General features: G+C 42.1%; 4 protein-coding genes across 4 annotated transcripts; 2 read left to right on the top strand and 2 right to left on the bottom strand.

The window, feature by feature from the left end:
- Positions 1-23,006: 23,006 nt before the first annotated feature.
- Positions 23,007-41,214, bottom strand: rybpb (RING1 and YY1 binding protein b). Its single transcript, XM_031748466.2, has 5 exons — positions 41,014-41,214; positions 40,277-40,402; positions 25,403-25,708; positions 25,216-25,314; positions 23,007-24,883 (listed from the first exon to the last, which is right to left on the bottom strand). The coding sequence occupies exons 1-5, from the start codon at positions 41,037-41,039 to the stop codon at positions 24,634-24,636; spliced, it is 807 nt and encodes a 268-aa protein (XP_031604326.1). The 5' UTR covers positions 41,040-41,214; the 3' UTR covers positions 23,007-24,633.
- A 27,551-nt stretch (positions 41,215-68,765) lies between these two features.
- Positions 68,766-113,149, bottom strand: shq1 (SHQ1, H/ACA ribonucleoprotein assembly factor). Its single transcript, XM_031748515.2, has 12 exons — positions 113,078-113,149; positions 111,997-112,163; positions 111,798-111,862; positions 106,912-107,040; positions 106,637-106,797; positions 106,450-106,562; positions 106,264-106,361; positions 97,441-97,598; positions 96,868-96,921; positions 88,492-88,615; positions 80,009-80,129; positions 68,766-69,959 (listed from the first exon to the last, which is right to left on the bottom strand). The coding sequence occupies exons 2-12, from the start codon at positions 112,137-112,139 to the stop codon at positions 69,317-69,319; spliced, it is 1,809 nt and encodes a 602-aa protein (XP_031604375.1). The 5' UTR covers positions 112,140-112,163; positions 113,078-113,149; the 3' UTR covers positions 68,766-69,316.
- Positions 113,150-114,028: 879 nt separating this feature from the next.
- gxylt2 (glucoside xylosyltransferase 2) lies at positions 114,029-132,125 on the top strand. The gene is made up of 7 exons (XM_031748520.2): positions 114,029-114,491; positions 122,582-122,780; positions 123,782-123,913; positions 126,171-126,422; positions 126,752-126,875; positions 127,688-127,860; positions 130,877-132,125. The coding sequence occupies exons 1-7, from the start codon at positions 114,196-114,198 to the stop codon at positions 131,051-131,053; spliced, it is 1,353 nt and encodes a 450-aa protein (XP_031604380.1). The 5' UTR covers positions 114,029-114,195; the 3' UTR covers positions 131,054-132,125.
- A 2,929-nt stretch (positions 132,126-135,054) lies between these two features.
- On the top strand, positions 135,055-143,747 carry ppp4r2b (protein phosphatase 4, regulatory subunit 2b). Its single transcript, XM_031748483.2, has 9 exons — positions 135,055-135,204; positions 135,867-135,948; positions 137,288-137,458; positions 139,178-139,271; positions 139,351-139,388; positions 139,502-139,576; positions 139,667-139,807; positions 139,908-140,206; positions 142,301-143,747. The coding sequence occupies exons 1-9, from the start codon at positions 135,171-135,173 to the stop codon at positions 142,672-142,674; spliced, it is 1,308 nt and encodes a 435-aa protein (XP_031604343.1). The 5' UTR covers positions 135,055-135,170; the 3' UTR covers positions 142,675-143,747.
- The last annotated feature ends 432 nt before the right edge of the window (positions 143,748-144,179 follow it).

Raw genomic sequence — 144,179 nt, 5'->3', positions numbered from 1 at the left:
CATACATCAATCTCTGCAGAGTGAAGAGATGACACTTTAAAACCCGTAGATGTAAAACCTGTAGATTTACAGCAGTCTTTGTCAAGATCACACTTTTAAAAAAAAGCAGATGCTCTTCTTTCTTTTCTCTTTTCATTTGACCATTAGACAAAGTTTGTTCAGATGTTTTTTCAGTCTCTTTTTGATTTTTAGGATCAGCAGATCTACACTGCAATCAGCAGTACAGGTCAGATCCATGCATCAGCTCAGTCTCACAGCTTAGAAAAACAATACCTGTAATCATTTTGTTAATATATCCAAATGTGTTGTTTACTGATGCTTAGACAGTCTGGCTCTGATTGCAGACTAAGCCTAAGTGTGTGTGTTTTCCAGATCTCCTTCTGAGCAGCAGAGAAAGAGCCTGGATTTCCACTAGCTGGCAGTGGAACAGACACAAGGTATCTGATCGACTGAGCCCTTCCTTCGCATCCTCGCCTCCTCCTTAGAAGCTTGATGGGAAAAGACCTGCCAATGAAGTCGCGTTCAAAGAAAACCATCTGCCAGGTATTGTATCTGGGTGTGCAGACGTTCATGTCTTTAATAATGGCCAAATCACAGACACAAAGGCACTTACAGGCACCAGTGAATCACTGAACTGAAACCAGTTTTCCCAGTTTATATTTTAAGCCTGATATAAATACAAGCATACTTTAAGCTTTATTTCTACTTATGCTAAAAGATTATTACACATAAAAATCAGGACAAACATGCATTTTCAAAACATTTCTTTGCCTTAATGACGGCACTTTTCTACTCCTTGAAGCCTCCTTGAAAAACATTACAAAGTGCTGATAGAGAATATCCAAGCTTCAGATTTTAGGACGGTGCCAATTTTATCTGAAAGTTAGAGGAAAGTAAATGGTTTTTTGATGATATAAGGAACCAAGAAATCGACTCATTTCTGTTCTGTTGTGTTGTTGCGCTTTCTGGGATCAAACCAAGTATATTTACTTTTATATAATTTTTATATAAGTTACAATATGACAAGTTGGTGCTGTGCAGGTTAGGTAAGAGATAGGGGGATAGTTACTGTAAAATGGCTTGTTAAGCACTAATCATTGATACTGTAGGGTACCTTTGACCTAGTTTTAGCCTTGGCATACTGAATGTTCACAAGCTTTTGGTATTGACAAAACAGAATGATTGGTTGCTGGTGCCACACTCAGAGGCAAAACATTAGACCTATGTGGGCGCTTATGTGGACTGGCCACTGGATAGCTATACTGGCTGTTCTGGCACCTCAGAGGTCACCCTTTGAAGTTATTGCTTCAAGACCTGCCAGGAGAGGAAAATCCCAAAAGAAATGTTGACTCTCCCAGCTGGGCTATGACCAGGTTGCCTCTTTAAACTTAATCCTAGCACTTACTATAGGATTTAATTCAATTCAATTCAATTCAGTTTTATTCATATGGCGCCAAATCACAGTCACCTCAAAGTGCTTTATTATAAGGTAAAGACCCTACAATTAATACAGAGAAAACTCCAAAAATCAGATGACCCCCTATGAGCAAGCACCTAGCAACAGTTGGAAGGAAAAACTCCCTTTTAACAAGAAGAAACCTCCAGCAAAACCAGTCTCGGGGAGGGGCCGCCATCTGCCGCCACCTGTTGAGGGGAGGCTGAGGGCAGGGAAACAAGACAAAAGACACCATGTGGAAAATGTGGAAAAGCTCAAGAACACATTTCTATGAGATTTAGGTACGGCTATTGATATAATAGTAACATATAAATATAGTAAGTATAATAATAAATAACATGACTACATCATCATAAGCACTATTATATCAACCCCTCCTGAGTATAAATCTATGGGAAAATCCCAACACAGAAGTAAAGCAGCTGTGTGACACTGACATCCTTCCCTTTCCTTTTACTAAAAACGAATCTGTCTCATAATGTCTAAACCTGGAAACATATCAGTCTCATTGTCTTGTTGCTCTGATGCAAGAGCGCACTTGAGGCTCAAAACACTTTAAAGTGTGTGGCGGCAGGAAGGAGCAGGTGCAGGAGGACCTCAAAGAGATGCTGCTTTGATTGCGATTCTGTGCGTGCAGTTTTAATGCAGTTATGTCTTTCTCTCCCCTGATTTATTTATTTAGAGGCCTGACCCTGTTAGCGGGAATAACTATGCAGACGAGCATTACAGGTGGCTGCTAAGTGGTGTCAACAGTTGAGTTTATCTTACCGGACTTGTCAGAAACCTGACTTCCTTCAAAGTAAAAAAGCTTATTAACTTTTTTGCATGTAATTTATACTTCCTTATTTGTTCAAAAACTACTTGTAATTATATGGAGAACTGCACACTCATACCTGGATGCCATACACTTGTTTTGCATGCTGTGAAATTAGTCAAACAGGTTCATGACTAGCAGTCATTGCAATGATTGATGATTAACGACTTTACAATGAAGTGAAACTATAATACTGCAGAAACCACTGGATCGTCATACATTGCCTGTGATCATCCAGTGCTTTCTACACGTTTCTGCAGATAAACATGGTTGTTTGAATTAATGCATTGTGGCAGTATCTGTGATTCAGATCCTTCATGCTGCCTGCTATCATAACATGTGCAGCTAGACTTGTCTGTCAGTGGTTATTAACTCACCAATAATCAATGAATCCTGGTTTGTTGCCTTCAGCGGTTTGTGGTCCTTCCTCAGAGAATCTGTAGCATAACAGCAGCATGATCACTATGACCACTGGCAAAGCCAGAGCATTAACTTCATTTCTTTAATGTTAACTGGTAATTATTTCCTACGCAGAGAGAGGATTCATCAAAACCTGACATTAAATCAAAATCTGCCGCTGCTCAGCTGTAACCCACAATGTCACAGCTCTAGAGCGGCCGTCATCAGGTTGAGTCTCAACTACATCTAACCTTGAGCGGCTGGAGTTCGCCCAGGAGTGGGCATCCCACTTTCTCCTGATAAGAAAATGATGCTGGTCACCTGTTGATAAGTAAACATCTAGCCAGTGTCTAACACAAAGAGCCATGGGCTTTGATAAACAGCATCTGTGGAGCATGGAGACGAGGAAAACACTCACTACACAGACTTCACGCCTCTATTGAACACTCATTGTATAAGAGCACCCGTAAATGTAAACAACATAAAGCATTATTGAGTGACTCTGGATTCACTAAGACAATACGGAGCGCATTAATGATTTTTGGTTAAGGTCTATTTGCTGTGGCTGGCTGGCTACCTCCCTGTTTCCACGGCAGCACATGAAGCAGCAGAGGTGCATAACGGCACAGCAGCCTGCTTTCACATTCATAGAAATCCTCGCCATTAATTCCTAAGAATGGAGGTGAGTTCCAATGCTGATGAAATATATGAGAGGAGCAGAGGCAATTTCTATCTTAAAGCCAACAGACACCTCCTTCACTTCATTCTGCCTTGACTGGTTGGGGTGGTGTGGTGAGGTTTAGCGAGGTGATGTGGAGAGAGAGGGTTGATTTTTCCTTTTTTTTTTTCTGCCTGTAAGTCCCCCTGCATCTCAATCAGACTGTGAAAACATCAGTCTGACTGAGGCTGCGAGGGAACAGCGAGACGGGTGTAAACAACCACTGCGATTCATGACTGCTGCAAACAAAGCTGAGCTACAGCTTTTCCTCTCTCCTGTTATATTTGTTTTACACCTAAATCCCCTTTACAGTACATCCTCCCCCCTCCCCCCAAAAAAGTGTGTCATACAAGCGTTGGCAAGTTGAAGCGAGAACATAAATGATTCACTGGCTCGCTGACTCCGAGGGGCCCACGATGCTCTGTGGGCGCTGCAGGAGAGACGCTCAATATGCAGCGCTGGTCGTGCCAGTTGGCAACGGGGAGCCGTCGGCTGGCACCGCTCGCAGCCCTTGTAGGTACTGACATCTTCAACAGGATTGTAACATCCCATATGCCCCCCCCTCATTCTTCCACCCCCGCTCCTGAATCCAGACGACATCCTCACCGGAGCCTGAAATAAGACTGGGGCTCATACATATTGTGCTCTATCTCCTCTCAACATCTCATTATGCTCTCTGCTGCAGAGAAGAGGGCTTTTCACAGCTACACATAAGCCTCGGAAAATAATCAGGCAGCAGCTAAGGCACTTTTCAATCACCCCGGCGCACGACAACCTCTCACTTGTGAATTAAATGTCTCAGCAGAAGCCCCTTTATTTTGCCCCCCGAGATTTCTAATCCCCCTCCTCCAACTCTTCTCATTCCTCTCCTTCTTCTTCTTCTTCTTCTGCATCTTCTTCATTATCAGTCGGCGCAGCTGCAGCAGCACAGGCAGCAGCTGTGGCGCTTGCTGCTGCCACCTCTGCTGCGTTCGCCATCGCGAAGATCAGAAGATCACAAGCCTCCGAAATCACTACCTAGAACTCAGATAAACATCAGAGTTTCGCAAGCAACTTTGCAGGCGCTGACAGGTGAAATCCCTGTAAACCCCACCAGCCAAAGCAGCAGATTACGTTATCTGTGAGGTGATAAGGGTGCTCTTCTTTTCGGCACATCAGGTGGTGTTTTTTTCTTTTTTTTCTTTTTTTATTTGAAGTGGTCTCTTCATGTGTCAGTCTGTGATAGCTGCTCTTGTAAACAATCTCAGCTTTCCGCACATTAAGCGTACAATCTTCTGCACTGTTAGCTTGTTCTTATCGTGACTGGGGAAATCTGGGATACTACTGTAAAGGAGAAAGACTTTAGGTGTTTGTAAGCATTTAATTTGACAGGTGTAAGAGCAGTAGCAGCAAAGGCGTAGTTGCAAATGTAGACTGTCAGCACAGGGTTCCCCCAGTTGGAGGAGGATTTGAGAGTTGAGCTCTTCATTATTCCATCTCTACCTCAAACACAAATGGCAAAGCTGTCAAACTGTTCTTCGGGGCTAAGCAATCCTGTGATGTGAATGCATTTTGGGGGAACTAGTTTGACCTCAGAGTGAATTTCTTTTCCTCTGCTGTGATGTTTGAATTCCAGCAGGAAAAAAAAAACAAAAAGACCTACCAAAGCCCAGGGACGCCCCGAGTGAATGAGTTCATGTTAGCCTAACGCTAGTTCCCTGGATCGCTCATTAGGAGCTTGGCTGAGCACTCAAGGTTTTGTTTGGATGGCTCCCAAATGGAAACACAAGTTTGGAGTCGTGCCAAACTGTCAGCCCGGTGCATGAGCAGCAGCGTGAATGATGGTCGGCTGCTTGCGTAGAGCGGCCCTGAGGGGGCTGTCTGTGGAACAAAGTTTGTGTTCAAATGAGGAAAGCACTAATCACTCAGAGCAGCCTGATCTCACTCCAACACTCATTCAAATGTGTCACAAACGCACAATAGGAGAACATAAGTGAGTTTGCAGATATTTTTGTTAAATGCCTGCCTCACGCTTAAAGCATTCTCCTGACAGGTGCATAATAGATGAAGCAGGTGTGGTTCAGCTAGGCAGCTGAAGCTGAACTGCGGCAGGTTTAAAAGGAAAGTTCTGGTTTATTTCATGCGGTTATTGTGGTTCTATGGATCATGCAAACTTTGCTCTGAGCTTCTCCGATCCAGAAAATAAGGAGGAGTTGCACAAAGCAGCAAATATTGAGGCAACTGGTGTGAGCTCCAGCAGGTTTTCACAGATGTGTAAAAGTTTCTTTGTTTACTAGTTATGCATGCTTTGGGTGTGTTGAGCATACCATTTACATGTGGTGATACTTGTGTCGGGGTTAATTTGCAAAAACTGAATACGTATCTTATCGTCCAATCATGCAGTCCAGACATTTGCAAACACAAATCTTTGCTCGTGCGTCTCAAACAGAGGCGCATCACTACGCAGAAAGGAAGCCACAGTCTTACCTCACATATGAAAACAAACCACTAAGCACAAGTGAAACCTCAGTGTGCAGTGATGTGTCAAAAAGTGATTTCCTGATATTAACGCATCTATCTGTGGGAACGAATTGAAGATATATTTTTCCTTTTAAAAAGAAAATTGGAGTGAATTCAAATGGTTTTGAGGCACAGCGAGTGGGTAACCAATGAAAACAGATCTGTGAAAATAAAGCTGCAGATAAGTTTAGGCAGGGAACCAGTCTTTGGGTACCTGAAACTTTCATATTCCTGTTTTTAGTCCACTTGTACTCCAAGTCCACTTGTAGCAGACTCTGGCTACGTGCAGAAAAGAAAACTGTATGGAGAACAAAAAAGGGCAAACAAAAACATCACAATGGGTTCATAACATTGCCTTGAATTGCATGAAAGTGTTGTCTCATTAGTCTGTAAACTACAAACACTTTTGGATGGCGATGTTAAAGTTTAACAAGGACAAACCTTTGTTATTTCTATGGGCATGGTTATATGTGTCTACAGATTATGACCCATCCAGATAAAAGCAGTTGTATAAACTGGTAATTAATCTTGTACAGGAATCTGGCAGAAGTCCAGCACATCCAACAGATGCTCAACTGGATTGAGATCTGGGGAATTTGGAAGCAAAGTCAACACCTTGGACTCGTTGGTGTGCTCCTGAAACCATTCCTGAACCATTTTTGCTTTGCGGCAGGGAGCATTATCCTGATGGCCAAAGCCATCAGGGAATACTGTTTCTGTGAAAGAGTGCATGTGGCCTGCAACAGTGCTTAGGTAGGTGCTATACGTCAAAATAACATCCACATGGATGTCAGGATCTAAGGTTTCACAGCAGAACATTACCCAAAGCATCGCACTGCCCCCTGGGTTGCCTTCTCCCCATAGTGCATCCTAAAGCCAGGTGTTCCCCAGGTAGGCGACGGACACACACACAGAACACATGACGCAAAGAAAACACAATTCATTAAACCAGGCCACCTTCTTCCATTGCTCCATGGTCAGGTTTGGATGATGTGCCCATTGGAGGACACCAGTCATGGGCACCCTGGCTGGTCTGCAGCTTTGCAGTCTCATACATAACAAACTGTGATGCACTGATACCTTTCTATCAGAACCAGCATGAACTTTTTTGGCATGATTCGGATCACACAGGCCAGCCTTCACTCTCCATGTGCATCAGTGAGTCTTGTGAATATTAAATAACTTGTTTTCTTACAGAGTCTGTTGAGAAAGATTGGTCACTTAAGGATTTCTGACATGAACTTCATTGTGCTCAATTCGATTGCAGCAACTATATATGTTAAAACCTAATAGAAGCTAACAATGTAAAGTGCTACTATTTAAATCACAGTGGAAACGTGCATATGCATAAGCAGCAGCTGGCTGTGGCTCCCAGGGTGCTGCTGCTACAAACTCACAACAACTGCTCATTTAATGCGTGAAATCAAAATGGCACATTCACAGCAACGTGCTGTTTCTGTGAAGTCCCTAATACTTACAGAGAGGTATTTTTACTATAATCAAAACACATAAAAATCCAAAAATAGAACATACAGTTTTGTTTGCAAGATCATGAAAAATCCCAGAGAAAAAAAATGTTTATCCCACAAAATTTTCAGAATTCCTGTGAAAGCGTAAGTCCAGAGCCCAGGCAGCTGTTCCACATTTATGAGTTCTACAGGGACATACTCATCACGTGGTTGCCATATATTTTGATGTTTATATATTTGAATGTTGGAATTGTGAATAAAAGGTTTTGAGAACATGAAAAACAAACATCATAGCTGGTATGAGTTTGGCTGATCTCAAGTTCAAGGTCATATTCTTGTTCGCCTCTGGTGCGTTTTCAGCATCACTGCTATTTTTAGATCCCTCGGTATCATTCCATTTATGTCCCTTCGGACTCGTGCCTCTGCTGTATGAGGCAACACACTGATCCTTCAACTTGAATTTCATTTTCAAGAAGTGGAAGAAGTGGCAGGGACGCAAATCAGGCATGTGGTCCAGGTGGTGAGCAAAAATGTTAAAAAGCCCCTGAGCTGGCACCTGAAGGCACTTTGCTGCGCACCACAGTTCGCCCTGTTTCTGCTCAATCTTCTCTCCAGACTCCTCAGGATTCCCCAGAAGTCCACGCAATCAGTCTCACCCCGGGGGAATAATTCTCTGTGAACAGCTAAATGAAGCCTGGAAAAATCAGACACTGGCTGCTCCTTGGCTGATGTGCTGCTTTTTGGGCTTGGAAACAGTGGATTCTTAAAAACAACTGGAGGCCCAGCTCTCCAGCTTGAAACAGAAACACACTTGTGATGCGGAAACAGTGAGCATGCTGGACTTTGCCTGGATATGCCTGAGAAGATTACCTTGAATTGGAGATGAGAAATTTGATACCATGTTTTTCGAGATGCGCTCCCAGAACTTTCTGATCAGACCTCAATTAAGCATCACTTTTAGCAGACATTTGATTCAGATAAGGTTCCCAGTAAAGCAACTCCTTCTGGCCACATTCCTAATTTCCTGCAGATAAATTCTGCACTCTTAAGCTAACAGGGAGTTTTCATTTTTGTGATATTGAACATTTTCCACATGGCCGTCCCCACTCTTCATGCATATGGCAACAAACTTGTGGGGGTGAACTCCCTATAAGCTCTCCTGGAGCACTCTGGCGTTTGGAAACCTGTCCGCATGTGACCTTTTAGTGCAGGTAGGAATAAAAATGTCCCTTTATTTGTGGAAAACCTAGATGCTCCACCAGAAATGAGTTTCTTTTTCCATACTGTTTTGCATTGGCCCGTGTGTTTCTGTCTATCATATTTCATTATAGAAGCCTGCTTGGATCAGCGCTCCCTCATCCTGGCTCCAATTCACCCCCCTCTCTCTCTCCCATGAATTCACTGGGCTGTGCAACTGCAGTTATTAGGAGCACAGATTAAATGGATGGCGCATCCCACGCTGTTTGATCCTATTAATAATTAAGCAGGGCGAATATTATACAGTTCGCATACTTAAAACATAGAGTTCAGTGAGTAGGTCAAGAATGATTACACACTGCAGGCTGACAGGCAGCGAGAAACCATTTGTTCAGCAGTAATTAGCCTAAATGATAAAGTAATATAGCCCCATTAAGGGAGAGAAGATCGAGCATCCAGGAGAAGGGAAAAAAGCACAGGAAACCACAACATCCCGTGCGGCGTAAGGGTTTATTTGCTTAAATCTGAGCGTACTCCAGTCAGATGCATACATGGGTTGTCATGTGATCTTAGGAAGAAAAAAACCCTACAGTCAAATCCAAATAAAACTCACAGCGGTCATGTTTAATGTATTTCCCGCCTCGGTATCATGTCTAAACGGTGTCAGAGAGCAGCGAGCAGGCCCTGAGGGCGAGCTGTGACACATATCAGAAGCTGAATTTCTGACCTCCAGGTGAAGCGTCTCTACCAGACTCCCAAAGCTCCGGGGTTCATCAATAATTTACTGCACCGCCGGTCATGTTAACACTATCCTTAAGCATGCTCATTAAGTGCTTTCTCTCCCTCTCTCTCTCTCTCTCTCCCTCACACACATACACACACTGAACACACACAACATGTGCGCACAGACGCTTATGGATACGCACATATAAATATCGGTCTGAGGTTATAAAATGATCCTCATTATCTTGTATCATCTTGACAAACCGCAGATAATAACAAACAGGCCGATCGCTCTTGTGAGCGTTTACAGTGAAGCTGGCGGGGTGTGTGTCCCTGTGCGTGTGTGTGGTGGTGGTATATTGAATACTCCCGCATGTGCACAGTTGCCTGGAATGAGCATTTCTCTTTAGCTCTTGGCATTAAACAGCAAGAAAATATGTAGCAGCTGTAAAAAAGGGCGGGGGAATGTCCACCCGTGGACAGGCTGAAGGGGAAAACACAAGAGGGAAAGTTCTTCAGCGGAGATTTACTGTCCCACTTTATGAGCATGGGGCTGCCGCTCAATAAATCCTTTATTGTTCACCTTTTATTGTGAGATTTGATCTCAGCAGACAAAAAAAGTCTGACTTTGTTCTCTTTGTTCTGCTTCTGCGTCGTTCGCACACTGGCCACGATCGTACACGGCAGCCCACTCTGATCGTGTCGGTGTGATTAACACTCACGGCTGAGCGATGCTCACTCATGCGGTGAGCAATCACGGCTGAAGCTGGAGCTTCCCCGTGGACCCCCGTGAGCTCCCACGACTTAACGCCTGGAGTCCGGTGCGCGGCACGGTGTGTCACTGATTGAGACGTGTTCACGGGTTTTGTCATAACAACGTCAATAGAATTACACCACGGAGCTCTTTAGTCAGACGTCTGCCCATAAATAGACATCTCGGGAATGAGCTATCATCACTGCTCAGCCACAATTGCACAGCGCTGTTTGCAATGAGAGATCCGTTCCCTCAGAATGAAGGTCGATGTCATATTGATTGATGAACGCCAAATAAGTGCTTCCCTCAATTGTTTACAGCTGTAAAGGTTAAACAGGGACAGCTGAGGTTTATGCCTCACAATGCACTTTTTATATCAGCTGGTTCTTGTGAGCCTGGTAACAATGGCAGTGATTATATGTGTGATCTTTACAGCTTATCTTTATTGGGAATCTCCTTATCCGAGCATTGATGCTCAATGACAAAAAGAAGGGCTGATTTCAAAGGTTTAAAGACACCGATGTGACCGTCAAGTACCATATTAAGCTTGTCTAACATGCTGCTGGTCACAATAGCCACCTCATATGAAGAATCCACTGCTCCTCAACCTTTTATTATTATTATTTTTATCATAAAACATTAAAAGATCGGCAGTGGGAGAGGGGAAAGTAGTACATGTTTTATCTTGTTTTGGTCTGGCCCTGTTATGGAGGTGGGTGGGTTGGCTGCGGGCAGGCTTTAATGTGTACAAAGTGTTGAGTTTTTCATAGGTTTAGACCTAGTCTGGTACTTGAGTGTCTGCTAAATGAATGCACATTATCAAATAAAAATGGGTTTCATGTCACCAGTGAGTTCCTCGCTTTCAGTAAATACTTACACCTGCCAGATGCTGCGAGGGTAGAGGAAAATATGGTCACATCCCAGCTGCTAATAAGTAATATCCTGTTTAATAAAAGTCTGCTGTAGGATGAACAAACTCAGTAATGGGTTTATGAATAACTAATCTGGGAACCCATCTGCAAGTCTGCTGATGCTTCCTCTGGGCACAATGGCTGATTTTTGGTGCTTCTTGAGTAGCCAGCTGATATCAACGCTTTCCAACCATCGTTGTTATGAATGTAGGTACTTTTTCAAAAGCCATTTTCTTTGCTCTTTACCTGCATCAGAGTCCATCTGCAAGTAAGCCACCCTTTAGTGCCTTTGGGTGCCTATTTGAATCATCATCTATGCTCACTTTAATTGCAAAAGATTTCCAAGACATGAATACATTCACCAGCCACTTCACTAGGTACACCTTGCTAGTACTTCCAAAGTATTCAGGTCCTCTTCATTGCACAAATTCAACAAGGAGCTGGAAACATTCCCCTGAGAATTTGATCTATATTAACATGACAGCATCAGACAGTGTGGCAGATTTGTTGGCTTCATCCAGGCTGTGAATCCCCCGTTCCACCACATCCACTGAGGAGTGAAGGCAAAAAAAACTATTTACAGATGATTTGAGCTTTGTGACAGAGCAGGTTATCCTACAGCCACCATTAGAAGATGGGTTCATGGTGGGCATAAAGGGATGGAGATGTAACAACATTCAGATAGTTTGTAACAATTAAATCCCCCATACCACTGCACCACCAGCAGCAGCCTGGACTCTTGATACAAGGCTGGACGTGTTGTTTAGTCCACTTCTGCTTTTTCAGTCTTTTATCATCTAATTCTGGTTAGTCTGTGTGAACTGTAGCCTCAGTTTCCTCGTCTTAGCTGGTACTGGCACCAGGTCAGGTCTTCTGCTGCTGCAGCACGTCTGCAGATCAGCAGATCAGAGATGCTCTTCTGCATACTTTGCTTGTAAAAAGCAGTTATTAGAGTTACTGTTGCCTTCCTGTAAGCTTGAAGCTTGAATCCTGTTGATCTCTGACATCAACCATGCACTTTCACTCAGAGAACTGTTGCTCACAGGATATTTTCGCTTCTTTGAACCGTTTTCCAGAAACTGTAGAGATGATTGTACGGGGAAAATCTCAGTAGATCAGTAGTTTCTGAAATACTCAGACCAACCTGTCTGGCACCAACAACCATGGCACATTCAAAGTCCTTAAACTTTAAATTTAGTTTATGTGAAATGGAACAAAAATCCAACTTCTAATGTGGCTTTTTAAAACACTAGTTTATTTCCTATCCCTGCCTTATTTAGAAACTATTACACTTATTGCACTCAGAGAGGAGAGAAGTACCAGGCTGGCTGGTGCTACCTGCCCAAATATCCCCCCAAAAAAGGAACGAAAAATCAATTTCAACAACAGAAGGAACACAACAGAAGTCTGCAAATGTTTTTGTTACCTAACAGTGTTCCTGGGGTGTTTGTATTTCATAACTGTGAGCAAGCATACAGCTCTGACATACTCTAACAAGCCTAAGATGCTTCAGTATCAGGCACAACAGTGGTTACTTGACAAACACGCTGTGGCAACACCCAAAGCATCCACTCAGAAGTTAGCGTCACCCTCAGTGGCAGTGCTGCGGTGTCCACTTCACGATATCTTTACACATATTTCACCAGGAGATTTGAAACTTTTGAAGACTCCACTGTGTCAGCAGTGAATCATTAGTTTCTTCACCACCAACATAGATGTTTTTTGTTTGACTGTAAGTGGTGGATCCGCTGTGGCAGCTGACCTTACACTTCTAGACAGCTGGACCTCACTGATAAGGAAGGCGTGGACGGCATAAACGATACAGAACCTTTCCTTTCAGCATCGGAAAAAAGCCTAAAGACAACATAGTGAGCTGCTTTATCATTTTTATTTATTTCTTTTTTGGTTTAGTTTTGCTTTGACAAAAAGGGGTCAGTGGTGCCCTTTCACAAGGGTACACCCTGCAGTGTTGAAAATGCGCACGCTGACTGGTTATCCACGTGCATGCAAATTTGCATGGACAGGTCTCTGCTCACAGAGCGCCCATCATTTTTAATAAATGTCACATCTTGCCAATCTGCCAGCAAACCCAGACTGGACCTGTGCGAGGACCGTTTAACGTTTTCTAAAGCACTGGAAGAAGTGAATAAGTGGAGCTGAGATTAGAACCAGTAGTAAAGCTCAACTTTCAAAGTGTCACAAATGAGAAGTCCCTGAAGTGTTCAAAACAGCAGGTTCAGCTGGAAACAATGAACCACAGGTGAAAGAGTGAGGGCGGGATAGAAAGTCTAAAAGTAAAACCAAAACAATACATAGAAAAATGCTAATGTTCAATTTAAATCAGGAAAAAAACAGCAAGAAATAACAGACACAAGTAGACTAACACCAAATATGATGACAGAGACAGGTGAAGGCGGAATACAGTGGAAGAAAAAGAACACAGACTAAGAACAAGGCAGTGTGGCACATTTTATCGGAACTTAGCAAATGATCTCATTTGACTCTGCATTGCTGAGCGAACAAACGGCCACTCTCCAGGGAGGAGGGAAGATGTGGACATGGAGGGATTTTCGCTAACACAAAGGCTACGTTTACACTAATCCAGATACATTTGAAAACATCTAAAAATGCTCTGTGCCCACACTATCGCTTTCAATCATTTTCATCCACACTAAAAACACTATGTTCCTGTACTGCGCATGCATGAAACGTAAGACCAGTCGACCCGCGTCATTTCCATCTGCCGTTTATTTACTTTGCGGCTCTTTGAAATATTGCAGCTAAATGTCGAGGAAAAGTGCTGAGTTTTATCTGCAGCTATCTGGAGCATGTACAAACTGATATTAATCTTTAATAGGGCTGTCAAAATTGAGAGCAAACAAAACGGCTGCTGTACAATGCCGTCCGCCGTCTTAGTTGAACTGGTCACATGACTGCATCATATGACTAAAATGAGTCATCATTTTCAAAAGCCTGCGATTTCACAGTCCACTTTAGGCTGGCTCCAAATATGTAAATCCCCATAGACTTCCACTTCAGCTATGAAAATAACACATTTAGAGTCTGGTTTTTCTTTAGGGTCTTTGTAGCTAATTATCCATTTGTAACACACGTAGCGAGGACATTTTGCACGTGCCTCCACAGGCAGCTGTAGCTGATCGCTGTCTGCTAGGCTAAAGTGTTATTACTTGAAAAATAACACGAGTTTCTGTGCAGTACAGACCATCCAAGACGTCTCTGCTCCAGTTTCGGTGAGTGAAATTCAAGTACTGTATTAGCTTGTAAATGTTTACTAAAAACAGGCATTCATACAGTTTATATATGCAGCGTGTTTACTAATCTTGTTGGTCTAAATGTGATAACAGTACATCTAGTGTGACTTCTGGTTTAAGAAATGCCAACATGTCACTGTCGATGCTTTAAATTGTGGAGTCCTGAATCTAGTAGCTCATGTCAGAGTGATTATGTCCATCTTTTATATACAGTTTATGGGTGCTTTGTCAGCTGTTCCTCAGATGATTTTGACAGTTCAACACAGGAAATATTGATTTGTTCGTTCAGCTTGGGTGAAAGATGAAAGTGCAGCCAAAGTGCGTTTTTCTCTTTCTTAGTGTTGCCTGACAAAAATGCACCAGCACAAGCTTTGACAGCTGTTGGTGCTAGTTACCATCTTCCTGGAAATGATGTAGTTCGAATTTTCCCGTGTAATGCCCAACTAGAACCGTACCACACCTGATTTTTGAAATTTTTCAATATCAGTTCAGTGGTGTACAGCTAGAGTAGCGCAGTGAGTAAGAAGTGGGTTGAATGAGTCATTCGAATTTTCCTCTTCCCGACTGCGGCTCAATAAGAATAAACAGCAGTGCGCCGAAGTAGTCGATGATGTTTCACAGTTATTTACATCGTCTATTTTCCTGAGTATTTCCGGCGTGTGAGCGCAGAAACCACTGTAAACATCTCAGAATCTGTGGTGTGAGAGGAAACATGGCTCGCTTCACCTTCTGGTTCACACATTGCCAGTGTTCTGCACCAGGCGTCTTGATTTCCTTTTCACATAAAAGTGGGTTGCTTATCTGCAGATGTTTAACCCTTCCTCAACATATGGATCTAGTCACAGTATGGCAGTTTGAGCTGGCAGTCGGTTTGAGTCCGCTTGGACCTTGACCTGAATGGAAACAGTTTGAAAGAAGGTCTTTGATCTGAAGCAAAGAAAGAAAGAAAGAAAGAAAGAAAGAAAGAAAGAAAGAGGGGGATAAACAAGAGCCAAAAAATTAAGACCTAGATTTCTCCACCTCATATTTCTTCTTTTGCTTTCCAGAGAATACACAAATGGATTATTAATATCCTGTCTGCCCTGTTTGGATACATTTCATAACATGTGAGGGAAAAATCTTCTGAAGTAACATCAAAATAAAGCACATCCCATGTTCACTTTTTGCCCTTGCTCCTTGGGAAGTGACCTCAGAGCAATGTTTTTATTATATACTCCATTTATCCCTCAAGGGAGTCTTGTTTCCTAAGCATCGCTGGAGCAGGTAGGGCTCAGCGAGGCAGGCAAGACTCCGGGCTCAAGGATAGATGAGCACATATAGCTCGTATATATAGCTTTTTGGTATTGGAAAGAATACCAAAAATCTATCCTGCCTTGGCTGAAGAACTGACACTTTAATCATATTTTATGTCATAAAATTTACTGTCATGAAAAAGCTGAAAAAAGCAGGTCATGAAGGAGGTACTAAAAAAAATATCAGGTCATAAAAAGCTATCTAGGTACTTCTCCTGGTGCATCCAGCTTCCAGTCTTGCCTTAAACGCCCTCTGTACTTTTACATTTTGGGTTATAGTTACGGTTGGATTAGGTTATCCTGAACCACACACCTTACTTATGTTGCCATGGTCTCCCAGGAGACCTTCCATCATTACCTGAGCACTTCTCTCCGCTCTGTGTAGTAATAAATGCCACTACTGCATAAACAAATTTCTGATAAACAATGCCTGAGATGCAGGTGGAGAAAACAGCTCAGAATGAATGATAGCTCATGGGAAGATCAAAGAGAGATGTTGTTTTTGTGGCTCTGTGGAAAAAGGTCCAAAAAACCCTAAAAGAAACACACTTGTTAGTCCAAACTGCATATTTCAAAAATGAAGTTTTCTGTTAAAAAAATAAAAAATAAATCTTTGTAATGGAGTATTTCCATACAAACTGGAAACATAGAAACTAGTGAGGAAGAAATAGCTCTCTTTAGGCACTGGGGCTCAAGGATGTTTTTACATACAAAGGTTATAATATTCAGAATTTGCTGTTGAAGTGCTCTTGATTAAAGGGACAGGAGTACATGAAAACTGTGATTCTCAAATCTGCTAATGTCATGTTACCCTACGATGCCTCTCGATGATTTATGGTATTTGTTGCTACATGCAGTAACTGGCTCTGTTTGTCTGTGGGTGCCATTACAGTTACCAGCTGCTAATTTCATTGTTCATTTGAACTGCCTGGAGCTGAAACATGTCTATTATAATGAGGTGTCCAATTATTAAAAAACAAAGAAAATAAATGAATTAAAATTTTAAAAAGAAAGAGACGGTGTTAGTATCATCATGTTGTTCTTAATCATTTCTTAGATAACACTTTATTATATAATCATTTTAAACATTGCCCAATAACACTAGAGTAATAGCAGGACAGCGAGCAGAAGAAATCAGTGGTTGCCTGGTGACTGTATTGCATTTTTTCACTTTAGGCAAAACTGTTGCAAACAGCAGTAGCAACCAACTGATCGCCCCGAGGCTGAGCATGCAAAACCGTCAACCTTTGAACAACCACTTTCAACCACAGACTGAGGGAGGTCTGTAAATAACCGCCATGTGATTTATAAATGCAGACAGATTGCCACCATGTTGCACTCAAACTGAGCCAGTCAACACTAAGGAGGGCAACTGATCTGCAACGCTTCACTTTGCTCAACTGAACTGTATTCTAGTTATATTCCCATATACATCTCGATTTCAGAGCATTTATATAATGTGGCAGGTTAATCACTGTTTTTCAGCAACTACATCACTACATGTGAGATGCCAACTTGATCCCATTTAACTGCAAGCTGATAGCACACCAGAGCTGATTGGCTCTGGCTAACTGCTGTCTTCACACACCAAAGACTGTTTGGAGACAATAACTGACTGCATGGTTTCAGACCTGGGCCCCATCTTTGAAGCAACCATTTCAAAGGCAATGAGATCGTAAGTTCACGGGAAACAGTTGCAATCATTTTTTCCATGTTGCAGTCTCCAACCATTGTTTTCACCAGTGTGACTGCAGCATAATGCAGATCAGTAGGCCCTCCCTGTTGGGTAAATATACCTGAAACAGAATATTCAATTTGACCCCAGGACAGCAGTAAAAACACTAGAGATTATTTTATTATATGAAAACAGACTATTGTAATAAATAATGAAATTTCATGAAGAGAAAATTAAGTTTAAAAAAAAAAAAAGAAATATTAAGGAACCAAAAAAATTGTAATATCAAAATAAAAAGAGATTTTGGACAAACATTGCTCTGCATTAACCAGAGGGAATGAGCCATGTTCCCTTCATGGGTAATCTCATCACCAAAGTGAATCTACCCTTAAAACAAACGTGAGCTATTCACTTCAGCTGACTTTCTTATCTGTACAGATTACCAGCAGTGACAGAGGAAAGCAGTCGTGGGCTGGAGCTTTTAAATGCTACATTAGACGCCTGCTAACCTGCCCCTGGAGGGAGATGGTGATTGAAAGCTGTTGTCAGTATGAGGGCTCCCTCAAGTCATGTGTCGCTGCACAGTGGGAGCTGCTTCCTCTCCTACAAACACACACTCCCTGCGACATCTCAATCAATAGTAGCCAACTCTGATCCATATACACGTCTCATTATCTGGCAGAGAGAGCGACTAAAGACGTGGACTAAGAAGCACCTGTAAACACAGGGCAGGTTTTTTAAAAACAAGTAATCTATTACGCATTGCTCTTGTGTAAAAAAAAAAAAGGTGTGTATTACTTTATGCAGTATTCTGTTAGCACACTCTGCCCTGCATTTGCGACATGCAGGTACCCACACGTCAGCAGAAATCCCTGTCCAAACAAGGAAACAATGCAGTCATGTGAACAGGTAAGTACATCCCATAGAAACTGTTTGACATCTTTGAACAGTGTCTACATATAAATATTGATATACTCAAACAAACAATACAGAGTAATCAAATTCTGAATACATAAAACAGAGCTGATGTAAGTCACGTAATAAGAAGAAGCAATACCCCCTTATAACATCTCCAAACCCCTGAAATTAGAATCAGACCAGATAGCAACATTGGCAGCGAACGAGGCTGACATCTGCAGTTATCTATGGGTCACATCTGGCCATGACTGTCAGCGCTGCCTCAGAGTCTGGATGCCTCAACTCTGCCACAGATCAACATAATGTGGGCCAGATGTCAGGGGTGTTATGGCATTTAGGGTGATATCAGGCCTATGTAGCATTTGCCATAAAACCCACATTTGGCAGCATCATAATTGAGCTGTAGTTTCCAAAAATAACAGAGTTTAGGCTTAGACTGTCAGGAAGACCCTCCGCAATCCAGTTCATCAACTGATATTGGTTTCAAGTTGAGGGCCAAAGATAATTCACAGACCAACGCGTGTCAATCACGGCCTCCACGAGAGATAAAGGCATAAAAGTTCCTCTTCAACTCGGTCTAAACTAAGCTATCTTGGTAAAGTAAAATAACTAAAACTAATCCTCGTTTCAGTTTAAATGCATTTGTCTGGTCGAACCTCAGCACTGGATAATAACTGTCCCAAAGGTCATGCTGGGGGGGTCAACAAATGAACCCACATGCTCAGGTGTAGTCCTCCAGATGTCCACGGTTAAGATTAGGCGTTGAGATCCTGTGATTAGTGGTTAGGATAAGCTGTCAGGTTGGAGTTAGTTTCTAAAGTCTCTGCTTAAGGTTAGGCCTTAAAAAATGGTGCTTAGAGAAGATGACCAGGTTGGATGCCCATATTCCCCTGTTGCCAGATCCTGAAATTGTTCTGTAGGCTATAACTGATAGTAAAGGAGATCCTGAGGCAGCTGCACAAATGTCTACCCTTTTTTTGTAAGACTTTTTGGCCGTTTGGATCAATCAAGTGGAAATGCCATGTCATGATGGGCTGTGCCGTTACAAAGAAGTGTGACAACCATGAGATGTTCTGTGTCATACTGAGTGCTTGGAATTTGTTGTACACCTGCTCGAAATCAGCAACCAGCTCCTTATCTTTTCTCCACGTTTAGCAGCAAGTTTTCCTCTGCAAGACTGTTCTTTCCCGAGAGCTCTCACCGCTGTTTGCAATCCAGTTGCAAAAATCACCGTGATGTTCTCTGTGTCTGTGAATGCAGTGATTGGTGTGCAGCATGAACAGGAGGGAACTGAGCACACAACACTGGGGAGCTCCAGTTTTGAGCACTACAGTGGGGGAGGTGTGACTGCCAACTGTCACACCAGGAAGTGTGGCACTCAGTTTGCCAATTAGTTTCTTCAGGGAGATTCTATTGAATGTTGGGCTCAAATCACTGTATTCAGAAATAGGTGTTATTTTCAAGGCGTGGGACTATAGATTTGAGGGCAGCGGGAGCTGGATCCTCTGTGGATCGATTGTTTCTAAATGCAAAGCGATGAGGGTCCAGACTGGCTGGGATGCCAGTCAAAACAACTCATCCGAATTGAGGTGATTGCCACAGTGCAGTATTCATTTAGACAAGACACTGCAGACTTTCCAGGTATAGGGATAATGGTGACTGCCTGGAAGCAGGTGAGATGCCGGCAATAGCATCAGCTAGCTGATCGGCACATGTTTTTAGTACATAGCCAGAGATGTTTTCATGCCCAGCAGGTTTGCTCATATTCACACTCAGCGGGATTCTTCTCACATCCACTGCAGATACTGATCATGCCAAGATCCAAAGAGCTCTCTAAGGCCCTCAGGAAAGGCTGTGAATGCCCATGAGATTTTATAAGATCTCAGAATATTTTGAAATAAATAACTTTAAGGAACTACTAGAGGTCTAGATTTCACAAGCGTGACCGTTTTGAGGACTGGTTGGTTGCCGCAACAAATTTAGCCCAATCGCAGACTACAAAAAGAGGTCTCCAACAATCCCAGAATCTCATTAGAGTATCAGCAGATAACTCCTACAACTGATCTTGGTGGTGATTCATCTACAATCACAAAGATATTTTTGCAGAGTTGAATCACATGAGAGGTGCGCTTGAAAAAAGAAAACCCAGAAAAGAAACTGAAAAAAAAAAACAGATTTGAAGTCCACTGAAAAGTTTTCGGGGGTTAAAACAGCGGTGCATGCAAGAAAATCGTCAGACATATCGCAGCTGGTAGGAAGGCACCTACAAGTTACTGCTGTGAACTGGAGCAGAGGTACGAGCTTCTGAAGCCAAGAGTGTGTTTTATTTTTCATATATCACATCTATTGATGTTTTTGACAAAGCACTAGGTGTGATCAAAACGTTTTAGGATCATCTTCATAAAAATCAAGAACCTAGACTGAAATATATCAGCCCGGTCTCACAGTCAGGGTCACCTTCATGGGCACGTCCAGACGAATTCCAGCACCGCTGCTATTTTTAGATCTTTTCCTGGAAGACCCGTTTTACCGCCACAAACCTCAAACTTGTACAGAGAGGGAATATAAGGTGTGTGTTTAAAACCGACTCGAATTTCATGTGGAGTTCATGGAAGCGCTGGTCTCCAAATACACCTGAGCAGTTTTCAGTTTCCAAGCCTGAAGGCAGCACCGTCACGTGAGGATGGAGACCAGGAGGATATTTGTGTGTATGTGTTGTATGAAATCATCCCTCAGGCCAAGACTATCAAGCGGATTTCTGCTGTGATGTCCTGAAGCATTTAAGGGAGAACATTAAACAGCAAATTGTACTGGGGTGTGCGTCATCTTAGGCAGTGTGTGAGTGCATTGGAGTTTTTTAGCCACACCACTGCGAAGTTTGCTCTCCTCCTGCTGGACTCGCCAGATTTGGCTCCCTGCAACTTTCTCTGCTTCTTGAAGATAAAAGGAAGTTGGAGGAATTTGAGGCAATGGAGGCGACACAGTGCAGAGGGACAAGTTAACAAGGAAGACGCTGGATTTCCACAGGCACATCTAAAGATAGCACCAGCACTGAAAACATTGATCTTTAATGGCAGAATGGCCAATATCTAAGTTTGGACTTGTAGGCATTCCTCACATTTAAAAATGTGTTCAAAGAGCCAACATATTTTTTTGTCCTTTCTCAAGAAATACCAATCAACTCGATATCGCCACTCTTCAGAGTTTGTAGAGTGCTTTGTTCCCGTCACGTGAACAAACTAAGATCTGCTGACATTTGCTCAAACTTGCATGAAAGGTTTTTTTTTTTTAATGCCCAGTAAGTAAATAACTGAATAATCACTAGATCAGTAAGTAATGTAATGAAATCTGATTACTGACTTAAGGAAAAGCAATGTCGTGCATTTGCTGTAACATAAGTACTGCCATGTGACTACACTGAATGTGAACAGTAAAGGACACAGAACAGCCAGAAAATAGATAACTTTAACAATTTTATTTGTGAAAAACTACAAGCAAAATTCATAAATAGACATTTCTATTTGAAGCAGAGGAAAATGATCGGGTTAGCCTATAAGCGCAAAGTCGTGCACATGCCAGAAACATGTATTAGTTCAACATTATAAGCTAGACAAGGAGCTGTGATCTGCTGAAAATGCTGTGTACATTTCCACACCAGGAACATAATGTGACCATTTCACAAGGGAAAACAATGACACATCAGCTATAAGTTAAAAAAAAAAAAAAAGAAAGAAAAGAAGAAAGAAAACTAAAACTGGATTAAACAAAGAATGGATTATTGTTCTCTCCCTACTTTTTTTTTTATTTTTATTTTAAACCGAGCAATAACTTTAAAAGCATTGTACAAGACATCGTTATAGGAAGAAATGAGTTTGTATAATACACGTAATTGGAATTCACGGTTAAGGTTATACAGTCAGTAAACAAGCATTCTATATTTGGGTCTGACAAACAAAGCTAAAAAATGTAACCATCTTTACACAGTAAATTAAGGTTACTGGTCGCACACAAGAACAGAACTGCTTGCGCGGGAAGGAAACAGGAAACAAAACAAAAAAAGACTTCAGCTCCAATGCCAGTATTCATAGTGTTTGCTTTTGCACCTTTTTAAAATTCTATATACAAGCAATAATTCATATACTCAGCAAATGGCCCATTTGTCAATAATTTAACCATGAATCCTTTCTGTTGGAGTACTCAGTCAAAGTGAATGTGGTTGCAGATAAGGCAGGTGAAAAGATGGCTTTTTAGGCCCATTTCTAACAGATTGCATTACAAAGCAGGGTTTCATTCTCTGTAAAAATTGGACAAAACATTTCCCCTCTGACCAGCAGTCCCACTTTTTTTTAAAAGTTCTATTCACATTGCTTTTCCTCACTTTGAACACTGATTCCATATTTGTATGCAATAAAGTACATAATTACATATTAACCATCGCTCAGAAGCAGAAAAAAATAAACACATCTCCTGGACTGACAACACACATGATTATCATCCCTACGTGTGACTCTGGAAAACGTTTGAGTGTACACAGATCAAATCCTGCCCCTCACTTCCTAGGAGGGTTTTTTATTTTTGGGGTGGAGGGGGGGGATAAAGGAGGGGACGGTTACCTCTCGTAACCTGGCTTTTAGTTGCTCTGGGAGCGGCTCAGTTTGTGAGCTGGGGCCTCCGTTAGGGGAGCTACATGTACAATGGTTGTCCAGCAGAGCGAAGAGGGGCTCGCTAAGGCCAAAGTCTTAAGACCCAGAGCTCTTCCCACGCCCACACTGCTTCTCACTGTGTGCACGACGAGGCAACATCCACCACTGCGTGTGGAGCTGTGGTTTTCCCTCGACTCCGCTCACAGCATGATGACCTCTGCCCCAATTTAGCCACGCACAGAGATGAGTGGACAATAAGAACACCATTTACATGGATTATATTAGTCTTTATTTAAACTGTTATTCATCTCACACATTAGATAATTGCATTTCAAATTGTTATTCATCTGTCTATGTATCATGTCATTATGAAATTCCTTTGGTCCTTCAATAAATAAAACTAAGATATCATATACACATTTATTCTTTATACAATTTCATACAGTTAAAAGGAAATTATGTTGGTCTAGTATCAGCTAAGGTGAACGTGAATTAAAACCCTTAAATAAGCCTTGCTGCATTAAAATTGAAAGAACAATTGTCTTCTATTTAACTACTGCAATATTGTTTTGCCTTCAATGACAGGAGTCTTAAATTAATACAAATAAAAACAAGTCAATTGAATTGTAAATCTTTGTAAATTGTTCTCGTCTCTGCACTCTGTTTTCTGGGTGGACTTCAGGACCACAAAAAAAGAAAAGAAAGAAGGTGGAGGAGGAAAAATAAAACAAAATCGACTCACAACAGCTTGACACAACAGGTCTATTTTTACAGTTCGATATGGTTTTTACCAAGTGGAACTGCTTTTAACCATCATTCAGTCACAACAGAAAATGCTCTGGCTCCTCACCAGCTGAGAGGACAGCTCTGCCTTCAGCCAGAAAACTCAATATTTAAGTACCAAATGCAGAAAAATATTGACAGCTTTTAGTGTTTTACACAACAGCCTACACTGTACAGTTAAAGACATAAGATACTGTATAAGAGATCTGCTATAGCATACTAAATCATAGACAATCTAGTTGAAAAGGTCAGGTGTCTGAACTTTAGGTGACCTTCTTCTGATGCACAATGACCTGTACAGAAAAAGTAGATGGACCTGGAGGTCCCGACAGTGTTCAGTGAGACAGTGTTGTTGAGAAAAGTGAATGAGAATTTGATTCATCAGCACTTTATCACATTGAGCGAATGGGCAATCCCAGATCTGCAAAACCGCTTCACAGTGTATCTAGCACCAGTGTGTGTATGTGTGTGAGTGAGTGTATGTGTGTGTTGTATCTGACGTGTGTGTGAGTGTGCGTGTGTGTTGTCCTATTGTTTTCAGACTGTAGTAAAAACACTGAAGGAACGATCGATCTGCAGAGCTACACAGCAAAGCTTCAACATAAAAAGGAGAATATCAAAGTATACAGGTGCAACAGGTAATAAATAAAGGTAATAATAGTTTTAAAGTTATTAAAAAAAGTGGTGGTTATTGTGCCCAGCGGAGAATTCTTCTTTACAAAAACAAAACAAAACAAACAAACAAAAAAAGTTGACTTGGCCTCACATCCACGTACAAATATAAAACAATACATACAAGTGTCTGGATGCTACTGGGGAGGGGGTTGAGGGGAAGGAATGAGGGTGTTATTCCGTGTAGGCCACCTCTCCTCGCCTGTGCCACAGGTGTAACCACGAGGGATATTCGCCAAGCGGGGGCGCTTGTTTTCCGTAAAAGATGGCACCGCACTGTTCCTCTTAGCATCCAGGGGAGATCGTGGAATGAAGGCGGGTCGCGATGGGAAAAGGTGAAATCTCTCCCCCTGTGGGATCCATAGTGTCCAGAAACATGGGAGAAGGGGGGAGCGGTGCAAGGGTGGGTCATAGGTGGTGGAGGATGGCAGCGGGACCTCAGAACGATTCATCATGCCCCACAGAGAGATCCCCTTTTGGGGTGGAGGCGCGCGACGAGCCCTTGTCCATGCTCTCGGAGCCGGAGCTCTGGTGCTGCTGTTCGGAGCCCGCGCTGGATGTGACGGTGGATGAAGATGTGGAGGAGGAGCGGGTCTTCTCCTTAAAGTCTGTTATGATCACCGTGACGTTCCCTACGGTGATAGCCAACTGCTGGGCAGTACTCCGGTCAATGTTCTTCAGTTTGGGCCTGAGGAGAAGAGATGGAGAAAAACTAAATATTAGTAGTCACAATTGCCAACTACAATATGTGCATCTCAGCAACAACAATGGGAGGCTTCCAGCACTGTGGGGGTGGTTACACTAAATTGCTCAATTCATTGGGTGACACATGCACAGTCAGAACAAGTGCATCAAAAGTGAGAGTGGGCGTTTAGTGTAAAAGATCATTTGTGAATCAGCTGAGCTTTCCCACTAACCTTGTGCTAGATGAGTTTCTCTGACAAGAATTACTGCGTAGTCATACAAGTTAAACCACGTGCTCTGTGAAACACATGCAGAGCAGGAGAGTGGGCTACGCACCTGGAAATGTGAGAGTTCTTGTTGGTCTTGGTTGCTGATTTGCCAGACTGTATGCTGTGTTTGTCACTGGGTGAACTCTGATGGCTGTCAGATTTGGGTCTGAAGGAAAACAAACACACACAAGTGAGGATTGATATCAGCACCACTGCAGGCATGCAGAAAAATGCGCTGTGATTCGTACGCTGACCTGGTCTTTTTGCTGCTGGGCTTCTTCGTCAGAGCTGGGCTGATGTCCTTCTCTCTGTCGGGTTTGTCTTTGATTGGCTGCTCCTTGTCGCTCTTTTCCTTCTCAGGGGTGTCTCCCTCTGGCCTCACTCTCTCTGGACGTTCGACCTGTGGGCGTCCTTCTCCGTTGGCTCGCTCTCCTTCACCCTCTGGGCGCTCCTTGTCTATGCGCTCGCTCCTCTCTCTCCGCTCCTTCTTGGGTGGGGGAGGCATTGGGTATTGCTGAGCCACCTGCTGGGCAACCAGCTGGGAGTTGATCCGGGGTTTCCTGTGGAGAAGATCCAAGGCACAAACATGGATTAGCCTTGTAGTAGAGCTGTGAACTGACTTTGGCCACGACCAACGTGGTCATGCTACAGCTGACAAAAAGAAGCGACTGAACGTAGAGGTCAGCGGGGGGGAAAGGCTTGCTGCTCCCAGCTGCTGCACAGGCAGGTTTGTGCAGCCGCTTCCTGGCGGAGCAGCTCTATTTTAGGACTAATCTCATTAGCTCACAGTCATAATAAAATGAATGCACAGGATCACAAGGTGGGACATTTACAGCACGTCACTTAGGTCCTCTAATCTGATTACTGTAGGGTTGGCCCAATTTGTCACAGATTGAGATTCAGCTGGACGTGGTATTGCTGCTCCCTCTCGGTGAGCTCAACAGCAACCACAGAGCCCTTTTTTATAACTCATTTGAAAACACAAATAATCACAAACCACAATCTGACTGAGCATTCTTATTCAGCTGAGACAATAAACACAAGGAAGATAAATGTCACAAGCAACTTCTAATTACCCAGAGAGGGAGGTTCACATAAAACAATTTGTTTCTGAAAACATCTTTTCTGTGGTCTCACGCCACGGAACTGCTGAATAGGGAAGTTGTGAGGTAACCCAAAGTCTGAGGGACTGAGCCAAAACACACACCTGCTGCATAATGAACATCAGCTGACAGCATCTGGGGGGGGGGGACTCGAGGGAGAGGGAAAGATGGCTGTAGTCTTCCAGAAACTCAGCAGAGACCAAACCGCAGCCAGCAACATGGATAATCACAAGCCAGCACTGGGCAAGCGTGGTGAGGAGTAAACCACAAGTACGATCACACACACAAACATGCACTCGAAAAGCTTAGCGTGCAAACAAACAGCCTGGCACAGCCTGATGGCTGCTCAGGGGCCGTTTCAACAGGAACAAGTTCTACTGGTTAGATGTGTATACCCAACCTTTCCAAAACCAATTCTAATCTTGGCAGGAAGTTTCTTTTTTTGGGGGGGGGGGCAACAATACTCCAAGCAAAGCAGAAGGCAGCCCTCAACCCTTGACCTCTGACTGCTTTAGTAAACCTGTGGCCAAGGAGTGAGGCTTGAAAGTTGTAGAAACTCTGCTGGTCCAAGTATCAGTCCAGACAAACACGGGTTACTGCTGGAAAATGAAGCTGTAGTGTGTCAGACTGTTTTAAGTGGCTTGCTGTAGAGAGTGGTTTTCAGACAGCAGCTTAAGTGGCGGGCCTCAGTGTTTCAATTTAGCAACATCATATTGCCACTCCTGTTACTCTTGTTTCTGCACTTAAATCCTCGCACATCTTTCACAATTGAATCTCCGCTCTCAAAGTCTCCCAACCTTTTAGTGGCCCGCTGCTTATAAACTCAGAGCTGTGTCCATCTTTTCTGTTTTTTTCTGCTGATTTGTTCCCAACCCTCAACTGCTCCATCAAGCTCGTTTATTCTCCTCCTGCTGTGAACTATTACAGCCTGAGAAGGAAATCTCTTTGAGGAGAGGGTGGGGACTCGCGGCTGATCAGAAGACAATCAATTGGGGTATAATAGAGCATCATGTTGTAATGCTTGCACTACATTCCAATCAATACAGCAGCTGTGCTGAATGCTGATGAGCCCTGGGCTGTTGATCCAGGATCCATTAGCTGCTGTGGTTCTCTGGAGCCCGTTTTCTTTCCCCTCCTACCTGCTGCCCCTGTGTGTGGCCTCGTTTTGGGAGTGTTCTGTGGGTGAAAATTAAAGCTGGGAGAAATCTCATCTTTATAATTGCTAACCCTATCCTATTCCCATCAAAGAGATCCCAATTCCACTTTAATTTGGAGTAATTACTTCCTGTGCTGCGTATGAGAGGTCCTAATTGGAAAAGCCAAACTAAACTCAGCAAAGCTTTTAAATACAAAGTGATGAATTTAGTAACTACAGTAATGGACTTGTACCCTGACACTACATGTTATGTGTCATATCTCCAGGGAGATAAAGCGTTCGATGACATTAACATGACTTCCTGACATAGGATTTTCCCTGTCCTGTCTCTATGAAATAATGTGGCTCTCTCTATGGGAATTCAACAGATCTCTGCAGTGCCTCATTCAGTATCATCATCGTGCTGGAAATGTGCACAGCTAACAAAATATGAGAACGTATTCAAGGTTTTCACTCACCCACATAAAAAAGAAAAAAATAATAAATCTACTTCTTAAACCCACCGCCGCGAGTAAACAGACAGGATCCAACAGGACCTGATATCATTCTTTGTGGCAGTCAGTGCTGTGAGTCAAGAAGGTGGTGAATGAGTGAGTGACTGATAAGCCCATTGCAGAATTGATGCCCTGGTCAGAGCTTCAGATTTGTGTCGACAGCACTGGTGGCAGCAGAAGCCGTCCTGCTGGTTAGCCGGTGATTCAGTGCCAGCTGTAAGTCAGCCATGAGCTGTTGCTGGCATGACAGAGCCACTGCTCGCTTTACCCCATTATTTATTCACTGACCATACATCTTGACTTTGCACAGTGCTGCTCTGTGGCTCATTAACACGGCGTTCTGCTTGACACTATGGTGTGCGCTACTGGATTTCATGAAATAATAGAGGCCCTGAAAAAGTCTCCTGCTTAAAATCCATTACGGTTCATTACTGAATTATTCCACATTGCTGAACATGGGAATGTACTAATTAAACTACAACACCGCTAAAATTACTTTTACAAGTGAATATCCAAATCAAATAAGAAGCATCTATATGGCACAAAGGAAAATGGATACTGGGAGTAGGACCAAAAGTAAACCCCAGGGTCCAATTGCAGAAATTGCTCCAACCTCCCACTGCTGCCAATATATTCCTGGTAAAGTGTGTGTGTGTGTGTGTGTGTGTGTGTGTGTGTGTGTAGGTGTCAAGTGTGTAAAGCCTGCTGTTGAATCATTTCCCACTGTGAGGGCTTACAGCATATTACCTCCCCTTCACACAACAATAGGCTGTGATTGACAGCTCCTCCCATGCTTGCCTCCAAATTCCACAGACCAGGGGGAGGGAGGAATGGGGAGCCTCCCTCTACGGGATGCCCTGAAATAACTATCATCATGCTTAAAAGCTCCTAATTCAGTCAGACTGACACCCATAGTTAGACCGCTCCACTCAGCCTGAACTGTCACAGAGGCAGACACACCTCTGCTCAGCTGGTGCTCTCACTGGTCAGGAGCAGCCGATACTTGCCAGCCAGGAGCAAAAGCTGAGGCTGCTATTTCAGAGGCAACTCTTTCTACAGAAACTAAAAACAATGAGCCTGAGCACTTCACAGAGAGAAACTAATGAAGAGAGGGAATGAGCGATGGAGAGTGTGATATACAGACAGACACAGAGAGTGAGAGAGAGAAGGAGGAAAGCCCTCATTAACACAGCTCTTTTATTTGAAGTGCTGTGTGGAGGACAAGCAATTATTTCCTGACAAACTGAGTGAAAGCAGTGGCAGACAGCTGAGTGAAGAGGAGAGAGAGGGAGAGCGAGACAACTAAGAGACAACAGAGTTCTTCGGCCAAGGCCAGCCCGCTAAAGAGCGCAGACTATTAAACGTCACCCACTCCCTCATTCAGATATCAGCGCAGCAACAATGGGGGCTTCCTTTTCTTCAGTGATCTACAAAGTTGTTCCGCAACTTGAATCCTGCATACATTCATGGCCAGCCTGACTTTCTCCACTCACAGCTGAAAGACTAGAGAGCCTCAGCCTGGAGCACATGTTTCAGGTCCTGCATCTGAGAATGTCACGGGCTTTTAACATCTCGATCAATGGAAATCACACCTTATTTTTAAGTAATCGATTGTCCCACTCTGTTAACCCCATTATTCTAAATGATTTACAAACACAATTAAGAGGCTGATATTTGCTACATGTTAAAACATATCATTATAGTTATTTTACACTTAAATGATAACAGACCCAGAACCACCAACCAGATGTCAAATGCACATCTTTATGTGCTTTTATAAAAATAAAAACTACATCAACTGGTTATCCCAGCACTATAACCACGGAGCAATAACCAACAGGCTTCATGTCCTGAGCAACAAATTGCAATAATCATCCTGTGACATCACCTTCATGTTTTGATGGGAGAGGAGGCTTCGAAACAGTATGGTTTGAGGATAGCTGCTGCAGCCAAAGCATATTCAAATATGCAAATTACAGCATGTTCACACTCAAAGTAGATGAGTTAGTATACAGGTTTCTGATGACATGACTGTAGTATGCAAATTGCTTGCAAAGTTTTATTTATTAGTTTATTTTTTTTGTTGGACAACCCCTTTTAACAAAATGGTAAATGGTAAATGGCCTGCATTTGTATAGCGCTTTACTCAGTCCCTAAGGACCCCAAAGCGCTTTTCACTACATTCAGTCATTCACGCACACATTCACACACTGGCAATGGCAAGCTACGTTGTAGCCACAGCTGCCCTGGGGCGCAGTGACAGAGGCGAGTGCAAATGCAGCCACACTGATAGGAAAAAGTTTTGTGCTCCTCCCCAAATGAAAAGTAACACATTCATCCTGCAAGGCTCCATCCATTTTCTTCTTGTAAAAATGAGAAGGACAACTGTCTGACTAATAACAGCTTATGACAGCATACTGCCAAGTAATCAACCCCAAGACCTGGAAATTATAGCCCTACTGATGCTCTACATGCACACATATTTCTCAGCAGTTCCTTTATGCTTGGATCTTTCTGTAGACTCAGTGTTTGCCACCCCTGACTAGAGTAAGCACAGGCCAAGAGGTGACAGTGCTGCCATGAATGTGGTTACTATAAGGTGGTGATTTATCTGCACAGTTTCTCAGTCTATTGTTGAATGCTCGTCAGTCTCTCTAGACTTTCTATGACAAGCAGTTCATGGGACCTGCCTACTAAACTGTTTGGTCTAATTGCTAATAGGATTTTCTCTGAAATGATGCATAAAGTGGTATGTTTGTGTCTAAGGTGATAAGGTGAAAAAAAGTCATAATTTCTGTGGACTGCATGTTATTCATCTATAGCACATCCCACCATTATATTTAAGGAAAGTTAAAGCAAATTCAAACATAAAATCTATCAGCGAGATTTTTATATTTTAATGAACTGTCACTTTGTTTGGCTGGAAAGAATTTACTTTAACTAGCAAATAATTCCTTTAGATAAAAAAGAAAAAAAAAACATTTACAAAAATTTGTAATAAATAAGTAAAAGTACAAGGCGACAGCTTCAGATTTCAGAACAAAACCCAAAGACGTTCAATGCTTAGCACGTATTAAAGTCATCTCATGCTTTATAGCGTTCTTGTTCCGCACAGCTGCCCCCATTGAGCACTGCATGGTACCACATGAACCAGATCCCAACCTGCTACAGGTTAAGACGGGAATTGCCCTACAACTCACAGCAAATCTTCCAGAGGTTCTGAAGCAGTGAAGTTTTCAGTAACCAGACTGAGACTGACTGAAGAGGCAGCTGACTAAACACTGATCAGAAAATCTATGCAATCACTAAAAATGACATTTTCAGTCCAAATAATCCCAAGATTTGTCACCAATTGCAAAATATGTAGTTTTCCTTAGTTGTAAAGTAGTACATACTACAGCACTACAACACTTTTGACCTTACAGATTTATCAAATACATGACATTAGTATCATTTATCAGCAGAAACTGGAAGAAAGTGGTAAGGCGCCTCCCTGCCTGTGAGTTCAAGTGAATCTTGGTGCCAAGAACACCTCTCAAGGCATTTCTGAGATATTGCATTGACAAGAATGATCATCAACCTGAAAAATAATGCCTCTGGCTCACGACACTCTTGCATAAATATGTGTAAATGGGATACTTAATATAATTTGATGCCTTTTAATATAGCTGCATAGCCCACCATGGTAAAGAATGTGTGGGAAACACTCGCCTTAACTGACCCAAATCCAGTATGTACCTTATTTAATGTGAATTTAAATTGAGAAATTACATATACAAATTCCACTGAAGTGCAGAGCTTAGGCTCCCAGTGATGAAATTTTGCACCTGAAGAGACTGGAGCAGTGCTGTCACCTCCAGCCATCCATGGGTAAAGTAATGTGTGTAAGTGAGTGTGCTGCAGAGGCCGAAGCACCTCAAGAAGAGCCTGGGGCTATAGCTCTTCTCAAATCATCCTCACTGCCCACCAGAAGCATTAAGCATTCAGCCCTTCATCTGCTCCTTCCACTCAGGATTTTGAGGGCTTAATGTTAGAGTCACTTCTTCACTTCTTGTCTCCACCACAAACATCTTAAGAGAAAGCAAGGAGCCAGAAATACTATTTTTTCCCCAGTGGTAGCTACCATATAATGTCATATCATATCCGTTAAACTACAGGCTACAAACAATCACAAGGAACTCTGATTCAACAACCCACTTGTTTTTCAGTCTGCTTTTACTTGACTCTAGTGTGTGTGTGTGTGTGTGTGTGTGTGTGTGTGTGTGTGTGTGTGTGTGTGTGTGTGTGTGTGTGTGTGTGTGTGTGTGTGTGAGTGTGTGTGTACAAGCAAGTGTTCAGATTTGAACACAACTGAATACAGTGAATACCTGTTTTTACTCAGCTTACGTAAAACTATTTTTCAGTTCAACTACTTTTAAATTTCACACTTTGTGTTAGCACATAAAGCATAACTAGTTTTGTCTGATTATATTAGAGAAATAAACACAGAAAAGACAATAAAAAGGGAAGAATAAAACGTTCCTGGAGAACACTGTGATAACTGGTAATAACATGAACACACAGACAACTGCCCAACATTATTTAGCTAGCGTAATAATATTTTACAGCCTGCAGCTACAATCTGAAATTACACGAAGAGCAGTAGATTTGAAATGTTAATTATTGATAGTTAAGCTGGAACATACAGACTTTGCAAACAAATTCTACACAACCCATTAATCTAAATTTAAAAAGCCTCTGATTCACAACTAGGAGATAAATTAGCACAAAAGCCCGATTAGACATGCCTTAAGAATAAGGCTGCCTGTTTTTGGCAAAAAAACATAAATGCTATTATATAGCACAGTTTTTCATAAACTTAAAATTCATGCAGTTACTGATGTTTAAACAATTCTTTAAATATAATTAAAATGAAAAGTAAATGAATGGATTATGGTTGCAGAGAGGTTGCTTTAGGCCAGGATTAGCAGGTCTTTTTGACAGTAAAGAGCATCTCCTAAGGGCAACTGCCTATCCCACCCAATCTGCCTCTGTTATGGGAAGTCTTGAGGGTAAAGACAGGAATGACGAGAATCCCAGGCTGCAAAAGGCTTGTGTTCCTCAGGAGACCTGCACTGTAGCCATGGGGCAAGAGAAAGAGATGAAGCCGGCAGCCAACTGCCACGCACCGCTTAAACTGGACTGCATGAGAGACCCTGAGCGATCCAGACACAAAGGCAGCTGCGGGCAGCTGCAAATCCTTCCTCGGGTTCAGCTACGAAACCCTGAGAGTTTTACTTCCTCTAGACTCATCTTGTTAAGTGAATGCTCTCTTTCAGTCAGCCTGACTCAAGCTGTAAATAGAGTACGTTTCAGCTTTTAAGTAGGGGGCCAAAGTACACCTCTGTAAAGGAAAGGCATGCACTTGATTTATAACAAGGAAAAATACAAAAGAGCTTTGCAGAAGAAGAAAAATCTGTTACTTGGAAAATCAGAGTAACAGATCAGCGTTTTTTTTTCTTGTTTCTTTTAAATTTTAACTTTAATCTATAGCTTAAATTAAAATCTGATTTATCACCTTACTGAAAACTTTAAAAGTGTCCTGTATTTTCTTTTGCTATAAATACCTGGAGATTTGCTGTTTTCTGTGTATACACACATACATATATATATTTACACACACAGTGAAACAAAGAATGCTTTTATTGTGGGTCTGGTCTCAGTTTCAGAACCACAGAAACATTACCCCCCTAGTTTCTATGAATTAAAAAATAATCTACTCATGGTCCTCTGTGGATTTCCCACTATGTTTCTATCAAATTTCATTAGGTGTTCTATATAGACATTGGGTTCCTTGAAAGGTCACCTTTATCCTCATACAACAATAAAACAACAAGAAATGACATTCTGAGAAGAATTCACTGAAATCACTCCAAGATGTCTCAACTTTTCTCCAACAACTAAGTGTTTTGCACCATGCTGACTGCTGTGGGCATGCAATTCTGCTTCTCCCAACAGCCCAAAGACAGTCTGTCTGTATACCTTTATTTGTGTTTTAAAAGATAGTATATAATGGACAAATTTAAAGCACAGAAGTCTAATATGTGCAAAAAATGCTTTATCTTCACTTTAACTAGCCTTTCCATGACTGACCTTTCAGGCTATGAACAGCGAGGCATCAAGCAGACTGACAGCAAGACATTGCAAAAGAACTAAGCACATATGAGCTTCCTCCATCAGCAGCACTGTCACATTACCCTGTATCACTCATTTGTTTTTCTCCTCTCTACCACCTCTCAATCATTCTCTCTTTGCTCTTTTCCCCACTTGCTCGTCACTTTCTCCTCGTCCATTATCCCCCTCCCATCCTCTATAAATCCTGGAGCCTTTAACTACGTCTCTTCCTCACCTCACTTCACCTCTCTTCTGTTGCTTTGCCACGACTGTGCACAAGGTACCCGTCAACTGGATCACTGTATCATTACTGCTGTCCTATCATATTCTTACCCATTCACTTTAGAGAAAACACAGCCTGGTTTGGAATTTCCTGAGAAAAAAAAAATCACTGCCCTGCCAAAGGGGACACAACACCTTCACAGCAGGCTTGTGTTCTCCTTGTGTTCTACAAAGGGAACAACAGTTATCAAGCAAACAAAAACAAGATGTGAGGGAAACCCGACACCAAGAGGGCAAAGGTTCTGCCAAGCACGGCAGCCAAGACTCTTCCTGCAGAATTTATTATGCACTATAACCCGTGGCTTGGCAAGACCAAACAATCAACAAGATCAAACCACTAGTAAGGTAGTCGATTCCTAATTCGCTCTCAAACTCATCATAAAACTTTGCTGTTGTCTTCCCATGGATGAATGGTGGTGCTAGTGGAAATGGAATAGGCTGTCCAGTCTTTCCCTCCCTGGGTAATGATGCGCTTCACTCTACTTTATCCCCCGGAGACTCTTGGCTCAGTGAGCACATCCCCCTTACAGCCAAACCCCCTCTCTCTTAATACACACACATAAATGTCCAGACACGACGCTCCCCTTCTGTCCCTTTACTGGTCCGTTTCTCTCCTGTCCTCTCCTTCTCCTTACTTACACTTAACAACTCCCCCTCTCTTTGTCCTCACATGCTTTCGTTCCTGTATTTTCAGAGGTCTCCTCGCTCCCTCACTGTCACAGTCATTTGCGTGCCTCGTCTTTTTCCTGAATGGGAGGAGCCCCCGGATTCAACAGCTCTCTCAACATTTCTCCGTTTTGTCAGATTGCCAAATTGGCTATTGTATTTAATCACTCACACTGCCAAATCCCATGAAGTAATTAAGAACTTTTAAATCCGGCAATTAACATGTAAAGATTAGGGCTACCCGCTCATGCTCAGGGCTTTGGTGCAGATGCTGATAATGCTGGATAAGCAAAAGCAGTTTCCTCTGAGTGGGGGCTGCAGTGGGGGCTTGTGCGAGGGAGTGCGGATATAAATTGAGCGCCCTCTTATGTAATTCCATTATTCCAGACAATCTGCCTTAATGTGACAGTGGGAGAATCCACGCTTTATAATAACCATTTCGTCATAGCATAAGACAGACAAAACACACACAGAGACACATGCAAACGCACTGACATAATTATACTATATGTGTATAACATATACATATACAAACACTGATGGACTTTCCTCATTTTTTAACCCTATATTAAAGATTTTAGAGCTAGATATGATTTATATTCCAGCCACTCTGAATCTCCTTAAGGACAATAACTGAGAACGTTTGACTTAAATGCAGCATGTTTGCAACAGTCATAAGACTGTAGACGAGGTAACATGTAAGGCAGCTGACTGGAGAGAATCAACTTGTTTTCACTTAGCGCCTCACTTGTAAATGTGGAAAAAAAATAAGTCATATTTTTAGCTAAATCAAATTAAAAGAAAACATTAAGAGTGTTCAAAAGAGTTTACATTTTAGGCTAAATGCCTGGAATGAAGATTTGGAAAATTAAATCTCATCAGAGGATTAAAGATCAGCTTGCACTGTAACTTATATGCCTCAGATTAATAAACTATAATGGGTTAATTCAAACGTATGCAACTCCTGTCGAGAGATGATTCAAATAAGTAAAATATTTTAGACGTATGTTCTAAATACACAAAAGGTAACAGGGTTTCACTATGTTTGTAGTGCAGAAAGATTAAAACATTTTGGAAAGAGATCAGAGGGACTTTTCACTGCTACTAGACTCAAAGATATTTTTTTACTTGGATTGCATCACGAAGGATGAAATTTTTAATTAGAGTGCTATACTTTCTTTACTTTCATGCTTTAACTTGTCCATCTGCAGACGCTGTGTTTTAACTAGACTTAACCCAAGTTCAATATTTTCTTTTAAAATGATTCATTAGAGTTTGAGGATTAACTTGTAAGACATTTGAAAACTATTTTTAAAGGTTCAGGTTCTGCCGCCTTGCTTGAGTCAAGGCATCAAATAAGCTGCACATTTGCATTTAAGCTTTTTTAAACCAAAACGCAGTACTGCATTTTGCTTACGTGTCAGAGACACCCATTTATCCTGTTTTATACAAAGCAGAGATGAAAGCTACTTGAAATGGTTGACTACAGAGTGGAGATAACAGCGCAGCAGTCAGAGACTGAGGTACCTCAAGACTTCCTGTGATCTCCACCATCAATCAACTTTAGAGGGCTCCTAATGGTTTCTCTCTAGGCCCCGGGGCTGCCAGAGGTACATACCAAACACAACCACAAAGCAAACTGATGCACAGCAACACAGTGTCACATTCACACAGTGATCAGGTTCAGATGCCAGAAACATTTAAATATGATAGCAGCCACCACAAGGGATGCTAATGCAAGACCTACTCCAATTACCAAAGGAGCGGGCACTGAATGCTGAGGCTGAACACCAGGGCTGTTTGGACTTGTAGATTAGCAGGAGGTCAGGTGCAAAAGCAGGGGTGCTTTTTGTTTAAGAGTCAAGAGTGGCAGAGGGTACATTTAGCCTACTTGGGTATCATGTTTCAACACTGAGCTGAACTGGGTCAACAGGTTCGTTAGGCTGTACTCGACTGGGGAAGACGGGGCCTCTCCCTGCATGCTGATGCCACAGTCTTGCTCTTGTTAATGCACATTTTTGTCTCCATTAGCATGAATCAGAAGTGAATATCTCACAGCTAACTACTTTTCCATTCGCTGTCAGGGGACAAAGTGTGATTCAAGTCACCATCTCCAAATCCGCAAGACCCATGTCACTTGTGTGTCTCCCATCAACACCAGACGGGTGTATAATGAAACATGATTGACACGGCCAGGATTTTTTGTATTAGCTGGTTCAACAAAACCGTAAAACCACATGTGCAATAACATGTATCACAACAGTGATTAACAACTTTGTTCACCCAGGCTCTCTTCTTGACTCTCTGTGGGTGCTCACATTACTGAGGCTGCCTTATGCGTCATTTACTCATCCATAGAAGTAACACAAAATGGATCAACTGTGCGTATTTAACACATTTATAATGACTAGCCTACCAAAAAATAGAATGGCAAAAGCCAAGCCAACACTGGTACTGCAAGTAAGGAAAGAAGGCAAAAGAACAGAAAAAAAAATTCATACGTAAATATATTTATATCTCAACTCAGTGTACTGTCATTGCTGGATTTTAATTTGTGATTTGACAGCTGCACATTAGAGCTCTGACACTTTCATACTGACACATTTAAACATCAGTGCATTCAGCTCTAACACGGTCTTATAGCTGAATGTTAAGAGATGTAGAAATCACTAAAGGTTTGGGTTTTTTGCCAGATCATAGCTAAATTATTTCTAGTGATTTATAAATCCTGCTGATAAATAGCCTATAAACAAACTGATTAATTTCTAATCTGTGTTTTATGAGCTGTAATTCCTGCAGTGTAAAATGGACTTGGCAGCAAATTAAAAATCTACGTAAACACATATATTCTCTCTGTAACCAACTGCATAAAAATAAATTCCTGTGACTACGGCTTCCTTCTGAGGTGTTAGTACGACAGAGCTCATCAGACTGCATACCGTTTTTCTTGAGCAAAGACTCTATATCGTACTGGCAGCATGTCCTCAGAGAATGAATCGGTGAAAAAAGGTGGCATTTCCAGGCAATTTTATACTGAAACTCTGAATATAACCTGCATTGGACCAGGTTGCATCCTCAGCGTAAGTTGCTATGGTGATCTAAGCAGGCAAAAGGAGAAACACGTGCATGACACTGAAAACTCCCAACATCGATACTGCTTTGTAGTGCAGCCCTCTGGTGTCTGGCTTCGTGCACACTGTGAGGATAGGATGCATCAAATTCAGCAGAATGAATTATTCTGATACTGGATTCCCAGACCCCCCAGACTCAAAACGTAACTAGGAAATAGATACTTTATTAGCTAGTTACTACCTGTTGTACCCATATTCAATAACAGAGAGTTTTGTGACTGACCAGATGATGATGGCCAGGACACAGAAAAGGAACTCTATATCGTGGAAGGAGTGAAAAGAACCAGCTTATGCACAATCACCCTGCGCAAAACAAGCTTTTTCAAACATGCTTTAAAACACAATCATGTCACACTGACTGAACAAATCAATACCCGGCTTCGCTCATCTTGTAGCAAACACAAACTGGCGATCCAAATCAAACTTCAGCAGTGAGGAGCTCTAATTAGCAAACACGTGTGTCCTCATGCATAAACACACATCCAAAGTAGAGCCCCAGATAAAAGCAGCAAGACAAACATCCACACACAGCCTTAAGTGTAAATCATTTAGCTGAGAGCATTTTGCTTCGTCCCGAGCTTTGCCGGAATACATCAAACAGTGAAGAAAAAGATGACTAATTAGTACTCATTAGAATAAGAGGCAGCCCCACAACTACACAGCTGCATTAATCAAAGGTTAACTATTCAGATCAAACAGGAATGTGTGACAACCACACCGATGATGTCATGCGCTTTACCAAATAGAGAAAACTGGACTGTTGCCAAAGCTTGGTAAATGGGGATGGAACAGGAAGGCTACGACACACTCGTCTCCGCTTCCTGCTTTCATACAGCGTGCTCAGCCTACATCATCAGCTGTGGTCTTAAACTACACGCTGCTGGGAAAAAAAAAAAGATCAGGGGGGAGGGGAGACTTACAATTAAGATCGGACTCAATCTTTTGGATTCTCAGCAAACCAGTCTAGTGTTTTCTCCCCATATGTGCCAGGAGTGTCAGACAAGCCGCTTATGGTAAAACCACAGCTGTAAAGGTTAGAATGCGAGGGAACTTGTCAACCAACCCACAAATGACTCATCTGTCTCTCCATTACCACTATGCGACTGGTGACATTAGCACACAAACACAGGTCACGGCACACGCAACTTATCATCAAAAACATTCCCCAGAACAGAAAGAGTAGGCGTGAGTATACACAAAAACGAAAGGGAATCCCGTCAAGAAATTCAAGTTACACAATGATTTCATCTCGGTTTCCCATAAAACAATGCCTTCTGCTGACATCACAGATTTTATTCTGAGTTAAACTTAGGGGAAATGTCTGGAACACTCACACAAGCCCCGTTACTCTAAATGTTGACATTCATCTAGAGCAATATCTGAGAGCAGATTAAGGAGAAATAAAACAAGTTTGACTTCTGGTTAATAATTTACATGTTTTAGACTGATAAATATGATTTTCGAGACACAAGGCCATGCTTTGAAGTCAGAGTGCCTACTACTTGGCACAGGCAGTAAAAAAGTCTGTTAAGACTTTTGAAATGCCAAAAATTCATGTTTAGTTTGCATCCAAACGCCAATCATAACCACAAAAAAAAACTTCCCATCAGTCTCAGGCACAATAAATCCACTGTGTGAGTGTTAAATGACAATCTGCAATCCTACAGGTAGGTGAAAGGCGCGCAGACACATACGCAATTACATTCACCTTGTTTGACTCCATGGGGGGTTAACGAGGGAAAAAAACACACAAAAAAACACAGCTCCTTTGATGTTGTGGATGCATCGTAGCTGTACAGCTATCATCAAGAACGGTCCCTCTTCCCCACCCCACCCCCTTTGGCTAGTGAAGCACGCAGCCTACCTAGACGGATGCATTAAAAAAAGGTGAAATGCAATGTTTAGCACGCATAAGACGAGAAACTACAGATAATCCAGACAGCGGCGGGATGTGTTTGCAAAGACTGTCCATCAACAAGTCCCCATTCACTCACGGACAAATAGGCTGTCGATCAAAGTTGTCATTCCCATAAATTGCGATGCAATGCTGCTGCAGCCAGGCAAGGCAAGGCAAGAGGAGGAGGAGGGGGAGACGAGACGCTCAGACGAGTGGGAGAGCGAGGGAGAACGAGAGCTACGTTACCTTGTGGATGTGCCCTTCCTCACATCGCAGATGCTGCATTTGAAAGCCTCGGCGGTGTTCCTGAAGGTACAGACGCTACAGTCCCAGTAGCCGTCATCAGCGGTCTGTTTGGCTTGTCTTTTTGGCCTTACAAACGACACAAATGTTAAGGTCAAGTTAGTTTCTGAAATACCACAGATATAATTCACGAATAAACAAGAAAGGGGATTGTGACAAACAGAGCGCGTTGTGTAATAAACGAGCTACTCAGCAAAGCCCGGGGCATGGTGGTGTTGTCATTAATATTGGGTTCGAGTCCCGGCAGTTAGAGCTCCTTGGTTCATAAATCTCCACAGCGGCGGAGCGAGCGACTATCCACAACGTCCGATTGTATCGCCAGCTAGGCTAGCGGGCAGGCAAGCATTGCTAAAAATTTCGGCATCGAAGCTTAGCATGTCGGCTAACAAAACCAATATCAAATAATGCCCATTTCGACATTGACCCTGCAAAAGGCTTCGTTGAGACGCAAGAGCGTTTCAGGGAATGCCAGGCGTATCCTCGGAAAAAATTCCCTTTGTCTGTTAACTGACTGGGCTGTAAAGCAGCGAGTAGCCGCCATAGTGACTGCACTATTCTAGCTAGCTGTGGCATACCAACTGAAAAAGGGAGAAACGATCCCCGTGTGAGAGAAACGCATCCAAATATCGAGCTCGAAACGCGCAAAACAAGTCGAAATCGACAGCGAGCGGTCGCATTACCTGGTAGGGCTCTTTTTGTCACCCATGGTGAAGAACAGTCCTCGAAAATAAGAAGAAAAAAGGGCCTCCTTTAATTGTCAGTGAGTGTAGTATGGTCCTGGTAGAGCCGCTGTTGAAGCTGTTGGCAGACAGGCTCCACTCAGTGCTGGCTCGAGGCACGGCACAGCGACTGACTGCACTTCAGCACGTGACCAGCAAACAGCCAATCACATCTTCCATGGGTTTAAAAGTCTGGCTTGGATATTTAGTAGCTATTTTAATAACTACTACAGATATTTGACAGACCGCTCCTTTACCCACACACATACATATCCACAGATTGCAGTGTTGCAGTGCTGATACAGCTTGCAACTCTTGTGATTAAAAACATACACAGAACTTGTAAAGCGCATTAAAAGCGTTTCAGAAGTTAAATGAGGAAAGAAACAATACAGGGAAACAATAAAGAAACGGCGAGAAACGTTACACTGAATTTATTCACAGAAAAATAAAATTTAAAAAACACATATATATACCCTATAGGTTTGCCAAATAGACAAATGTGTGTTTTTTCTTTTTTTTTTCGTTAATCATGTCAACAATTAGATATTTGCTCCATTTCAATCAGTTTCACTTACAACTTCACCAGGACTGCTTGCTATTATCTGATGGAAGAAGCCCAGGTACGTGGAGGTAAATCTTTATGAACACGCAAACATCATCACGTAATTAAACCCTACACTTAAACTCTATCAAAAGTGTTTTCACATACATTATGTCCACTTAAATGTGCACTATTTGTCACAAAAAGTGATGCTCTTGCATTTAAAATACAAGAACATCCACTGTGAATAGCCACATTTGGTCATTCAGTCTCACGGACCGTATTACTCCTCATCAGAAAATGCCTAAGTGGGAAAGTTACAAACTATTTACTCATGCAGGCACAAGTAACTCTCCGGGTCTCCTGACTGATTCTAAACTATACAAAGACATAGAATCCTTATACAAGAGAAACTTTTATTCACTGTACCCTCCCGGCTCTAACAGGCTGCATCCTGGAATGTGCTGGAGCAAGCAGTGCACCTCTTGCGCGCCTCCACTCTGCCCAGGACAAGGCTCTCTGTGGGGGAGGCCAAGCGTGAATCATGTAGGCTCATTAGCTGCTCTCCACGACTCCAGGTCCTATTGTGAATCCCTCGCCTTTTCTGTTCGGAGTGAATATCCATGCCTCCACGTTAGTTTGCCCTCCGCCCAGTGATTACCTCTGCTTAGCTCATAGCATGCTGCTCTAATTGAGCTTCATCACGGTGGCCTACTGATAACTACAATTCAGTCAAAACAACATTAAGCATTGCCTCGCTGGTTCTGTAATGAGTTCCTGGGAAAAAACTGTGCTTTTTTTTGTTTTAACTTGCAAGTTATACACCGCTCACTCGCACAGAGTGTAGTGAGTCGAGTTAATTTGTATTCACTGTATGATTCCTTGGAGCAACGTTTTTCTTTTTTCTTTTTTTTTTTTTTAGAAAGACCACAACATTTATGCAGGCCCAGCTAATTTATTGATACAACACGGATGAAGAGCATATTAAAGGAGGTGTTTAGAAACAGAACATCTGGCCTAAAGGTGAGAGAAGTGCTGTTATGGCGCAGATTCTTCCCTCCCTCATCAACTGCAACCTTAAGCAAGGCGCTTGCATTACTCGCAGACGATTTCACAAAACAAACAGTTAGCCCTCATCCATTATTTATGAGAGGTGAGGAGCCGAGTTTGAACAGCATGGCATTAAGGTGGTGAAACAAATCAGGGGTGAGCTACGCTGAAAGAACTTTGAAGGTATTTTACGATGCCGAGGAGGATGACAGTCATGCCAATCACACCGGTGCAAAACTGCAAGAAATCTAATTCCACCAGGCTCGAAGAAAGAGCGAGTCGCTGTCAGATTGTTGGTTTACCTGCAACTCAGAACTGTTGAGACTCGATCTGACTGCATCCCTCATCTCAAACAAGCACTTTGTTTGAAGCGTGAAGCAGCCTTGAATTCCAATAACTCCAGAGAGCTGCAGAGCGTCTGAGAGTAAAAGATTGGGGTTGTACTGCTTCTAGGCATGAATGTGTAAAATCTGAGTAATGTCTGGTGTTTGGAGGAATCACGGGTTCAGTCTCTGCAGCAGCCAACATGCTCATCAAAAATCATCGCTCTGTGACACAACACACACAGACACATACACGCAGCCCAAACCCCCAAAGAACGATGTCCATATTGAAGAATTCCACACCTCTTTGTTTACCTCTAACACTAAGAGTTCTTGCCACGGCTGAAATCAATGTATTCTCTATGTAAAAAGGTGGAATGAGAGGTTATGAAAAAGTCGCTTGTAAGATTTGATGTTCTACTTTTTTGGTGCAAATACCCATCCTTAAAGTGGACTGAATAGCCACGATAGAAAGATGAGGACATGGGATAGAGGGATAACAGTGCAGTGACCTGTCCATGGTGTACCTGCTCTTTTACACTATGACAGCTTGGATAGGCTTGAGCCCTGCTAGGATCCTAAACTGGATAAATGGTTAAGAAAACAGATGGATGGATAATGGGCACATTTTTGGACCATCTAAAGGGCAAATGGACTGGTTCTTATATAGCACTTTTCCACCTGAGCACTCAAGAGTACTTTATACAACTCACTCATTCACCTCATTCACCCAAGCACTTTTTTCTACACCTAAGTGCTTTCTTTCTAGCATTCACATGCATTCACACTCCAGCAAAAGCATCGGAGAGCAACTTGGGGTTCAGTATCTTCAAGGATGCTTTGGCATGCAGACTGGAGCAGCCAGGGAGCAAACCACAAACCTTCTGATTAGTAGATATCTCTTGTGCTGTTCATAGCAGTGTAATAGGTTGTACAAATGGGAAAAGAAAGAAACAATTGTGTCAATTATGACCAAAAAAAAAGAGGAAAAAGCTCTGAACTCTCACCTACCAGATAGAAGCCAACCAACTTGTTGAAAATGTGGATTTGAGCGTGGTTTAGGAGCTATTCGTCCAACCAGCCATCACTCATGTGAAGCATACTGCCAAACACACTCATCCAGAAAACTCTAGTTTGCACAAACCTGCTGTTCTCATTTGCCCTTTTTTTTTTCCTCACCACAGTCGGACCTTAACCCGGTGTTGTGATTTCCCAGCTCTAATCTAATCATCATGCAACAGTTTTCCCTTAACCCTAAAGGTTTCTCCATGTTTGAAGTGAACTACTTTGTACAGTGTGTCATCCCACCACATCTTAAGAAAAAGATGTTTATAGCTGTTCCAAATGGCTCACAGTCAAAAACAGGGTGAAAACCCTGCTGTCAGAGAGAGTGGTGAGACATGATATGCATTTAAACGGGGATAAAAGCACAAACTGTTGAAAGGTTTTTCTCCTTATAGGCATTCACAATATTCTGCTCATTTGGATATGTGAAAAGTGAAAAATGCTTCAGTTCAAACACCAAAATGGGGGGCAGGGATCTCAGATGTTCCGCTATCCAACAAACACAAGAGGAAAGCCTACGGGACACCAAATAGTAGCTGCTGTGGCCAGATACTGCATATAGAGAGAATTAAAAAAAAACAAACAACTGGCATGGATGCAGTAAAACATGTTGAAATCGAATGTAATCCACAGCTTTGCAGAGTGTGTTAGTGGTACCGTTAGGGTGAAGGTGAATGTGTACTATGATGTAATGGTTGGAGCACTGCATGTCAATTCAAGGCTGGACAAGATATCAGAGCATGAGAGAAAAACAGAACAAGTTCTCACTTGTAAAAGAATATTGGAAATGAAGTCCTGTTCACTGAATCCTAAGACTTTCCTGCGTGCTTGTGTCACGGTGTATTTAAGCTGAAAGATTAACCTGCATTACACCTTTATTAGCAGGACAAAAACAAATCAGATGTCTCCAGGAAACCTGCCCAAAGCTTGAGCAGCAGTAAAACACGATCGCACAACAACTGCAATTGCACTTAGTGAAAAATAAACCTTCTTTTGTCTCAAGCACTTCGGTTTGCATTGAGGATCAGAAACTCCTCTGCAATTTCACCACAGGAGCCCACTGTGCAATTTCAATATGCCACTGAACCGTTTATGTGTGGGCACACAGAAAGACGTGCACGCCTGGCGAGCACAGCCACACAGGAAAACACACCAGAAATCAGTTTTTGAAAATCTCTGTATGGGCCATTTCACTCTGTTTACTCATTCCTTGAGAACATTTTGAAAGTGGGAGAAAAGATAAGATGGAGATAGCAGGACAAAGTGGGAGAAATGGCTGATAAAAAAAGGCTGTGGGACTGCAGATTAAGGACAACTCTTCTCTTTCTCGCTTTGGCACTGTTCCATTCACAGAGAGGAGAAAAGTGACTAATGATCATCTATCACAGAATTCCCTACTAACATTCCTCCAGTCATCCACACCTTGCATCCCTGAGGAGAACTTTATTTTACTCATAATTCAAGAAATCGTATGTCCATCACTGTGGCTGTTCATTGGCTATCTTCAGTAAGGTTTATCTGATCCATTTAAATTTGGCACGTGCTTTGCTAAAGTGACCTAAGTAAGTTCAGTGCTTACTTTGAGGTCATTTGGATAATAGGTTCTCAAATTTTGTCTAAAAGTTGTTCTCTGTTACCAGTGACTACTGCCTGATCCACTCTCTGTGTGGGGGAGGGGCCCACATACACACATGCGTGTTCAGCTATTTTTCACAGGATCTTTGCTTAAATGAAGCTCAAGCCTTTTGTCTTTACTTTACACCTAAACTAAACCTAATTCTAACTTCATAAAGTCAAATACAAGCTTTAGTAATGAGGTTCTTTATATAGCACTTCTCAAGGGAAAGAGAAGTCACAAAGTGTTTTACAACAAATACCAGCCAATGCCAAAAAGCAGAGTGGAAACACACAAACTGAGCCAAATGACACAAAACATAAAAATTATACCCGTCTGACCGGGATGACTTTTAAGCTGCGTTAAGCCTTTTAAAAGAGGAAATTGAGCCGAGGGTGCAAAGAGTGAGGGGCCAGTTTTAGCATTTAAACAGGTCTTTGAAGAGGTGTGAAAATATAGGGTTGAGAAAATACATATAGCTCTTTATTCGATTGTGCTTAATTGTTTTTATCCTTGGTTTCCTCTGCTAAAAGTCATGATGCATGCTCAAGAGAAGGAAATCCCAGGAAATTGATTCTGGTAATCTGGACGTAGCGTTTCAAAGCAACTGAAGAAGAAAAAAGTCCAGTCTCAGTCCGATACTGAAGAAGTCACTTAGGTGAGTGACGAAAGTTTGCTCCCACTGGACATCCAGATGACCAGAATCAACTTTCTAGTTCAGTCATGAAGTTTGGACTAGAGGCTCTTGAGAAACCTGCAGTTCACAATTGTCCTGCACGATCACACTTAGTACAAAAAGTACAATACATGCAGTGAGTGTATGCTTCTGGCAGTATTCTTTTCAAAATACTAACTTGATAACTGCCTGCACGTGATGCGTTTAGGGCACACCTGTAAATTGTGGCTATAACAAATTAAGCAGACGTAAACTCTCCAAACAGGCTCTGCACTAGTACATAATCATTTTAAGTGATTTAAAGCCTTCTTTCTGCTCCCCGCCTCCCTTTAGTGCAGATTCCTTAATGGATATCACCACAAGTCATCTTCCCACTTTGCCATAACAGCTTTTGGACTCCCGTTGTGTCTGTTCCATTCCCACTATGTTACCATGATTGCATGTAGTTGACCTCTCACCTGCAGTCAGTTCCCAGGTGAGTCTTGTTTCTGCTTCTGTATTGTTCTCTCTTTAACTTGCCCCATTTATCAAAATTACCGGCAGCACGGCCGTTGTCATTACTGCTTTTACCCAGATCTGCCGTCTGGTTTTAAAGAGCGCTCGTGCGATGTTAAACAAATTTACTCTTGTAACAGGCGCATAACAGCCCTCCAACAGCTCTCTCAGCGCTCTTCAGTGTAATGCTTGCTTTTCTGCGAGCGCTTTCATGGATTACTAATAAAAAATAAATACATTTTGAAAAACACATACAGTAGAAGAACCTCTCCAACATCTTACACACAAGTGGGGTGAATGAGCACACTAAAGAAAAGTTGAGACTCCCACTCTAAAGCCAAAAAAGTGATGTGTGAGCACATGGTGATAAATCATGTGGAATAAGCTTATCATAGATTTCTTTACAACATTAATCTTCAATCCTTCTGGTTAATGCTCTCTCTTTCTCATACATTCCCATGCACATACTCTCTCCCACCCCTCTCATGCATAGTTATGCACATACTCTGTCTCCCACAATTTCTGTTTATCTGTCTCTCACACACACACACACACAGAGGCATGCACACACCCAGACTTACAGCCCTCTTCATTTCCATCTCCATGCCTGTGCTGAATGGTTGTAGTCTGTGCCCGCTCTTGTGGTTTTTGTGCTTGTTTGTGTGTGTTTATGTGTGCTGATTGTCCGATGGTCAAGCCCCAGCGGGGTTGTGTGGAACACTCTTGGTTGGGGGGGGGGCTGGGAAAAAAAGGGAGCAAGAGGGGAGCTGCGGTTGAGGACACTGTTTCCTTCAGTGGTGGAATGTCTTCATGCGTGTTCCTGTTTGGAGAGGCTGCTCACAGCTCCCAGAAGTTGGCAGGAAACCACATGCTGCTTACACTGGGGCCGATAAGGAGGAGGAGGAGGAGGAGGAGGAGGAGGAGGAGGAGGAGGAGGAGAAGGAGAGAAGAGGCGAGGAAGAGAAGAAGTGGGGTTGTGATGGGAAGGGAGGGAGGGAAGCAGGGGTGCTTTAGCAAACGTTCAGGAAGGTAGATTATCCCACGAAATGCTGGCAGAGCTTCAGCCTTTGTGTGTGTGTGTGTGTGTGTGTGTGTGTGTGTGTGGAGAGAATGAGAGTGTGTGACAAAAAAAAGCAGCTCCTTCAGCTCACTCAGCAGTGGAGAGTTTCAATGAATCCGGGGCAGGCTCCACAAAGGGCTGCAGAACAAAAGGCCTGCAAGCTGAGAATGTGCAGCGTAGAGGCACGGCCCAATCTCACGCTTTGTTAACTCTCAAACATAACACTGAATAAAGACTAAGACAGTCACACCTCACTTGTCAATTACCTGCCCGTTGATTAAAAATCTGACAGCTCAACACCTCAGACTGGAGGACACGGCGTCTGGTGGCTGCGCTGCATCCCCTTGAAAGCTTTTTACGAGTTTTACAGCGTTGCGTTCATGTCTCAGTCTCCTGATATCTAAAGGCTGAAAAAGATTTGTGCTTAACTTGTATACGTTATCTTTGATAAAGAAGTATCTATTAAAGAATAATTACGCTCGCTTCCCCCCCCCCCCATTTGCCTTGACATGTCTGCTCTAACTTCATCTTGCTTGCCTCAGAATGTGCCAATCGGAGCTGCAGTGGGTACATTCTGATTGGCTGTTTTGTTCCAGCAGTTTGAAATGCTGTTCTCACCGGGGAAATTTCACCTGTGTGCTAGTTTTTGGTTAAAGAAAGGCTTTTTTAAATGTGTAAAAGCAACATGGAAAATATCATTTAGGATAAAGCTTCTAAGTTATTACACTATTTTAACCTTCTCCTCACATTTGTTTTTCAAATTAGATTGAAAGAAAAAATACTGGATATAAACTTAAAAATTAGTAATGTATTGGGCTCCTACAGGAAAATAAAAGTATATATTAAATATTATTATTCTGTTTTACTAATGTATTTATTTTACAGGTGACATGTTAATTCGCAGTCTGTGTTTTGTCATTTTAAAGATATTCTAAGTATTTAGAATAACAGATTATTACTGTGTGCATATAGTTTTATTTGCTGTGTGTTTTTTCAGTAGCTTATTCTTAGTGTCCCCGGGGACCGCAGTCCTTGCATGTTAAATATGTTGGAAGGATGAGCGTTAATGCTGCAGCTGCCTTTGGGGACAATTTTAATTACTTTATGTAATTTTCCCCTGCTGAATCCAGTCTTAACCAATAATAATACATCTTGCTTTATTGACTGATTGTATTTTGTATATAAACCTGAATCAGCACAGGAGCTAGTGAAGTACCTAGAAGCTGGAGCTAGATATCTGAGGAATTTTAGTGAAATGAAAACATGTTTTCATTTCACTAAGATTTTCATCCATCTATCCATCCATCCATCACACATCTGTCTATCCATCCATCCATCCATCCATCCATCCATCCATCCATCCATCCATCCATCCATCCATCCATATGTCCATCTATCTATCCATCCATCCATCCATCCATCCAACCATCCATTCATCCATCCATATGTCCCATCCATCACACATCTGTCTATCCATCCATCCATCCATATGTCCGTCTATCCATATGTCCCATCTGTCCATCCACATGTCCATCCATTTGTCCATCCATCCTTCTATCATCCATCCATCCATCCATATGTCCATCTATCTATCCATCCATCCATCCATCCATTCATCCATCCATATGTCCATCTATCCATCCATTCATCCAGCCAGACATCCATATGTCCATCTATCCATCCATTCATCCAGCCATCCATCCAAATTCCAATCAAATTCAGAGTCAAGGAAGTTTTTGAGCTTTGGGCAAGAGGCTAGGAACTCCCTGGGCAGGTCACCAGTTTATTACACAGAGATTCAGACAATCACTGATGCCTGCAGCACAGCAAGCTCACTGTGGCCAATTTAGAATTACCAGTTAACCTCACATGCAAGTCTTTGGGAGACCATGCAAACTCCACACAGAAACAACCAAGCTGGCCAGCAGATTTGAACCAGGAAGTTTCCTGCTGTGAGGCGACGGCGCCAATCACTGCTCCACCGCACTGCCTCACAAACTGTTTATATGCCCGTAAAAAAAAGAATACAGACTTTGAACCTGAAATGTGCCACCACACACTCAGGATTAAGAGCCAAATGCCATTCAGCAGTCTATTAAAAGTAAATCAAATGAAAAAGACTTCATAATTGTCATGCAAAAAGATGGTGACAATTAACAAATGACTGATTGGATAAAAAGGTCTTCATGGGTCATTTCTTCCAGCTTTGCTGCGCAGCTTTTGAGAAAGTAGATGGAGCAAGAAAAATTGCAGAGACATGACTTAGTCCACTCTCTGACCAAGCTTATCAGAGTGTACGACCCTTTTTACCCCTACAATACAAATGCATGGGTTGAGCCCTACATGTCCAACCACGGGCTATGGTAATTCCCACAAGTGTGCACATACACATGATCCAAGGGATTATAAATCACAGGCGCTTGGGAAAGGTTTCAGCTGACTATGGCTGGTGTTTATGGTTTTCTATGACTGAATCCAGCTGTTTGGAAGTGCACAGTGCTCTGGGAGGTGAAGTCAATTTGGCAGATTAGTGTATTGACAGATGGTGAGCCATCCATCCAGCAATCAATATGTTTTATTTTAATCCCTTCAGTTGTTTTCTCAAGAATCTGGACACTGAACGTCTGTCTCATCAGCCTCCTATTGGATGTTTACAGTACCTGCATCCTCCTGTTACACCTCTTCCATCTCTCTCGCCTTCTTTCATCTTTTATTTTCTTTCCTCACCTCTTTGGAACGACTTTTCAGCCACTTTTCCACGCAAAAGCAACACTCTCTCCAGAGTGCAATGGGATACGCTCCCCCTTCGTCAAGTAGGGCAGCCAAATCGAGCAATGAGACAAGACATCCATCACTATGTTATAGGGTGGAGTAAATGACCTTGATGCAGTCTTCACACTCAATTTCAGATACCCCTGGGCTCCATTATGGGGAGATTTAAGCAGGAAAAGCGTGGCCGGCCTTCACATTTGATTCTTATGATACTGGATGTGATAAGTGTGTGATGCAGCGAAAGAGAGAAAGAGTAATATAGGAGGTACAGAAGGTGGGGAGGGTAAGGATTGTAAGGTGGAGAGGGTGAGTCAGCAGGTGATGAAAGGAGCAGAAAATTAAGATGGAGTAACAGGACTCCAGGAGATGAGAGGAGGAGATGGTTGAAAATAGCTGCGAGAGCGAGCAGGTAGGAAGGCGGCTGTGAACGGAAGAGGATAAATTGCTTTTCAAGGACTTTCTAACCCCCCTGGATGAGAGCTCTACCTCAAAAACCAACAGTACTCCACGTGGAGTAGACACAATATAAGGGTAATTTTCGGAGAGGGGGGGGATCTCAAGAGTGATACATCACAGTGGAAGCACATGAGTGATTTTAACTGTGAGTTAAAATCACTGGCACTCTCTTTCTCTGTTTCAGCACTAGCTGGTGGAGAAGAAAGCCAGCCTATGAAAGGGTAAGTATAGTCGCACCCCTCCCCCTCTCAGCTGTCTTTACTGCTGGTGGGAGGTGGTGCTGCTGGTGGGGGTATATGCACAGATGAGCGCTCTCCAATGAAAACATGTTATCATGCCACGCAGGAATTCGGTGACATGGTCTCCATTTTGATGGCGCAAACAAAACCAAAAAAAAGGGGAGGTAAAAAAATCAATAGGGAACACCCGCTGAGTTCTGATGTAAAATGATTTGGACCGTGCTTTCCCTATAGTTTCACTTTTTGTCCTTTGATTGAGTGCGTGTTCCTCCATCACTTCCTACCAGTCAGGAGCAATGAGGCGCTTTAGTGCGGCAGCCGTGCACGCCGCTCCCCTGAGACTTCATTTGAAAAACACCACCTGCAGCTTTGAGTGGCATCATTAACAAAGGTCAGATGTGCTCACTGTGAAATTATACACACATGAATTTCTCATTGACTTGTTAATACACCTGATTTCCTTGCCCAGGGTGACAGTTTGCCCTTTGCTGTCTGCCAGGGGGGAGAGGTAGTCGAGAGTGCACCACGTGGCTACTGTGGATTTGATTTAATTAAAAGGCTGCTGATAACACGCTACGCTTGAGTTAATCGCGCATGTAAATAAAACTAACGTCATTAACGAGCCAAGTGGTAAAAACAAATCAATATAGAGAAGATTGTAGTGCTTCAATCCCCATCGGAGGTTGCGTGTTCTTATCCGCCCTTTAGAAATTGGCTCTGCTTTGCCAGACTAATATTAGCTGTAGATTAAAATAACTAATAACTATCTTACAGTAATGTTTGATGTGAACTGATACAAAAGTTTCTTTATGTGTGCAGACTCATTAAATAAATGATAAGATTTTACCAAATCCAGGCTACAACAAACCTGTTCGCTGCCGTGCAGCTGACTTTTTCAACTACTTCAACAACTTGATTGTTTGCCTACTACAAGCTATCCTGAATAGCTTGCCAGTGTATTGACTGATAATAATAATAGAAAATACAAGAAAATACACATTTTAGCAGTTTTAGCTCAACAATCTCTTTGACAACAACACTAGAAGCACTTTAAATCAGTTTCAGAGAACTGATCAAGACAAAAATACTGGGCCACCTACACTTGACATCTACAAGATCTTCTCAGCCGTGGATAGTGTGAAGTCTGTGGTCCACAGTTTTATGTGCTGATTTTAATGAAGCAGTTTGGAACTCTGCAGTTCTTGAGTCAGTAGAGCATTGGCTTCTTTTACAGTCTGTAACTTTACGTGGTCTGCCTTTTTATCCGAGTTCCTAAATGTTTCTACTTTGTAATAATAACATTTCAGGTGGATCGTCGAATATCTAAGAGGAAGAATTTTTACAAACTGACTTTTTACAAGAATGGCATCCTATTACACTTCCACGCTCAAATTCAGTGAGCTCTAAAGAGCGATCTAATCTTTCACAACTGTTTTTAAAGTCACATTTCATGGCTAGGTGCTTGATTTTCTACACTTGTGGCTATGGGACTGAGAGAAACTGAATTAAAAGATAGGGAGGTGTGGCGTTGACCAATATATACCACCGTATGGGGTGGCTGTAGCTCAGGTGGCAGAGCAGGTCAGCCACTAATCAGAAGGTCGGCGGTTCGATCCCAGGCTGCATCCTGGCTGCATGCCAAATATCCTTGGGCAAGATACTAACCCCATGTTTGCCTACTGGTGGTGGTCAGAGGGCCCGGTGGCGCCTGTGTCCGCAGCCTGCCTGTCAGTGCGCCCCAGGGCAGCTGTGGCTAAATGTAGCTTGCTATCGCCAGTGTGTGAATGTGTGTGTGAATGGGTGAATGACTGAATGTAGTGTAAAGCGCTTTGGGGTCCTATGGACTAGAAAAGCGCTATACAAATGCAGGCCATTTACCATTTACCATATTTGTCCATGTAGCGTGTGTTCACTACGTTCTAAACAAGTAAGGCCGGCTGCACTGTAGCTGAGTTCTCATTGTTCGGTTGCTCTGTGGGATCCACATGGCTATACGTCTCCTGTTGGCATAAACCTCCTGTGACCAAGGAAGTTATGACTGGATGAAGCCTCACCAAAGCACTGGGCAGCTCAGCTTCGATTTGCTGTTCTTTCTCGAGTTATTGCTTCATGTTGTCAACTTCCAGTGTTGACAACTTGCAGTAGACTCGAGCAGTCTGAAGACCCTTTAAGAAAGCTAAACTGTAAGGCCAAAAACCAAAACTGGTAACTCAGTTTCTGAGGCAGCTTCTTGACATTTTGACTACTGAAATCACACAAGAAATGACTCGGTGAGAGGAAGCTTTGCGTTATTGGCTTTGTCACAGAGTTACATCAAACTTAAATAACTTTAAAGAGCTAAGGTTTGGCCTAATAAAGTAAAAGATGAAACACCTTCTGTTCTTCTTCTGTTTGTTTTGTTTTTATTAGAGAAGTTCATTTTGGGGGAAGAAAAATATTCAAACTCAAAGAGAAATGTTAAATTTATAGGCTCAGAGTAGCAAGCTAGCTAACCAGTACCACCACAGTGCAATAAGACTTCTGGTTATATGGAAGCCTTTGGGAAAACAGCCCTTGGCGCCTTTGTACTGTGACCTCTGTAGACATTTTCCTAATAAGTTTATGGCTTCGACCGCTTGCTCCAGGTCATACTGAAGAAAACATGACACACATTTTGTAAATTATGGTCCTCGGTAGAGCCAGAGAGGAGGATTATTCAGAGTATGCTTATTGCTGACGACTAGCATCAGACACAAGTCCTCTGTTTCAAAGTTGTTCCCACTTTTCCCTTTTTATACCTTCTTTTAAACCTTCTGTGTCTTAATTGTAATTTAACATTTGGCTACAGACAAAAAGCCACTGATGAATTTCAAGACAGTCCATTAAATGGTTTTCCACTCAACAATCAAACACAACCAATGCCAGCCTCATATGAATGGTAGAGGTAAAGTGATAGAATCTATCTTATGGGGACATTCACATTTTAGAAAACCTCCATCATCGACATCAAAGACTGGAGTACAAGGATTCCCACACAGAATAGCTTATTGAGTTTTGTTTCAGGGGGAAAGACATCCATAAGCTTTTTGCACATTTCTGTACATAGCACAGAAACATATAGCTTATCACCAGAGAGGTCATTATGGTAATTCCACATATGTGTGCATCCCTCTAATGGTCTCACGTAGCACGAACAATTTGTGGTCATAACATTGTGTGAAGGGCTGTCGCGATGTGAAATGCACCATTAAGAATCAAGCAGCTGTGTCAGATCAGACTTTTACGCTGCCCGCTGCTTTCGTGTACGAGAAGGTTGCAGCTTGTCCTTGTCCACTGAAGCGAGTGTTAGCACAGTGGGAACAGGCCCAGGGCATGCTGCGTGTGCTGCACTCATCCATGTGACTGTAACACATAAAATCCTTCACGGTGCTTCTACTTTTCTGCCCTGTGAGTAAGTGTAAAGCGTGGAGGCTCATGTGGCTGAGATGTAATCGCAGTCTCGCGGTGGAACGAGATCTCTGCGTTATCGCCGCGAAGCTTGTGCCGAGCACATGAAGCGTGGCTCGTCCTGCAGACGACACAATCGTCATCAAAGTGTGCAATGACATGAGGAAAAAATCATTTGATCATTTGAAAGCACAGATATATACTGCCTTACTGATGTAAGTTAAATCAGACATCTCCTAGCAACTACTCTGAAGGCATCCACAAGTAGGGCTTTATGTCAGGTTAGAGTTCATTAGGGTGAAGATTACGATCTGTCTTATAGGGCAGGATGACTTTCTTATAAACAAATCCATTGTAAGCTCTGTCAAATAGGAGAGCACAGAAAGACAGGTACAGACAGTATGTTCCCACTTTCTAAAACTGAATGATGCAACTGGGATGAGGTTTTAGATTCTGTGCTTCTGACATCCTTCCTGTCCAGAGGATGAAATAAAATGTACATGTTGATCCTTTGACTTTTACTCCAGTGCTACAAATGGGTCAAAGCTTTCACTTAAGCTATAGATTGAGTGCATACATACCAGACAAAGTCCTAAGTACTTTATCTCCAGCACACCTCAGCTACAGTCAGCCTGTTCTTACTACAAACTTGTCACACACTGATGCCTGGTTAGGATTCACAATGTAATACAATAATACAATGTTAACAATGTAAGCTAAAGTGCACTGCTGGTGTTGTCACTGTCACAGAATTTTGACAATCAAGGAAATGGCAGAGACGCTTATCGCAGATGAGAGATGTTCAACTTATAACACGTGGTTAAAGGTGTGAGGTAGTGCTCTTTTTTTTTTTACCCGAGCCTAAAACAAGTACTTTTTAAGCCTAACCATGTGCTTCCGATGCCTAAACAGTAACAGACAAGTCAAAAGTAAAAAGAAGTAGAACGGACGTGTAAAAATAACAGCGGGAGTTCATGTTGTTGTTCTATCTGCACTGACATCTCTGTCTGTTGGTATTTGACATCTTCAAAAAGTGATGCTGAAGGTTTACTAACCTGAAAGAAATAAGTGTAATAAAACATGAAAAAAGGGTGTTATGAAGCATTCTCACAGATAAGTGAGACTGTGTTGTTCTGGTTGATGGTTCATCACACGTAAGATCAGCTTCGCATTGTGTTTAGTGCAAGTTAGCAAATAAACAGGTGGTGAACACACCGCTGTGACACTGTGGCATGCTCAGTGTATCGCAGTGCCTACAAACCGCTCTAGAGGGATATTGGCTTGTTTAAACATGTCCTTTGCTCTACTTGGTTGCCAATGACAAGCCCCTGTTGGTGCCCTGAAAGCCTTTAATCATGTATCAAGTTTCAGCTAAACAACTTCATCTAAACATAAAATCAAAGTGATGGATGGGTGAAGAAACCATCCGTTCAAAGTCTGCAGACGGCTTCCGAGAGTGTTATGTTTTACTGCACGCTGCTGACACGGTTGAGTCATAATTTTAAAATGGCCAAGTCATAAAGGAAAACAGCTTTTCTTGATATTGTTGCTAAGTGATGCTGTCAGGAGAAATGAACCTCCAACACAGTGGCCACACGATATGCTTATAAAGAAGTGCCCACAAGCCAAGCAGCCTACCTGCTTTCTGATAATAATCGTGCCGAACAAACACTAACAAGCTGACACGAGTACAGCGCACTTTCTCCAACAGCCTCTAAATAGAAATCTCACAGTTTGAATGATGAAAAGATGTTTTTTCTTTTTCCACTCAAAACTGGTGTCCAAAATCAAGGCCTGTTCCCAGTTAGAGGCTGTCACGATGCCTTCTGTCACATTCCTGAAACCTCCAGCATACTGGATAAATTTGCCAAGATGTACGTTTCCAAGAACGATCGTACTAGCAGTAGATTCCCCACTATATGTTCTTCTCCACCTTTCTCCTTCCTTCCCTCAGATAAATACTGAGAATCATCCACTCCCGTGTTTATTCACCGCAGCCTCTTGACCCTTCAGAGTGGAGGAATGCTTCTGGTCGAGTTCAACGCTGAGCACTTATCGAACTCCCCCACACGTACAGAGAGGAATGTCACACAGGTCTTAACATCCAAAATGGTGTGGACGGGAGAAATTTCAGTTTTAGTAACACTTAAAGGGTATCTTCCTCTGAGAAAACACCTTTGGAGAAAGGCAAGCCAGGCTAGCTGTTCCAGCCGTCCTGAACAAGCAATAAAAACAAGCGTGTGTCAAACCATTCCTCAAGTGCCACCCATTAAATGAGGATAAGTATGTTGACAAGGTAATATTTGCTCATCAGTAGGTCATTCATCAGCTTAATGACTTCATTTGCATAAGTCATTATGTTGTGGTGATTTTGCTGGTTTTTACTGCCATGGAGTTGGCAGCGCACGGTGCCTTTACTTCTGCTCAATAGCAGAAAAGGTCGCCCTGCCGCACTACACATTTGCATGGATGAGAGCGAGCAGCGGTTTGCTCTAAATAATCAGCATTTGTCGTTAGTTCCACTTGGGGAAGTGACATATTATCTCATATTTGTGGGCTCTTGAGGGAGGTCCTGTTGTCTTCTGATAAGATTCACAGCAGAGTATGCAGTGTGTCCTGATATTACCCCCAGGCTCGGGAGAGGTGTGTGAATGAGAGTGCATGGTTTGCTGGCACCCTAGTAAATCCACGAGTGACGCTAACATCCCACAATACGTGAAGGCTGGAGTCTCCTGAGCTGACAGCGGGGATGAATGGTGGGCGGGTGCCTCATTGATTTTTCTGTTGGTAAGATTAGTGCAAGTTAGCGTTACACACGAGGGCTGAGATGCATTAAAAAAGGCATATACTTTTAGTCTGACTGCAAATCCTGCACTCCCATCACCTTTCGTCAGTGCTCACTGACATCAGAGGCTGGTTTGGACCAGGCTGCAAGTAGATGTATTACCAAAAATATACTTTTAAAGTCTTTTGATCTAATAGTGAATGCTAATGTTAGAAAATGTGGGTTGAATTTTCATGTGTCTCATTTAAAATGAGATCTTTTGGGCATGATGCATTCTCTCTGGCCTTTGCAAAGAGTAAATGTAACAAAATAGGTTAAACAAACATAGACATGATCTCATCCACTGTATATATGACATGATCAGCGTTGGATGTAACACTGCATAAAACAATACGTTCCCTTAACCACATTACATTTTTTCTAATCCAAGTAAGTAAACAAATAAACAATTCAGTTACCGCATTATGGTTACAAAGAAAGAAATTAGAAATTAGACAATTAAAAAGGGCAAAAAACTTTAAACATGCCTTTTATTCTTCCTGTCTACTACAATCAGTTGATCTCAATTCTCAGGAAGGAGGAACATTTTTATTTCTTGTATGGAAGGATGAGAATGTGATGTAAAGTGTAACCTTTGTCCAGGAAAGAAATAACAGCATTATACTGCTAACACAATACTGGTTTAATGCAAACATCTGCACAGACAGCATGCTAACACAAAGAAGCTTTGCTAGCAAAGAACCCAGAGTGAAGATAAAGCAGAGTGTGTGCTGACCCCAGCACGGCAGCCAGAGCCTGAACTTCAACAGGTAACAAAGGCAGTCAGGTTTGCAACACTGTTGCCTCCATTTCTTCTGTAAATGTTTCTCCAGTAGAATCGTACTGTTGATTGTTTCCTTGGGCTTGTTTCCTTTGTTTTGTTGTTGTTCTTGGCTTTGTGTTCTAACTGAAACACTTACAGAAAGATCTGTGTGTGTCCTCATTAGGATAAAAAATTTAAACTTATTTTTATGCTATGAAGCTCAGGGTTTATATTGTCAATTGGTAATTATGTCACAGTGCATTTCAGGTCATATTAGGCAATAATGTGAAAGTAATATGACGAGTAGTGTAATAAATTACTTTCCCATGGAGTATTTAGGCAATAAATACTTCTTTTGGGTAATAACCCCAATGCTGGTTGTCATGTCACCCACTGGTTTCTGGACTTTCACTGTTACTGACATGGCCATGGTGTTTTTTTAACTCTGAAGTGATGACATTTGGCTAAGAGTAGCAAGCTGGCTGAACAAGTCACATCCTGTTTGGGTGCAAAACAGATACTATCACAGCTACTTAGGACACTACACTTTTACTTAGTAGTGTTTAGACCTTTGATTTTATGACCTTCATTTAGCAAACGGTCGTTGAAAAGCTGATGAGCATCGGTCAGTAAAATCATATATGGGGAAAAATTGTAACTCTCTCTTGCATGGATATTGCTTTATATTGGTTGTGTGAATGATTAGGTCGCGGAGTTCTTCCTTACTAGACCTACGCTGAGCCCTGGTAAGTAGGTTTTTTTCTAAACAGGAATGCTGGTGTGTTTAACACCCTGGCATGTTGAATCTAAACAGCTTCAGCTTCCTGGTCGTCAATGCCCTGTTACCATGGTTTCTATAGATGTTATGGCTGACTGGGTAACGCAAAGCCACTTGCACCATCTCAATGAACCCCACTGTTAACCTGGAAGACTGTATACTGTTTTCAAATGGGACACAAAACTTTTGGTCTGGTTCTTACTGAAAACTTATGTTCGCTGCATTTGCTTTCTCATTCACTCTCTTGCCATGATTATAAAAATGGAGTAAAAACAAGGGGGTAACTTAGATTGAGCAGCTGCTGCGGAAATTTCAGTTAGAATTTGGTTTACACAAAATATGATGTTGCTTTTGAAGCAGAATCCTGGCATGTGAGGCAGTGCATCTGTATGACATTCATTATGCTTCAAAAGAGTAAATTTGTATGTAGTCTCTTCAAAGACATGCATGTTTTGTAGCTGCTCCGCATGGCCACATTTGAACGTGGTGCAAAGAGCTCAACATCACAGATAGGTGTGCAGTGGTTCAAAGAGGAGACCCCAAACACAAGACACCAGAGGTAGATTAAATACAAAATCAAAAACTTTATTGGCCAAAGCCACAATCAAACACAGTCAGCAAGGCAAACGTGGCAGCCAAAGAGGCAAAAACCAGAAACTGTCTGAAAGTCCAGATTAGAAAAACCCATCAAAAAATTACACATGAAAAGTTGCCGTCAGACAAGAGTGAGGGACAAGCTGAGGGTATAAAATAGGAAAATAACAAGGACTCAAACTGAGTAAGTGACTGGATAACTTGATTGCAACAACTTTGATTTCCAGAGACAACTGGCAGAGATACATAATGAACAGTAAAAGGCGAATAAACTGGAAATACTGACTAATAAAAAAAGAAAAGAAAAAAATGGTGGAAAAAGCAGAAAGATGAGAATGAAAACAGACAGTATATAGAGGTATTAGAAAAAGTGCAGGGTTGTGTGGTAGCATTAACGTATCGGCCAAAACATCTTACTATATCTATATCTGCATTCATTACTTAAAGAAGAAGAAGGTGTAGCTGGTGAATCCATTTCTCTGAGCCCTGTAAACCCCACAGATTAATTTGATGTGAAGACGAGCCATAGGAGGTACAACCATAAACTCTGCCCCCACAAACATCTGGAACATTCAACTGGAAACTTGGAAACTGGAAACCAGGTCAGTGTGACACAAAACCAGTTTTCTTCACAGGTTTAAGGTCTGCAGTGATGAAAAAGAGTAAAGAACAGTCTTCAAGCAGCACTGGGAAGAATCTAGAGGTGCAAGAGAGATGATCTTAAAAAGGGAAACACTGAGCAACATTGGGCAAGTTGAAATCGGGGAGGTTTTGAGTCTTTCAGAACCTTATGATGACACCGTTTATGGATATTTGATTCCAGTCCATCCATATGTGCAGGGAGCCAATGGGAAGTCAGCCAGACTTGGTCATGCATGGGCTTGAGCTTTACGGCCCAAATTTGCAGAGTGTTGAACATCTGGGCGCCTCATGAAGGAAGCTTTGTAAACTCTAGGGTATGTGCCAACGAGCAAGCCATTTGAATGAATGAGAAATTACAATATAATTGGTTTCTGCTTCTTTTTAATACGTCCATGGATGCAAAGAAGTCATTCGAACACTTTCAGCCTTTCCTCGTGCTGCTGCTCTTCGAGGGTGCAGACGAAAGGTAACAAAAGGTGAAGAATCAAAAACATGGGCTTTTCAGAGAAGTTCAACTACTGGTTACTTTTTCACTTCAACAGGCACACACAATCGCACAATTAATTCCAACATTGGAAAGAAATGAGGGCAATTTCAGCTGGAGCCTATACTTAAAGATTTCCACCATGATAGCGATTGTTTTATACTATCACCTTAGCTTTTATATTCTTTGTTAGAAATTCTTAGAAAAAAGACAGAGATAATTCTTCATTTCAAACTCCCGCAAAACCAATGCAAAACACTCAGCTGCTATCAGATCAAATCTTTCAGCACACCTTCAGAGAGATCAAAGTCCCCACTCTGCACACACAGGTACTCCATAATCATCCCACGCCATTTGGTCTAGCTAAAGGTCAGTTACAGCAGACACTCTGCTGGGGTGCAAAGGTCAACAGCCTCCTAGTGTACAAGTAAATGGATCTAAGTAAAAGGAGCCTTTATCTGTTTTTAAGTGCTGAATCACTCAGCCTGTAGGTCATTTTAACCACATTATCATTTCTTATCTGATCAGACGCTGTTCCCAGAGTTGACACAGCATTAACGTACAACATGCATATTCTGTAGCTCAACCGCAGGACAGTCCAGCAAGCTGCCACTCACACAAGTGTAGAAATCACGTCAGAGCCGAAGCGCCACAGTCTGCAAACCTAATGACACTTTAGTGACGCTGTGCTCTTTGTTTACATGCTTTCTGAAATGTTTTAGCCTCAAATCAAATCGTTTGTGAGAAGCAGCAAAATTTCTCTCCAAGAAAAGTGCAGGCAAGAATCTCTTTTTTTAAGCGTGCAACCCCGACAGTGATTCCCCCCACCTAAGCCCCCACTTTTTTTCCTACGTTGATGCCGCGTGTCAGCTGGGAGGCACGACTCGGTACCATGACGATGTAATCTACACCTCTCCGTGCCAGAGAAACGCGGTGGGCTGCCGATCCGTGACATGCTGACAGGATCGGCACAGCAGCACATGTGGGTATCTGCTTTCATGCGACACATCCCAGGGGAGGCCAAGTCACGGCGATAGCGGTGGAAGGAAGAGGTGCTGCACAACTGGGTGGGACTGCACATGCTTCGCCTGACATCAGTGTTACAGATATCTGGAACGAGAGCGAGTTTAAGATGGGAGAGGATAAGTAAGGAGGCCACAGGCAGAGATGAAGTCCATCAAATTTCAGCTATAGCGAGAAAAATGCAAAAGGGCCTACTTTTATGAGTGAATCGTGGTATTAGATACGTGAGTCTTTTGAGACATGCATAGAAAACAAACATATACTACAAGTCTTTTCTGTTTCTGTTTCTCCTAATGGGCTGGATTTAAGTACATGAAATAATCCGCTGCACATTTAATATAATCAATATTAACAGGGGTCTTGTCCGGGAGTCTGCCGTGTTTATCTGCGTGAAACACTTTTGCAACCAATTGAATTGAGACCGCCAGTTTTTAATGAACAAAATATACTGTTTGAATGACTAAACTATGTAATGTGTTATGATGTGCTAATGGGGGAGCAGAGCCTGCAGACAGCTAAGGCATACAGCAGCAGACCGAGATGTTCTGTTTTTATGAGCCGGTAACAATGAAGGCTTCAGTTTATATTACTGACAAGCTCTTAGGGTAGTGTTTACCGCAAGTTATTAAAAGCGCAATAATTGAACACAGTGTTAATGATAATTAAAAATTGGAAACGGTAATATTAACCCTCTGGGAAGGGACCCTCAACAGGAATTCAAGCAATCCACGCAAAGCCAGTCTGACTGGTAATTCAGTAGAACTAAATCTATGCATTGATTTTACTACACAATTAATGTCGCCATAGGAAACAGCTGTATTATACTGTGAAATATCAATCTTCACTAGTTAATAGAGCCAGGCTAATATAGGATTTTTAAGGCCATTACAGATGTTTAGTGATTTAACACATTTCTCGAACAATGGTTATGTGTAGTTATATAAAAAATCTTAAGGTTGATGCAAGACTACCTATACTTTTCTCTGCTATGATTTGTAACAAGAAAGTTATCCTGATTATAAAACAATAATTTGCTGAATACTGAATTTTCAAGGTATGCTTTAGCTATTGACCCATCCAGGGTACACACTGGAAATGTCGCCAGTCCGTAGTTGAACTTGGAAAAAATTTTGTTTATTAGTTATTACACTAACATGCATAGCCTACAAGACACACAAAACAATTAGCCTACACAATATTAGAACGAGATACAGATTTAGCTTAAATGAACATGATTGAGCATGAAGCAGAAGTCCAAAGAAAAAACAACTTCACAAAAACATTTAATTAAAGTGAACATATGCTACATCAGTGCAATGGAGCTAAGCATCTTGTTTTAACTACTGTTGCTGACTCAGGGTTTGTAAGTCTGGAGTTTTATCCTGTGGTTTGGTTGCTTTTCACAAAGAGAAAAATCCAAGTGAACACCAAGCAAACCAAAATGCGTCACTACAAACAATGTGAGAACGCTCAGTCCGCTCATTGGCCAGTCTTGGGCGGGAGCAAAAAAAAGTATAAATAGGAAGAAAGCACTGTGTTCTGGACTACTGAAGAGCATGGAGAACATCTGCGCTTATTTCACGGCTCTTGCTAGTCTGTACTGATCTTTCCAAATCTACGGTACCCTGGAGCATCCCAGAATACAAAGCATATGTGTTTACACCAGGAAGGTGTTTATCTCGAACTTGCAATGCGTACCAGAGTGGAAAATGAGTTTGATTTAAATGGACTAAACATAGCCGGCGTGAAAACACCCTTAGTCTCTCTTTCTCTTTGGCCTTTTTCTCTGTGACGGTCCATTTCTCTGTGTAACTTTCAGCAGTGAAGCAAGTAGATGTCAGATGACTCGACTTGAGAGTCTCTGCTGACATCCACACCCACCTGCCCTGGAGCCTATGGCAAAAGCTGACAGTCTACTGTGCTTGCTGTGTGGATTCTGGAAGGTCCGTCAGATCATTCCTGTTTGCTATTTTATTCCTGCTCAAATGGATCATTTGTCACATGTCACAGTTTGGGTCAAATTCATGTGCGGGTAATGTCACTTGGTTTTAGGGAGTTTTTTTTCTTGTCTTGCATCTGTATGATGTCAATAGGAGGCGCTGTCCTTAATGCGGTCATTGTATACGCACAACGTGAACTGTCAGTTCAGAAGCCCCTCCCACCATGAAGTGGGATGGGCTTAGAGAGAGAACTCCTAATTTAAGCACCTCCCACCACGCAGTGGGAGGGGCTTAAAGAGAGAAGTCAAAGCAGCTTCAGATAGAAGACAAAGTGAGGTTCTCCACCATGACAGACCCCTCCGCTGAGTAGAACGGTCACCGTGAGATAAATACGGATTATTCTGAACTGTGAATCATGCAACTTCCAGGCCAAACAGTCTATGCATGTGTTCACTTGGTGCATGCTCGCAGAGGCACTGGAACCAACGGGGAATTTCTTTTTTTTAAAAGTAGCTGAGTGTGTTTTTGTGTTTACATGTAAGCAGAAGCTTTTATCTGTGTCAAGATGTTGTTGCAGGCAATAGCAGGGGAGCTTGTCTCGGAGTAAAATCATGAGAAATCTTTGTTCCTCATCTGTTTGTCAGCGTTCTTACATCCGTGAGGCATTGTTAGCTCGCTCCACTCTAAAGCGGGACGGGGAAGAAACACGGACATCACAGAGAGGCCAAAGGGCACGTCCTGTGAACAGAGCAAACACCGTCTTGTGGAGGGGGTTTCGACGGTGGGGGTGGGGTTCAGCTCAGAAGTTCTTTTTACCTCATCTCTGCAAGGAAATATCAAAGACCCTCCACCTGTGATCGTTCAATCTACAACGTATGAAGTGATACACCCGGCTTATTCTGATTTCACATCATGCACTTCTTCGTTCTGGGGAGTCACGAAAGACCTGCTCAGCTCCATGAAAGCAGAACCGAGGAGGGGGTCGGGGGCGAAAGCATACAGCAGACGAAGCGGGAGAAGACCAGAAAGCAACAGTGTTGGTTTGTTGTTTCCAGCTCCCCTAGCACTTAGACTTTCCCTCAGGCACAGTCTCTCGCTGAAATATTAATCGTGTTTGACAGCTGTTTTAGCTCCGAAAACAAACACAAGACCGAAGCTTGTTTTTTTGTTTTTTTGGAAAGCGCAGAGACATATGCACGAGCGTGGACTGGCTCAGATAAGGAACAACTGTTGTGGACAAAAGAAGGAGCAGGCTCGAGACAGCACAATGTGGAAGCAGCCTCATTAGGAATGTGCTGTTGTTTACAAGTGTGAAATTATGACAAGCTGTACTGTCTCTCAGCTGTCATGTCCTCGGGGGGAGCATTGTAATGCAATAAGCGGAGGAGTAGAGCGTTTATGTTCACATATCAGCGGGTCGGAGTCGAGCCTCGTGCCTGGCTACTCTTCCAGATAACTCTCCTCTACCTTAACACCTTAACAACATCCCTGCAACCCCAACGCACTTAACAAGGTGGTACAACGATGAGAGGCTTTCTCGCTCTCTCTCTCTCACACACACACACACACAAACACACGGCTCTGGCGTGGTAGAGGCAATTTGCAGCATTAAGCTGCCTGATAGCACATGTCCACTGAGAGTTAGGGAGTGATTTAACGGACATTGCTCACACCAATTAGAGTGAATCAGCCAGGCAACGCTACTGACGACAAGTGGATGCCGGCGCTGTCAACACACAGCCACACACACACGTATGCTCCCACACACTGCAGAAAGGAGGGTGTTTCAATGTTTCTTTTGTGATTAAGAGCATGAAAATAGCCCATTTAGATAATCCCTCCCTGTCAGCACTGTCAGCTTGAGAGACACATCCCATGCACTCATTCCCTCATTACCATACGCCAGTCATTTTAAGAGGACCGAGCACAAAGCCGGAAGGCTCAGCCGAAGGGGAAATGCTTCTCTTTCGGTAGTGTCCGACTGCCGTTCCCGTTCTCGAAGCCTGCCAAGCCTCGGAGCGACACCAGTCAGTACGGAAGGCCACAAACGGGAGAGCCGCGGCGGGCCGGGCAAGACAGAAAGGAGATGGTACACAAAAGGGGTTTCTATTTGCACGCCCACTGGAGGAGTCAGACCCTGAGGAGCACCTGATTCATTTCTTCTAGAGGGCTATTAATCTTTTCAAGCACCAGAATCGCTTTGCCTCTCAGGAGCAGGAGTGGAGATTGAGTTTTCTATTACAATCAACCAGAGGCAGTGTGTCACGGGGAGAGGGGGGCCAGTGACAACACTGTCCTTGGCGCTGCCTTTCCCATATAAAACAAAAAGCGGGGAAGGAATCCCTACCACATTAGTGAGATTATTTTTATATTTGTATTCACAGTAAGGGCAAGCAGGGTCATTGACGACCAGCTGCTCTAGAGCTTCTTTATATGAAAAGGCCAAATGGTTAGCTTAATCTTCACAGATATCCAGCCTGAATGATTGCAAATTAATTCATGTGTTAGCTCTAGTCTTCTACAGAGGGCACCTTAGGTTCTCACACTTACTGTTAGCCTTTGCTTCACTTTTCATGAAATATCAGGGCATGATGTGAAGGTGAGCAGCAACTAAGGTACATGATGATGCATTTAAGTTCCATATATATCAGAGTTAAGCTCCAAACCTACCTTTGCGACTCCATCCTTAAGGTGTATTTTGGAGAAGTACTTTCAATTTCCTTTCTTGCTCTTGGAAAGATCAGTCCAACATCGTATCTGCCCGCTAAATATAACGCTACAGCCGGGAGATGGTTAAGCATAAAGACTAGAAACAGGGAGAACTACTAAGCTGATGAGTGTGTAAAAGAGGCAGGCATGCCTTTATGGTAAAGTTAAGACAGGCACTTCATTACTGGGAAGAAAAGTCCACGAGTTTGGGAACAGGAGATCGGATGGAGGTTTTTGGAAGCTCCATCTGTACCTGCCCCTGCTAAAGGCTGCAGCAAGAAGACACTGATATTTGCCCCTGCTACATGAGTTTTGCAATGAGAAAATACCTCCTAGTTTAGGCCTCGCCCCTGACACCTCCAGCTAAGTGAATCCAGGCAGCCGGCTCCAGAAGATGATGGATATAACACCAGAGTGTTGTTATTCCCAAGTTCCAACACCTGAGTTATCTGGAATGTGATGTTATCTGCCATCCGTCTTAGACTACGTAAGGAGCCCTGTGAAAGCCTCACAATGAGTGCACAGGAAGCACGTACTCGAGTAAGACATTCAATCTTTTCATTGATGGCTCAGTGAACGCAATGGATGGGAAGCACTGGACAGATGAGTCAGTGTGACCCTCTGAAGCTAAGAAAAAGAGTGAATAAACAAAAATACCAACCTCTTCCTTCAAGATTTTGTCAAAATACTACATCTGTGCTTTAGAATCAGCTCCCACTCCCATTTACTGCTCATGTTCGTGTTGGAATAAAAATTTAAAGCCTAGCAGGTCTGGATTGTGAACAGATTACTTATCTTTTTAAGTAAAAAAATAATAGAGTGATAAGAGCATGAGAAATGGTGCTTGTGCAAGATCCCCTTACTTAAACTTATACTACTAGCTTTAATAGTTACCTTCACTATTAGTCATCCAATGTTACTAATTGGCTCTACACAGACCACCCTAATTAGTCTTGCAGTTTCGTAGAGCCCTGCAAGTCAAAGGGGCACACTTTCTACACTGGTAAGTGGCTGATTTATCAAATTCAAGTCAAAATAAAGCACACGTGTCACATTAATTATTGCCTTGTATAATTAATCAGCTCCATTCACTTAACCGTGGCCTAACCTCCTCTTGAAAAATGTCTGTCGGCCGAGAGTATTAATTGCAAAAAGAACCAACTGAAGTTGCGAGCTCAGCCGCAGATCTCTCAGTCAGGCTCCAGAACGGCGGCACTAATGGAGGAATACGGAGGCCACTTTAAGATGAAAAATGGCAACAGAGCCCCGTGTCACTTAATCAATATGAAAAAGCCAGTGGGGAGAGGGAAACCACCGCCTGCAGGGGCCACGCGGTCCCAGGACTCATGTCCCCAGAATGATATGGGGTGTTTAAAATGGGCCCAATTTCACACCGTAACTCATCTCAGTCGCAGTGATGATGGCGCTCGTCCCCAAGGGGGTGGTTGTGAGGGAGGCGATGCCGTCTTGGGAGGTGCTTAACAACAGCATCCATCTCTGTAACATAATACTACAGACAGCTCCAACCTAAGGAGCCACCATCACCGGTGGCTCTAGAGCTGCCTCCAATCACACTGGATGAGATTCCTCATGAAATCGCCTCGGGCAACACTGCAGCTGTGCCACATCAGTCACTCTTTCTGCTCATTTATAACCCAAAAGGATCACAAAGCCTGATAACTTCTGCTAATGTGGGTCATTCCTGCATTTTTTCTTCCTCAATTAAAGGAATCAAGTCCCACTCGAGGGAAATTTATTTCCACACAAAGAGTGCTAAAGCAGAGAGGACGCCGCATGTGGACATCATCAGGGCTGAGAGTCCGGAGCATCAGTTCGTTTCTGCTGGCCCTCTGCCCCTCTATCTCGCGGCTCCCTCTGGCCCTGGGGTGCTGTTATCTCTCAAACAAACAGCTCCTGTGCCGCAGCCCCGCTCGCAGCCCTCATCTATCTGCATGACATGTGCTTCCCTGTTTGTTTTGTCTCGCCTGTTAGACGCGGCCGATGATATTGAGCTGTGTCGACGGCACTCTTCCGTTCACGCCAGATGAATCAATCACTCCGGCGTGCTCCGCTGCCCTGTTTAGTGCAGGCAGAGTCTTTTCCACTTCAATCAATGCCGAGGGTTTAGGAAGAGGTTAGCGCTTTTCCTGCTATTTGTTAGGAAAAGAAAAGATCTCAAAAAACAGCTCTGGCTGACTGACACACACGCACACGCACACACACACACACACAAAGTTTGTCAGTTTCCTGCAGTGGCATTTGTTTTGTTTATTCAAGCCCGACAGGAATATGCAGATTGACTGTGTAAATATGTAAATACACATGGTTAATAGAGACCACTGTTAGCAGATGTCAGCGCACCGAATTGAGCTCACAGACGCTGTTAAATTACATGAATAATTAAAAAGAAGCAGAAATTATTCATATAAAATCACACACTATGTTCAGAGAGCACGAATGTATTTGTATAGCAAGTATGCCGCTTGGATAGTAGAGAGATAACAGGCCAAAAACAAAAAAACAAAAAAAAAAAAAAGTAGGTTCAGCTGCCTGCAATTATCCTAATAAAACAAGATTATTTTGCACATTTGCAGCTTTAAAGAAGAATTGAGATTTTGCAGTTTTATCATTAACAAAAAACAAATACTGTACAAAAATATTCCTTTAAGAGGGTTAAGACCCTAAAATTATACGACAAAAACAACACGCAGTAATTCCAAACACTTCCTGGCATCGTCTGACAAGGAGTTTGAAAGTTCCACGATTTCATTTTAAATTCCTTTCCATCAGCTGATAGAGTCCCCTTCAAGATCATCGGGATCTTCCTGTGTTTGGACAATAAGCAGAGGGTTTCTACGAGGACTCGGCTCTAACAAAGTCCCGCCGCTGCTCCTCCCAGACGTGCCTTCAGTCTCTGTCGCAGCGCTGCTCGGCTGTCTCGCTCCTTTGTGGCTGGAGTCTGGAGAGATTCTCAGCTCCTCCGCCACTCGTTCCCCCAGCACCTGAATCAGCTGTCTGGAGCCTTCTGAGGCTGAGTGAAGGGCATCCTCTCTCCTTTTTTCTGCTGAAAAGCTCGTGGGTGCCTGGGGGGTGGGAGAAACGGAGGAGGAGGGTTGGGGTTCTGGAGGGTTGTCCTTGAACATCTCTCCTCCTCCTCCTCCCTCCTTGGATTCAGTGCAGTCTTCTTCAGCCTCAGATTCCTCGCTCTCACTAGACGACTCGCTGCTGCTGTCACTGGAAGTGCTGCTGCTGTCAGAAGAGCTGCTGCTGTCGTCGCTGGATACGGGAGCCCTCTTGGAAGCTTGCTGCTCCTCTTCGACCGCCACGATCCTCGCCGCGTCCTCTAACTCGTCGATTTCCAGCTCCAAGTCGTTTTTTTGCAGGGTTGCTTTTTCCAACGTTGCTGCTAAGTCTGCCACCTTCTTGGACCTGTGAAGATGAAACAGAGGGGAAAAAAGTAATTAGGAAAGCATAAAGTTTGAACTCAATACGACACTTACACACAGGGAAGGGAAGGGAAAAAAAGAGAGATATCCAACTACCACTTCATCAGTGGTACCTGGGAGAGAGAGCGACATGACAACTGACTGATCGACTGGCTCTGCGTACTAAAGACATAGCCACAGGATAACCATCTACAAATCTAATACCCATTAACCAAAGCCCATTCTCATATGAATGCTAAGTAGACCGCGATTTGCAGAGGCGACGGGGGCTCAATGAAATATGGAAATATGGATGTTTAATAATGTAGGAAGATGAGCGCTGCTGATACACGAGCCTTGGGATCTTCTCCGCCCTCCCCCAACTGCTGCGCTCTCTGCAAGAGGTGATAAGAGACCGAGAGGGATTACAGAGGGAGGTAGACCCCTCCTATTCCTCCTTTTCTACCTCAGTCCGTGCATGCAAAAATCACATGCACACACTTCCACCTATAAATATGAAATGGCTAAGTCAATCGCTGCGTATGGCACGATTAGTCGAGATGAGGTCAATATATCCTGAGTGTTTCGATGCTGGAGAGGAAGAGAAAAAAACAAAAAAACAAAAAACAAACATCCAATAATAATGCTGCAGCTGGAACAAACCAGAATAAACATGAGCGCGTTGTGCATTGTGCAGAAGCAAATCAGCCCTAAGAGGCTAAAGACGGCGGAGTTGTGCTCCCAGTCACACTGCAATACAGTCAATAAAAGCGTGGATAGAGAGAGCGCACAGGCTGAGGCCCAAACAGCTAAATGTCTCCAAAGATTAAGATGAAGAGAATGCCCTCATAAAGCAGTACATTAAACAGAGTTCCCATCCCGCCGCTTTAGTTTTATAGTTGCGACTGCTTGAAGAAAGACGCGTTTTTATTGCTGATGAATGTCCTCCTACAAGGCCCCGTTTGTGTAAAGGCATAAGATTGTGTGGAGGCCCCCGCCTGCACATTATTCACGCTGGGAAAGCATGCCATGCTGCCAAAAACTTAAGTGGTTGCCATTGGGCTCCCCGGTGCAGTTAGGGCGTGTGTGCCCCCATCCCCTGTCCCTCCTCTCATTGCCATGGTGATTACGAGCTGACCTGTGGGGGTCACTGCGATTCAGACTGTGTCCATTCAGGGTGGGAGAAACCATGTGTGTGTATGTTTAGAGGGGCTACTCTTTTTCACACACACACACACACACGGCTCCTGTTGCCCTCTCTGGCCCAATTAACCCACTGCTGAGCACCAGGATGGCTCCTCATTACCGTGCACTCCTAATGAGCTCCCTATTCTGGTGAGTAAAGTGTTTATGGAAGCAGCATGTAGGGGCTTTGCATTCATTTAGGACCTAAGGAGGAACTATGTTAACAGATCTCATAGTTGTGCTGTAGCATGAGGACACCCGTTCTCGGCACCACGACAGCCAGAAGAGAATCAACTGCAGATTGGTGGGATAAGTGATCCAGTCAGAACCCTTGTTCTCAGCTGCACCTTCCCAGTCCACACTTGGGTAATGTTTAAACTGATTATTTTAAAACAGAAGTTGTTCTAATTTCAATGGAACGAAAATCATGGTGGACAGAATCTGAGGGCTGGTGATCATTGGTGGATGTCTTGCAGTAGCCCATCCCACAGCCATTGATGTCAGTGGCTCCAACTTTGAGCCCAGCGATTATGCCCAGCTGGTACCAGCATGTTGGCAAATGTCAAAGTTCAGGAACATTCGAGTGGGGTTTTCGCCAGGTGACACGTCAGTCTGGTTGAAAAGCCTACATGTCACATTTCAGCCCGTCTCTCTCACTCGTCTCACGGTCATCTCTGCAATACCTCGCAAAAATTCAGTTTGCCAACGTACGCTGAGAGATGCTTCTTATAAACAGAACTTGGCTGCTTAAGAATAGATGTGGCGTTGGCAATAAGTGTCATTTCAGATGGATCCACAAATCACAAATAAACAAAGCCACAGCACCCCACATCTCTGTGGGAAGGCACCACATTGCCAGATGCGTCTCAGCTCCACCCACCAGACAGACACACGGACCCACAGCTCTGCCACAGAGAGCAGAGAGACAAGACAGCAGATGTAATGCCATCGTTTCGTTTTTGCAAAGTCTCAACTTGCCTCATCTTCACAGGTCTTCACAGCACCGAGGAACCGCAGGCAAACTATCAGAAGGGTCTTTTTAGTTCATTAACAAAAGTTCCCGGAATTTAAAGATCCAGGTGCAATAAAAAAAAAAAAAATCGCTTAAGGAAACCATGGATGACCAGCCCGTCTTGGAGTTCGCATGCGTAGTTGGAGTTTACAGACATCCACACACAGCCTTGCATTCACCCTCTGATGATGATGAAATCCGTCACCCAGACCCAAAACACTTGCGGATGTGGATATTGCAACTCGAGTGCAAGACAGCTGCGTGATGATCTTCACTGTCAAGAAAGCTGCATGAAAAGGAAACCCCAGCTAGGAAGTGATCCTACTAAACAAATGTCACCTGTAACATATTAAATGCTTCAGTACCCATTTTAACAAACTTTTAAGGCTGATGGGGTCTAACCCACTAAAGCTGCCATCTACAGACTACAGACACGTAGAAAAGTGATGAGCTAGGAGCCAACATGCCAAACTTTAACTGTATTCTTCTGCTGGAACTAATAAATTACTTCAAATGTGAAGCGTCTGACTGAAGTCTGGTTAATGCAATTGAAGATGATTTTCCAATTTGGGCAGTAGCACATAAACCACACCACACGAGAAGAGTTTCTAAATACATGCAAGCATTTAGAACACTTTAAAAAATCAAGACGAGCACCAGAAACAGTTTGTTTGTTGTGGGCGCTGCTCACTCTAAGTATACGCTGTCTGAAGCTGTCACTTATGTGTGAACACAGACAACCACTGCATTCTTTGCAAAGCAGAGTTTAAAGTCACTGTTTTTGTTTTAAACAATCACAAATAGCTTAATGTAACCTCAACTAATAACAATGATGATGATGATGGAGCCTGTTCAGGGTCCCAGGTTCTGCAAAACCCACGTGAGCGCTTCCTGTAGCGAGACTGGGGCAGAGAAGCCTCCTGCAGCACAGCCACTTCAAAGACTGCCCTGTATTCTCTTCCCCCCGTGGGAAGTCATTATTGAGTTAGCGTTGGAGAGGCGCGCTTGTTTTCTCTCCCCTCCCTTGCTCTGTGGTGGGAGAAGCTCGGCCTGTGGTGAACACAAAGGCTCTGTCCAGGAGGGGGTAGGGATAATGTTGTACACAATCCAGTCATTACTATACTGCTGTTGTGGCTTGCCTTCATTAAACTGAGGAGGGGCGCCTTTTTTCAAGGTTGGAAAACTTCTGGCGAGACAAAGACGCCTCCATCTGCCAAAGTCTTTAGATGAGAACGTGAAGAGAGAGAGTGTGTGTGTGTCTGTGAAAGAGCCGAGCTAAATTACAATCTGACATTTCTTTCATCAGGCTTGTGTTCAGTGAAAGAGCAGCTCATTCAGCGTGTCTGTGCTCTTGAAAACATCTCAGATAAAGCTTGTCCTCAGACGCAGAAATCTGTGTAATATAAGCACCACATTTCCTCAGAGTAACTCGCAAATGCATCATTCACTGGCTGAAGGGGGGGATAAAAGCCGACGCTGGGAGATGCGATCCGTCAGTGTGACTGAATGCTGAAACGGTCCGAGGCGCTGTAGCCTCTCCCGTTCCAGAAATGAGAAACACAGATGTATTTATCTGGGGAACCAGTGGTTGAGACCCCAATTACAGCTGCCTGAGGACCCTTGAAACACTGGTAGATGGTCCACACAATTGAGCAGACAAGTGTGGAGGAACTTTTTCTATTTTTTTTTTTTTTGCCTTTTTCTTTCTTTCTTTTTTTGGTCATATAATGGCTTAAAATGCTTATTAAGACAACATATTTACTGCAAGGATGTAAGAAGAGCAGAGCAACAGATGCTGACATCATAGAAAGGTTCCACCGAATTCTATCAACTGGGAACAGAAAATTTCAATCCTAGAGACCGGTTGCAACTGCCTGGTAACCATTCCACTGCATTTCATGATTGGTTGGCGAGTGGTTGCAGGAGGTTGCTTGTGGTTGCTATGTCAAATTGCTTGCAAACAGGTATAAGGTGCTGCCCTGAAAACCCCCTTGTGATTGCCGCAGTTGCCCATAGTTGGTAGAAAAGTCACCAACTTTTTTGCAAAAACCAGAAAAAGAGACTGTTTGCCTTCAAAGTAAAAGTAGCACCTTCTGAAACATGTTGGCGTCAGTAGTAAGACAGAACTTTTACTTGTGGTCTCCGTTTCTGGGTTGTTTCTTTCAGGTGTTACTCATCAAGAGTTTGCAGTCATGCTGGCATCTTCCATGCAAATTACAGCCAACTGTAGCAATCTGCTAACAACTAAAGCAATCACAAGGAGGACAACAGGAATGCTTGCCAGGAATGTGAAGTATTGATGGTTGGTGCCACAGATGTTGTAGCCCAAGGAGGCAATTTCACCAAGTGTGAGTCAGAAACCCCTCAACAACTGGTCAGGGTATACGCATTTTTCCTCTAACCGACCGTGGTTGCAAGGGTTGGTCTCCATGTCATACTCTGAGACCAAACATCAGTCTATTAGTGGGAGAGCCCGCAGTGTCCGAGCCCAAAGGTGTTGCATAACATCCCTCAGGTCACGAGTGTGATCAGAAGCATGCTTGTAGTTTCTTTTCCAACATCAATGAAGATTCTGTGTAAATAATCCATTTACATCACATTCCCAAAACTGGAATTCATATTGGAAAATCATTGGTTTGACACATTCGTGATAGGTGGGAAAGATTCTATCCTGTTCTAAATCCAGCTGGAAAATTATTTCCTGTTCTGTTCTGACCACTTGGTCAGGAGCACAGGAAGGGGTTTAAAAAAAACACAAAACAAAATCGCAGGATGGTTGGGGGTGGTGCAGTACTGCACAAAGACTCCATTTGGAAAGGGAGATCAGCCAATGATGAAACTTTTGTGAAGGTTTAGGGGATTGTCATTAGGGATGGCAATCGAGAACCAGTTCCCGGTAGTTGAATTCCTTGGAGTTGTTGGCCTGCTAACCTATCAATCCAGCTTATTGGCTCCACTTGTACTACTATCAGCTGATTTCATCTGATATGGACATTACATCTATTTTTATTCCACAAGAAGATGACAGCAAGGCGGTAAAGTAGAAATTGCATCAAGGACAGAAACAATACACTACTAAAGGAACTTCAGCTCTTTGCAAGCACCTGCATGGACAGCATGCTAACGCTAAGCTAGCCAAGGCCCAAGAGTTACGTCAAAGCTGACTGAACGCTGACCAAACCCAGCAGCCAGAGCCTGAACTTCAACAGGTAACAAACTGAGTAACAGTCAGGCTGCAGCCTCCATTTCTGTCTGCTCATGTTTCTAAAGTCGAAATCGCCATGACGATCACTTTAAATAGTCTTTGTGCTGGTTTGCATCTTTGCTTGTACTGTTGGCTTTGTGTTCATACCTAAATACTAAAGGAAAGATCATGTGTGTCCTCACTTGGGTAGGGATTTGTGTTGGTGTGTCAGACTGTAGCCTCATGTTTAATGGTGTTAAATATTACTTTTTTTGAGTAATGACACCAAAACTGATCACAACGAAAAGGTTAAATAGCATCAACATGCACAAACATTTGACCACACAGGATGCAATTTATTTGTCTGTGATCTACTGCTTAGAGATGACGGTGACTCTTAAAGCGGAACCAGTTAGAATCCATAAGGATTCTCACTGGGTTGTCATGTTCCCAAATCTCAAAAATTAATCTAGATGCAAATTTAGCATTCTCTTACTCTTTCTTAGTCCTTGGTGGATTTGGTGGCAGATAAAAAGAAGCGTCTCAAGTGACAAGTTTCTATTGAAATTCCTACATCATCACTTAGGTTTAAAAGGACGACTTAAAAAAAAAGCTCCAAGTATTGCAGGCTTTAGTTTGGTCTAAGCTCAAAGAAGTTAAAGTCCTCAGGATTGACTTTGAAACTTTTTGTCAGAATGTTCCAGTTGGATTTACTCTCTACTTTTGGGATTATGGGATCTTTACTACAAATGCTCAGCTCTTTACTTTTTCTCTGCTTTTACTGTCTCCTCACTTACCATCTGACTTGTGTAATCACAAAAAACGTTCAAGTCCTCTACTTTTCCAGCCTGTCTGCTTCATATCCCACTGCTAACATGTCTTTCTAGTATCTCACAAAGTGACACAATTCAGTGTTAGGCACCCTTTTTTAATATGCCTGTCTAAATGTATAGAGTTGTTAGGCTGCAAAAAAAAAAAAAAAAAAAAAAAAAAAAAAAAAAAAAATACAATAATCAACTGAATTAACTGGAGTGGACACTCCACACAAAGGTTTAGGAAATTATGCAAGCACACTACTCTGTGTTTAAGATGAGCTGTGTATTCAAGACAAAAATCTGGAGTGGACTCCTGCTGAGAGGAAATCTGTACTACTTATCCCTGTTAGCTGGGAGACATTGGTGTCTTTGTTCTGCCCGGTGGGGCCTCTAAGGATCTCGTTCAGTGATGCGGCTAACGTCAGATAGAAAAGCTCCATTATCCGTTTCAAAGCTTTCAGGACAGCTGTTTGACAGTTGTGTGATGCTGTCTGCTGGAAGTCCCTTCCCAACAAACATTTGGGTATCAGATCAGCTGGGAGATTGACACGTGAGCTGTTTTAATGTGAACAGAAAAGCTTTGAGCACAAGTGAAACAAAAACATCTGTAAGTGCCAAAGGCTGAAGCTGGAACCTGGGTAGTATTTGACTTGTGTGTTACAATAACACAGAGTTATGCTGAGGTAAAAACCACCAGTCGTCCTAGGCAGCGTGGGGAGAAAGTGTTGACACTGAGCACAAGGGCACTTTCAAGGTGTTTGACCCACACGCCTCAGCTGACACACTGACCCCACGCTTGACCTCCTTGCCCTGAGACACTTGCAGTTGTTAGAGCTCCAGAAACTCCCCCACCCCCCCGCGGGGGAGCTTTTGTCAGAGCTGCTGACAAATCTCCCCGACGGCCACTGCCGAGGACACAACGCTGAAGTTGAACAAGGTGAGGGAGGCAGAGCGAGGGAGGCAGAGCGAGCGCGTAGAGCCAGCGAGGGCTGCTCCGCTGTCCAAAAATAAAAGACCTGGCATCAGGAAAGAGCCTACAACTTCATTTTTCGACAGTTGCCCGTTGTTGCTTTTCATGCTTTTCTGTGATGCACTCTCTTTTCTACAGTTGAAAACAACACCCATTGTGTCTCTGAGGACTGCTCACTTCACACCTACCATTCACAATTATTTGAGTCTGTCCATTCAGCTGGTGTGGTGCGAGGCTCGGCCCATCCTTAAGCTGCTTCTTGTCAATTTTCCAGTTTTTGCAGCAATGTGTCATTGTCCATTTCACACATCTCAGAGGCAATTCACACATTTGCTCCACAAAAGAAAAAGCAGACTAAATTTTCTTGCTAATCACTTCATCCTCTCCTCAGACTAACCCTGAAGCGCTTTACTTGTATTCTGTATTCTCCGCGTTTTTCTTTTTTTTGTCCTGCTAGACTATAATTGACCCAATTAATAAGGGTGGGTGGGTGGGTGGCTGCGAGAGAAACCTGTGTGGTAAAAGGAAGCTGCGGCCCTTCTGATTCTCTGAGGTACTGTAACACAACAACAGGCTTATAAAGCTTTGTGTGCGCTGGCTGCCGTGGATCTGTGTTGGCCTGTCTCCAAGCTTTTTGATAAAGGCAGGCAAAACAAAGAGAAAGAAAGTGAGGCGACTCGCTCTCCCCCCCCTCTTTTTTTTCCTGTGCAGTCCAGCAACTCTGCGGGGTTTTTGGCAGCTGAGGACCTTCAAAAGCATACAGTGAAACTAATGGACTGGAGAGGCTGCTGCTCCATTTGAAATAATACTGTCTGCTAACAATTCAGAGATAATTAGGATCGGACGGATGTGTGAGGGCGGATTAAAAACCATACCAAACAAAAGGATGTTTGTGTTTGTGTGAAATGGTGAGCGCTCCAGTGAGGGAAAAAATAAAACCCAAAACAAAACAAAAAAAGTTCCTCATTATTGAAACAACGGGAAGCGCAATTTGCTTTGAGGTTGTACGCTTGATCTCAGCGCAAAGGGGTTCTGCTCCGAGTGTCAGCGAGCGTAAAGGAGAACGCCTGCCCCGTGGCTTAAATCATGATGAAGTCTTTACGAGGTTGTAAATCTGAGACCGATGTCTCAGCAGTCAGATGAACTTTAGGAGTAGAAACGCATGTGGGACACAGTGAGGAGATTAAATAAATCAACCACCCCCCCTGCAGCCAGCAAACATCCATTAATCGCCGTGTCCATCATGTACAGCTGATCGCATATGCCTCGGCAGCAGCAGCAGGAGCAGGAGCAGAGAGGGAGTGACAGGATACGGGGATTGCACCGGGGGGTGGGGGTATATAGATTACATCTCATCTAACCGCCTGGGCTCCCAGAGACGACTCACTTAGCGGAGGATGACAAATCCTGCGCGGGGAAATATCTCGCACTGTGGGAAAACAATGCCTACACGATCTGTCATCAAACCTGTCAGATGATACAAAGGGGGCCGCCACAACAAACCGCATGTATGATAGAGGAGGTTGGTCTGTGGAAATCACCGCTGCCGCCTCGCTCTCCTGTGCTGCTGCTTTGCATTCTGACTGCAGGCTCCTTTTAATATTACACTGCAAACATGGGAACATAGTTTCATAAACCGCGAGAGAAGACTGTATGAGGTTTCTATTGTGTGAGCCAGCATGCTCATACATAAAGAACAACAACAACAAAAATCTGTTCACGCTTGGTTGCTCTCTCAAGTGGCAGGAGGTGATAGAAGTGGTTCTACTGTCTTTTTCACATCATGACAGCCTACAGGAGGTTGCAAAAAAATACTGTACACTTTTATTTAGACAAGAGAAATGTAATGATTCAATCACAGGTCAGTGCTAAGAGATCATGGGGCCAATCCGTTTAATGATCCATGAAGGGCGTAGTGGCAGCCAGCATGTTTGGTCAAGCTGACATTTAGTTCCAAAGTAGAGCAGGGAGGAAAGGGAGGAGGAGCAGTGGAGGGGGAGCAGTGCTCCGGTGTGCCTCGGAAGACAAGAGACTGATCGACTTTCTCCGCGAGCTGACAAGAGCTTCAGAAGCTCCGTGCGCTTACAGACTAAGATCGAGTGCGCGTCTTCTCTCTGCTCTGTGTCTCAAACAGCCCTGAACCCGACTCCTTATTCCTCCCACCCTTTACGAACGCAGCATCTGCAGCATTTTCTATTTCTTTTAAAGAGCAGCATTCAAGACTTGTGCTGGAAAAATGTAGAAATGAGAATGTGAGGAAGGGAGGTAGAGACCGCTAAATCCCTGCAGACCTTTTATCGTGTCTGCATCTGGGCGCTGAGCCTACAACATCAGGCGCGCATTTTTCAACTGGGCTTTTTCCAGACGAGCACACCACTTCGCTGAACCTTGGCCAGGAGTAAAACTGAGCTCATTACTCAGTAATGTGCTCGCAGGCTCGCATTTAAAATGTGACTAATTGTTAAATATGAACTAGGAGGGGGGAGAGGAGGAGGAGGAGAGAGCCGTCAGACCTGTGCCATTTGGGAAGAAAGTGCAGATCTGGCATCTTTGGGCTTGCAGTTCTAGGAAAAGGTCGCATTCGCCAAAGATTGGAGAAGCCCACGCAGACGCGCATGAGCTCCTAAAAGTTTCGTACAGAGTGAATCCGCTGAGTGCAGCTGGCTCTTTTAACACCCACTGATGGTACTTTGACCACATAAACTGCATCTTTCGCAGGCTTGGTCGTCCAATTGGCCCTGCTGTGACAAAATGACACTGAAGCATCGCGGGAGGGGGGAGTCTGAATGGCACAGAATTACCTTCAGAGCCATGCACTATCTAGATTGAGGCCTCTGAGGTGTCTGCATGTGTGTGTGAATGGATTTGTGTGTGCTGGTGGACTTACTTGACTCTCTGGATCCAGATGCAGTAGTCTGTGATGTACAGATCGTTCAATATGTATGCCGGCTCGTTCTCTCTGAAGACTTTATGAATATCCAGCAGGCATTTGAGGACGCAGGCTTTCCCTGGGCACGGCAACACAGCGGGGGCAGGCAAATGGAAAAACAGTGTTATTCGTGCTCACTATTAAGGATGACAATGCACTCCAGCTGCTGGCAGATACAGAATGTGTCTTAAGGCTTGCAGTTATTGTTCCATACATAAAAGCCAAGATACAGGATCAGAGGGAAATCCCAGCGAGCAGCAGAGTAATTTCATCCATATGGGTTTTTTGTTTTTTAGGAAAAAGAGAAGTGGTTCATCTGAGACAAAGATGACAACTCTATTTCTGGAGTCTGTCAAATTAATAGTGTTTCTGCTCAGACTCTGTCAAACACTGCTTTGCCTTGATTTATCAAAAATAGCTCTGAATGTTTCTGATGATTTTCCACTTGACATAAATCTTAAGTCTGCCTGTTCTGCTACTGCGCTGCATCCTTATCTGTATCCATTTTGCTTTTGATTTGATGTTACATCAATTAATAAGACATAGCAAGTAAAAGCTGATTTTTTTTTTTAGAAATCTGCATCTCGTTGATTTTTTTCCCCCCTTTTTTCCTCCACAGCGCTCACAAACTATTTCTTTCCAAGAAATCCCGCCTGGTCCTAAAGGAGGAGGATCACTTTCTCAAAGTCTTTCTTTGGCAGTTGGCAGTACATTTGGTTTGATTTACATTTCTAACCTTAGAAATGCTATAACTTCCAAAAGTGACATTTCTCATACTGAAAACTACAACAGGCCCGAGGGCCTGGGAGGAGGTGGGGTTGCAAGGGGAGACACTGGAGTTGCGTCTGTGCAGCTCTTCATGCACACAGCAGATGTGGTCGTTCATTTCCTTCTAATCCTGTTTGTTTCTTATTTTTCTCTCCTAATTTCGTTCATAAAAATCCGTCTTTGCAAAACTGTAGAAATGTCACTGAAAAACAGATATGACACTAAAGCTTATGCTTAATTAGATTTTAAAATTAGGCACAAAAAAATCATTTATTTGCACTAATGACTTGTGGTGCTTTCATTAATACTGAGCGGCAACAGCATCAAAGTTGCAGTGTGTGATGCCAGTAAATTGCAGATGCAAGTCTGTAATCCCAGCTACGGTGGTCGTTATTGCACAAACAACTCTAAACGCCGTTCATCTGTAATGAGTGTAGGCTGCCAGTGCGCTGTTTATCTGAGCTGGTGTCCACGTCTATTTACTCTGTAAAAGGAGTCCAGTATGCATCGATAAATCAGCGAAGCTCGCTTCTGTCTGATGAAAGGTGAGTTGGTGAGAATGAATGAACTGTTGTTTTTGCCCGTGTTAGCCGCTGTAAGCAGAACTGTCTTAAAAGTGGACCTAATATCGTTGGACTCTGATGCTTAGTGCTAATAAGCTTTCATATGTTCTCGTTATTTGAGGGGGAAAAAATCTCATCAGCTGGCATAATGTTAGCTTATAACCAGCTGTTATTGTTATTTGGCCATTGTCAACTGTCCGGAGATGGAGGGTCGCACGTCCAATCTGCTGACAATAACTGTCACAATACTGTTAATAAATAACAATGTTTGTGTATGTTTTTGTACAGTTAGAGCTCTGACTTCAGTTTAGGAGATGAAGCTTGAAGTGAGGAAGAGCATGATGTTTTATCCAGATGCCGGTTTCCTTCATGTTTTTGCTTTTGTGAAGGGGACCCCTCATCAGATGATAAAACAAAAGGCATGAGCTTTCATGTTTTCAGTCTAAAGGTGAAGACACAAATTAAAACACGTCTCCACAGCATGTGAATGGCTCCTAGTTTTCTTCTTTTCCACCTTTGATGTATTACGGATGTGGCTGGTCTCTAGCCACATATATAAAAGTCCATCTTGGTCACTGTTCATGATTACGGAGCAACATGCCGGCTTCACAAACTGTGCATTTTTAATGGTTTAATGTGGTCAGACACCGCAACACACTGTAAAAGAGTCAGGTGGTTTTATTATTGTGGCTGTATATTCTCCGTGCGTAAATATACTGATTTTTATATTCTTGGTTTATTCTGGGAGAAGGCAGAAAACGAGGTGACTGGATTGAGGTACCCACATACAATAAGCCAATCAACAACAAGGAGAGTGATTTAAGTGATGGGTTTAGTGTTGGAGAGAAGGACTATGTGTCATTATGACTGCAGAGTTCATCCCAAGAGGCAGCTTTGCAAAATGTGTGCTCTCATCTATCAAAGCAAGAGCACTGAAAATGTATGTTTACAGCCACCAAAATATCCACCAGGAAGCCACCAGAGCTGTGTAAGCTGCAAAGTCCCAATATGCAGTTGATGTCTAAGAATAGCAGCGCCTCATAGCTCTTTATCTGCCTTCATACACTTAACTGTATAACTATTAACACTGTCTTATTTTAATTCAATATAAACTTATTAAGTTTGTATTTGTTAATTTTAAGCCAAGAGAATACCACGTGCTTTATTTGATGAAAAATGTCAGCTCGATCATTATTTAAATCATTCCTAGGAGCCGAAGTATGTCTACTGTCAAACTATCTACTAAAGAATGTGTACTTTCAGTCCTTACTGACATTTTTGAAATTGTTTTAGAGAGACTGTTTCCTCTTTCAACACACCAACTGCATCACACACACAGAACCACACTGAATATGTTCATCTGGACGTAGCGATTTCAGTGAGAGAAACGTTTCGTCACTCGTACAAGTGACTTCTTCAGTCTCAGCTGACTGCAGGTTTCCCCAACCTTACAAACAGTTCATTGCATAATGACTGAAACTAGCACCACTGAAGGAACAATGGACTGGGAGGTCAGTTCCTTGATCCTTATTATGCAAATTGCCATGACCATTGCTCAACAACCATTGATCAAAGACCATGAGTACCATTCACAGAGAGTTGATAGAGAAAGATGTACAGTTAGGCCCCCTCCTCGATTCAGAGATGGTCTTTCCCTTTTCATGTAAATGACCTCCTTGACTCCCCACTCAAACCAGCGTTTGTCCCTTTCCAGGATGTGTCCAGAGGTTGTTTGGTTTCCCCAATGTATAAGTCATGGCAATCCTCCTGGCACTTAACAGCAACTCCATTGCTCTGTTTGCGTCAAGTGATCATTGGGGTGGACCATTTTTGGCGGAGCGTGTTTTGGAGTTTGAAAGCCACGCGGTCTTTGGAAAAAACGCGTCTCAACTCATACGGAATCACTAAGGGTTTTCGCTTAGGCAGCAGTTGCCTTCTCTCCTGGATCCTGACCTCACAGCCCATTGTTTATTCAGTGGGCTGGTTTCAGTCATTGTGCAAAGGTACTGTTTATAAGTTAGGGGAAACCTGCAGTCAGCTGAAACTGAAGAAGTCGCATGGACGAGTGATGAAATGTTTCTCCCACTGAAAACGTCCAGATGAACAGAATCAACTTTTTGAGATTTAATTACCTGGATGATTGAGCATGCATCAAGACGATACACTGAATACATGTGTTATTCTGACAAAGGAATTTTCTCCTGAAGCACAAAGCTAGTTAAAGCGCTTATCCTTCAATCAGGCATATAAATAGCCATATGATGTGGCCAACAATCCGCTGAGGGCAAGAGAAAATGCTCCTCTCCACCTCCAGAGAGCTGGTTGGCATTGTCCAGAGACATTCCAGACCAATCAAAATAAACAGCGTACTCACAGCGAGGAAAACCTTGAACAAACATTTGGTGCTCATTTAAAGCATGGGATTGTATTCAGGGAACTGTGGCCTAAGGAAAAAACATAAAAGAAATATTTTTTTTCTTTTTTAAAGAAAAAAAAAAAATATCAAGGCTTGGATTGTGTGAAGCAAAAAAACAAAAACAAAAACCCAGTCTTGCTTCCAAGATTTGATTTTTTTTTTTTTTCCAGAAAGAAGCTTTCAAAGTTGTTTGGAGAAAACTGGAGCAAAGGTTGAGTTTAACATACTGATTGTTGGTGAAGGGTTTAGCACAAGTGAGCAAGGCATTTCAATTAGGTATCATTGGGTTATCCAATGAGTGGGGAGGGAGATGCATTCAAAATGTGGAGCAGTAATTCCTTCATGGCTGCAGACTGGGCAGGCATGCAGTGCGGTGGTGGGTGTGAAGTGGACCAAAAACAAAAGCCTGCTGTGTTTTCTAGACACTGCAGCAGCAAAGTAATCTTTTTTTTAAACAGTTTTTATGTTTTTATGTATTTTACATAAACACTTAATGATGTATGTGAGAAACACAAGCTCAGCCATCTTCGTCATAGCCTTTTCTAATGAGGAATATTAAGTATTCTTATTTTCAAATATCTTGGAGGACACTACTGGCAGCCCACAGCATTTTTTGCATTATAAAGAAGCACTAATGTCAAAAGTCAGTGGCAAATTGGTGCAGCACCTTAGCTTAACCACCTTACTCTGGTGTCACATGGCAGCTACAGAGGATGTCATAGCCAGTACGAAAGTTGAAAAACTAGACTAGACTGTGTTGAAAGCCTCAGACCTGTGGCTTGGAACAAACACTCATTAGATTAAACATTTTAACTTTGCAACACAATGGTTCCCAGTGTATTTTCCACTGGGAAAGTCCAGAAAGTACTCGCTCCTTCTCAGCAATTTTCACACTAAAAAGTCATCCAGTGTTTCCCTTGTGCAGGTGGATATTTTACTGTGCTGTGAAAAAGTAAAATGACTTAACAAGGGAGGCAATTACTTGCTCCCTAAATAGAGCCAGGTAGATTTGGACAGTGGTTTCCCTTTATACAGTCAGGGAGAAAAAAATCATTTTAACCCTTGCTTATGTTTTTTTCTTTCTTTTTTTTTTTTTAAGTTTGCCCACTGACAAAGAAATGGTCAGTCTACAATTTCAGTGGTTGGTTTAATTTTAACAGTGAGAGACAGAACAATAGCAAAAAAATCCAGAAAAATGCATTTTCAAAAAAGTTATAAATTAAGTCACATTTTCATGAAAGATAAGTATTTGATCTCTTTCAAAACACGCTTTTGTACTTGGTGGCAAAACCTTTGTTGGCATTCACAGAGGTCAGCTGTATCTCGTAGTTGGCAACAAGCTTTGCGTACATCTCAGGAGGTATTTTGTCCCACTCCTCTTTGCAGATCCACTCCAACTCATTAATGTTTCGTGGCTGATATTTGGCAACTTGAACCTTCAGCTTCCTCCACAGATTTTCTATTGGATTAAGGTCTGGAGACTGACTAGGCCACTCCAGGACCTTAATGTGCCTTCTCTTGAGCCAATGTTTTGTTGCCTTGACCATGTGTTTTAGATCATGTATTGTCATGCTGGAATATCCACCCATGATCCATTTTCAATGCCCTGGCTGAGAGACAGAGGTTCTCACCCAAGATTTGATGGTACATGGCCCCATCCATCCTCCCTTAATGTGGTGCAGTTGTCCCATCCCCTTGGCAGAAAAACACCACTAAAGCATAAGGTTTCCACCTCCATGTTTGACCGTGGGGATGGTGTTCTTGCAGTCATAGGCAGCATTCCTCCTCCTCCTCTTCCAAACACAGTGAGTTCAGTTGATGCCAGATAGCTCGATTTTGGTCTAATCTGACCACAACACCTTCACCCAGTCCCCTGAATCATTGAGATGTTCAGTGGCAAACTTCAAACAGGCCTGTACTAAGCAGGGGGACCTTGCGGGCACTGCAGGTGTAGTGTGTTACCAACCATTTTCTTGGTGACTATAGTCCCAGCTGTCTTGGCAAGTTCCTCCTGAGTAGTTCTGGGCTGGTTCCACACCGTTCTCATTGTCACTGAAACTCCACGAGGTAAGATTGTGCACAGAGCTGCAGACCGAGGCAGATTGGCAGTTAATTTATGGGTCTTCCATTTGTGAATAATCGCACCAACTGCTTGGTGATGGTCTTTTAGCCCATTCCAGCCTTGTGTATGTCCACAGTCTTGTCCCTCATATCCTTGGAAAACTCTTTGGTCTTGGCCATGGTGCAGACATTAATTGCTCCAATGTGCAGCTGTCTTTTATACGCATAACAAGTTGTGAAGGCTCTCAATGGCAGCTCGTTGCCTGTATAAGATAGACGTGGGGGCTAGAAGTCCTACTGATTGATGAAAATGCATATTTTAATTTATAACTTTTCTGAAATGCATTTTTCTGGATTTTTTTGTTATTGTTCTGTCTCTCAATGTTCAAATAAACCAGCCATTGAAATGATAGACAGACCATTTCTTTGTCAGTGGGCAAACTTACAGAATCAGCAGGGGTTCAAATAATTTTTTCCCTGACTGTAAATCAAGTCAACATTTAAACACTGCATTTGTATTTACTCAGGGAATCTTTGTCAAATATGAAAATTTGTTTAATTATATGAAAAATGCAAGTGGGACAAGATAAAAAAATAAATAAATCATAATAATGATGAGGAAGGGGGTAAATACTTTTTCTGTTTGACAGCCCCGCCACCATGAATGACCTGGGGAATAGGAAATTTCCCAAAGGTTCTTTAACTCATATCAATAACATTTAAATGATATTATCTTTTTGCTTCTAACTTTTCAGAGTAAGAACAGAGGCAACAGGAAAATCAGCAAAAGCAGCAGGAAGCATTCTGCCTTTGTCAGATTTTACCACTAATGATGATATGCTTGAAAGGCTTCACCCTGTGGCAGGTCTAATGTGCTGGGACAATTCATCCCTGATGTCACTTTACCTCCCACAGCCACATGTGCATATCCAGTTCTTGAATCTCATCCAATAAAATATCACCCTGGCCTGAATGTAAAATTTCCTTACTCAGACCAGAGCGCCTTATTCAACTTAAAACTTGACTTCCACAAATGTAATACTTTCCCAAGAAATTCAAAGAAATGCTGGTTGTAAAGGTGCTGCTGTGAACGAACAACACAGAAACACGGCGGACCTTTATCGAAGGACACATCTGACAATTCCTGTACCGTCCTTTCTGTTTGATCACAACACCAACACGACAGTGGTGCCCACCTCGATACTTCCCAACTCCGTCTCTCTGCTCTTCTCTACCTGCCCGGTGGCTCTTTAGTTACAGCCTCTTAGGAAGCAGGTGGAGGAGCTCCTTGAGAATGCTCACCAAACTGCCAAAGGGTTGTTCAAATATTTACCCCTGGATAACACTTCCTCTGAAGCCTTAACCTGCTCGCTCCCATTAATGGGTTTGTTTTGCTAATATGAATGTTTGCTTGTACAGACAGTTAAATGAAGTGCCTCGAAAATGGAACGTGCATTTCCATTCGCCTTATCCTGACAAATTAATTAGTGTCTAAAGTAATGTTGGGAGGAAAGGCAGCCTTACACATGCAACAGAACGAATTACTCTAGTGTTACAGTTGATTAAGGAGAAACCCTTTTACTTATTCTTCATAATTCTTGTAAATAATGAAGGTTATGAGCCGGGAGGGAACATTATTACATATTAAAAAATAAGTCCCATCCCTCCCCCCTCTAAATTTAAACAAATAAACAGACGCTTTGGCTTCTTATTATGCACAGAGTGGAGTTGGAATAAGATGTTCTTTGAGGTGTAAGGAGATGGAACAATTTCCAGGTTTGGGCTCAACAAGAGAAATCTCTGCTCTGAGTTAAAAGACAGAAAGGAAAGAGCGAGTCTAACTGCTGTTTCCCTGGCTCTCCTGATCAACTCATCTTCCTACTTAATGAGGCGAGGAAATGCTAATCTGGGGCTTAAAAGGCCTTTAATTTTCTGTCGTTTGCTAGTGTTAAAATCATCACAAGCTGGATAATCTTAGCCCTCACACATCCTGAGTATGTTTACACTGCTGACTCTCAGCTGTCTGCGGGGGCTTTTGATTTAAAGATTACGTGGAGCTTTGAGATATCAAAGTCAACAGTCCGTTTCCCTCTAATCCACATTTCGCTCCCTGAGGGGGTGGGAGCCCGGCCACTCTCGCTCTCTCGCATAGCTGGAGGAATATCATTTTCAAACACTCGCTGCGGTCTTCTCATGGGCCACTTTCCTTCAGTGGCAGGCTGTTTCTGCTAAACAATACTCTATGCAAAGCACGCTGGCTATCAGGCTGCCTTTTCAGCAGCACGCACTCCCGATCAAGCAGCATCCCACAGGCTACGGACGCGCAGCAGACTCTGACTGCACATGCTAAAACCCATTTACATATGAAAGCGCTGCTCTGCAGAAACCACGGGGTGGACAGAATCAATTAACACTAATTAGCCAAGATCCCATGTTCACAGTGGAAAGAAATTAGAGTTGATTTAGCTTCTAGTTTTAACTCAAAACCACAAAACCCACAAAGAATCCACTGTAGATCATGTGGCAGATGTCAAAGGGTCACTACCAGTCTGCAGAGGTAATAATGGTCTTTATGAGCTTTTGTGCATATGTGTGTGTGTGTTGCCGGTGTAGGTCTGGTAAGCGTGTCTCACCTGAATGCAGAATTTTAGCCGTGTCATGAATAGCAAGAGAGACCAAAGAAAAGTGTCTGTAGAGCGGATAGCACAAAACCCTCCGTCCAAATGACACCAGGACCTCTTGCAGGGAGCTGTACGTCTGCAGGAAAGAGAACACGATATTTGTAAGTGTATCCCGCACAGAGCCAGAGCACAGAAAGGGAAACACAGATGCAACTGGCTGAAAGGGCTTGAGGTTTTTCCATCCTCTCTTATTCTTAGACTGAACACTGGCCCTTGTTGGTGAAAACTGCAGTTGATGGTTCTGTAATTACTCCTAACAACTACTCATTTATAGAGCTGGCAAAATAGAGGCTTGCAACTCTTAAACACCTCCACAGCCCTGGCCTGTTAATTGCTGCCTCTCTTTAATCACTGCTATCACTCTCAGATGTTCTCTGCACTAATGGACATGGCCTGGAGACAGAACGAGAGATTTTTATCACCCCCCCACCCTCAAATTCCCTCGTTTTTTTCTTCGTGGCTTGTTAAGGATGTATTGCGAGCTTGCAAGTGCATGTCATTGGGGATCATGCTTTCCCTTGGGCTTGTTTAGCAAGAGTGTAAATAAGGTCTGCTGCTGCCGGAGGGGGGGGGACTCACAGTCACACCAGCACAGTCGACTGAGGACAAGTAAACAGGCAGCAGATGGGGGGTGGGGAGGTGGGATAAGGTGGCAGGGAAAGAGGAATGTTTGGCATAAGCGAGGAAAGAGAGAGGGAGTCAAGTCAGAGCATAAAAAAAGACAGCAGACAGCAGAATGGAGCGAGGCAGCAGAGCTGTATCAGCAGTGACACACAGATAGACAGGCAGTCAGAGACGGAGAGGAATCCATTGTAGAGCAGAACAGAGCGAGGAGGTGGTGGAGGAGGGGGAGATTGAGCGAGGTGGCCCCTCAATGGGAGCTGACAGCTCTACTGACTGACTGACGAGCAGCAAAGGGCTGTCGTGCAGGTGAAGACTGTTCTGTGCTTCAATGTCAGCACAACAGGGAAACTACTTCCTCTCAAACCATGGTCTAGGTCTAGGCTCCCAAACGCCTCCAAGAACCCCCACAAGACTTGTTTAGAAAGGGAACTGAACTGCATTTTGATCACAAGTGGTAATCATGTGTGCGTGCCTGAAACCTAATGAGGACGCTCTGGGATCCCGTCACTCACTAAACAGTCAAATGCCCTCTGGGACCCTTTAACCACATGTGCAGTGTAGTGTGTCCCTAGCGTTAATGAAGGATCGTATATTCAAGTGCATCATCTGTTTTGGCAGATGTAGGGTAGAAGCATGTTACCCTAAGTGCGAGACAACTGGCAAGAACAACCCACAGCCCCTATGTGCAATAACAATGACTGAGCAGCTCTCGGGGTGTGTAGCAGCAACTGTCGGTCGAGGTTTAAGCTTGATTTATAGCTGTGTGTGAAGGGATAACAGTGGAGCAGATGTGCACCTCCTCAAAAATGTGACTTTATCTCTGTAGTGTTGGACTACTGAGATAAAGCGACAGAGTGGAAGGATGTTATTTTAAAGTTGCATTTGTCTTCCCTCCATTGGCAATGTAAGTGACAATTTAGGAGTTCTGATTGTTGATTAGCGGTGGAAAATTTTTAAGAGCTCAAAAGAAAATAATCCAAAGAGAGGCTGGGCGATATGAGGAAAATCTAATATCACGATATTTTTTGCTATATCACGATACATGATATATATCACAATATGTTTAAATACCCTCCAGATCTGGTAGTATATACGCACACATGCTCAGTGCAGTGTGCCAGGTAAAACATTTTCCGGTTGGGAGGGGGTGATTAATGATCCATTAATGTGGGAGAAAAAAAAAACCTCAGTGAATTGCATGCAGACAGCCTAATACTGCCATGGCAATTTATACTCAATGGTTACGGTAAAGCTATTTTGACCATCGTATGTGGAAAAACCTGCAATGCATTGAGTATTATTTGATATATCGCCCACCTCTAATCCAAAGTACAAACCAACTACAATTTGGAGTGGACTTCAACAACCTTTCAGCAAGAAACAGAGTCCCATCTTTAAAACTAGGCATGTGTCCTGTTAATGGTGGACAGAAACTAAAATATGCTATTCACTTTCAATATCTAGGTGACTTGAGAAGCCCTGAGGGGTGTACTGTGAGGTCAGATTAAGTTTTTTTGTGAGCTATGTTGAGTTTAAAGTCTGAGTTTTTTAACAGAGTGGCTTCTATTCATCTGGTTAAGTCACCACGTTAACTTACACTGAGGATATAACCAGGTCGGGACCAGGTTGTGTTCTATGTTTTAGTTTAAAATCGTCTTAAAAGTGCCCCGTTGTCACTGATTCTTTTATTTACAGTAGGTTTCAAGTGTGTTACAGATTATCTGCAGGGGGAATGTGTTTTATATGTGCAAGTTGTTAAGCCATCCCTTACTAAAAAATACTGAATGAAGTGTCACATTGTTGCGGGAAAGCATAAGTCTACTCTAATCTGCTGGAACTGCAGTGTATTTTTCCATTATACTTTTTACATTCTTTAGAGATTTTCAATCACCATTTTCTTATCATTGTCATATGATCATACATCATCATAACTTGTCTGAGTGGTCTGCAATTATAGGGACCATTTTTATATGGAAGAAGAGTTATATGACACACAAAACTATTTTATAATGTGAGTGCGCACAAAGCCAGAGCCAAGGAGCCAGACTTAACATTGATAACCACTGTTGTGGTACCATTCATCTCCACCTGGGGTTTTAGGATTTGTCAAACCAGCCAATGCAAAGAAAGCCTGGCTGTGTGGAACTTTCTTTTTTGTATTGTATACCCCTTTGGTGTTGTTGTTTTTTTTGTTCTCAAATGTAATGTCAAACTTTTAAATTTACTCTCTTTGGGCTGGGTATCGCCACTGATTTCTAAAACTGATTCAATTCTGATTCACAAATTCCCGATCTGATTCAGTTCAGTTTTGACCCAGACAGTGGGTCAAAACAATTCTGATCATTTATCAGTACATATCCATATTTATATATCTATGTATAAAAACAATGCTGACACTTGTGAGACTTCATCAGAGGTGTGAGCATCACAGCAGAGGTCTTTGTGTCAAAGTAACTGAGGATAAAACATGAAGGAGATTTTCCTGGCCTGGCTTTTTATAGCAGATAACCACCTTAAAAATATTCTGCAATAAATCAGAAATGGAAGAAAACCATGAATCAACATTACCTGATGCTGCTGAAATGAAGCAAAGTTACAGAGGTTTATTAGAGACACAGCTAAGTTTGTAATTTGGCAGAATTTTAAAAGGTTTAAATTTCTTCAGTATTGAACAGCAGAAATTTTCTTCTTGTCAGGAGTAATTCTGAAAAACCCCCCAAAAAACCCCAAAAACCCAAAACAGTGCGGCCAACATAGCTGTACACAACGGTAGACTGGTGCGTAATAAGCAAATAATGCAGAAAACAGATTTTTGATGGGAAACTGGTATTGACGTACACAGAGAGAGAGAGCTGTGCAGGAAGTGTGATTTTATCGTGGTGGAAACAAAACAGCAAAAGTAAGAGGGAACTAATGAAGACGTTTCTCAAATGTGAAGCGTAGTTTTGATCTTCTTTTGCTGCTGGTTCAGTCAATTTTGGTTGGAGAGAGACAAAACCTTTCAGCCCCGACGGCGTGTCCGTGTACGTGCCGTGGGGTGAACGGGGGATCAGTGCTGTGTGTTTACGTCTTTTTGTGAGTTTAACCTGAGATTCTGGCGTTTCTGACAAAATACATTTGTCAGAATCGATATCGCTTTATTCAAACTAAAATCGATTTGAATCGGGGAAATCGATTTCTTTAAAGCCACACCTAGTATTTAGCACCGTGTCTTCCATGCCAAAATGCCAGACAAAGTTAATACAATAACAACTGATGGTAATCTGACTAATAATTTAAGAAATGTTTTTTTTCACCAGTCTCAACAAACATTTATTCAATCTACTTCAAACTTGGCACATGTGTTGCTGAGTGAAAGTGGGCATTTCCCCTAGAGTGTCTTTCTGAGGACATTGACTAATGAATCTCTCACCCCCATATAACGACGTTTAAACCTAACCCTACTTGGGCCATACAAAGTTTTAAACAACAAACCTAAAAGAATGCAAAAAAAAAAAAAAAAAAAAAAAATTCCAACTTTTTCCAGAAACTTGATCACTGTGATGATCTAAAAATTCAAACTGGTTCTTGTAAAGACAACGGAACAGGTTTCCATTTTACTTTTTTTTGTCTCTGGTTTCCTGTTACGAGTGACTTCAGTCATTTGTGTTATTTGGAAGAACTGTTGCAAGAAAGCTGCAACCCGCAATCTTCTCGTTATGCACAACAGCCATGTTTTAAACAGGAACACAGTCTCAGAAACACTAGTACATCCTTCGAGACGTCCTCTTTGGAACACAGTAACTTTATGATTACCTGCATTTAAAGCATATCTGCAGCTGCAAAGACATTGGTTAGTGTCTCCTTGAAGGGGCTCTGTACTAGTAAAATAGCTACTGGTTTTTAATAAGAGGCCAGTTCGTGGTTTGTGTTAGTAATGTTGTAATAATGTTGTAATAAACAAATGAACTTCAGCACTGCCCACATCTAACTCTAAGCCAAACAACCACGATTTGCCGCCTGTTTGCAGTCACACTAATGTTAGGTGCGCTGAAAAAAAGAGTAAGTAGTCTTCCCTTTTCCGTGGAATGATCTCTGCCATCTAAGCAGAATGGTTTCTTTGCATTTCAGTGAATGAATAAACCTATCACTGAAACTGCAAAGGAATAGTCTCACATTGAGTAATGAGATAAGGTGAAACAAGGTAGCTGCATGCAGCAATATACGTGTGTCCACAGTGTCTCTGTGCCATTTTTAAGCGCCTTCCTTCACGCGGCATTGGTGTCTAATCTAAAGCTAGTTCAACACACACAGACAAGAAACTGGTCCTATAATTATGGGAGGCCCGTGTACTAGCAGTTTATTAATATGACCTGAAATGCTTTTTGACTTTCATTTCTTAAAACTTTGAAAAAGCAGGTCACTTATGAAAAGGTATCAAAGCCGAACTGGCTGTGCCTTCCCCATTTCCTCTTCCTCTTTGCTGTCTTCAGCCACATCCAGTAGCACCGTTTCCAGCAGCACCTACCGAGGCCTCAACCAATCCGGTATTGAAATCTCATTTCAGATGATCCACATGCTTGATTCAGCAAAGATCTCACACCAAATGCTGTTCCTGAAACAACCTTCACTATTTATCCAGGCACTAGGAGCACACTAGCTTGTGTGCACCCATAACTATAACTTCAAAATTACTCATCACAGAAATAAGAGGCTTTCTGGTTACATCCACCTCTTCCCATTTGACAATATATTGCACAACAAAATACTTGATCTTGTTCCAAGAAGCGGTGTTAATGTGTAATCTGGATGACAGTGCTGAGTAAAATGTGAAAGCTCTGAAGCGAGCATATCTGTTTCAGGTCAGGATTTACTCAGCAAATCTATGCACACTTTTCAGTGAACCGGTTCCTTTAAACAAGCCAAATGAGTCAAAACCATTTTGCATTTCTCTAATTGCTTTATCAGTCTGATCAAGAATCAGTGGTTAACAGAGTATTGTACCATATCATACTTGTGAAGTCTAAACCGCACACAGACAAAGACATCTAGAATTTGCACAATTTCACAGAAATACTTTATATGATAATGTAGCCCAGAAAGCAACATAACTAACTGTGGTGTAACTGGATGAGACAAAATACAGCAAATGGAATTACTGCCCAAACATGACCGGGCTGGGTTGTCAGGGACTTTGCACTCACTGCTGTTTTGCGGTGTCAATGTGAAAAGCAAACTTGTCAGAAAAACAACAGACTGGATGGAGATTTTCAATTTAGACAAGTTAGACTCCTGTGTCTGATGCTGTTCAAACACACTCTATACACTAAAGCGATGGTCTCATGGCAGGTTGTGAGAGCAGACAGTATAAGACAGACCACACACTCAGAATTTCAGCTGGGAGCGCCTGTTGCTGCTGTAGTAAATGACTCTGCTTTGACAGATAGATGGAGCCTGGGCCCGCTCTGTTTACTTCAGTGCAAATATCAGTAACGGAAAAGGCAAGGCAAAAAAAAGAGAAGAAAAAAAAAAAATCAGCCAGGGTGTCAATATATTTACACAAAGTGAAACTTTATACACAACAGACTCGCAGATGCATTTGAAAACCTTTTGACATTCCCCTCAAGAGTCTAATTACTTTTTACCACATCCAGCCGACCCGCCAGACAGTAGCTGCTACGGAGCTACAAGCCTGAGAGGATAACAAGAGGAGCTAAACTTTTATATTTATTTATGGCTTTCTTAGTTATATCCAAATTGTGTTATTTCAACAACAGCCCGTGGTTCAATACAGCCACAGCATTTTATTCATTTATTTAATTATTTTACAAAGACTGCAGAAAATGCCAGACAAGGTTGGCCTGTGACTTCTTGTTTTTTCTTAACACTTGACCTTCCAGAAGGAGGGTTTGCAAGCAAACTTCAATGCCATTAGTAACTTAGAGGATAAAAGAAATTCCTTCCTGAGACATTTTGCAAACCACTGTGGAGATGAGTCTAAGCCAGCGGTCCCCAAACCGGTACCGGTCCGTGAGTCGTTTGGTACCGGGCCGCGAGAGTTGAGGCTCGGGTGTGAAATTTATGGTTCTCAGGGTTTTATCGTTAACTCGGTTTCCCTGGGTCTTTTCCTGTGTTGTATTTGTGTGTTTTATTTTGAAAGAAATATTTATGCGTTACCATAGCGACCAGAGAGCATTAAGGGGCAGAGAGGAGGATGCTACTCTCAATGTTGTTGGCGCATTTCAGGAGGACTCTGCTAACAAAGTTACCAGCCGTCCCCAACCTTTATTGTGCCACGGACCGGTTACACAGTGAATTAATTATTATTATATTTACAAAATACCACAGTTTTTGTCTTGGTCGTATCATTTTATTTTGCTGTATTTATCCGCGACACCTTAAAGGACTGGTCCGTGAAAATATTGTCTGACATTAAACCGGTCCATGGCCCAATAAAGGTTGGGGACCGCTGGTCAAAGACACAGCTACAAATAGCAGCTGAAATACAGTTGTGCCGTGATTTCTGCCGCTTTGTTCTTGGACTGTGGGCTTACTTGAGTTTTAAAGTAGAATGGGAGTCAGAGCGTTCAGCTTTCAGGCCCCTCTTCTGGTTCTGCTAGTGTGTCTTCCTGTTAAAAGGGAGTTTTTCCTTTCCACTCTCGCCAAGTGCTTGCTCATTTTAGGTTGTCTGATGATTGGGGTTTTCTCTGTATTATTGTCAGGTCTTTACCTTACAACATACAGCACCCTGAAGCAACTGTTGTTGTGAAATGGTGCTATATAAAGAAAACGGAATTGAATTTGCTACAGACAGTCATTGTATAACAAATGAATGCGGTGCTTCTCGAGGGTGTGGGTAGCATAGAGGCACAGCGGTTAGCACAACAATAAAGTTCTGGGGTTGAGTCCAGCGGTCGGTTTAAGGTTGCACCGCATACATCTCAAAACCAATCGTTCTGTCTGTGAACACGACAGCTCAAAAGGTTTTGAATGAACGCAGAGTGGGGTCATGTTAACAACCCAACAAAATTTAGCTTACATCAACCAAGGTCTTCAAGGTCAACTTCATGATTTATTGGTGGGAAATTGACAAAAGGCCTTATAAATCAGAAGTGTGGTGTGGTATTGACAACATATAGAGATTGACCTCTGACCTCTCCTTCAAGGTCAAGGTGTGATCTGAAGGTCAATGTCAGTGTGCCCCAGGGTGGCTGTGGCTACAACGTAGCTTGCCATCACCAGTGTGTGAATGTGTGTATGAATGGGTGAATGACTGGATATGTAAAGCGCTTTGGGGTCCTTAGGGACCAGAAAGGCGCTATATAAATACAGGCCATTTACCATTTACCATAATAACGCTACATAGAGCTATATAAAACTGTTTCCTACTGCCATTGTTTTGTATTGAGAGCATATAGAGAATGATATACGGGGGTTCTACATATCACATTAACCTCTGAGCTCATTTTCAGCATTTCACATCTGCCAACTACATCAAATACATAAAATGGGTTTCAACAGGCTAACAAAAGCCCTGCTCTGGTTTTTACTGCACTGCAAACTTCTTAAAGTGCATTTAAAGAAAAAAACAAAACAAAGAAAACAAAATGAATACATACAAAATAAATACTGTTCCCTCAAAAATGAATACAGTCCAGAGAGTGAGTTGTCTTGGCGAAGGTTTGCGCTCTTGGAGTGCTTCTTACTGCGTTATAATTCACTCACCTCCAGCCAGCACAGAGTCCCACTGAGTTTTCTGATAGTCCACGGTGTTTCCACCTGCAGGGAAGAAGAGAGAAACTTGTCATCGGCGCAATAACAGACGGGAAACGCTACAAGAACATGCACTGAAATAAAGTGAAAGCAGCACAGCGAAGCAGATGCTCAGAGTTCTGTAAAGAGCACGCTACGAGCCATTGGAAATAAAGTGGGAGGGGGGATTTGTTCTGGGCTCGCTCCACATTATAATACCGAGTGGAATTAAAATATTCACCTATGACAGATTTTGTTTTCATAGCTGAGATTTAATTCAACATTAAGGCTGTATCAAATATTTACCACATGGTTTAACAAGGCAATCAGATTTGTTCCTCTCGCCTTGCTGCAGCAGCTACCTTTAGCGGAGTGACACAGGGAGACCTGGACTGAGCTCTAGGATCTGCTGTAATCTCTTAAGGCTCTGAACAAAATGGAAGGCGGTCTAAAGGATGTGAGGATAGAGGGTTTGTTATCCAAGGCTAAGTGCTGCTCAGGAGGAGTTTCCTCTTCACACATATCCACACACACACACACACTCACATTGTATTCCCCCTCCGTCGAGCGCACTTCGTAGGTGTAAGCCAGCAGGATGTCCACAAGGCTTAGCCACGCTTGGTAACGAGACGCCTTGTCCAGCAGGTAGGAGCGGTTGGTGAATTTCCTCAGCTGCTCTTTCTCATCATCAGTGAACGGTACAGCTGCACGAGACCAAAGATTTGACAGTCAAAACACACTAAGCAGTCTAGTTTTTAATGCACAGACAAAAAGAATCCAGTTGTGGGTGTGAGAAGAGGTCACAGTGGTTAGGCTCCTTCTCACAGGTAAGCTCCCTGCGACGTGCTGTCAGTAAATGACTTTACAAACAGTCAACAGACACATCATTTAAGAAAGCTCCTCGGCCACAAGTTAAAGACGCAAATTAACGATTTTTCACATCAAATACATACTGAAACCAGCATGCATCGAAGGGAGTCTGACTGCAGGGATAAACAGCTTAATAAAAATAGGTTTAGTGCATTAAGTCTTTAAGATTATGTCCACACTAAGCCGGATAAATATGAGCTGCATGCCATCTTGCTAACCTCGTGTTGTAGTCGTGTTGAACAGACAAAAGAGAGCCTTTGAATTACAATGAGACGTGAGGTGGGGTTAAATGGGGACAGATTTGTGACCGATCCTGATGCGTTTTAAGGGAAAATAAAATACCTGCAAGAGCCGTGGCTGTGCACTCGTAATACTGTGTGTAAATCTCACACTACCACACGTCCGTGATAGATATAGCACGTCGCCGTAATACTGGAGATTACAGTCCAGCTGTGTGCGAAAATCTGTCAATGATAACTAAAACTTATTTATCCTTATTTATATTTCCTTATTTATCCTTATTCAGATGATGCTGGATTAGATATCCATTTTTATTAACAAAAAAAAAAGATCACAGTGTACTGTGGCACTCAATAAGGGCGGACAACAAGAGCAAATGACAGTCTTAACAAGCAGTACCTCCAGGAACAATTCTGCACCTCCACAAATCCCAGAATCCACACAACAAAACGACTGCATCAAATGGGTTTTTCCTCTTCCTGTCTTACTAGATCCACTGTGTCAGAGCTGCACTTTGTACACATCCTTACAATAACCTGTGGTTTCTTTATTTGGCTGTAGTATACTTTATTGACAAACTGTTGGCATCATCACCTCACAGCAAGAAGGTTCGAGCTTCAACCTGTCTGTGTGCTGTTTGCGTGTCCTCCCTGTAACTGTGCAGCTTCTGCTCTGCTCTTCTGATGTGCAATAAAGTTCTGTGTGAATGCAGCTCATAACGTAAACTGCTTTGAGCAAGTAACGCTAGAAATGTGCTATATAAATGTCAGTACACATACATAATGAAAATGAAAGAATACCACTTCATGCTCAATTATCTGTTGTTCTGTTTGTTTCTTACAATTATTTAAAAATCCTAGTCGGGAACTATAGTACACTACATCACAGGAGGCAAGAAAAGTCAGTCTTCTTACCACAAACTGATATACAGTTATGTCTTGTAGCATAAACACTGTGTGCACAATTATAAGGCAAGTAAGTATTTTGACTATATCATCAATTTCAATGTGTAGTTTCCAAATCCTAACAATATAAACAGCAGTGTGAAGTGTTCAGCTCTAGTTCATATCCAAGACTGAAACCTTACCACCACTGACCAAGTTAAGTTAAAATATCAAGACTGGGCCAAGAAATATCTAAGACAGATTTTTGTAAAGGGTTTTATGGACTGAAGAGATGAGAATAATTCTTGACGGGCCAGATGTATCAGTAACAGGCTCCGCCAGATGCCAGCAAGGTGGAGGTAGGGTACTGGTACATTCTGGTGTTATTAAAATCGAGCTAGGTGAACCTTTCAGATTAAAGATTGCCTTAAAATCAGCGTGCAAACTACTGCCAGTTTTTAGAAGACACCGTCTTCAAGCAGGTGCAGGAAAAGATCTGAATCTGTCAAGAAGAGAGTGGTTTTTATGGAGGACAATGCTCCATCGCAAAAAGATGAAAGAATAATGACACAGTCCCCCTGCCTCACCTCACCTAAAATCCTATTGAGAAGTGACAGGCTCCATGAATGGAAGGCTGACGACTAGAAAAAAAAAAAAACAGAAAAAAAGAAAAAAGGGTGGCTATACAGGGGCCTGTTCTTCGTACCTCGCTAAGTAAGTTAGCCGGATTTGAATGTTGACGATTTCGCGTGATCTTGGATCGTTCGGTTCTCCGAAGCTCATCTGGGACTTGCTGTCATAGCAACAGATCCGTAAGAGTAAGCCTGCTCGGGAGCAGGTTTACTTTATGTAAACAGGATTAGATCGCGGCCTCTCAGGTATGTCCGCTGCAGTTATATGAAAGCAAGAGCGACATTTCTCCACTGTTTCTCCATAAATAAATATTATCAATGTAACTAAAGATAATGTATTTGATTCTTTTATTGATTGCATACAGATACATACAGGTCATTTCCGAAAAAAGGAAATGTACTATTAACCATTCTATTACATGTAGTAGATCATGTCAGATGTAATTCATATTTTAGAGTAGTAATAGTAAATTACTACGCCGCAATCAAGATGAGAGACCACGGCTATAAAAGCGAAGGTGGATTTGGGAAGTCTGTCGCAGCCATGTCCTGTCCGTTTGTACGCGAGCAAGGAAGGTGCAAGATTGATAAGGAGAGTTTACAGAATTTAGCGTATATTGCGGGATAGACAGGATCCTTTAGCTCAGCGCGACGGTGTGCTCATAGAGAGATATCGATTCTCCGTGAGGTTATTATTTACTTTCTTCTCTCTCTCTCTCTCTCTCTCTCTCTCTATCTCTCTATATATATATATATATATATATATATACTATCTACTGTATATATATATATATATATATAGATATATATATATATATATATATATATATATATATATATATATAGATATATATATATATATATACTTACTGTGCTGTATATACTTACTCCCGACTTACTGTGCATGCTTCAGGTCACCCCTTGCATGGGAACAGGTAAAAGTGATGGAGTGTTATTCAAACTACACACATAAAACCCACAATGTCAATAAATGTCACAGTACAAAAGGGGTGTGACGAGGGGTGCAGGACCACCACCTGTCTTTATTTGCTCTGCCCTTTTCTTGGTTGCTGTTATAAACAAACAGATTATTCCAGGGTCTCTTGTCATAGACTAAAAGCAATATAAGTGATAAATATTACCATTCTGTAGAATATTCTTATATTTCACTTTTACTTTTTCCCATGTTCTAGTGGGTCCTGTTGTGGCTCTAATGTGAAAGAGGATATGATGTAATATAATATACTGTGGTATAATATAATATCACATGATATAATGTAATATCACGGATCACTTACGAGTTTAATTTGTCAGCAACTTTCTGCCAGCCCTCTCTCCTTGCTTTTGCAGCCTTTGCAGTGTTCCCCTGCGTTTTAATTAAACTCTGAAACTCCTGATATCCCTCAATCAAGAGTTCTTGGTCTGCTGCCGTGAGATACTGCGCTGCTCTCCTTCGACATCTTCGCCGACCAATCACAGGGTTGCCGATCAATGTTTCTACTATCGATCGTAGCCCCTTTTAAGCCACCCAGTGATCTCAGATTACTTCAGCCAGCTATACTAATCGTCAACAACAGGTGCGTTCGGAGAACCGGATTAGCGAGCTCAAAGTTAGCGCGATGATTTGATCTTGGATGTAGTAAGCGAGGTACGAAGAACAGGCCCCTGGTCACAGATATTGTTTTAAATGTTTATTTGTAAATTTAGAGTTTAGAGTCAATGCGGGCGTTCACACCAACCACGTTTTTCACAGTAAAATAACTATTTTACTTCAAGCACACGGCTAGACGCTGCTCCGGGTCAATCTCTCTCTCTCTGAACGTATTTCTCCACTTCCACAGATGTGGTCACAACTCTACCAGCAAGAGCTCAGACTGACACTTCTCAAATATGTACGAAAGCTTCAACTCCTGGATCAAACCGTGAAATTCTCCATGCTGCTGCTTTCTTGTGACAAATAAATGAATCGAGAATCTCCATTTCTTCCTTTTTTCCTTCAGAAACATCAGGCGCAGCTCATGATGGCTTGATGTCGACTTCATTTTTTTTTCTCATGCATTTTTTGATTATACATTTTTCGCAAAATTCATCTCATGTCCTTTTTTTGGTTGCATAATAATTCTAAACACCAATTACTGCCCAACATTCATGTACACACAGATATTATCTACAAAAGCCCAAACTTTTACTGTCTTAAATAATCAGGTTTGACTTCATGTAATGTTTTGGATTGATCGCCAGCGCTGTAGTTGCTAATAATCAAATTAATCCTCAAAAATACGACATGCCTAGTAACTGTGAACATGGTATACAAGAGAAAAAGAATCTGTCATCTGTGACGGTGTCTTCAGATGAAACCCAGACTGAAGGTTTGCACACTGTTTTCTCACACACACATTGACTGTTGCCCAATCCATGGCTGTGGTGTGATTGCTGATTAGATTCTGTATTGAGAAGCAAAATAAGACAAATAGGCCCACATTAAATAAGCTAAATTATCAGAGCCGATGTTATTAGTACTGTGTGTGTTTCAAAGCGGCTTTGCATTAAGAAAAATTGGAGCTCTGTAACATGAAAATATCTCCAAACCTCAGCTTCCTTTCTCTCTGCAAATTCGCTAACTGTTGTCTTTTGAGAGAGACATCTGCTTAATGGGGATCTGTGGCAAGCCTAATGGGCCGACACAAACAGACTTCAATCCCATTTTAAGCGATCTGCGATCATTCAGTATTGAAAGGCATGCTGAATGTCTGCAGCAACGTGCTGTAACTCCAACTCCCCCCACCAAGCAGCTTATTAAACAGCTGAAAGCAATCCCTCTCTCTGCATGAGAAAAAGAGAGTCCCTGCTCCGAGCCCCTGGTGTGCAAGGTGTGTGCTGGCTGGAGCAAATGCACACACACAAACACAGGCACACTTGATATACACAGACACACACACACACACACAGGCAGCGCTTCAGAGTGATCTCCTTGGCTGCAGTGGGAACTTGGCTGTGCTGCGAAGGAGATTCCTGCTGCATTACGTCAGGTTTCAGCTCCCTGCAGACACTACCTGAGTCCCTCGTCAGTGTAGCTGCAGAGGGAGAGCTCAGACACAAAGATCTGCGTGCATGTGCACCCCCACTTTTCTGATAACGTAACGGTACAGGCACCGAGATAAGGGGAGAAGCTATAAATATGAAACACCAAAGTGACTCACTAGCTTAAGTAACAGCTATCTAAGCGAATGCGCATCTGTGTCGCTCAAACACAGCGTGCGTGGAAATCCAAGGATGCATAAGCACTTGAGGAAAAACAAAGCAGCCTCTCTCCTTCAGCACAGACCCAGCAGCTTCGTGCTGCTGATATATTTTCTATTAACTCCACATACCCGATTTACCCACCGCCACGTTCATTCATCTCCACTACGGAGCCAGTCGATTCTAGTGGGCATTAGCACACAGCCTATGAGGGCCTCTGCTGATTGCAAATTAATTTCTGACCTAAATCCTCCTGTTGGAACGGAAGCCTGGCTCGTCACTGCTCTCTACAGGTCCAGATGGCCGGATGGCATGGAGCAAATATGCCTGGTCAAAATACTGCTGAGGGCTGGAAAACGCTCCCAGAATCACACAAATGCTAGAGGTCAAAGTTTGACCCTGCATAAGAGAGTCGGTTAATTTTGCGCACTCACACTGTGATGATGTCAAGGATCGAATCAAAGGGACATTTAATGATCAGCCTGTTCAGACGTGAGCAGTGTCGCGGCCTAAATCAGCAGAAGACCATCTAAGCTGGTCACAGGTCCGGTTTCTACATCCAGCCATAACAAAGACACAAAGAGTGTCAGGTAGAGAGAGAGGCCAAGCTGTCAGGAGCATTTAAGCTGGACCAGTGCGTTAATACAGGCCTCCAGTGGACAGCTGTGGCCTGTCAGTGCGCTGGCCCTGACACTGGAGAGCACAAAGGGGCCAGTTTTCTTGTTTTCTACTTCATTAGCACTTGGGTCCACATCCATCTGTCAGGTGACATATATATCAGGCTTAGCAGAAGCGAGGGAGGTGTGGGGGGTCTAGTAAACCCAGATAGAGGAATTGGAGTTCTCCATTTGAAAAATATGGCAAACAGTTAAAATCATGAGCACGCTTTCAAGATTTGACGGCAAGCCGCTTAAATCTCCTGACTGACGCCATTCTTCACACTCGGCTGAGGCTAATGCTATTCGAGCTGTCAATCAAGCCATTAAGTTTAATTTGGCCCATTTATCTACGCCCAGGCTCCCGACTGAGCCACTCTGTCTTAGAATGCAGAATGAGGAGAGGGAGCCGGCGGAGCTACAGTGAACCGTAATGTTCGTCGGAGGCTAAACTCCAAGATGAGGCTAATGGCCTTTGCCGCGCTGACTGATGGCTGCTCGTCAGCGCTGGTAAAAGCACGGCCGGCAGCACTCCCTCCAGCAACGCTGCTATCTGTTTAATCTAAATCCTCCCTTAAGCGTACAACATCCATTCACTGCACCCAGGCTGTAGCTGTGAGCCACAGTGAAAGGTCTGGAATTAGCAGACTGTTAGGGAGGCTGGATGGCACAATTACACGGTCTCTCAGAGTGCTAGGGTTCACAAGCTATCACTCCCGTGGAAGTGGCTGAACAAAGAGAGGAAACCGGGACCCCTCCGGACAACAAGCAACTCTTCTCAATCTAAATACATAGACTATTAATGTAAGCAGATGGGAAATTTTTAGAAAGGAGAAAAAAAAAATGATTGTTTAAATTAGTCAGCAGGCAGCAGACGGATGGAGAGATTAGGGAAAGTCCAAGTTCAATCATAATGACAAGTGTCTTTCCTGTTCAAGTGCCCCGAGGCACTTTTAGCAGGGAGTGTGGAACACTAGCTGAGGTCTGTCCTTCTGTTAGAAGGGCCCACTGCAGAGACTTGTGCGTCCTTTAGGATTTCATATACTGTCAGTGTCTGACAAGCTCAGCAGTAACACCCCTTTTCTCTCTGATTCAATCTGCAGAAGTACTGGGGAGACGATTTAAAATACAGTGAATGGGAAAATGATCAGAGGTTAAACTTAAATAATAAACAATGCATGACTGCTCTCTTTATTTTTGAAACTTTATGCCACCTCCTGGTAGCATTCAGTAATTACTTTGCTGCTGTTCTAATAGCTTGATGAATGATCCACATTTAGGTCACAGAATGTGTGTGACATTGTTTTAAGTAATTGGACATAAAGGGTGCAGACTGAGGGCGGTAAAGCATGCACTGCAAATGTAAAAATGCAGACGTCAGTTGCTCACGTTTACCTTGCAAACACATTACAGCACACTAAACTACTACAAAGCTTGGGTATCAGGTCTGAGTGTTTCTAGATCAGTGATGGAAAGTAACTGAAGACATTAACATGATTCTTTCAGTACTTATTTAACATGCACATGCAGGTTCAGTTTTAAAGTACTCGGATTTTACTATGCAGAGTATTTCAGTTTAATGTTTTTTTTAACCTTTCCACTCTACTACATTTCCTAGAGCAGGGGTCTCACACTGAGATTCAAACTCGTCTGTGACCTTTAGCGGACATACCTATGGTGTCAGTTTCAAACTCCTATGTTACCTCGTTCTTGAGTTATCGCATTCACAAACGTATGCGTCCGCCCACTCTGCAGGGTGATGACAATACCCCATCAACATCTTATGGCTGAGTGATAGAAACTGTTAAAATTCCACCTCTGTTTCTTGCCTTAAGATATCTTTCCAGCCACTCACTATGTGTTAATAGACCTCTCTGCATCGAATCATATCTGTTATTAATTTCTGTCTCTCTTCCACAGCATGTCTTTCATCCTGTTTTCCTTCTTCACCCCAACTGGTCGCAGCAGATGGCCGCCCCTCCCTGAGCCTGGTTCTGCCGGAGGTTTCTTCCTGTTAAAAGGGAGTTTTTCCTTCCCACTGTCGCCAAAGTGCTTGCTCATAGGGGGTCATATGATATGATTGTTGGGGTTTTCTCTGTATTTATTATTGTGCGATCTATTGTACAATATAAAGCGCCTTGAGGCGACTTTTGTTGTGATTTGGCGCTATATAAATAAAATTGAATTGAATTGAATTGAATTGAAAATGTAGGATAGTTAAACTTCCGTACAGTGACAAAACTGGGACTTTTACTGGTTTATTTTCCAACTTTGTTTCCTTTCACAACATGTAAAAATGAAATCTGTGACTTTGGACCAATCACAGAAAAATGTCCAATGTGGGCCAATCACAACAGATCTGCAGGATTTTTTAGTGGGATTATTGATCCTGATTCAACTAAAAACTCTGGTTTTGTCATATTTTACAATAAATCTAACATTAAAAAGACAAATGTAAACAAATCTGTGTTGCAGGACTTTCTCTACAGTAGACAAAAAACACTGTGTGTCATCTAGCTACAATCCTAAAACGCTGCTGACACATTTTTATGTATCAGTAAGAACATTTTAACATTTTCCATAACAGTATCATGCCATATTCTCAAGAGGAAGTCATCTTTCTTTAATACTTTTAAGTGCATTTAGTGAATAATGCACTTGTTCCTTTACTTTAGTTAGATTCAAAGGCAGGAGATTTATTTGCTGACATGAGTACTTTTTCACCCAATGTTTCTTATTACAGTACGTTTATCTTATTAATTTATGTCTCCTTTTTAGAAACAGCCAAAGCAGAGACTTATCTCAGCAACAGTGATTAAACAGATTTAGATGATGACATAAACTCACCAGATTCGCCCTCCTGCTCTGAAGAAGGGCTCAGTTTTGTCCACCATGGCCTAAACTTCAGCAGCCCCTTTATCTCACCATCCTCAAACAAATCAGCCCTGCAATTACACGCGGCTGTAAGTGAGTACAAACAGAAGAGGATTAAAGATGCTTTGCCTGAGAGGTTTTTCTCCTTGTTAAACTTACAGGTAATGGTCAGCAGAGAAGGCTGATGCTTCTGCCTCCTGTCGTGCCTGCCTCCTCTCTGCTGCTGATGTTCCTTCTGGGTTCTTGATGTCGATCACGTCACTGAGCTCTTTCTGAAGAACATTTACAGCATGGGTGAGTTAAAGTCCAAATCTGTAACGCACCTTCATCTATCCATGGATCTTACCTGCAGTCGGGCAAATACTCCACACCTCTGATTGCCAAAGCCGTATTTCTGCAGGGCACTCAGCTCTTCCTCAGACTTCTCTGTGTAAATCTCCTGCTCAACCTGCCAATCAAAGTCTTCTTCATCTTCGTCTTCATTATCTCCCACCCTTTCGCTGCACTCTTTAGAAATGATAAAAAGCCACCGTTGTAGATCGTATGCCATCTTTTCCACCCGTTTGCACAAACTGAACACTGTCTGGACAAGCGAGGTAAGCAAATGAATAAATGACTTACCAGTACTCACTTCTTCCACCAGTGGTTTTGCTGAACGGGAGCCCTTTGGGGCGAGGAGACTTGTTAGCATCTGAAGACCTTCGAAGTGCTCTCCCGGTGTCTCCTTAGGGACCCAAAGAGTGAAAAGACCTATAGCAACATAGCACATGTAAGAGATCACATGTTTAATGTACTGTGTGAGTCTTTGTCATGAAATGTACTTGAAAATGAGGGCGGGAAGCAGCAATAACACCCCCCAGGAGCCAGAGGCAGACAGAGATGGATCTGGGAGAACTGCGCCATTCATGCTGCAAGAGGACTGGAGACCTAAGACCACACATCTCTGCGATATCTGTGCACCCATCCCACCAGGAGAAGGAGGGAGGCCCTAAAAGGGCGCCAAGAGGTGGAAGTCCTAGAGGCAACGTGCAGCTGACTCCATTAGGGGCCTCCCTCCCCGGGTCCCAGGGTCCAAGAACCACCCAGTACCCAACACACAAAGATGCACCTGCACACACATGGACCTCACCACCCTCCCATGGAGGTCCCGGCGAGCAGACGCCCCCCCCCCCCTCAACAAGGAGCAAACCAAGACACAGCCAGCAGATCACCCAATTCAAATTTATATAGCCAATCAAAAAAAGTCGCCTCAAGACCCCAAAAGACCCCAGCATCTGGCAGAGTGTGTGAAACAGGGGTGTAGGAAGATGCCCCCGACCTCACCTCAGTGTTGAAGCTGTTATGTTGAGTGAGTTATTTCAAGGCGGGCCATTTTAACAAATATGCAGCTTTGCTTCAGCTTCTTGAACCGCACTGTAGGAAAAAGCACCTACTGTGGGGTATGTACTTGCGAGCATGCCTGAAAAACCTACTGAGTACAGCTCCACAGTCGCAACAAGCAGACTGTTTTTCCCCACCCTGCAGTGGAAAGGCAGCCACTGCCCACACAGTCCAATGTCTCCATACCTTAGATCACAGGAAGTACACAACATCTAAACAGCCTCCAGCCAGACACAAAAACTGTTTTCCAACCAACACTACTCCCTACCCAGGGAAAGAGAGACTGTTCTGTACCTTAATTCAATGTTTTTTTAAGATTTTTCAAAACCTGCAGTTTCCCTTGGGGAAAAAAAAAAAAAAAAATCATAATAAGGAATGATTAAAATTGTAGCTATGATTAGCTGACCCGCAAAGCTAGATAATTAGCATTCCTCAAATGAGTATTTACTTGCTTTCCTGCATTTCATAACATTTTAGACTGAGTGTGTGTGACTGCTGATGAGCCAAACAAAGCTGCTTTTAGACTTCACACTGGGCTGGGGTAACTTCAGATGAGAATTTAGATCATAGACATTTTAAAAGAGACACCACAATAAATATCAGAGAAGATCTTAAGTCCTGCCTAACAACGTGACAAATACCTGACACCATACAGCATCAAATCCAACTCAAATAATGGATTACTGAAGTCACTGATTTCCAAGCATGTTTCTACAACAAACCATTGCTGATCAACCAGGCCATCTGTCCGCACCGTGCCTCATACTCAAGGAGCTGCTTCACAGAACCGCTATTAAAGCTAAACAGGCAATACATGATTGATGATTTGAACGGCTTGGCAACGACGCAGAGATAATCTGATGGTTGCCTAAAGACCTCATAAACTTTCAATGCACCCAAGTGTTAGGGCTTTGAAGTGCTTTACAATGGGAGATGACTAATTGCTCGAGTTGCAGGCCTTGCAGAATGGAGAGCCCGGAAGAGGGATCTTAATGATTGCTCATTATAAGTCTAAACAAGGACACTCATTAGCGGAGCTTTATTAGCAGATGTTACAGGCTTATTTAGACGCTGCGTGTTAACTGGGGCCATGCTGACAGACAGGCAACGAGGTGTCAGAGTCCATAAGGCAGATGTCTGCGTAAAGACGGCTTCATTATGACGGATTACGGGCAAAGGAAAGTCAAAGACAGACCACAGTGATGGGAAGTAGTCAACATCACACTCATAAGCATTATGATTTGCTCATTAAAGAGTTAAAGAAAATCCCGCATGAGCTGTCACAGTCAGTGCAAAAGAGCTTCCTGCACTCTGTAATCATTATGACATTAAACATGGCTCCAGCATCCATTTAAATGGGATAAAATAACATGACCAGCTAAGGCTAATTTACCATTTATTGAATGACTGAAACATAAAGGGGAGATGCCCCAAAGGTACAATCAGTGACTGCTACTGGAAACGTGACAGTGCAACATTATAACCAACATCATGTGAAGCAAACACAGCCATACGTTTGTCACAATATGCCATGAAGTCTAAATACAATCAAACATAATCAAACAAAATTGGTTTTCTAAAGTATGAAAAAAAAAATGTTATTTTTGACATCCATTTAACACCTTCTTCACCCAATCTGGAGTCATTAAAAGGAGAGGCAGAGAGGAGAGGGTCAGAGCCTATCCCAGCTGTCACAGCACAAGATGTGAGGTCTGTCTGCTCGGTCATCACAAGGCTAACACAGAGAGGCGCATTCATGGCCACACCTACAGCCAATTTAGACTCACCGACTAAACTAGCAAGCATGTCTTTGGGCTGTGGGAGGAAGCCCAAGAGGGACAAGCCACAAACTCCACACAGCAAAGTCCCCAGACAGCCAGCAGGTTTGAAGCAAGAACATTTATACTGTGAATCTCATTTTTTCCACCTAAAAAGATTACCAAGGTAACGTGTGCTGAACACAGAGGTTCGGTTTAAAATCTACAGGAAGTGACACATTGTCACAGAATTTTTGAATGTTCTAAAAGTGATCTAGATCTCAGCTGACAGGAAAAATTGCATATTCATAACATGTTTAAATGAGGCTTTCTGAGCTCTAATGCATGAAACACCTCAGCTCAAGCAATAAAACCAAAACAACATTTTCCTGGGAACATTAAGACAATCGCTCCCACGTTTTCCATGTTAAATTAGAACTGTGCATGTGATTATATGTTGAATCCAGCCCCCTCTTCTGCTCAAATTTCTGAGTAATCCTTAAAAAACCCCCCAAAAAAACCCAATAACACTAAAGGGGTAAAGCAAATATATGACAGAAGGGTCAAACAATGTGTCAAAAACCCCTTAAACGCGCCCACATTCTGAAGCAGAAACAAAGAAATCACATCACATCATGAATTAACAAAAGACGTCGTGTTACCAATTATGTCTCCAATAAAAAAAATTGTAAGGCCACTACTTCTGTGTCAAGCTGACCTTGTTGAATGAAAAGCTCCATACTGCCTTATTCTGTCTCCACGTTATCTTTCAGATACATCACACATTTTCTAAGAGTTATCTTTTGTACACAACGTTCTGAATGTATTCTGTGACCATGGCGGACAGATAGCTTGTGTCTATAAATATTCTACGGTTACAATCCCTCTTTGTCAGAAACATGCAGACTGCTGTCATGCTGTCTGTACTTTTGTCTGACCCCTTTCCAAAGGTAAACAAAACTCACACAGACAACCAGGGTGTGTGCAGATTTCCACAAGTCTTGATTAGGGTCTAAGGCTCTGTAAAGCCAGTAAATGCCAAGAAAGAATGGCTGTAGTAAACTATGTAGATACATAATACAGTCTACAACCTTACCATTTACCAAAAGTACCACTTGTAAGTTGTGTTCACATAGACACCTCAAACAGACATTTTATAGCATGCTGCTGCCACATTTTTGGTTTGATTATTTCATTCCCCATGGTGAATATCTTAAAGGTAGAGTAAGTTTTCTTTGTTTTTTTATACATTGATTCATGCGTTATTACATCTTCCAGCAAACTGATTCCTTCTAATAAACTTAGAAAGAATCCATAAAGCTAACATGTGGGCTAACAGTGGGCAGGATGGACACCGCCGTTCCATTTAATCGCATTTTATGTATGTGGCTATAGACCGGCCACAATCATAGTACGACTCAGAAGTTATTTGTGATCTTTAAATGAAAAGTATCCATTTCAAGCTATACATGACCATTTAACATCTATCTGTGCATATTTTTATCATCTCTTTCTCATCATGTCTCCATCATTCATCTCTACCACAGCCTCTTCCTCCTCACCTCAAGCCTCATGTCCTGAACGGAAGTCGGGCTGTAACACACAAAACCGTGCTTATGTATTCCCAATATTATTGCAGTTTTTACTGTCAGCAGATTAGATGTGTGACCCTCCTGTCTACAGACAGCTGACAACGAGCCGGCTAAACAACAACAGCTGGTTATGAGCTAACATCATGCCAGCTAAACTTGGAAAGCAGTTAATTGGTCACAAATAAAATCTGCAGCCTGACAAAGCACCCAAACACACAGCCAGGCTCCTAAAAAAGAAAAACGGGGCCATGTAACAAGTGAATATGTGCAATGGGACAGTGGCAGGTTCTCCCAAATACTTGAAACACACTGTGTATCCCTCCACACAGAGACACTGTGTTACATACCGGAGGTCTTTCCTTCACCCTATACTTGTGTCTGAATCGTCATTCAGTCTTCAAATCCTCCTCACAGTTTCTGGATTATTAGAAATTATGGTATAATTCAGTGGTTAATATCAGCAGATTAGATGTTTGATGCTGAAAAAAAAAGTTGCATGTTTTTGTTTTTTTTTTTAAAAAGAAGCGTTTTTTTTTTTTTAAACAATGGAAAAGACAACAGTTGCTTTTTTCCCCCTCTTGCCTCATCGAGTGCTGATATTTTATTCATTGCAGAGAGAGAGACATTCACATACAATACAGTTTTGAACAAAAGCAGGAACTTTACAAAGAGGGAGTGGGTCCTCTGCAACCCAATTAAAGCAGCTAAAACATGCATTAGCTGAAACACCCAAGCAAGCTTTTGATTTGCGTCATACTGTTAATGCTGTGCGACCTACCTTTATCTATGTCAAACTTTGCCTTTTCCCTTCCATCCTCTATAATTCTTCCAGGAAGAGTTAGCCTGAAAATCAAATATTACGTCCCCTTTAAGTTCAACATTAAATTCAACATTAAAAAAAAACATTCTGAATATTAATTTAGGCCCAGTGTAGGTGGTGCCATTTGAAACAATTAACTGTACATTGCTTAACTTACCTCAGAAAGTAGGGCTTTGCAAAAAACTTTAAATCTGTTCCATCAATGTAAAGGTCAAAGTCTGACGTTCTGGTGTAGGGCACACGGATGCTGAGGATCAGGTAGTCAGGCTCTTGGCTCAGGTCAAACGCAGGCGTTATCATCTTGAATGATGATGTAATACTGCTCTGTAGCATAAATTACAGAAATGACGTAAGCGTCAGCTTCACTGTATAGGAATGCATGCCGCAACTGTCTGCCCGACCGTGTTAACACGGACCAGCTGATTATAGCATGCCACCTGGTGGATAACTCTATTAAATGTTGCTGACCACGTGACCAGACCACGTACGTCCCACTGACAGTGAAAACTGTCAACACAGGTCACGTCAAACATAACGGCCAGTTTCTTGTATCTTTAGTAACTTACAAAAGGGGTCTTTATGGTGGCTTAATACTAGCTTTTAAGTCCTCCTTCATGTTTTCGGTCGCCTAGACGCAGTATCACACCAAACTACGTTAAAGAAATCTGGACATTTAAACTAGTACTGCTTTTTGGCAAACACGTGAGATCTCTAAATTTTGCCTTATCATGTTCTTGAAGCTGCAATGAAAAACTTATCTCCGGTGTGACAGCTGAAATTCATTTCTTAATCATCTGTAAGCAATACATTAACGTGACATTACCGCAGTCTAAGAGCGAAATATGAATTGGGTATGTACATACGCTGTGCATAAACAATAAACATTTTTTTATTTAAAAACTTGTTGTTTATTAGCTTTCTAACTGCCCGAATTTCACCTCACACCATAACAATTACGCGACATTAAGTGCTAGTCAATGAGGCGAGTGCGGTGTTGATAATCTTTATGCCAAACAATTTTGACAGATTTTTAAACGAAGTTCCGCTCGTGGTTAGCTTGCTACTAGCCTGTATAGCAAGCTAACACATGTCTGGGGCTGCTGTAGCACGCAGTAGTACTAGCCGCTACAACACTACTTTTAATCTGCTGTAATTAGTGAAAATTGACTCCCGAATACGTTCAAGTAAATCGCTGAAACAACGCATGTTGAAAAAAGTTAACACGCAGCCACACTCACCCCAAATACTGTGACTTATTCCAAAAAGCAGTGCTGGCTGCTCTTTGATGTAGCGTCCATCTTTTACCGTAATACAGAGTTGAAAAAGGCAGTTAAAAAGTGCTGATTTTTTTTAAAAATCATTACTGTCAACAATTGAAATGAAAAATCTAAGGTTTTGTCAGAAGATGACATAATAATCAATTTATTTAAAATAATTACTTATATATTAATAGATATATGCTGAAATTGGGGGCAATGAGGAAATTTAGCCACTCTTGATACTTTAATATAATATAATTATTTCAAATATTAAAATAATAAATGATAATAATAATAATATATAATAATAAATTCATTTCCTTAATTTTGGACATGATGAAAGCACCTCCACTGTAGTTGGTGTAAAGCAAAGAGAAACACTCCCTTGTCAATGCAAACTTGTAAGTATTTTTAGCAGATCATTTTTGTTTGTCCTCTTCTATCCCCAGTCATCTGAAGCCCTTTTAGCTAAGCATGCTTTTAAATACAGAATCTGTGAAACCCAAAGTCAGAGCTGATTTAACTTTCATTAATGGTTTTACATTAAATGTCTATGTAAAATAAATACATAAGGAACACAAAGATAAGGATTCTGCCGATCATACACAAGAAAGAGAGCACCACGAAGCTTTAAATGGAATATTTAACCGTCAGTTCTAGTGTAGCACTGCGAGTTAAATTCGCTGAAAATTCGCATCCCCTGAATGAAATTACTCCCATGGCCAAATCAACAGCTAGTCTGACACCATCGTTGATCTATTGCATTCATTAAGATTTAAACATCAGCATTAGCAATGCCTTAGGAAGGTAAGCTGTGGCTTAATAAAACAGACACAGACATTTCAGATACTTTAGGTCTGGTCGAAATATCGTGTGGCGCTATTACTTCAATCATTACGGCAAGGCTGGGGAAGCCACGCCTCCGCCGTATAATCCTCTATGGACGATGAGAAGCAGCACTCCGCTCTCCATCATCATCTGCAGAAAAATGCGAGCGGGGAGCGGTAAGAAAATGTCAGCTCGCGCTGCCCTCCCTCCGCCGCAGACATGAGCGCAGTCCCGACCGCCTCTTCCAGCTGCAACAAGTTGCTCTCACCATGCGGATCCACTGCAAAGTAGTTGTGATCGCCGTGTGTTTTGGAGTTTTCTTACTTTTGTACTTTTTGGGGGGCAACGCCGTGGATGATCCGCTGTTGAAAGAAGTTGGAGAGGAGCAGGAGGAGCAGGAGGAGGACAGCAGCTCTTCCCAGTCGCCCTCCCAGCTCGAGCACGATGTTGTTGCAAAGTTTCCGAGGAAATCGCCCGCAGGAGTCGGCGTGCGTCCGGAAGAGCCTCTTAAGGGACGAAAACAGGGGAGACCGATTAGTAGAGGGGCCAGCGTGAATGCAAAGAGGTGAGGAGTGTGGGGGGTGTTTCCGTTTAAGAGCCGATTTCCTCAAGGCTCTCCCTAAATGAACGTCTCCACTTTCTCATCCCCATCTTTCCTAGCCTCTGGGAAGTTTCAAAGTGAGGGTGTCGGGTTATAATCGTGCTTTGAGTGAGCCTTATCCTCTCCTATCAAACTGCCTACGTTGTGCTCAAGGACGCAGGCTTTAGAAAAGCCAGATCTTTTAAGGGACACCCCAACATGTATCTGCTTGGCTGCTTTAATTTTCTCTTTTTTCGCTGTTGCAGACATGAGTTTCTTTAGTATGTGGCTGAAAAATGGCCAGAGAGCTTGACTGATGTGGTTAGGTGGAAGTGTTGTCAGTGTTTGCAAAGAGGAGATCAAACACAAAGCACAACCGGGTGATGAATTGTCACGTGAACTCACCATCTCGATCATTTGAGCCTTATTATGTGTGAAAGCAGGGCATGGTCTCAGTCCTCTGTTGGTGTTAAAGGGGGTAAAAGGTCACCTTGAAAGACACAAAGTGCACTTCATAAAGGATGCTAATGCAGCCAGAGCAGCCCGGGCTCCCATTTGGTTTCACTTGAACATGAGTCAGACATTATTGGAAGTAGTCTGCTAGAACTATTTACAGAAAAGCTTAACAGGTATGATTTTTATTTTTGATTGTTACAAAGAAGCTGCCACAAAGACAGATGACCTGAATAAATCAGTACCGTGGCAGTATCTCAGATATCGTCAGCTGCTATTTGTGTTTAAGAATGGGGGCATTTTGTCTTCCAGCTTTCTAATTTCAGCCTTGCATTTCCTCCTGTCTTGCATGCCAGCTGTGCCATAATGGCCACTATGTGGCCGTGGAGATTACCCACGCTGGCAGGCTGCTGTAATATGTATTCCACTCCATAGCCGTACTCAAGGTTGGGGACACTGTTCGGCAGATAAAAGCCATCAAGGCGTTGCGCCGTGAAAGGACCTTTGCGTCTTTGCAGAAACCACGCTCCTCCATGTGTGCAGCACGCTGATAAGGAAGATGGGGTGGAAGGGGTCACTGGTGGCCATTAAACAAACACGAACAGGTTGGAAAATGCTCAAGACTGACTGCTGCGATTAGGGGAAGAGCACTGAGCATCTTTGCCAGAACATCTAAAAAAAACAACTTTGTTTTGTCTCATTGCTCAAGCTGAGAGTATCGGGCCAGAGGACTGGGAACAATTGGGAGTAGTTTTCAGGTCTGCAGAGACACTTTGCAGACTGTAAAGCTCTGATAGTGAATCATAAGGATACAAACGGAGAGTTAAGTTAACACTCTCTTTTATTGCAACTGTCTGTTCAATCCATGCTTCATAACTTGTATCTCTCCCTTTGTTTGCTAATCTGAACCGCTGAATAGATTTCCTGTGCAGCTTTCTTATTAGACAAACATGCCTTTTTTTTCCTAATCATATAATTTCCTCTTGACACATCACACCGTTTCCTGTGGCCAAAAATAGTGAAGAACATCCTCTATGTCGCCCCAACCCACACGTACTGGAGGTTATGATGCGTCGTTGTCTTTATCACTTCAAACGCCCAACGCTTGCAAGGTTCACACACCCAAAATGTGAAGTTTTTCCTTTTTTTACGATTTTTAAACAGAGCGTGATTGGTTAATGTACCCCCCACCCTCAGCTTAATTAAAAATAGAATTAGGGTTTAGTTCCAGGCTCTGTGACTTACTATCCTTACCTGTAACTTTCCCGTTCCTTCACTCTGACGTCTTCATTACCTTCAGCGTGTGTTCCAGATGCTTTGTTGCACTGCGTTAAAGCGTGAATCTGCAGGGTGAGATTGGTGTTGATACTCTGTGTCGAAACAAATCCCCTGCCCTGTCACTTCAGATATAGCTAAGCAGCATTCTTCCCAGTAAAGAAGTCACTGCCTTGCGGTGGCATTATGCATAGCTATAAAAATGTCATCTTGCATGACTGAGCACTCACTCAGCTCGGAGTGGTTTTTGAAATCTCCCCGCTTGCCTGTGTAGCCCGACGTGGCTGGAGAGGGTGCTTGTGTGAGCTTCATCGGGGGGAGTTTTGCCTCTCTTTTAGTTTGGCTAACTCACTTTTAAATTACCAGTAAATGAGTCATTTGGAGTGCTGAGGCAGAAAGATAGCGTGGGGCTGGGTAAAACCCCTCATCTGTAAAGAGCTGGGTTTGAAAGTCATAGCTTTGAACTTAAGAACAATAAAAAAATAAAGATAATAAATGATTAATAATAGAAGCATTTACTGTGCACTAAGCTGATTCATTGATCAGCCAAGCCGCAAAAACTTTGATCTACTGGGATGGGTAGGACTCAGATGCCAGATGTTTGCTTTGTATTTGTTTCTGGCAGTTTGACATTATAGGGAAAAAAATCTTTTAAACTTTTGGCCAACTCAATAAAGCTATTTGAAGATGTCACTTTGGGCTCAGGGAGGTGGTGATTGGTGTATTCAACTCATTTTTGGAAGTTTTTTGTGCACATTCCAGCTTTCACAGAAAGTCCTTTATCTTTTAACGTCAACCTCGCATTTGCATTTTTTTTATGACTGACTACACTGTTAATCGCATTTACGCATGCCAGTTAGAAAGTCAGAAAAACGGATTTTTGTGGTAGTTCCCACTTTCACTTCATTTCCAAAGTGTTTTTGAGCTGCAGGGGTATATGATACACAGGCAGTCATGGCATAGGAACTTACCAGGCTGGTTTTTGATGATTGTTATCACTGTAAAAGAGGTATTTGCGTGGTGCTTTTTTGGTTTCTCCTAACTTACTGGTAAAAGTTAAAGAAACATTTCATGTATGCTTAAAGATCTGGGATGTTCTGATATGAGATGGAGATATCTACTGTAGAGATCTTGCCAAACACGCATTTGCTAAACTCTCCACTCCCATCCATCAGCCGTATCACTCTGCCGAAGGAAGCATCAGTATACCCATGACATATCTATCACTACCCCCTCATCTCCTGAAGCTATAGGCCAGGGACAAGATGTGTATTTCCAACCTTTAGAATGTCAAAACTTTGAAAAATCAATTTAAAAGTACAGCGTGGAAAATCTCCCAATTAGACGTCCAAAGATTGCAGAGCGTAGTCGTAGCTACAGTAGGATCACCGTTACTCTTTTACTCTGGACGAGGTAATAGGAGTCAAGGAGTCAGCAAAGCTCGCTTCTGTTCTATGACAGATATACTGATGTTGAGGATCTGTTCTGTCGGTAAGCGCTGGTGTTTTTGTCAGTGTTAGCTGCTGTTAGCTGGCGTTAGTGGGTCTAACATTGCTGGACTTGGAAACTTCAAGAACTCATACAATATGAGAATGTAATCAAGCTGTTTTTGTTATTTAGCCAACTTAATGTCAGCTGTCCTGAGATGGAAAGGTCACATGTCCAATCTGCTGACAATAACTGTCACAATATCATGACTAATAAGAATGTTTATGCACGTTTTCGTGTGTTAGAGCCCCGACTTCAGTTCAGGAGATGAGGCTTCATGTGAGGAGGAAGAGCGTGACGTTTTATCCAGATAGTTTTAGCCATGTTGTTTCTGTCCTTTTCGTTTTGATTTTCAGATGATAAACCATTGGTATGATCCTTCATATCTTGAGTCTGAAGGTGCAGGCTTGCATTAAAACTTGCCTCCATGCCACACAAACGCCTACAAGTTCTGCTCTCTTCTGCCTTTGGTGTTCTACGCATCTGACCTGTACGTAGGCACGTATATAAAACATGATTAGGCAGAATGGCAGTGTACTTGTAGCACCAGTCCAAAGCAGAGATAAATGGAGTAATGTTGTGTAATGAAGTGCATTTGGCATAAAATCTTAGCTAAATCAAACATGTGGTTCATAAAATATGAAGAAGAAGATTCATTATGGCACGAAATAAGCAACTTACTGTTTACAGACATCAATCCGAGGGCCATTTTCCCATAGACATTTATACGACCCCAAGTCCTTTTGCAACCATCTTGCCATTTTGGTTATTAGACATTCGTGAGGTGGCTTCAGTTTTTAGACCCAGAAGCTGTTTCTCTATGTGTGGGAATCAAGTTGGAACACTGTCCCAATGTCCCCACTTTTTTTAATCTATTAGAAATGTCCATATTTAGTACCAGTGTATCCTACTGCTGTATAATATTTTGCTTTGCATTTAATATGCAGAGAACCTGGTCAAGGTTTGTGCTGGACACAGAAAAGAGGATATGATAATGGCAGCAGTGCGTGCGTGCCGCTCTCTGTTCGGGTTTCTTTGCATCGGCCTCTCTGATGAATCTCTCACTGGGTTTTAGAGTTTGTGAAAGTGAATTTCTCCGGCCTGAGTCAGCGCGTTTTGGTCGTCTAAAGAACTGCGCTGACACGTTGCATGTTTATTTTAGCAGGTTCGGCTCAGCATGCTGATGAATGCAAATGTTCTGAGAGGGCAGCTGAAATGAACACATAAAACCAGATTCTTGTGGCAGCTGCGTCGGTGATTGTTCATGAGTGGTCACATGCGATCTGAGGTTTTCTTCTGTTTTCTCTTGTGCCCCAGCTGAATAAAATTCAAGCAAAGAATCCTGCGGATCAGCCCCAAGAAGTAGCTCTGGCACTCTCTGTCGTATAGTCTCAACTGTAATCAGCTGAATTCTGTTTAACCACTTTGAGACACGCTTCTTCAAACCAATGTTAACACATTGGTCAGAAGTCTACCAAACAGAGTTACATTCGGATTAATTAAATGTCTTCAAGGTGTTCTCTGGGACAGGCTTTACTCTGCACATGTACATTTTTCTTTTATCTCTAAAGGTGCTGCCTTTTTCCTCTCCTTGCATGCTTTGAAAGGGTCGGTGGTGGTGCTTTTGTAGGCGAAGGGTTCCTCTTGTGCCTGCTATGCAGCCGGTAATGAATTCAAGTCCTTTTGTACCTCGTCTGTGCTTTTTGACTGCTTCCAGATGTGAGGAGCGGTGCCATGACACAAACCATTATGTGAGCAGCCCATGCTTAATGTGGCAAACACATTATTTATTTATTTTTTAATGTGGTTTTTTTTGTCTTGTCATTCAGTTTTATGCAAAAAAAACCTTTATTTATTTTGCATGACTAAGTGCAACGCGATTGCATCCTTGCAGGGGATAGGGACTGCATTTTTCTGTGGGGAAATGGGTTGTGTGTTCAACAACCTTGACAGAACATCAGCCCCTGAAGCGTGGCGGACAGATTTCTCAGCACCTTCTCGTTCATCCTAATCTGCAGCTCATCACTGTCCCTCACCCATGCAGAAAACGAAGTGTCACGCTTGAGGACTGCCCTGCAACCCACCTGTTAAATTTCACTCTTCTCCCTTCCTATCCATTTTACGCTAGGGTCCCACTTGTTTCAGACACAGAGGAAATGCATGTCTTCTACAACTGTCTTCTCCATTTTGCCTTCCCCAGCTCTTCTCAAAGGAAAAAAAGAAAAGAAAAAAAAGCTACATGTTGAAACAAAAGGTTCTTTGTTCTTTTTTTCGTCTTTTTCCTCTTTGGCTATGACAACATTCATGTTGAAGGCATTGTTATCACAAGCGGCCCCGTGTAGTGCCTACACAGAAGAAAAATAGATGATGTTGACCTTAACTTTAGGCTGCCCCATCACATAAATGTTTCCCTATCATAGAGCGGGCTAGGCCACGCTGCTCTGCAGAGAGAGCGGTTAAACCCGATAAAGAACCCCCTTCCCTTTGAACAGGGAAGAACAAAGTCCAGTGGGAACTCGCAGAGGTAGTCGTGTGTGAAGGTATTTGTTGAATGATATACTGAGGCGCACATGTAACGTGACTGAGAAAAATAGTTGACTTTTCATTTCAATAGGAGGATGAGCTGCTTTTTATTTTTTTTAGTTCTTCACTTCCTCCTGTTGTCATCCATATAAATCCCAAATGATGGTTTTGTTGTTGAAGTAAGAAGCCGGTACTATTAATACTGACATCCATACAAGTGGCAAAAAGAGCTTAAGGCTGAATGCATTTGTTTTTTAACAGATATAATTATTCCCAGCATCACCCACTCTGATTTTATACAGTTTGCTAATTGAATTGTTGTTTTTCGTTGTTTTACCTTCATTGTGTAGGACTTTAAAAAAATCACAGCAGGAATAGAAACAAAACACGCTGTAATGAAGGGAAAGTGGAATCACAACCTTTCACTCAGTACGCTTGCATCGTTCACCTGAACCTAACCTTGCTAAAACGTTATATGGTGTGATGTTATTGCTTAGCTTCTTTTTTAAAGCTTTGATTATTGATTCAGTTCAGTTTGTGGGTATTAAGTTATGCACAGCTCTCTTAAAGTCTAGCTCTGTCAGGTTGAGCTCTGGACTTTGACTGGGACATTGCAACACTTTGATTCTTTTCTTTTTCAGCCAGTTGTAGATTTGCTGCTGTGCTTGGGGGCACTACCCTACTGCATGACCCAATTTCAGTCAATCTTTAGCTGTCAGATAGATGGCCTCACATTTGCCTCGATTTGTTCAGTCTTTTGATAAATGTGCTAACATGTTAACCAAGGCCTTTAGCGTCTGAATTTTGGGGGGTTTTGTTGGGTTTTTTGTATTGTCTCTGACCCTGGGATGAATTTGCTGGAGTGTGGACTCCTGGAAAGGTTGTGCCATTGTTTTAACACACATCTGAATGTTTGCTCCCAGCAAAACTTGTGCTTTTATAGAGGCGCTCACTGTGCTATGTATTTGATCAGCAACACCTGCTAATCAAATGTAAACAACTCCTATGTAAGCAGTGAGGGTATACTTAGTTTTCTTTATAACAGGACTACAGTACATCTTTTGAAAACGCTGTTTTTCACTTGACTGTGGGTGTCTCAAAATTTCCACCAAGTTTTTTTTTGGTGTGGTTTGTGTGCAGCTAGCTTGGTAGCCATTGAGTGTGTTAGAAAATAAACGGTAATATCTTCAGTAAAAACCTTTAGCAGAATAAATAAATTAGAGAATGAATCTTAAAATCTGAAAATGGGTTGATATTTTACACTTGCGGTGTTTTGTTGTTGTTTTTTTATTTGTTTTAAAGTCAAGTTTTGCAATTTCTTCTTTGTGAAATATTAGAAAACCACTCTGTTGTTAACAGTCTCTATTGTGCCCTGAATATTTAGACATTTTTTAAAAGGCTTTTTTCTATAACATAAAGGACAATTTTTAAATACCGAGTGTGGCTAAATCAAACTGCAGAAGCAGTCGTCATGCTAAACACGAGCTAAGTGGAGGAGACGCTAAAGCTCGAAGTTAGCATTTTATTTCTGGTAGTTGCATACTTTCATTGAAAACTTCATATTTCTACTTTAATTAGTATAGCACCAAATCACAACAACGTTTGCTTTAAGGCATAAATATGAATATTATCTTGCTGAGCAAAAACCTAGCATCAAAATGTCTTGGTGATGAACTGTGTTCTAGCAGTACAATTACGTAGTGTTTTATAGTGATTTATAACTTAATAATTATTAAGATAATTCTATCTATTTATTCACTTATGGGCTTCCCCAACAAGTAAATTTAAAGATGGCGTGCTTAAGTACAATATTATTTTGGGGTATTTTTGTAAATGGTGTTCATGGGGATATATGTGTAGTTATAACCAAAAGCCATCAGTTTATGTTGGCTTACAAGAAATATAAATATAGGTGTCAGCTTTCCAAAGACCATATGGGTTGGAGCTCTTGTGGAAGTATGAAATTATAGCGTCTGTTTCAGTAATTTCATTTTTCTTTGTATGTTTTGGTTTCACTGTGCTGTGGTCCATCTGTTGAGTACAAATTGCTCTTCACAAGCTCTGCAGCTTGCAGGCCAATTTGCAGGCGATGAGTGAGGGGAACAAGGTTTGTGATTGTCAGCACATCCACATCCCCCCCCAAACGTGTGGCCTTGGCCCATTTAAATCTAAAAAGGACAGCTAGGTGGGGAAAAACTCCACATCCGGCACATTTTTTGTTGCAATTACTGCCAGCTTTTGATCTCAATATAGTAATTTCATTATACTGAGGTGTTATTGTTTTTCTTTTATACAAGACTGCCAGTGCTTCATCTTGTGAATTTACTCTTTTCTAGTAAACCACGGAGTAATGTAGCCCGACCTGTAACCAGGCGCACCAAGGCGGAGGACGTCATGCATTTGGCCGTGGTGGCTTGTGGGAACCGTCTGGACGAGACCCTCACCATGGTAAAATCGGCCCTCCTGTTCAGCTTAAAGAAGATCAAGTTTCACATTTTTGCCGAGGACCCCTTGGCCCTGCAGTTTAAAGAAAGGGTAAGAACCCTTTAGTGTGTTTTGAGCCAAAAACGTGTATTTTCAATGCACCTTGCTGTCTGCTTTGCTGTTCAGGATCTTACTCTGATTTGTGAGTTACCACAGCACATGTTAAACACTCCTCCTTTCTTTGTAATAGATGACACCAAGATCACAGCAGTTCTAACTCGGAGCCTCTCTTACTCACTCTTGTACCCTTTTATCTCAAGGCCGGGGCATAATATATCACTGAGACACGCTGCGTTATTCCGCCTCCCCCACCTCAAAGTCACCTTTACGGAGGTGCGTTGGCGTGACTTTGATTAGTTCCACTGATACTGTAACTAACAGCCTTTTAACATTGCTTCAATTAATGGGCCACAAATATCAGCAGAAGTACCTTTAAACAGCTTTAAATCTTAATCCTAAAAGCCCCGTGAGCCAGCGTTCCTGTGTGCGGTGAATCACTGCCATGTGTTGAAAATTCCCATGAAGGGCGGGGGGGTCGTGGTAGCTGAGGCCTGTAATAATGTGGCACATATGCCAGGTTTGAGCAGAAAGGAGCCACAGGAAAGGTTAGTCTCACCTCCCTTGATCTCTTATCCTCCTCCTCCTGCTGCTTGTGTCGCTCTCTCTGTCTCTCTCGCTCTTCTCAGGGCCAAACTGTTGAACTGGTGATTATGGAGAGATTTAACGCCTAACTGGTCGGATAACGCGAGCTTCGGCGAACCTCGCCATGCTTTAAGATGGTGCCTTCCCTTGTTTAGATTATTGCGTTTTAATAAAATAGCAGCTGGCTGCTGCACGCGTACCGAAAAGAGCCAATCAGCAGCCGGAGACGTGACTTCATTGTTTGAAATGGCCACCTGCACAAGCTGATAAGTCTGTGAAAAGAACAAAAGGGAGATTAGCTTTCAGTCTAATTGTTGTTTATCCTGACTCTTTCTCACACAGTCTGCCTTACTCAAAGTCAGTTAGACCCTTTCTTTGGCGTAACACATAGCATGTTGCTTTACTTTCAGCTGAACCAGTGGCCTCGCTCTGTCGCAGCCAAGTTCCAGTACAGAATCTACCCCATCTCCTTCTCGGTGGGAAACGCTGACGAGTGGAAGAAGCTCTTCAAGCCCTGCGCTGCTCAGAGACTCTTCCTCCCTGTAAGCCTGCCACACTTATCTCACCTAATATCCCCACCATGTTTAATGTCATTAGCCAGTGTTAAGAAAAAATGTTAATCCATCTCTTTTCTACTTAAACAATCTTATTACCCTCTTCACTGGATGATTACAGCTAGATACTGGCTTGTTTATTGATGATTTCACACCTTCTCAGCAGCAATTATGTAACAAATAAGAATTCCCCAGAGAACAAATCCAGTAATTCCATCAAGTGAGGCTCATGCCCGCCTATTGATTTCCTTTTTCTGACACAGTTCATTGAAGTAACAGCCAGCGTCCTTACCATGTAATGAACATGTGGCAGATCAATACGTGGGTTTTTTTTTTCTCTTGCTGCAAGGCAATCAATAGACATTCAATATTCACTTTATTAGGAACACCTACTGAGCACCTTTCTATTGCCTCTTCAATAATCTGAATTAAATAGAAGGTCCCTCTTGAGTCCCTCTTCAGTGTTATCACATATTTCCATATATGTTACAGTTAATCCTGTAGAAATCCCTCATTACTAGGGTCAGACCGTACGGACATAACTGCATCATGTCTCCTGTATTTTGGGAGGTTTGGGGGTTTTTTTTTAAGGCATAAGTTACCATATCTGGACTTCACTCACCGACACTGTATAATCCTTTAGTAGGTTTTGCTGTAACACACAGCAAACTGTACTATTTGTCAATTAATTCTGCTCAAAAGTACATTGGCCCTGAGAGGTCAAATGCATTAAAACAAATAGAAAAGGCTGCAAAAAAGGACTCAAAAGCACAGTGGAAGTTCAATATAAAAACCTCACAATTGAAGCAATTTTGGCATGCGAAGGATGGCACTGTGACATGCTTAAAATAAGCAGAGGATTCACTGATGTTGTTGGGGAGAAAAAGATGCAGTTTTTCAGCATCTTTCTCTTTATTGACATTTTCTTAAGTTGCAGTCCGTTTGACCGCTCAGGGTCGCCGTGCAAAACGGTTCAAAAGGCAGCAACATAAAAAACATTGTGGAGAGCTCTGGTTCAAGTCTAACCACAACTACAGCATCCTCTTTAAGCACATGTGTCAGTCAAAGCAGCTACATATCGTTACCAGTATCCAAATGGATGAGGTATTTAAAGGGGAAAAAAAATATTTACATTTTCTCTCCGTATATGAACAGCAGGCTCTGTGTTTTGTTTCATTTATCCTTCCATGTAAACTCTAGTTTGTACAGATTGGATTGGTGCTGGTTTAATTGTGTTTCCAAGTAACGTTGCTTGACTTCGTAAAGTCACGTAACATTCCTGTAGCAGTGTAATGAAACCCAGATTTCCTCTTGAAGAACTAAAACTTGTGCACTGCATCCTCCACTTTGTTCTTTAGCGTTCTTCCTCTGCATCTTCCTGTCAGCTGAGCCAGGAAAAAATGAAGCAGTAGTCTGCTTTGCTGCTACAGAGCAGATACTACAGTATGTTTTGAAGAAAATAGCTAGCTTCACGTATAGTTCGTTGGTTAGGATAGTTGGGGTTCATTAATACTGACATTCATTTATATATGCTGTGCCGTCTGATGATGCTGCCTAAGGGAAGCCTGTATAATGTAAACAGAAGTGGTCCTAGCACAGAACCCTGTGGTACTCCATAATTAACTTCAGTGTTTGAAGAGAACTCTCCATTTACATAAACAAATTGGAGACTATTAGATAGATATGATACAAACCACTGCACCGCAGTACCTGTAAGGACCTGAAGTCTTTTTGCAACCACTCTAACAGTAATTTTCCTCCAGCCCAACTGGACGAACGAACAAACTGTATTATTGTAGGATCTGTAGCTTAAAATATAAAGTGCTTTGAGGCAACTGCTGTTATCATTTGGTACTATATAAATAAAATTGAATTGAATTTGGGGGTTAATTTCCCCTATATTCTATTTTAGTACATATTGATAATGTGTGGCATAAACCAGCAGTCCTCAACCCCCGGGCCACGCGAGTCGTTTGGTACCGGGCCGCGAGAGTTGAGACTCAGGTGTGACATTTATGGTTTTCAGGGTTTTTATCGTTTTTTTATTGTTATTTTTCATCGTTTTTAAAGTTAACTCGGTTTCCCTGGGTCTTTTCCCGTGTGTTATGAATAAATCTGTAAATACCGGTACTGGTTTTATTTTGTTGTATTTATCCGCGACACCTTAAAGACCAGTCCGTGGCGCAAAAAAGGTTGTGGATCGCTGGCATAAACATTGTATTTACGTCTAAAATTGTACTTCCAGGTCATCTTGAAGGACGTGGACTCTTTACTCTACGTGGACACTGACGTGCTGTTTCTGCGCCCTATGGATGATATCTGGAATCTACTGAAGTCCTTCAACAGGACGCAGCTGGCAGCAATGGCCCCAGAGCACGAGGTGCCCAAGATTGGCTGGTACAGCCGGTTTGCCCGCCACCCTTTCTACGGAATCACGGGCGTCAACTCTGGTGTCATGCTGATGAATCTCACACGGATCCGCAGCACGCTGTTCAAAGTAAGGTCAAAACAGTACTATTTCCCCACACTCTGATCGGTAGAAAGCTAAAGTGGGCTGCAATTTCCTATTTGCATTCTGAAGGGCTGTTTCCTTGAGCTCAAGTGACAGGCAGAGTGCTATGAGTGGGCTGTGATTAAAGCTTTCCAGATTACCATGACAGCATCACAGACTTCTGCCCTCAGAACTCAATTTAACAGCTCTAATACTGGCAGCAGATTGCACATGGAAGCGGGAATGTAAATGTGCTCCGCCTTTGATGATTTTTTTAATTTATTTTTTTTAATGCTCCTCTTAAGCTGTTATTTTTATTAATCCTTGTATTTCAGAACAGTATGATCCCTACTGGCCTGTCTTGGGAGGATCTTCTTCATCCACTCTACCAGAAATACAAGAACCATATCACCTGGGGAGATCAGGACCTCCTCAATATCATCTTCCACTACAACCCAGGTACAAGCTCTTTTTTCAAGTGTGTGTGTGTGTGTGTTTGTCTGTATACATAAGAAAGGCATTAATTGCACTATGTTACGTTACGTTTAAGGCCTAATCCAAACTGCTTATCCATGCATATGAGTGCACTTTGAAATACCAGTCTGCAGACAGCCCAAACAACAGCTTCTCACCATCAACATGTTTCCGAAAATTGTATGTTATTTTCACTTTTGCTAAAGTCCGCTTCATGAATCTGGCTGTGTAAACACCGAAGCTGTGGCTGCAGGCGAAAGCAGACTGAGATCCAGCTGCAGCCGCCAGATGTAGGCATTAAATGCTCAGAGCCGTCAGCAGAGCTGGCATCATTCGCATTTGCTCAGAGCCAAATGGAGTGTTTTGTTTTTGTATATTAAACACTTCGTGTTCTCTGATGTCTGACTATATTCATGTTGGTCCATCAGCATTTTTCTGATCTGTGTTTTTCTTGGTGAGGGTACTTTTTCTCCTAGTAGTAGCATACATACCAATCAAGGACCTCATGTTCTTTAAGCTAATGTACCACTATTGAGGGTTCAGAACAGATAAGTTAATCGATATTTGTGTTTCTTTTTCTATTGATCTTTATCGTGCAATTCAATGAACAGCTCCTGTGTTACAGCAGAAGCAGGTTTTTTTATTCTCTGTGCTGACAGTAAAACTATCTATTTTCCCAACTCTGTTCCTTCTATAATCTTCTGGTATGTCTGGATGCATATTTAGTTTTCCCTTCAAGAAACACATTGATGCAATTACCTGATTAAGAAATAAACCATTTCATGGTTTCCCTCCAGAGCGTCTCTTCATCTTTCCATGCCAGTGGAACTACAGACCTGACCACTGTATGTACGGTAGTAACTGCAAAGGGGCTGAAGAGGAGGGCGTGTCCATCCTCCATGGCAACCGTGGCGTGTATCATGATGACAAGCAACCAGCGTTTAAAGTAGTCTATGATGCAATACATAATGTGAGTAACCCAGGAGGATCTGAAAGTTATGTGTGAATTATGCTTCTGAGGGAAATCTATGTCTTAACTTACATTTATCCCTACACCACAACCTTCTACGTAAAGTTTATAATCAGTTCAGTTTTATTTACATAGTGCTAAATCGCAACAGCAGTTGCCTCAAGGTGCTTTATTTCGTACGGTAAACACCCTACAATAATACAAAGAAAACCAGAAAAATAAAAAAACAACAATCAACAACAACAACGACCCCCTGTGAGCAAGCGCTTTAGCAACAGTGGGAAGGAAAAACTCCCTTTTAACAGGAAGACACCTCCAGCAGAATTTGGCTAAGGGAGGAGCGGCCATCTGCCACGCCCGGTTGGGGTGAGGGGAGGAAGATGGGACAAAGACACACTGTGGAAAAGAGCCAGAGATGAATAATAACTAATAATTGAAGCTCTTTTCACTCACTAGGTGTATAAATATCTAGTGAGTGAAAAAGGTGACTCAGTCCCCCAGCAGCCTAGACCTACGGTAGGATAACTAAGGGATTCAGGGTCACCTGATATAACCCTAGCTATATGCTTTATCAAAACGGAAAGTTTTAAGCCTAATCTTAAATGTAGAAAGGGTGTCTGTCTCCCAAATCCAAAGTGGAAGCTGCTTCCACAGAAGAACGAGCTGAAAACGGAAGGTTTTGCCTTCCATTCTACTTTTAAATACTCTAGGAACCACAGGTAAGTCCACAGTCTGAGAGCCAAGTGATCTAATGGGGTCATATGGTACTTTAAGGTCATTAAGATAAGATGGGGCCTGATTATTCAAGACCTTGTATATGAGGAGAAGGATTTTAAATTTATTTCTGAATTTAACAGGAAGAGAAGCCAATATATATCTTTTTATCTTTTTAATTGCTGCAGCATTTTGGATCAACTGAAGGCTTTTCAAGGGGTTTTTAGGATATCCTGATAATAACAAATTAAAGTAGTCCAGCCTAGAAGTAATAGATTCATGAACTAGTTTTTCAGCATCACTCTGGGACGGTATGTTTGTAATTTTAGAGATATTCTGCAAATGGAAGAAAGCAGTCTTAGATAGTTGTTTAATATGTGCATTGAAGGACAAGTCTTGGAAAAACATGACTCCCAAGATTCCTCACAGTGTTACTGGAGGCCAAGGTAATGCCATCCAGAGTAAGCATCTGGTTAGAATACCATATTTCTAAGATTTTTAGGGTTGAGTACAATAACCTCAGTTTTATGTGAATTTAGAAGCAGAAAATTAGAGGCCATCCGGGTCTTTATGTCTTTAAGACATTCCTGCAATTTTACTAATTAGCGTGTGTTATCTAGCTTCATGGATAGATAAAGTTGGGTGTCATCTGCATAGCAGTGAAAATGTATGCTATACCTTTTAATGATACTACCTATGGGAAGCCTGTATAATGTAAACAGAATTGGTCCTAGCACTGAACCCTGTGGAACTCCATAATTAACTTTAGTGTGTGGAGAGGACTCTCCATTTACATGAACAAATTGGAGTCTGTTAGATAGATGTGATACAAACCACTGCAGTGCAATAGAATATTATGGTCGACCAGTATCAATCGATCAAGACTGATCATATTTAAGATTGAAACATTAATTAGTGGTCTTTTCTAGCAGTCTTGTAGGACTGGGGCCTAAAAGACATGTTGATGGTTTGAAGGAACCTGATGTGCACCTCCTGAGAAATGCAGCTACACGTCAGGTTGTAGGATACCACAATGGTTTGAATAGCATGGAAGGTTGCGGTGTGGGGATAAACTGACCCAGATCCAGTTACTACATTAGTTAGGATGTTGATTTCACAAATATAAATCAAGCTTTACTCACTCAGTATGGCAGTCATGCGCAGTGCCCTCTGTTGGAACACTACTACTGGACATAGTGAATCGCAGGGCTAACACATAGACACAGACAACCATTCGCGCTCACATTCACACCTACGGGCAATTTAGACTTTCCAATTAACCTAACCCCACTAATTGCATGTCTTTGGAGTGTGAGAGGAAGCCAGACTACCTGGAGAGAACCCATGCAAACTCCACCCCGGCCTGATGGTGGAATTGATCTCAGGATCTTTTTGCTGTGAGGCAACAGTGCTAACCACATGATCCGTCAATATGTGCAGGCAATCAGCTGACCTCATTTTTGGGGCACATAATGTTGCTGAACCTGATCAACTGAAGCAATAACGGGTCATAACACTTCCGCCACAGGCTCATGTGGTAGGCGCTAGATATGATGGGTCCATGACTTCATGAGCCTCTCTTCTTACCCCAAGGTACCATCAGAGTTGGTTTGCCCTCCACACTTTCCCAAAACCTATTTTCTTTTCTTTTTTTGTAGCCAGAAAATGTATTTTTAGTTTCTCAAAATCATTGAGGGAGTTGTTGGAAAACACCTAAAATTCAGTGGAGCAAAACACACATTCAGGTAGATGACCTTGCTCAGTACAAATTTCCATTGTGCTACAATAAGGCCTGAAAGCTGTAGCGTAGCTTGGCGTCATGATTGGAGGAATACTTGCTTAGCTCTGATAAAGCTGCTAAAATACAGAGTGGAAGTCATGCAAATGAAAATGTGTCCAAACAAGCTGCTAAAGGAGCAATTCTACATATAAGTGTATGTAGACCTGTTTCTGTGGCAGCATTGTTTAGCTCAGAAAAAAGAACAGCTATGACTATTTATTTTGTGATTTCAAATTCTATCCCCTTGCACTCATGAAACAATCTGGGTCAGTTTAAAATTAGAATTTGTTTTCTCCGGCAGCAGAGTCGGTTCCCCCCCTGCTCTGCTGAGATAAGCCTCTTAAAGACGAGCAGGGTCGTAATTTATGATTAATACCAAGGCCCGCCCCACCCCTGCCAACCGAATTTGTAAATATCATTTAGCCTGTGATGTGTTCTATTTATTTAAAAAAAAAAAAACACCCACACAAACACACGCACAAAACTTTGGGCTGACATGGGCCGATGTCTCCGTCTTTGCAGTTTCCCTTCGAGGACAACATGTTCCAGTCGCTCTTCTACCCCATCCAGACCAAGTTCCTGGACACGGTCAACACGCTCTGTGGTCGGATTCCCCAAGTCTTCCTTAAGCAGATCGAAAAGACAATGAGGAAGGTGTTTGAGGACAAAGTGGTCCGCCACGTCAGGCCACATAATTAACTGATGGAGAAAGTGGGTCTCCCTGTGGATTCTGTGTCATCTCAGATCAAACTGGTGGCTCTGCATTTGCAGTGTTCAGCGCATGACACTTTCTGGAATAAGGGTCTCATGAACATTATGAGCCTCTGGTGATGAATAATCACCCTATGCATACAGTGCTGGTCAGTGATGTCGCTGAATAGGTTTGCCTTATAACCGTCTTTATTTTGACATCACAAATGATGTAACGTATAAGAATGTTGGAAAACTAGAGTGGTTGGGGGGCTTTTTATTCTTTATCAAGAATTATGAAAGTATCAGCTCATCTCAAGTGTGTAAGAAAAATTTAAGGCGTGTTTTTGTCAAGATTTGTACAAAGGTATCTGTCTTTTTTTACTTTTCCTCACAAGCATTTGAAGTACTCCTCCTAACCATTAGGGAGATGTGTATGTGCTACACAGAGTCAACTTTGGACAGCTTTACTACCTTGAAGTAGTAGATTTATAAACCACTCCTCTAAAATTGTGAATGTTTTATCAGCAAATAACTTGAAGTGTGAATCTGTGTAAATGAGTTTGTGGTCTGTTTTGCAGTTGCCAAATGCCGCTGACAGTATTACACACAGCACAGCAGAAGAAATGTAGACTTTTGTATTGAATACTGAATGTCACAATGCACTTTGACATTAGGACTGGAAGGTTGTTGTTGTTGCACATATGTCTCCATTAGATACAACACGACTCGACTGAAATCAAAACCAAAAGTGCTAGATTTTGAAAAAAAAGGAAGAAAAAAAAGGTGTCAAACCACAGCAGATTATGTACCGTATAAATATTCATGTCTGACTTTTTTTTTTTTTTCCTGGCAGAAGAAAATAAGTGCTGTAGATTTGTGTGTTTGAGAGAGTCTCCGAGCCTGTAATACAATGTGTGGTGTACATACCATGTGATCAATGGTGAACGCATGGACTGTGTATTTTAAAGTTGCTTTTAAAGGGGTATAAAGAGCCAAATGTATCAAATCATTCAACCTGGAAACTGAAAATAGCTGTACACTCAGCATGTGTTTCTTAATAAAAAAAAATGCAATGTCCTGAGTTTACCTTAGCCTCATTTATGCACATATAGTCTTGGTGAAAAGAACGTACCACATCTGTCAGTTCTGAGGGTTTTAAACATCACAACATCATAAAAGAAAAAAGGTATCTAATTCTGAGCAGGTCTTAAAATGAGGACAGGAACATGTGACATATCACCCTGTGTTGTTTATTTTACAAAAATGAAGCCAAAATGCAGAAGCCATGTGTGAAAAATTGAATGCACCCTGCACTTCAGTGTCTCCTACAACCAAATTTAGCAGTAATAACTTCCTGTGCGACTCCGACGTCGTTGTGGAGGACCTATGGCCCAGTTTTCATTACAGTGTTGCTTCAGTTCATTGAGGTTTACACACTTCTGTTAATTTCAGTACGTTTCAGGTCTGGACTTTGACTTTGACTTGACATTAAAACACATTGATTCTTTTTCTCTTTTAGCCATTCTCTTATCCTGTTCCAGGATCCAGTTTGGGCTAAGCTTTAGTTGTTGGAGATGGTCTTGATTCTGTAGTACTTTGGTATGCAGAGGAGTTAACAGTCTGCTCAATGACTTGGACAACAAAACAAACATCTCCACTTTGGTCTCGTCTGTCTAAGAGACAGTGTTCCAGAAGTCTTATAGTTTGTTCAGATACAATGTTCCAAACATAAGCTGTGCTGCCTTGCTTTTCTTTGGGGTTTTTTTTTTTTTTATGGAGAAGAGACTTTCTCCTGCCAAGCGTTCCAAACAAGCTCACTGCAGTACAATTAGAAAAAAACTAAACACGTGTCTTTTTCTAATTGTACTGCAATGAGCTTTAAATGGTAAATGGACTGGTTCTTATATAGCACCTTTCTACTCTCCCAGAGTACTCAAAGTGGCATGTATACAACATGCCACATTCACCCAGTCACACCCATTCTCTGTACTTAGTGCTTTCTAACTACATTCACACTCCGATGAATGCATCGGAGAGCAACTTGGGCTTAGTATCTTGCCCAAGGATACTTGATATGCAGACTGGAAGAGCCAAGGATCGAACCACCAACCTTCCGATCTGTAGGTGACCTGCTCTACCTCCTGAGCTACAGTCAGGAGGTAGAGCAGGTAGTATTTAACATGCTAACTGAGGCCTGTAGAGATACAGCTTGTTTTTTTTAACTTCCTCTAAGCATTGCACATTCTGTCTTTGGGGTGAATTTGCTGGGCTGTGCACTCAGTGGAAGACTGGTAGCTGTAATGAATGTTTTCCACTCGTAAACAATCTTTCTTACAATTATTTGTAAATAGCCCCAAAACCCTTCCAAGACTGATGGATAGCACCAATTGCTACTATAAGAACATTGCTGATCTCAGACCAGCAAACTGCCAAAACATTTATAGGTTCTCACTGTTGCTGATGATCAATGATCAAATGGATTTCATTAGCAGCACCTGGCCACTAGTTACCCTCTTAATTCCTGTGAAAGCAGTAAGGGTGTACTTAGTTTTTATACAGTGCTTCTACATTTTGGCCTAATTTTTGTTAATAACACGATATAATAATATGTCATGTGTTGCTGTTCATCTAATTTTAAGACCTATTAAAGACCAGATATTTTTAATTATGCGCTAATACAAATGTTTGTTGTTGCTTTTTTGTGTGTTTGTTTTCACCATGACTGTATAATATTCAATTGTGTTTTAATATGTTTGAAACAATAAAGGGGATGAACTATATTCTTTAAACAGTGACAGAGAGAGTACAGACAGTGGTTACTGAAGATTTGTTTCAACTAGATCAGTAATTATCTGATGTCAGTATATTTTGATGGCAGTTTCTCTTAAGATTTGAGATGCCATGTCTGGGCCCTTAACAAATATGTAAATAAATAAATAAATAAATAAATAAGGATTGATTATTTTGCTTTTACATGAGGATATATTTCTTTACCTCCCATACTTTGTAAATGGTAACTGGTATTCTTGAATAAATCATATAATAGTAAGCAATATGTTGAAAATTATTCACAGAGGCCATTGTCTGCATAGACCAATTGGATGTAGGAATATATGAGACAATAAACAATATTATCAAGGATTTCTTAAATCATGGACATTTCCCAGTCAGAGTATTGTTTCAAACCTTCCAGTGACTTATGAATCAGTAATCATCCAAGACTTCCCAGAATATGCAAAACATATTGCTGGGATATACTGTTATTGGCAGGGATGGTGTTAATTAAAGAATGTAAGCTGTCAAACACACATATACACATCTGGTCCTTTATGTGTTCACAGCTTCCCAGTGGGTAAACCTAAATTTGACACCCCTCCTAAATTTAGTCTAAATTTAACTTAAGATACAAAATCTATATTTAGAATAGACATTTTAAATTGTAGGGTATCATAACTAATGATTCAGAAAAATATTTTAGTAAATATTGTCTGTATGCAAATGGTGATGAGTGCCTCTCAGTCCCAGATTGTATCTGTGCATAGCATCTTAATGTATCCATATTACACATGCAGCATCTTTTTATATTCAATGTACTTTTATAGAAATCATTCTGATTCACTTGTTATTGAAAATTATACAGCTGAGCTTGAATTTCGCACATCTATATGTGTATATCATAATGTTACATGAAGAAAATAGATGCATGCATATTTTTACGTTTAAAAAGAAATGCACATGCATTATATTGCATAGCATAAATCCAAAACTTGTGCTGATTAATACATTTAAATGACTAGTTTCGTTTACATTTTTCAAATATACTTTTTTATGTTTAAGATTAATTTATTTTGGTAAAAATTTTGTTTTAAGTCGATATTGTGTTAACAGAATGTCGCCCCTTAAAACATTGTCCCGTTTTCTCCGTCTGTTTGTGTAAATCCACATCCATTCATAAGTTGAGTGCTTCTCTCCCCCCGTGTGTTTCAGCGAACAGGCAGTGACCTCACGGCGCCATATTAAAATGCTTCCTCCTCTTTGCCTGTCTGTGAGGTTGTAGCTTAGCAGCCGCAGCTAGCCAGTCTGCTTTTTTACATCTACAAGACTGACAGAGGGCAACGACGTGATGGAAATTGATTCGCTTCAAGAGGCTCTCAGAGGTTATACTCAGTTTATTCCTCTTGTTCTTTCATCGGCTGAGACCACACGATATTTGCGTCCGGCCCAGATTACTCTTTTATAACAAATGATCGGATTGTATCTCTCACGCTAATGGCGCTAGCTAGCTGATACTCGAGGCTAGCGTTAGCTAAGGCTAGCATTATAAGCGGTTTCACGGAAATGGTTTAGTCATGAAAGAACGACGAGAAAATACAACTTATTCCTTTGGCTTTATTGTAAAGTTCTTATGTATTTGCCCTCAATAATTGATAATGTTCTCACAGATATGTATTAAGTATATGACGACTGTCACCGGCTTTTTGTACAGTTATTTGCCGGCTATGGTCTTCTGGCTAACTTAACATGCTAAACTTAGGCTAGCCAGCGAATTAGCAACACTGGTTATGTAAATAGATAACTTTAACGAGACAGGGTGACTCCTCGGGGATCTGCTACCAGCATTTTATGTGTCGGCTAGAGTAGATTATAGCTGAAAGTAAACAAAATACCCAGGTTTATTGGCAGAGTAATCAAAACTGTTGGGAAAGCTGAGGTAAATCAAAGCCTGTGCACCTCCACTAGTTAAATGGTCATGTTAAGACACCCAGGTTTTTGTTTTTTTTTTTTTTTTTGTTTTTTTTAATTTCTTTTATTTTAACAGATTTTGACAAGAAAGGCAAGAAGGAGCCATCTCCTCTACTGGAACAGTTTCTATGCCATATCGCCAAAACTGGAGATACCATGTAGGTGAAAACTACAGACCTATTTATTTGATCCCTTTGCTCTCTCTCTCACTCATACACACACACACACACACACACACACACACTCTCTCACTCACACACACAAATACAGGTGTTATCATTTTAAATAGGCCCTGTATGATGACATTTTATAGACTTATTGGACTTGAGATAACAGCCTAAAGTATGTGTGGCTCAAAGCTTTCATGACTAGAAGTAATTTTAATTTGCTGTTATATTAGTTAACATGTATTTGTATAATGGGATCATTTAAAATCATAAGGGCTTCTTACTGCAGTATCCTGTAGTAAGTACTGTTGAAATTGAAGTAAGTTAATTACTTCAATTAATCTTTTCTTTAATCTTATGCCTTAAATAAGGCATAAGATTAAAGAAAAGGGGCCAAATAAACGCATGGGGCTGGGTGATTAAAAAGGAAATGGTAAACAGAACAATTATTAAAATATTGTGAAGATAATGAGAAAAGTTTAAGGTACTGACAAAGACATGTGATGGGTATTCACCTGTATTTTGGGGATAGAAAGTGAGGAGTTTGTGGTGGGTCAGCATTGACCTAGCTAGCAGAAATTCCACAATTCCACATGCCGGTGCAGACAGCAGCCCCTCAAGCCAGCAGGAAGAAACGGTGGCAAATGACAAGAGGTGTACACAAAATGACCACTAGCTTTCTTTTTGTAAGTGTTGTAAGAGCTTTTTCAAAGGGAGGTGTCAGATGTCCAGGGCCCTCTGCAGGGATTTGAAGCAGCCAGTTAGTGTGTGGTTGTAGTTTTGGTGTCCAGCTAAAGATGTTTTGGGGTATCTAACTTTCAAACATTTTATGGTTAGTACAATACATCAGCCACAGTGTTTGCCTAATGCCATCCTTTTTGCAGACAGACCTAACCCTAGCAAAATTTTACTACACACGTAAACACACATTCAGTGACATGTTTTTAAGGCTAAGATAAAATTACTCTTTTCACAGAATAATCAATAATAATAATCAATAAGGAATTTTTTTAATTGTTTATTTGACCTTTTTTATATTGCATTTGATTTCTAAAATGATTTGTGGTACCTGACATTACCTGGCGTCATTAGATAAGCGCAAAAATACAAAAGTGTGGGGTAGATTTCAGACTGTAAAAATACAGTGGAAGGGTCCATTTCTTTTGTATAGCATAGGTCTGTTAACTTTAACAACATTGCAGTTCCTATTTTATGTGCTAATTGTCACAGTGATGGAAATGCTGAATTTTCTTTAACTTGGTTTAAGCTTCTAACATGTCTTCTGCCAGTGTGTTGACCTGTTTCTAATTATTCACTGTATTTCCTTTAGGGTTCAATGGTCTCAATTTAAGAGCTACTTTCTGTTTAAATTGGAGAAAGTGATGGATGACTTCAGAGCCTCAGCACCTGAGCAAAGAGGTCCTGCAAATCCCAATGTGGAGTCAGTTCCATTTGAAGATATGAAGGAGAGAATTCTGAAGATTGTGAAGGGATACAATGGGTGGGTACTGAGCTGAAGTGGAACATGTGAGTCAGCAGTGGTATCAATGGAGAACGTCTTGATGCATTCTCAATCATCCAGGAAAGTAAATCTCCAAAAGTTGAATCTGTTCATCTGGACGTAGCGTTTTGTGGGAGAAACGTTTCGTCACTCATCCAAGTGACTTCTTCAGTCTCAGCTGACTGCAGGTTTCCCCAAACCTTATAAACAGTACATTTGCATAATGACTGAAACCAGCCCACTGAAGGAACAATGGGCTGTGAGGTCAGTTCCTTAATCATAATTATGCAAATTCCCATGACCATTGATCAACAATCACTGACCAAAACCCACTGATCAAAGAACACTGATCAATGGCCATGAGTACCATTCACAGAGAGTTGGGGAATGGCTGCAATCACAGCGTTGTAAGATGGCGAAAGATGTAACCTTAGGCCCCCTCCTCGATTCAGAGATGGTCTTTCCCTCTTCACGTAAATGGCCTCCTTGACTCCGCGCTCAAACCAGCGTTCTTCCCTGTCCAGGATGTGTACATCCTCATCATTGAAAGAGTGTCCACTGGCCTGTAGGTGTAAATAGACTGCAGAGTCCTGGCCTGATGAGGTAGCTCTTCTGTGTTGTGCCATCCGCTTCGCTAGAGGTTGTTTGGTTTCCCCGATGTATAAATCCTGGCAATCCTCCTGGCACTTAACAGCGTACACTATGTTACTCTGTTTGTGTCGGGGGACCCGATCCTTCGGGCGGACCAGTTTTTGGCGCAGCGTGTTTTGGGGTTTAAGAACTACTGCTTGGCTTATCAATGGAGAAGCCAAGCAAGGTTACCCTGTGTGTTATATGTGCACATATACACTTTTTCTTTCTTTCTTTTTTTTTTTGCTCGTTGGAAAAGCATTTCCTATTGCCCAAGTCTTTTCAGGCCAGTCAGTTTGCACTTTCTTTCAGAATTTTGCATAATTTGTGTCAACAGTACTTATATTCATCACTTTTAGATACATTTCAAGTAAATTTTTGGTTGGCAGCTTTAAATAAATGAGTGTACTAAGCAACTAGTTCAGTTATTTGCACAATTTTGCTGTTAAACCTATAGTTAAAAGAACCTAGCTACTATTTATAACCTACTTTCAGAGTTGGGATTTAGCCCACCTCCAACCCTTCAGCACCATCTAGACCACATAACACCAGTTCTAGATGAAAAACCATGCTGTAAAACTAGATTAAATTAGCAGAGATTAAAGATTGTTCAAAACTTGATTCAACTAGTGTTGCACCCAACTAAGTTTGTTTCTCTTCATATCTTCCTCAACTGGTTGCTCAACTGGACCCTCCCTTAGCCTGGTTCTGCCACAGGTTTCTTCCTGTTTAAAGGGAGCTTTTCCTTCCCACTGTTGCCATAAAACTTGCTCGTAAGGGGTTGCCTGATTGCTGGGGTTTTCTCTGTATTAGTGTAGGGTCTTTGCCTTACAGTATGAAGCACTTTGAGGTGACTGTTGTTGTGATTTTGGGGTATATCAATGACACTGAGTTGCATCTCATTTCTTTAAGGGAGACTATTAGAACTATTAGAACAGTGTTTCTCAATATTATCTGTCCTTCCCTGTTGATTTTTTATAACTGGTGACTTCCCACTCACAAACCACATAAAATAGATTCACAGACCTTCTGAAGGACACTTGTTCTGGTCACTGTATGGTGAATCTGTTCCTCTGCTTCCATTTTTAGAATCCCGTTCACGATCCAGCGCCTGTGTGAGCTACTTACAGAACCTAAGAGGAACTATACAGGAACAGATAAGTTTCTTCGGGGCGTGGAAAAGGTAAGACGTGAACAGAAAAGTTACGTATTTTCAACTAATAACGTCTGTGATTAACTTAGAAATTTTTATTTCCCTCTAGAATGTAATGGTGGTAAGCTGTGTCCATCCAACCTCAGAGTAAGTGATGTGTTCAAGTTTAGAGTTTTATAGAATATTTATCTGCATTCACTGTACATGCAGAGGGTTTTATTAATGCGTTAATATTTTTTTTCTCTTTCATGCTTTTGCAGGAAAAATGGATGCAGTGCTGTGAATAGAATGAATGGAGTAATGCCTCCTGGAAACACATCCGCATTTACAGAGAGGTTGTGTTGAGGACAGATTATTGACCTGATTTAAAAAAAATAAATATGTATTTTCATTTATTTATTTGTTTTGGTTTGCTTTTTTGACAGGAAAGTGAATGGTCCAGGAACTCCACGACCACTGAACAGACCGAAAGTTTCTCTGGCCAGCTCACTAACAGCTAATGGTCTGCCAGACAGCACAGACAACAAAGACACTGACACGGACCCAGATGGCAACAAAGATTCAGGGTATGTCTGAATTCTTAACACACCAGGAGCACACCCTGTCGAGCGCAATCAAAGCTGCTGGTCTCACATGTGTATCTCTGGTTTCTTATTTCATTGTTAGTGAGGTTTCGGCATCAGGCGGATCCCTGGGAAGCTCAGTAAAGAACAAACACGATGAAACAGAAGAGGACATGGAAGCTGAACAGCAAGAGGTGAAGAGACTTAAGTTCAGCAAGGATGAAGAGGAAGAAGATGAGGAGGAGGATGAAGAGGAGGAGCATGGGGTGGATGCATTGAGGCCTTCACATGCCACCTGCCACTCAAAAGAAGCAGAAGCCATGGTCCAAGAAGAGGAAGAAGAGAAGGTTGCATATAAGGAGGATGAAGCCTCTAGCAGTGCTGCTGCCACTGATGACCAAGGTAGGTGTTCTTCAGTGCTGTTTGTTCATTGGTTGTAGACGTTAAGGCAATAAATTTAGTACTGAGCAGTTTGAGGCTACAAAGTCGAGCTGACTCTACAAACGTAGATAATGAAAAATACAAGCAATCGTGCAAATGTGCTTGCTGTATTGGCTGTTCAGGGTTCTAGCACACTAAACCAACCCCAGTTAACAATCAGATTACCGAGTTTAAAAAAAGAAACAGCTCAGATGCTTTCTGATAGTTTTCCTTGTTCAAAAACATGCTTTAGAACTTCACCATAGGGAACCTGGAGAACAAGTCATGGTACGGCAAAACAACTTGTCACTATTTTGGTTAAAAAGTAATTGTTTTTATGTTAAAAAAGAAAAGGGAGACTATTCACTTTCTTATTCTTGAAACTTTGTGTAAAATGACATGCTTGCTCTGACTTTACACCGCCAACATGAAACATCAAAGTCAGAGTTGACTGTAACTCTAACATGTATAACTATAACACGTAAGGTGTGAACATCTGGTACTTGACACTTTTTTTTTTTTATCTGAATAAAGGGACAACTTGTGGCTTTTAGATTTTCATGGGTACTTTTCACAAACACATGTTTCGGTGTCTCTAGTTGGTTGTTGAACAGTTCAACCAGTACTTTCTGTGTAAAGTGTGACTGCATGCAGTTCAGTGTAACTTCCTCTGTTAAAGTAGTAACCACTGTTGTTTCCACGCTGTGGTTGTGGGAAATATTTATGAAGTTAACTAGTCATTCATCTGTTTGAACATTTTTGGAAACTGTTTGGTAAGTTGCAAATACGCAGGGTTTTTCCACTCCTTCAACCGTGCATTTCATGTTGTCACTGTCCTTCTCAGCAGCACCTTCACTTGTGACAACTTGGTCAACCAAACAAGTTCAAAGATGCATATTAGAAATTACTCCATGTCTATATCCTCACAATTTTTTTTTGTTTTTTGTGTCATTTAAATGAGTGAGTTACATCCACACTACTGATGTGAAACATTTCTTTGTCTTATTAAGGTAAAAATGCTCTCAGACCAAATAATCAGAGCAGGCTACACAAGGAGGAGAAGGAGGGGGGGTGCTGTGACTTTTCTGCCCAGTATTCAACATCATGGCTGAGGAATTGATATAGATTGTAACCAGTTTCCAGTCCAGTTTCATAAATTGTCACTACATACAATACATCAAGTCATTGATGTAAGCTGCAGCTTAACTAGTTAACTAAGGCATAGAGTTGAAAATAAAACTGACCCCATGTCCTATGAATACCATATAATTTGATGCACAGTGTGTGTTACCATAGGTCAGTCATAATTTGGGCAGCTGGCAGAAGAGAGGGACAGCTGAGCTGAGGGCCGAGTGGTGCTGGATTTGTTAACGATGAAGCAGGATTATTCTGCGCCCGCAAGTCTGCGAGTTCCACTGGTGTAAATTTCATCATTACACAGTTAGCAAAAGGATTCATGCAGACGTCTCTGTGCCTGTTGTTTTATGTTTGTTTTTTTTGTTTTTGGTGAACTTGCATTACAATCCAGGCATCGGACTTCAAGCGGATATCAAACAAGTATAATACGAATGACTACTTGGCCGTTGGGTCTCCAGCTGTGTCTCAGCACAATATAATCCAGGCTTAAAAGGCCAGGTCTGCTGATACCTGAAGATGCTGTCAGTACCTTTTACTGCAATGACAATGTGGTGGCTGTGGTTCTCACATTAAGTAGTTTAGACCAGAGTGGCCTACCAATACCTCTCCATGTGTACTCGTAGTGCAAGATCTGAAAAGATGGTTAAGTAATGTAAAAAGGGCTTATTTGTAGCCACGAAAGGGTAGTTTTAAATGATGTAAATCACATAAAAAGTTCATTTACTGATACAAAAGGTAACATTTCATTTATTATAATGCAGAAAATATACAGACGCATTATAGGAGGTGAGAGTGAATTCTCAAGAATATATAATTTTCTTTCTGTAAATATCTTCATACTGTATTCCCCAGTGTAATGTTGGATTGCGTACATCCCTCCCCCTCTGAAACTACTTTTGATTTAGTTTTTCCTCTGCTATTTTTCACTTTTCTTTACAGAACCAACTAGCAGCACAGCGGCCGATGCATGTGCAGACTCGGGCCAGGAAGCCGAGCAGGCCGAGAGGGAAGTGCCGTGTGGCTCCGAGGACGAGGGCAGCGACATGGATCAGACAGAGCAGCAGGCACCCACAGGTGACCTGGAAAGCCCCGAGACCAGCAGAGACAGTGAGGAGAGCAACAGTGACCCAGTTATCAGCAGCAGCAGTAGCAGCAGTGATAGCAGCTGTAGCATAGAGGAGAGAGCAGAAGCGGCCAGTGAAGATTTAGGTCTCACTCCCTCCAGCAGTACAACTGAACCTCCTACAGAGGGCGATATGGGAAGTGCCATCTTAAACACTGGGAACACCGAGGAGCCTATGGAGCAGGACTAGACTGAGAGCCTCCCCCTCCCTTTGCAGCCATGTGTGACCATAAACCAGCTTGTCCTTGACTCCAGCTTGACTGACACTGGGAACGAGGACAGCACCTCAAACACAAGAAGAACGCCTCGTTACGCTTTTGGACACTCCTCCAAAATGGCTACCTGGCACTGATGTGGGCATCCAAAAAAGTTTTTCTTTTCCTTCTTTTTAACTGGAATATTTTATTGATCTTCCTCTCTTCTGTTTTTAAGTTTGCTTTTAAGTTTCCCTTAAAAGGGGTTGGTTTCAACAGCTGTATTTTTGTTTTTGTCTCTTTCACTGGGGTTGTTTGAGTTCTGTGGTGGTCTGGTTCTTTAATGCCACTCACTCCAGCCATTTTGACATTATTACAGGATTGGTAGTCTTTAACCGTAGTGTAGCACACTGCCAGGGTCAGAACAGAGCTGCATCAGATCGTCATTATTTAAGAATTTCATGTAAGCTAAAAAACCAGCAAATCTGTTCCTGACCTAAACTATGGCACCTAACTAACCAACGTGTGTTCCACCAGAGATGTGAGATCCCCCCTCCCCTGTCCTGTTTGACCCACCCCACAATGATACACTACCAATCCTACTGAACAGTACTATGACGGTCTACCTTGTAGAGGCGTCCTTTGTAAAATGATATTTCGGATGCATAAAACCAACATAATTTATGATCATTTCAATTTCAATGAGTTATTTTGACGTATATTTGTTTTTCGTTTAGTTTCGTCTGCCAGTTGTAGTTTCCAAAAACCAGCTGTAAGTACAAAGATCAGATGCTTTCTTTGTATTGTGATGTCACCATGTTGTTTCACCAACCGATATCCAGAGCAGTTTTCTGGTTCCAGTTCTACACTTGTTTCTGCAGCTGTACTTTTTGATATTTAGAATTTTAAATTTCTGTAAAGTAGATTTTTTTGTAGATTGTAATACAGTATGTGTTCTCACTGCCTTTGTGAAACCATATATAATTGTACAATTTCTGTGTATACTCTGAATGCTTTTGCTTTCAATGGGGTATTCAGAAACAGCAATAAATGTTAACATTTTTATGGATGGTGGTCTTGCTCACTTAACCATTCATGTTGTGCATTAATTATCTAGGAATATGTAGATGATGTGAACAACGAGTATATATTTGATGGCTTTAGTTAATTTAGGGTTGTGTTCTTTCCAGGGTCCAGTTTGGGTGTGTGTGCGTGCTCATTTGTGAATGAGCAGGAAGTCCATCCCACTAAACGGTTGTGTAATATTTGGACTTGACACTGTTCATATATTATTTCTATCTGAGCTGTAGGCCTGAATCCTTGTTGGCTTTACAGCCCTTTTAATAATGAAGTTGCTACCTATGGCTTGGCTTGCCACAGAGTGCTGGTGATAAGTTGGTTAAGCAAATCCTGGCATATTTCCACTTATTATTATTTTTTTAAAGCCTAGTTCTAGTGGACATTTCTTCCTGGTAAAAGGGAGTTTTTCCTTCCCACTGTC

The sequence above is a fragment of the Oreochromis aureus genome, linkage group 5, assembly GCF_013358895.1.
Source record: "Oreochromis aureus strain Israel breed Guangdong linkage group 5, ZZ_aureus, whole genome shotgun sequence".
Classification (NCBI taxonomy): Eukaryota; Metazoa; Chordata; class Actinopteri; order Cichliformes; family Cichlidae; genus Oreochromis; species Oreochromis aureus.
The sequence above is the reverse complement of the archived record's forward strand: the minus strand, read 5'-3'. Positions and strand labels throughout refer to the sequence as shown.

Excerpts from the sequence above, each read along its gene's own strand:
- rybpb (XM_031748466.2), bottom strand. The coding sequence starts at position 41,039 with ATGGGTGACAAAAAGAGCCCTACCAG. Across the intron at positions 25,709-40,276 it reads AGGAAGGGCACATCCACAAG|GAAACCCCGGATCAACTCCC; the intron begins GTAACGTAGCTC and ends TCTTCTCCACAG. Across the intron at positions 25,315-25,402 it reads CCCAGCAGCAAAAAGACCAG|ACCCAAATCTGACAGCCATC; the intron begins GTCAGCGTACGA and ends GTTTTCCTTCAG.
- shq1 (XM_031748515.2), bottom strand. The coding sequence starts at position 112,139 with ATGATAACGCCTGCGTTTGACCTGAGCCAAGAGCCTGACTACCTGATC. Across the intron at positions 111,863-111,996 it reads GCAAAGCCCTACTTTCTGAG|GCTAACTCTTCCTGGAAGAA; the intron begins GTAAGTTAAGCA and ends TTTGATTTTCAG. Across the intron at positions 69,960-80,008 it reads ATCTGGATCCAGAGAGTCAA|GTCCAAGAAGGTGGCAGACT; the intron begins GTAAGTCCACCA and ends TCATCTTCACAG.
- gxylt2 (XM_031748520.2), top strand. The coding sequence starts at position 114,196 with ATGCGGATCCACTGCAAAGTAGTTGTGATCGCCGTGTGTTTTGGAGTT. Across the intron at positions 114,492-122,581 it reads GCCAGCGTGAATGCAAAGAG|TAAACCACGGAGTAATGTAG; the intron begins GTGAGGAGTGTG and ends ACTCTTTTCTAG. Across the intron at positions 126,423-126,751 it reads TCCGCAGCACGCTGTTCAAA|AACAGTATGATCCCTACTGG; the intron begins GTAAGGTCAAAA and ends CTTGTATTTCAG.
- ppp4r2b (XM_031748483.2), top strand. The coding sequence starts at position 135,171 with ATGGAAATTGATTCGCTTCAAGAGGCTCTCAGAG. Across the intron at positions 137,459-139,177 it reads ATTGTGAAGGGATACAATGG|AATCCCGTTCACGATCCAGC; the intron begins GTGGGTACTGAG and ends TTCCATTTTTAG. Across the intron at positions 139,272-139,350 it reads TTCTTCGGGGCGTGGAAAAG|AATGTAATGGTGGTAAGCTG; the intron begins GTAAGACGTGAA and ends ATTTCCCTCTAG.